This window comes from Callorhinus ursinus, unplaced genomic scaffold, assembly GCF_003265705.2.
Source record: "Callorhinus ursinus isolate GAN/ISIS: 27379988/994484 unplaced genomic scaffold, GSC_fseal_2.0 scaffold31, whole genome shotgun sequence".
NCBI lineage: Eukaryota > Metazoa > Chordata > Mammalia > Carnivora > Otariidae > Callorhinus > Callorhinus ursinus.
In genome coordinates this window covers 16,491,972-16,626,863 of record NW_027397093.1, presented here as the reverse complement: position 1 = coordinate 16,626,863, position 134,892 = coordinate 16,491,972, and the positions used below count along the sequence as shown (strand labels likewise).

The 134,892-nt window shown below is 38.8% G+C and overlaps 2 protein-coding genes and 1 non-coding gene across 3 annotated transcripts; 2 read left to right on the top strand and 1 right to left on the bottom strand.

Moving 5' to 3' along the window:
- The first annotated feature begins 20,326 nt into the window (after positions 1 to 20,326).
- On the top strand, positions 20,327 to 103,769 carry MYPN (myopalladin). Its single transcript, XM_025850239.2, has 20 exons — positions 20,327 to 20,463; positions 31,497 to 32,399; positions 48,826 to 49,001; positions 51,600 to 51,651; positions 54,293 to 54,407; positions 55,540 to 55,611; positions 62,970 to 63,111; positions 65,735 to 65,758; positions 68,454 to 68,570; positions 68,947 to 69,319; positions 76,236 to 76,826; positions 77,201 to 77,339; positions 86,114 to 86,335; positions 87,717 to 87,866; positions 88,820 to 88,902; positions 90,185 to 90,311; positions 91,531 to 91,738; positions 93,629 to 93,794; positions 99,023 to 99,156; positions 102,102 to 103,769. Exons 2-20 carry the CDS (start codon positions 31,498 to 31,500, stop codon positions 102,269 to 102,271), a joined length of 3,963 nt encoding a protein of 1,320 aa, XP_025706024.2. The 5' UTR covers positions 20,327 to 20,463; position 31,497; the 3' UTR covers positions 102,272 to 103,769.
- ATOH7 (atonal bHLH transcription factor 7) lies at positions 54,484 to 116,339 on the bottom strand. Its single transcript, XM_073878924.1, has 5 exons — positions 115,400 to 116,339; positions 106,018 to 106,112; positions 103,509 to 103,594; positions 59,451 to 59,601; positions 54,484 to 54,613 (listed from the first exon to the last, which is right to left on the bottom strand). The coding sequence occupies exon 1, from the start codon at positions 116,032 to 116,034 to the stop codon at positions 115,465 to 115,467; it is 570 nt and encodes a 189-aa protein (XP_073735025.1). The 5' UTR covers positions 116,035 to 116,339; the 3' UTR covers positions 54,484 to 54,613; positions 59,451 to 59,601; positions 103,509 to 103,594; positions 106,018 to 106,112; positions 115,400 to 115,464.
- Positions 62,263 to 62,367, top strand: LOC112807496 (U6 spliceosomal RNA). Its single transcript, XR_003204098.1, has one exon. It is a non-coding gene; the product is annotated as a U6 spliceosomal RNA (small nuclear RNA).
- Positions 116,340 to 134,892: the final 18,553 nt, after the last annotated feature.

Here is a 134,892-nt window from a genome sequence, read left to right as displayed (position 1 = left end):
CTGAAACAAATAATGCAATATATGTTAAGAAAAAAAAAAGAAGAAGGTAGCAGGAGGGGATGAATGAAGGGGGGGAAATCGGAGGGGGAGACCAACCATGAGAGACGATGGACTCCGAAAAACAAACTGAGGGTTCTAGAGGGGAGGGGGGTGGGGGGATGGGTTAGCCTGGTGATGGGTATTAAAGAGGGCACGTTCTGCGTGGAGCACTGGGTGTTATATTTTTTATAAGAGTATTATTTAAATGACATGTCTCACTGCCCTCAAACAGAATCCGGACTAAGACTGTAACTACAGGTCTTTGTCCAATTAACAGTACTACTTCTTTAAACAGCTGCAGCATGATTATCTTCATCTATTGAATCCTTTATTAATAACTTCCAAAGTAATGGTATAAAAGAAACAGCCTTGCTGTATAACCTAATCAATCATCACTCTTTGTAAGAGGAACTGACAACATATTTCAGATTCTTATGCATTAAAAATCTTATGAAGGCAGCACAGAGGGCTGCAAAATTAAGGAGATGGAAAAGCTTTTTAAACTCCCCATCAAAAAAAAAAAAATAAAGTCCCCCTCAACACATGCATACAACTCATGTACTCTAGGACCAACCATTAGTTGCCTTCAGCATACAGATAAATTTTACACTTATTGATTGCAAATTATTAAAAAATGTGTACTGCTACTCATGGTTTTTTTTTTGAAAAATAAAAAAGTAATAATTGGGATCCAGAAATAAATAAAACAGACATTTTTATGGACAGATTTTCAATAGAGTTTTAAAATGTATTCTTATAGTCTCAATGTAAGATCTTATAGCCTGAAGGAACAGTTGAGTAGTAGTGACTAGCAAGGACAGAGTGTTCCTAGAAGACAAATTATAGTTGCCACCTCCACATTGCCTAAATACAGTTTAACCACATTAAAATGACAGAAATGTTTGTCCAAGAGGAATGTCATGCAGTTCAAGCCTCTGTTTTTTACCTTTTCAAAAAGGGAGAGAGAAATTACTCTTCGTAAACATAGGGATATGAAAAGTTGAAGTGTTGTGTACTGTTCACTTTCAACAAAGAACAACCTCATCTGTTCAGTTTCAATCAAACTGCTCCCATTCGCAAGTTCTGATAGCGTTGACAATGAAATAGAAATCCTGTGGAATGTTGAATGTTAAACTTATTCTTAGTGTGGAAAACATCTTTTTAAAATGTAAGGTCCTGCATGATCAGAGAATCTGAGTACACAATAAATTAATCTATGATAAGGGTAAAATGTCTTATCCTTCTCTAACCTAGTTACAAATAGACTGGGTAAGATGGTTTATTTAGTGTAAAAACTCTTCTGTTTAAAATTTAAATTTGTTTAGTATGGGAAATTCTCATTTAAAAAATTAAAATAGGTTTTATTTTAAAATATTAATGTTTATTGTTAATAATTCAAACAATTTAGTAAGATACAAAGAAGAAAATAACCATCAGAAATACCACCTTAGGAGATACACATGGCTAACATTTTATTGAACATCATTCTGGTATTTTTCCCTACTCCAAAGTATATTGTACACACATAGAGGTCAATGTAAGTTTACCTAATGGATCTTGGAGCTTTGTAGCCTACTTTTTGCTCAACAGGGTGCTAAGGACTTCTTTCCAAGTATTGGGGGGCTTAAAGTTCACGTAGAAGACATGCCCAGACCATGAAACTACAGGGCCAAATATCCACAAATGTAAATAAATAATAGATATGTTCAGTCTTCTTTTGTTCAAGTTGAATAAAATCTTTTTTTCCAGTGTTATTGAAATAGAATTGGCATATAACATTGTGTAAGTTTAAGGTGTACAGTGTAATGATTAGATATACATATGTATTGTGAAATTCTTACCACAATAAGATTAACACCTCCGTTACCTGAAGAAAATCTTATTAACTTGAATGTATTCAGATGTGTCTTGTTACATTGATAGTCATCATCTGTGTTTTCACCACCTAGAATTGGCTTCTTCAGGTTCTTCAACCAGTCTGGCTCCATAGAATAGCAAAATGTTTATGCGGATATAACGGAGAGCCTTGAGATGCTGCTTAGCATATCCATCTTGTCTACTACACTTGTGTATTTCTATCCTTTAAGTTAATAAGCAATTTGTTTGATTATACCAATAACATATGAAGATGTAGTTGCTTTGCTTTGTGGCCATAATTATTCAAACTTTCATCCCTCCTACCACTACCTCAGTTCCAATTATCCAGCCTGGACTTCTGCCATAGCCTGTGGACTACCGATAGTCTTCTTGGCTCTTTGGTCCATCCACACAACCACTGGGGCGATATTTCTAAAATGTAGATTTAATGATCATATCTCCTTAAAACTTTTTATCATTTAGGCATTTAACATCCTATATAATCAAGTCCTTACCTCCTCTGCAACCTCATCCCTACCACATTCTCCAAATCATACCTTATCTTTATTTTATGAGCTATGAAAAATTCTCTCTCATACCTTCCCACATTTTCATGTTGTTTCTTTAACCTAGTGAAATTATCATTTTTCAAGACTCAGCTCAAGCAGTACTTTCCTTGTGAAGACTTGCCCTCTCTGTCACAATTGGGAGAACCCCACCCTCTCTGTAGAACTTGCCACTTTATAACATAATCAACTGTCTTCTTCCTCACTAGACTGCTGGCTCAAGGTCAGGAACTTGGATCTTTTCACCCTTGTATCCCCAAAAATGAACAAATATAAATTGTTTCATATTAGTCAGAAGCTCTAGTTGGCATAATTTTTATCCTTGAATAATAAAACATGAGAAATAAATTGTTAGAAATTGTTATTTAATGTACAAAATCTTTCAAAACAATGTCTCCAGGGGAAAAAAAGATAATTAGAAGCCCTCAATGAAGAGGATGGATCATGTATATAATAAATATACATTAAATATTTGTTAATTGAGCAGTTGTTCTTTGTTTAGATTATAATCTTTCTAAGGGAGGGACCTGTATTATGCTCTTTTTTTTTTAAATTTCTTCCAATGCCTGGCAGAGTACTATGTTCATGGAATAATCTGAAGTCCGGTTTTACTGAGTAACCAAATGAGTGAATCCATTCATTACATCAAAACTAAATCTCAACAGTAATTTATAAGCCCTGCCTCTTTGAATCTCTGTGCATATTGAAATACCTTATAAGTTCTTTGAAGACAGGGACTCTACCTTATTGATTTTTATATTCCTAGGTCTTAAGAGAGAGCACAGAACACAGTAGAAGTTTGATAAATCTGTTATCAAGATTACATTAGTGAAATAACACATCTGCTTTGCATATTATTGTATCCCTGTGACCTAAGGCAACATCTCTTTTTAAATAATTTTTAAAAATTTTATTTCTAGTATAACATACCGCATTATATTAGTTTCAGGTATACAGTATAGTATATAATAATTCTATATATTACTCTGTGCTCATCAAGGTAAGTGTACTCTTAATCGCCTTCATCTATTTCAACCCATCCCTAAGACAACATCTTATCCACAGTAAAAAACCAGTAAAGATTTTTTAGATAAATATGATTTGGAATCTGACTATTGGAAGGTACAATTAAAATCTAATAAAAAAAAGTTTTCCTTGTTCCCTTGGATTCAGGAATAAATTCAGATTAGAATAAGCATAATTCTGAAAGATATTTTATTTCTTACTATGAAATAGCACAACCCCACAGAGGTGGGGAGGTGAAGGGAGAGAAGTTGGAAACAAACAAGTAAGACTCAGGAGAAAATAGCTCCTCCGAGGGGAGCCACATGCTCTGATACCCATCGCAGCCGCATGAGGAAGCAGCCTAAAATTAGCAGAATGGGCAAGCCCAGGAAGGGAAAGCCGCAGCAGCTTTCCCTGCCCTCAACAAGTGAGGTGAAGGGCCCTGAGCCCTGGGGGAAACCTCCTTAGCTTGTGGAGCTCCACTGCAGTTTGTGCCAGGTAAGTCCTTCCCTTGGAACTCACCTTGGGAGGTAAAACAAGAGATTTCTTAAGGGGATGTCCAGACAATTGAAAGATTTAACATTGCCTACTAAAGAGGTGCCTCTAGGAATCTAATGATTAAGAGAGCAATAAAAGTATTCCTTATACCCTTCTTCCATAAGATATTCAACTGAACCACCTCTTTTTACCTTGTTGAACTGTGGCTCTCTGGGTTATGTAGATGCAGGTTTTTTGTTTTTGTTTTTTGTTAAGTGTTGGAGTAAAGGGAGGAGGCTGTCCTAGAAAATTTGTAAAACCACGTGGAAGAGGAGTGCGGGAAAGATACCTCCCAGTGGCATTAAAAAAATGGTTGAGATACTGTAGGGCCAAAAAGGAAAGATTAGAGGTAACACAAATAGGACTCAGTGGGCAACAGCGTGCATTTTTCACAGATGAAGCACAGAGTAGTTGAGCTGGCTGAGGGCAGACAACAGAATTCTGGAGGGGGCCAGGATTTTCTCAGTGTTGTTATTTCATAACAAGAGATCAGCGATTTATTTTATGATGCACATATGTTATTCCCAGTGGGGGTTTTCATCTATCACTCTCCACGGTTTCTGTAAGTTCCTGGTTTCTGAAGATTTCATATTATCTATTGCTTTTTGAAGTTACAACTCATTAATGGTAAAAACCTCCAGTGCTATTAAGAGGGTGTCTCACAAAGTTGATCGGAAGGGACTGTGCAATCGGACAGCAGAAATTCAGAACTACTTAAAAATTACAATTGTATTGAGACATAATTCACATACAATACAATTAACTTATTTAAAGTGTACAATTCAGTGGCTTTTAGTATACTTACAGAGTTTTGCAACTATTGCCACAATCAATTTTAGAACATTTTGTCACCTCCCCACACCAAAACCCCCCAAAACAAAACAAAAAAAAAAACCAACCAACCCAAAACCCAACCCATACTCAAAAGCAGTCACTCCTCTTTTCATCCAACACTTCCCTCCCCAACAGCCCTAGGCAACCATGGATCTATTTTCTGTTTCTATTGATTTGCCTGTTCGTTATGCAATTATACAATATGCAATCTTCTATAAGTTTTTTTGGTGGGGGGAGGTAATGTTTAAATGTGTAGCTACAAAGAAGAGAAACCTCTTCCATTGGGAGTATTAACTGTTGGTTCATCCTAAAAGAGAGTTGGCATTGCCTCCAGTCTCCATTTAGACTGAGCATTTATAACCCATTACTCTAAGATTATTCAGTTATAGTGGCACTTCAGTGCTATATATAATTTTGTGATTCATAAATGTTTGTCAGTAATTTATCATTTTTATTTAATGATAATCTTGGATATAACCTGATGGGACAAAGTGCATCCATTCACGACATCATTAGATGGTACATCCTAAGGCTTAGTAAACAATAAATGAAATAAGATGTAGCATGTCTAGAACACTGCCTGGCAGGTATTAGATTCTTAGAAAATAGCCGTGTTTTCCTCTACTCCACTTTCAATGTCAAACATTTACTCATTAAACATACAGGGCTCCTGGGTGGCTCAGTCATTAAGCGTCTGCCTTCGGATCAGGTCATGGTCCCAGGATCCTGGGATCGAGTCCCACACTGGGCTCCCTGCTCGGCAGGAAGCCTGCTTCTCCCTCTCCCACTCTCCCTGATTGTGTTCCTGCTCTCACTATCTCTCTCTCTGTCAAATAACTAAATAAAATCTTAAAAAAAAAAAACCACACATAGCAGATTTGAAGAAACTCTTACCCTAGGGGAGTGCTTTAAGCATATTAGTTACTCAATAAATGCTTACTGAAACAAGGAAGGGAGCATTTTACAGCTGTGAGCATTTTACAGTCATAATATTATTTCATAAGGGCTGTGGAAAACAGTTTCATATGCTGGACTAGGAGGTATCAATTGTAATTCCAAGTTTAGGCTGCTATCAACTGCAATCTTGGATAACTGACTTGCTTTCTCTGATCCTCAATTTATCTACAACTCCAGACTGAGAATGATATGCTGGATCATAGCTAAAATGCCATCCCCATTGTTCATATTGTGGAAATATCTTATGTCAAGGTCTCCAAGACACTCCTGCCCTGTATTTATTTCATGCTAAAGGTCACACACTGAATTATAGGATTGCTTCTTAGGGAAGTCCAGTTGGTTGTCCTAAGATCTTGCAGCTTGTAATTGCCTTAATAAAATCATCAGGTTCTATCACCTGATCTTCAGCTGTCCAAGCTCGGAAACCTAATTTGTTTTTCAGAATTTCTTATAGTGATCCAGTCCTTCAGCAAAGTACTTATATTAACCAAACTCCCACAAAAGTAATATAGCATCCACAATTCCAGTTTGTTAATTTACAATGAGAAAAATTGTTTTATAGCAAATCAAATGTCATATTCTCCTATCAACTTATTTTTTCTCTGTAAGGAAATCTACTTAAAAAATAACTAAACTGGGGCACCTGGGTGGCTCAGTCGTTGGGCAACTGCCTTCGGCTCAGGTCATGATCCCGAGGCCTGCATCGGGCTCCCTGCTCAGTGGGAAGCCTGCTTCTCCCTCTCCCACTCCCCCTGCTTGTGTTCCTGCTCTCACTGTCTCTCTCTGTCAAATAAATAAATGAAATCTTAAAAAAAAAAACCCAACAAACAACTAAATTGAAATCAGAATGCTGCTGCGTGAGCACGGTTTGGAGTGAGGCAGGGAATTGGCCATGGCATTTGGCAGTGTTGGCCTGGGGCTCCCAGCACCACTGTCATGAGTAGATAGGGCTCTCTTGGATGAACACTGCTGATTCTTTCTTCTTTGATTTCCCTCTCCTACTTGCCATTCTGATTACTTCTTCAGATATAGATGTAAATACAGATAAAATGTAGAGACATATTTATAATTGTATACACACATATATTTGATAGATAACACCAATTAGGCAATAACCAAATTTTGCTCTTTTTTTTCTTCTGGTGTCCTTGGAGCTTTTTTCTTTGTGCCTAGAGGGGAGATTTTTATTATTTTTCTCTTTATAAATATATTTAATAATATATATTATATATACATGCTTAAATATATATTATATATGTTATATATATAGTACATGCTTAACAGAAGTATTTAAAAAGTACAGCTAAGGAAAAATGTGAGAGAAAAATCCCCCATAATTCCACTACCTAGATATAACCATTTAACATTGAGGAATATTTTACTCCAGAACTTTAAAAAATAAAACAGAGGCATATTATAAACACTGTTTTGGAAACTGGTTTTTTTTTAATTTTATATATCATAATTATCTTTCCATGTTAAAAAATGTATGCTGTTTTTAATTTTTTGCTATTACAAACAGTTCTTTTTGAACATCCTTATAAATATATTGGAATGATAGTTGTTCTTTTCTTAAGGTGCCTAAATTTACAAAGATTAGTCATTGTATGTTGATTTTCTATTTTAATTTACAGAGTGTTAGAGGTGCTCTGCTGATGCCTCCATGTTTTCCCTATAACATAAAATTCTTTTTTAGCCCTTTTTCTTTTTTTAAAGATTTTTACTTATTTGAGAGTGAGAGAAGGAAGAGGAGCAGAGGGGGAGAGAGAAAGACAAGAGAAAGACAAGCAGACTCCATGCTGAGCGTGGAGCCCCACACAGGCTCTATCTCACAATCCAGAGATCATGACCTGAGCCAAAACCAACAGTCGTCTGCTTAACCGACTGAGCCACCCAGGCGCCCCAAGAGATCCACAACATTTTTTAATGTGTCCTTGTACTTAAAAGAATTAGGAAACTGCTGGGGCACCTGAGTGGCTCAGTCGTTGAGCGTCTGCCTTCAGCTCAGGTTGTGATCCCAGGGTCCTGGGATCAAGCCCCACATCGGGCTCCCTGCTCAGCAGGAAGCCTGCTTCTCCCTCTCCCACTCCCCCTGCTTGTGTTCCTGCTCTCGCTGTCTCTCTCTGTTAAATAAATAAAGTCTTTAAAAAAAAAATTAGGAAACTGCTTTCAGCCTTGCTGTAGTTCACTGTATTTGCTTTCAAGTATTATAAAATGTCTTAGAACTCTTGACAAAATCATGCTATAAAAATATAGCCAGCAGTATTTTATCACAAATAAAATTTCCCTTGCGATATATAAATTGTGCTGCCCTAAAATAATTTTATTGGGGCTTGCTCTTTAGCACGTTCAAAGAAAACAAAAAAATAAGTGGCTAGTAACTGTGTAAAGATGTAAGACATGAAAGGAGGTGAGACATGAAAGGCATGCCACTAACTCTTTCTTGCCATCCTTTGCAGAAGTGTCCTGGGCACTGGCAAGCTAGAAGATCCAACCATAAATCACATCACAGACTGGAGGCCCTTGCCTCCATGCTGAAGTATGAGTCGTTTCACAACTCTACAAACTCCGAGGACCTAGAACTAGCTTAATGTGGACCTTCAAAGGAGAACCCATACATTCTAGAGACTGATCAGAAATGAACAATGAAGGAATTTACCCCTAAGCTTTCTTTAAAAACACACAAAAAATTTTGAATGTTCATAATAGGTTACCGGGAACTGTAAGTGGTCAAATTTATAGGAACAGAAAGTAAAATGGTTGCCAGGGGCTGGATGTAAAGGGGAATGGGGAGTTATTATTTAATGGGTCCAGAGTTTCAGTTTTGCAAGATGAAAATGTTCTGAAGATGGAAGGTGATGGCGCAACATGAATGTACTTAAAGCCACAAAGCTATACAATTAGAAATGGTTAAAATGGTAAATTTCATCACAACTAAAAATAAATGCATTTTTAAATAAATAAATTTTTAAAAGAAGAATATGTTACCTGGAGATGAGATTTCAAAATAGATTTTTGATTAGGAACTTTACTCACAATATCAAAATAGAACAGAATTATCCTAAGACATTTCATTTCTTTTTGTATGAATTTGATTCACAGATGGGTAAAAGATACTGATACTTCTTTTTTTTAATTTTATTTATTTATTTGAGAGAGAGAGAGAGAGTGCAAGTGGGAAGGGTAGAGGGAGAGGGAGAAAGAATCTCAAGCAGACCCTGCACCAAGCACAAAGCCCGACATGGGGCTCGATCTCATGACCTTGAGATGGGGACCTGAACTGAAACCAAGAGTCAGATGCTTCACTGACTGTGCCATCCACGAGCCCCAAGATAGTGATACTTCTAATAATTCCTAAATCCTATGTATGTGGACACAGTTCACCAAAACTTGAAGATAAATAAAATAATAGTGATCTTTGCCAATAATAACTCAACACTCAGATTTTTTTTTCTAGTATTGAGTTGCTGTGTAACTAAGGTAATTATTCTTTCTGTATATCAGTTTCCTCATATGTAAAACATGAGTATTAAAACATTCGCTGACAGGACTCTGATGAGAGATAACTAACAAAAAACAATAAAATACTTTTCAAATACAGTGTTAATACGTAAAAGCATTTAAATAAGATTTAAAACATCACTTTTCTTTATATTTGACATCTGCCCCAGTTCATCATCATTTCCATTCCAGCATTTACTTAGTAACTCTAAATCTGCTTTATCTTATTCTGCATGGTCTTTCTATGCATTCATTAGTCTATTAGATAATTCAGAATCATGGAAAGATTAAGATATTCCTCACTTCCCCAGCTTTCTCCTGTCTAAATCACTTAACCTTAACAATTCCTTTGTTAACCTAAGTTGAATACCAATCTTGTGCTGACATCCTTTTTTAGATCAGATGAGAAATAAGATACTCACCAGTACCCTCAATTACTATTTTCTTGTCATAAAGCACATACCATAGAGTGGATATACTGCTCTGATATTTGTCACCACTCTACTTATTTGGCTAAAGAAGTCTCGTTTGATACCTGGGTTGTCAGATCAAATTATAATTTAAATCCTTTAGCTATGTTTAGCCCCTTGGCAGTGGGTAAGCTGAGAATTTAGAATTCAGAAGCAGATGGTTCAGGAGCATGGTAACCAGATATGAAGCATTTTACCTCTATGTCATTGGTTTGAATCTGAACTCGGTTGATCACTATTGGTGTTCTATACAAGATGTTAGTGATCTGATGTGAATCTCAGCACCCCACGTTAGAAAAACTCATCACTCCTGGCACTAATTGGCGTTCTTGTTGTCAGCGTCAGGAGAGAAGCCAAGGACTGAATCAGTCTGGAAACCTGAACTGCACTGTGTCTGAGTCATCCGCCTAGGTGGCCCATTCAGCCTTTGGCCTTTCCTTAGGGGGTTTACAGCTTAGCGCAACTGTGTCTCCTTCATTCCCTGGGACTTCACAAAGCTAGCTTAACAGATAAATACTTAAAATATATCTTTTTATAATAAAAATGGTAATAATTGCAGCTAACATTTATGGGCCACTTGCTAGAAGCCAGGCATTATTCTAAGCGTATTAACTCCCTTCATTCTCACAGCAATCCTATGATAGATACTATTATTTTCCCCATTTTTTAGAGACGAGGAAATTGGGATTAAATAACTTGCCTAAGGCTTCTCACATAGTAAGTGGTAGAGTTGGAAGCCAGCTCTCCATACAATTATTCTCTGCCTAATTATAGCACTTAGTTGATGTTTTTTTACCATATTATTATGCCACTGATATATTTTTTTAAAATTCTGTGTTTAAACCAAACAACATATATTAATGTCTCAACTTTAAAATTGCTCATCTTTCTGTACTAGTTATTATTATTTGTTTCTGAAAGAGGTAATGAATCTTTCTTAAATTTGATTCATGTGCATCATTATTCTGAGCTTGGTTTTACAATGGCTTTTCCGCCCATATATTTTTTCACTGTTTGAGCTAAATGTTACCTGAACTTGGAAACATTCCTTCACCTTATCTTTCTAAATTAATAGAGAAGAGATAATCAAATAAAATAAAACTCTGCCAACCACTCCATCCCAATGCAAACATAGTAAATGATCACCCAAATCTCCCATTTACTATTCATACGAAATAAGAAGGCAGATAAGAATTTTTTTGAAAATCTGGGTCTCTATTTCATGAGATTTCCCAGTAGTTAGGGAGAAAGGCTTTAGTACATTGAAATGAATGACAATTAAAATAAAGTTCATAAGCAATCAGATCATTTTAACGAACAAAATAAATTCATTGCTTCTCACAACTAGTTTTTTTTTGTTTTTTTTTTTAAGCAAAGGCTGGTGGTGGTGGTGGTGTTGTTTTAAGATTTTTTATTTATTTATTTGACAGAGAGAGACACAGCGAGAGAGGGAACACAAGCAGGGAGAGTGGGAGAGGGAGAAGCAGGCTTCCTGCTGAGCAGAGAGCCTGATGCGGGGCTCGATCCCATGACCCTGGGATCATGACCTGAGCTGAAGGCAGACGCTTAATGACTGAGCCACCCAGGCGCCCCCACAACTAGTTTTCTTAAGACTTAGTAAAATATTATGTGCTATATAACTACCAGGTAGAAATAAAAAAGAATCTATAATCACTTTTTATGTTTCTTTTAGTTGCCATCTATAGTCAGTTACTCAAAGCATGTTGTCTCATTTGGCACACCCTTATTGTTCAATTTTGCTAACAGATAAAGCTTGGGGTATCCCCTTATTGAACTAAATTAATAATGTAAACTTGGCAATCAGGGTTTTACTGCTAATATATATCTACACGTAGTATGGGCATTCTAGTGCTTAATTTTCTTCTGTACAAAATAACCATAATAAAGACTTCAAGCACAGTACTGTTGTTTTGGTTTGGGTTTTGTTGTTGTTTTTATTAAAGCCTAATAACCAATATGTGATTGTGAATAACTTCATAAAGATGAAATGCTAAGTAAACGTCTACTTAAAATATAGTAGCTATATGGTCTCTCATGCCTAATTTCACTAAGTCTAGTAATTTGCAGATAGAGATGTACAGAGGGAATTGTCCATTATTTATTGTTGCTTCAATTCCTTTAAGTTGTTTCTGTGACTGGTCAGAGGTAGTGAATCATCCATATTTCTAATGATTTGGAAGGACTTTGGAACAAGTCACTAAATCAACATAATCCTAGTATCACTGGCGGTCTCCTCGTTACTCTACATCTTCTGATTTTTTTCCAAATTGACTCCTAAAGGCATTACTAACAGCGTGGATTCCTCTGAAAGGTAGTGTGATATAATCGAGAAGAGCTTGGGCTTTGGCGTTATGTAGACCTGGGTGTGAATCACAGCTCTGAGTGGCCTTGTGCAAATTTATTCTCTGATCTTGAGTTTCCTGCTCTATAAAAATGGGATAATAATATAGTACACCTTGGACAATCTCAAGGTGTACTTCCTGAGACTTGTTCAGATCCCTGAATTTGCAAAACCACAATGCCATATAATTTTTTCAGTTTCATCCTCCATAAAATGGGGATAATGACCCATACTTCCTGGGTTGTTAAATTAAGTTATGTATTAAATATGAACAACAAAGCTTGATTGATGTGGACCCTGGGCTGGGTCAGCTAGGATCACTCAGAGAGCTAAATAATTCATTCTGGCTTATCTGCCTTTCACGAAGTCCAATTTGGAGTGAGTCACAAATAGATGAAATCTTAATCTAAATTAGAGAATATAATGTGTATTTTAAGTGTACTGTTTATTTCTTTGAAAATAGGGAGCTCGACCTGTGACTTGAGCTGGAATCCCAAAGACCAGGGCATGAGAGTGGACAGAACTGCCCCTCAGTGGCAGTAGGGTCCTAAAAACCCAAACTCAAAGAAGCAGTCTATGCTAGCAAAAAAGAGTTTGATTTTATGGAGTGAACAGAAAGAAAGGACCTGACATAAAGCAAAGGTTATGCAAAGGTTAAAAGGGGGAAAGGACAACAAAAATAGTAGTAAGCCAGTTCAAGGGGATGCAAGGGTATGACAGTGCCTCTATGGAGCACCTACGGAAAAACTCTTAGGCAAGGTTGGGCAAGTGCCAAGCCTTTTCCGAAAGCAAGGGTACCCCATACCAACTAACTCAGGAATTGTGAGCGTCCACTAAGCCAAAGCACGTAGTTCCTTACTTGATGACTGGTGCACAATGAGCATCCAATCATTTTTAGCTCCCTTCCTCAATTGAATTGATTCTTTTTTTTTAATTTAAATTCCATTCGCCAACATATAGAATTGATTCTTAATAGTATTTCCGTGTTAAACTAATATCATAACCACCAATGACAAATCACTTAATGCTGCCGAGAGTTTAGGTCGTTTAGTCCTTCCTGGAACACAATAAATGTTCAGTAAATATTTGTAAAATGGAGTAATTTAGGACAACTCAACAATTAATTAATGCATCATCTTATGGCATGCTATGGACGAATATTTATTAAGTGCCTACTTTGTGCCATGCCATAAGATTAAAACTGTTCGGCCTATAGAGAAATTTTTTTATGGCTCTGATTCTCAAGGAGTTGACCTAGTTAAATATATAAAGCATAAATACATAAATGAAAAAATTAGTTTAATTCAGCAATATGAGAAATGTTGCGACCACTAGTTGTTTAATTATATAATAATTTGAAGAAACAGTAACAAAGGCAAGGAGGAAAAGAAAAGGCAAGGAAATATTGGTGAAACTTTCTGGAGACAGGATTTGTGTAGAAAAGGGGCAGGTATTTTATAGGATTAAAATGATCACATTTTTGTTTATACTCTTGGTTGAAATTTGCATAAAATTATGAGGCAAGTGGACTATCTACAAATAGTTTTATCTCCAGCTCAGTTTACACAGTGGTAAATTTTGTGTTTAACTGTTCTATGACATTGTACATTTACTTATCCCTTTTATGGACATTATTACATTTTGAATTAAAGCTTATTGTCTAGCCAGAAATAAATAAGAGGAAAGTATGTCTAAGATATTAACAGACTAGGTTTTAACAATCCATTCTCAGTTTGGAATGAAGGGCAATTGGGTGATGAGCAGAATGAATAAAAAGCAAAACAAAAAAAGATTTTCCAGGACTTCCTACATTAAAGTACGCTGCCTTTATTCGACAGGAAGTTTACTAAAGCAAGAAACACCAAATAGATAGGTCCATATGCAGATAAAAATGTAAACTTTGGGGGGTTGCCTAAGTGGCTCAGTCGTTAGGCGTCTGCCTTCGGCTTAGGTTATGATCCCAGAGTCCTGGAATCGAGCCCTGCATCAGGCTCCCTGCTTGGCGGGAAGCCTGCTTCTTCCTCTCCCACTCCCCCTGCTTGTGTTCCTGCTCTCGCTGTGTCTCTCTCTGCCAAATAAATTTAAAAAAATCTTAAAAAAATGTAAACTTGGTTAGGGATGTAAAACACAAATTCTTTCTGAGTTTTTCATAGTTTATATTCTCCAAACTCTTCCTCTGTACTCTTCCCTACTTGCCAACAAGTTGCTTCCATTCAGCATTTGCTAACTTCATTACAGATTTCATGTAATAAAAGATAACTTCTCAGAAATGTGTATTGGCGCTTGCTATTTCAGTCAACCAATTTTACTGAATCTTTCTGAGAAAGTAGCCCTAGATGTAGTCACATGCTATTTTTCCGTTCTTTTCTTGCTTCTGTTAAAGAAATGCCAAATTCCCAAAATCAAAGTCATAGCTTTAACAACCCTCTGCCCATTGATACATATAAAAATGATGGTGAATTTTCTCCTTTGGATGATTTCTGATTTTTGAGGTAACCTGCATAATTACTCTTCATGAGAAGGCAGTGGAGGCCAATAAAAAGAGAATTTGTTTTATTTTTTTCTTCAAATTTTTATTTACATTCTAGTTCATTAACATATAGTGTAATATTAGTTTCAGGAGTAGAATTCAGTGATTCATCACTTACATATAACACCCAGCGTTCATTACAACAAGTGCCCTCCTCACTACCCATCACCCATTTAGCCCATCCCCCACCCACCTCCCTCCATCAACCCTCAGTTTGTTCTCTATAGGTAGGAGTCTCTTGGGGCACTTGGGTAGCTCAGTCAGTTAAGCATCCAACTCTTGATTTAGGCTCAGGTCATGATCTCAGAATTGTGAGATCAAGCCCTGTGTCAGGCTCCCCACTCAGTGGGGAGTCCGCTTGAGATTCTCTCTCCCCCTCCCCCTGCCCCTACCCCCGCGCCTACTCCGCCCCTGCTCACGTGCACTCTCTTTCTCGCTAGAATAAATAAATCTTAAAAAAAAAGTCTCTTATGGTTTGCTTCCCTCTCTTTCTTTTTCCCTTTCCCCTGTGTTCATCCATTTTGTTTCTTATATTCCACGCATGAGTGAAATCATATGGTATCTGTCTTTAAAAGAGAATTTGTTTTAAACTAAAGTGCCTAGATTTGAATTCACCCAGCTGTGCAGCTCACTGTTTGGGTAACTTTGGGAAAACTAAACTTCTTTAAGACTCAGTTTCTTCCTTGTAACTTGCAAGTAACAATACCTTGTAGAGTTGATCTGAGTATTAAATAAGAGATAACTTAAACTACTCCTGGCTTAGAGTACACTCGGAAGAAATGTTAATTCCCATTTCCTTTCCTTCATATCATTAGTGTTAATGGGTATATTTGGGTCATGGGTAAGAACACTGAACTTTGTTTTTGGCTTTCTGAGATGTTGGTGCTACCCAAAAATAGAACCTGAGTGGAATCACCCAGAGCCTGGCATACTGGCATTTAATATATTCAGTGCTAACGTTATTAAGAGAGAATATTTCAACTGCTGTTTTCCTATCCCTAACTTGCAAAATATTTATTGACCCATATTGATGTGCTGAGAAGTAATACCAGAGCATTTAAATCTACTTTCAAAAGAGCAAAGCTCTTAAATTGTCTCAGCAAAATGACTATCATAAATAGAAACAAAAAAATAGGTCTGTCAAAGCATTCAGACTGTCGTCCAATGCCCTACCTTTCAAAATTACTACCCAATGCTTCGTTCTACATAACAATTCATATTCTCAGCTAAAATATTGAAGATAATGTATCTGAAAACATTTGCCTTTTTCCTTCTGTATTTTCTCTTCTTTATGTTTAGTAATCCAAAAAACCTCAGAGCTGGTTTCAGTCAGAAAAATTATAAACTTAAAATTCTATATAGCATTCCTCTAAAATACTCACTAAAAGAGTATGTTTTTTGTTCATTTTTATCCTTAAATTTTTTTGCAAATACCTTAGAAATGTGAACATTTAAATATTTGCAGTGGTTATGAGCACAGACTTAGAGTTAGCCTTATGTTTAATCCTAGCTCAGTCACTCACTTATGTGGCCTTGGGCAGATTTTAACCTCTAAGCCTCAGGTTCTCATCTGTAGAATTCTAACAGTACACACTTCATAGACCAGGATCATGACCTGAGCTGAAGGCAGCCGCTCAACCAACTGAGCCACCCAGGCGCCCTGGAATAATACTTTCTAAAAAGTGTGAACATTGATATGTTCTCTATATCAAAAGTACAAGTAAAGAAAGTCCTATTGTGTTGGGTGCCTCGGTGGCTCAGTCGGTTAAGCATCTGCCTTCAGCTCAGGTCATGATCCCAGGATCCTGGGATCGAGCCCCACATCGGGCTCCATGCTCAGCGGGGAGCCTGCTTCTCCCTCTTTCCCTCACCCTAGCTCGTGCATGCTCACGCTCTCTCTCTCTCTCATGCGCAAAAGTAAATAAATGAAACATCTTTTTAAAAATGAAGAAAGTCCTATCGTGTCTTCATGGAAACCACGTAGTAAAGCTTTAATCTAATTACCCTAAAATTAGAGGAGCACACATCAAGTATTATAATAATTGACTGTTTTCTCATATTCACTTTAATAAATGTATTGACCATATTCTTAATTTTGTATCAACTAAAGGTATTTACACAGGTCATCTGCATCCTGTGTATAGATATTTTGCCCATTCTTCTACTTAATTCTTTAAAATTCCATCTTTATTATCCTTTTTATCTAAGGAAAGATCAAGAAAAGTCTCCTTCCTTAGTCATCTTTGCCATTATCCGCCCCCACCATCCCTCCAGGCTAAGAACATCGTGCAGACTGAGTTATTAAAGTTGATCTGAAAGAGCAATCTGTTCTAAATGACTGTCCCTGGATCTGCCACGGAACCCTGTAAATACCCTTCATTACTCTGGTGGGGTAGTATCATATTTCCTTCATGATACTTCTGTGACTGACACAAGTTAGGCAGTGAGATTTGGGCTTTGGATGATCCTGGTTGATTGATATAGGAATGGTGCTTCTCCCACAGGTAACCACAAATTTACTTCTCAGGATAATGTTTTAAAAATAAGTGTTCTTCTGTGTATAGTTTAAAAAAATGTTTTTAGTTTTTGAAACTAAATGGGTTTTGGACTTAGAGCATTTTTAATGTTTTTGGTTTTAGTTTTAGGTAAGCATTTTCAATACCATTTAGATTAAAAAGAAGTTTCATAAGGATTTAACTGTATTTCTCAATTACATTGTATTATGGGGTTTGGATAAGACACTCTATAATCCACCATACATATATCATTTTGGATCGACAAGAACTTTTCTTCGGTGTGAATATTTTTCTCATTAACAAAGGTTAGGAAATACATACATGTCTCTGTTCCTTAAAAATAAGATATAGAGGGGTTTTTGTTCTCATCTGCTACTAGAGGGGAGTAAGTGAATATAAACCTGTGAACTTTAAGCAAAACTTACTGAAACTTTGGTATATGTGAGCAATTTCTTTTAAAGAATTAAAATCTACAGCAGTATGGAAAAATAGGAAATACAAAATTTTACATGAATCTACTAGGGCAGAATTCTTGCATGCTTATCCTCCAAGTGAAGACTTCCTCTGTCATAGATCTTCCAGGTTCCTCGGTATTCCTGTAGATCATCCCAATGTGAGTAAATTGTTTCTGTAGCTGAGTGACTGAATTAAGAAAACAGCTGAAGGCAAGCACAGGATCATGTTCAAACCACAATAAACACATGCGTTGGATGGGCCACTCAACTTTATGGGGAAGGCTTAAGACATGTAACCTTGTGTTTACTTGTCACTTCTGAAACTTCTTTTTAACTATGTTGGAATATTTTTTAAAGTTTTAAAAATTATTCTTTGTATCAATAAACTCTTGTAAAATCTAAACTAGTGGGTGTGTGGTACAATGTTTATATAAGTACTACAGTGATACCCAGGATAGAGGCTGGTTTACTTGGGAGAAAAACTAATTTTAAAAAACAGAATCTAGAATACCAGGTTTGATGTGTTGTAAGCAAGGTGTCCACAATTGCTGAATATTATTTATTTTAAATATTTACATCCAGCTTTTTTTCCGTGTTCAAAAAATTTTGTACACTGTCTTATCATGGCATAGTTTGTATGGAAGTAGAAATGTATTCACTTACAGCATGTATATGCATTTCCCTTTGGAAAATCAAATTGTGGCACATCTATTTTTACCTGAAGTAGTTCCACTTTCCCACATCCCTAATGAAGAACTAGCAGCAGTTATATTGATTAGGTCCCAAGATCTGAGTGGGATAGTTGGGGAAGATTATTTATTTATTTATTTATTTATTTATTTATTTATTTAGAAAAGGGGAGAAAGGCTTTCTTCTCCCTTTTAAGATTTATTTATTTATTTTAGAGGGAGGCTTGGTGGGAGGGGCAGAGGGAGAGGGGGAGAGAGAATCTTAAGCAGACTCCCTGCTGAGCACAGATTCCCAATGCAGGGCTAGATTCACAACCCCAAGATCATTACCTGAGCCAAAATCAAGAGTTGGATGCTTAACTGACTGAGCCACCTAAGCGCCCCAAGATCTTATCTTTAAATAAAAAGAAATTGTTGGAGCAACCACATAAATAGAAATAAGTAGTCTTGAGGTTAGTATCAGCACAGGATTAGGTAAGAGAGCAAAGGAATCTGTCATTAAAGATCTGGACTACCGTGGTAATAAAAACAACCTATCCGCATAACTCTGTTCTTTTTGTACCTTTTTCCCGCCTCGGTAATAGTAATTTTAACCTTTTTATTTAAAAGTTTTCCTCATTTTTTTTCACTTTGCCTGTGTAAATACAAAGCTCCATCAGAAGGGAGTAGTGAAAGCTCTGATGTGATCATAATAAACAAAGAAATGTTATATCTATTCAATATACAATAGGAAGTCTCAAGATGCCTAAAAAAGGTAAAAAGAGCTCTTAGTAAATTCCATAAGGTTAAGAATTTTGGTATATTTTGTACACTGCTTTATACCCAGTACCTGGTACCTAGTAGGCATTTGGTAAATATTTATTGAATGAATGAATGGGAAGAATTCCTGCAAACTGTTGAGTGATTTAATTAAGAAGCTAGATATAAGCCAATGTATTTCATGCTATCCAAATCTAAGAATGATCCTTTTAAAAAATAACCAATGACATTTACCTGAATTTTCAAAATGCAGGCTTCTGCCAAGATTAATGACACTACAGCACACTTAATCTGTACCAAGCAATGGGGTTAACTTCTTTTTCCCCAAATTTCTATTCTGAAAATGTATGAAATTAATATCAAAGAACCTATACTTTGACAAAGAAGGTTTTTGAGCAGATGATGGTTTGGTTAAGCATTCTTTTTTATTGATTGGTAATGCTTGTGAAAGAAGACATCTGGCATAGACTTTTTCAAATAATACATAAAAATGTTATTCCAGATGCTAATACAAGAATAGGAGTTGTAATCTATTATGTTATATAGTCATTTTGACTTTTAAACAGTATCTGATTTTTTTTCTGATGCAGTTTGTTCAAACTAATTTGTTACTGGGTTTACTCTCAGGCTGATGGTTTTTTCCTCTCCATTTTTTTGTTTGTTTGTTTGTTTGTTTTTGTGATCTCTAATTAACAACTTTTAATGTTAGTTATCTTCTTCTCTTTTGCTTAGCCTTTGGATGAACAGTTCCAAAACTCTCCACTTTTAAAATGTTAGGCCTCAGCTTCATATGGCTTTTCGCAGCCAAATTTCCTAAAATGTATCAGTGATTAAACGATAATAAATTTTCCACTAAAATTAAAGTTCCTAAAAATTAAGAATTCTGATGTATTTCAAAAAATAATGCCATTTTCTTTGACAGAAGGAACATGGTGCCATGAATTTAGTATTAATTCCAAACATAAATCAATAAACAACTTGGGCCTCTAGCTAGAAGTGAAATTCTATAGGTAGGAAAACTGATTGACCCCCACCGCCCATAGGTGCTGTCCCGCTATGGAATCCCTTTGCTCAGTTTTCTCCTGTCCAATCAGGTGGAATGTTTCACAGGCACATGGTTTATACAGCTCAAAATAACTTGGGACCTGTGAGCTGACAAATGCTCTGGCTCCGGTGGTGACAGGTTGTCCAGCTTCTTACAGCCATCTTCACTGAAACTAAGGTTAACTCCTCACTCTCTATGGACGGCTACTCTCGATTTCCAAGGACGTGAAGAATTTTCTTCTCCTCCTGTGCTTTCATCTAAAAAGTTCTCCTTGGATAATTATCATCACAGTGGATTGCCTGGGTTGGACATCCTCATCTGGGTCAACTAAAAAAAGAAAGGTAATATCCAGATTTAAGTTCTCAAGTGTGTTTTGATAACAGGGCACTGACAATGGGAAAAGGGATATTTCAGAGACCTAGTTACTGTTGTTTAGAGTGAAACCTAGGAGAGCTTCCTAATTATGTATGATGTGACACAAAAGTTTGCGAAAAAATAAAGTTTTCTACATGTAAAGGTTTTGGAGGGGATTGATGAGACTCACAAAGATCACAGCCTCCTTGGGTCCTAGGGAGAAATACCTCAACAGAGGAAGTTGTGACATGTTCCATACATCATTGGTATTTCCACACATTCACTTATTAAAATAATGGTGTTTGTATAGAGAATATGTGTGTGATGCCTATTTCCTTTTTAAAGGAAATCAAATCTAAAATAATATGACTCCATAGTTAAAGACTTTCATTTTAATTTTTTTTATCATGTAAAGGGATATGGTTGCTATATTTAGTGTTGGGAGATCTGTTCCCTGGATTAATGTACACAACAGCTGCAAAAAGTCTTGCTCAAAGGACATTGCTCTTTCTTTCTCCTTTTTCTCTCTCTCTCTCTCTCTCTCTTCAACTACATCAGAAAGACACTTGACAGTCAGTGGCAAGTGTTTGGACTGATACGTTGCACTATTAGCAGCAATTAGATGCACATCTTGAATTATATTTTAAAAACCATATAAGCAAAGAAAAAGAGAACATGGATTAATCTGTATTTCCATTCCCCAAAAGTAAACATTACAACAATGGTGTTAAGAAATTTTACTATTTTATCAACAGATTTTTACTCATACTTGTTAAAGATAGTAGAATCAGTCAGTTTGAAAGAAACAAATCCAGTTTTCTTTCTCAAAAAATTATGGTTCAATTACTTTCACATTGATAATAATGAAATGAATTCTCAATAAAGAATTTGTCACAACTTTTCAGTCTTTCCTTAATAATAACTCTTAAGTGCACATAAAATCCATAATCCTTTTCTAGGAAATTGAGAATGTCTATACTTAAAGCTATAATAAACATATTTTTAAACAAAAATTAAGATATGTTGTCTGACACATGATTTAACAACAAACAAAATATTTATAATCAAGGCCATTCCAGGAAATTTGAAATATATGCACGTTATATTTATTTTGTCAGTAGACAAAATTATAGCCATTACAGAATCTTATAATAATGGACTATGAAACAAACGGTTGGACACTATCCAAATTCTGGAAGTTTGTCTCTATTCCCACTTATAGAATATGGCTAATGCTATTGGAACTCATACTAATGTGTTAAAGCCCAGTTCTATAGATCTGTAATTTAGAATACAGGCCCTATTACATGTTCCTATTACAGTGTGCTTCGTCCATCCAGTGGAATGGACTCAGAACCACAATTCATGGACACCAAAAATTGAATGAGTTTTTAATCCAGGCTGGGTTTTGGAATTCATAGAGATGGTTTATTTTTGAAGAAACAGGACAGCTGATAAATCACATTTCAATGTGAAGGGGCTTTAATGAAATAAGGTGACAGCTAAATTTTTCAACAGTTATTTCCTTATATGTAATAGGAGTAACGAACTCAGCTTGCTAACCTGAAAATACAAGACGAATGATACTGCTAACCCCAGAATAATTACAGTAGTTTCCTTCATTGACATTGAGATTTGACAAAGGCATTGCTTGTCACCTGGTGTCATTACCTTTAACGAGACCAAAAAAATGAAAGAATTATCTTAACTTTTTTCCTCTCTTAGGAGATATAGAAGAATCAAGCACCATGGGGTATTTTCTTAAATTTCTATGGGGCTTCATACTTGACAAAGAGCTTTTAAAACTGCTAGGGCATTGCTTGCACTTTTGCTTAAAGGGAACAACCCAAGTACAGACAGAAGAATCTGTTTAAAAATTTAAGAGCATATATTCAGCAAATACATTTTTGGTGGGCACAAAGGTTTATATGACTATTTACTTGCAGTCACCAGAGTCTGCAGAGTTCATGTATAACCACTGTCACCTTGACAGGCTCTGCACAGGCTGTGTGTTGCATAGACCTCCACTTGGAGTCACAATGCACTATACCCTCTGGGAGGGGCACAGCACAGCCTTCCCACCAAGCACTTGAACTAAAACTAGATCTTCAGATCTGGAGCCTCTTTGGGGTACTTGCTCCTCTCCCAATTTAGCCAGCATGTTATGTCAGTGTAATTTGGGAAGTTATCTTTTCCAAATCCTTCATCATCTAAAGAAAATTGACAGGCTGAAGAGGGATGAAAATGTTCTATTTTTTTCTTATTTAAAATAAATCTTTGAGTTAATGAGACTGACGTTTTCTCATTTTTGATTTCCTGTTTAAGAGCTAAGTGCACCACAAATGGTGAGATCTTGAGAGTGATAGAAAACCTCATTTTTTATGACTACCATCAAACTCTTTTTACATCCTAGATGCCTGAAGTCTTCTTGTTTGCCTTTCATTAGCCTTTCTACAGGTTGTAGAGTTTACCTTTACACAATTTCTTTGCTGTCAAGGTTAAATACTAGCTTTGGGCTCTGGCTTCAGTATCCTTTACTTTCCTACATGTTTATCCTGTTCTGTATTCAAAAACATATGAAAGTATGTTTCATAGAAGCCAATCTCTTGTCTCCCACTCAAACTAAATCCTTACTTTCTTTCCTACCTTCCCACCTTTACCAATTAATTAAAACAATAATAAGAGAATGGCTTACTCACCTTTGGCCTATTATCTAAAAACATTTTCCTTCCTTTAATTCCTGCCCTTTAAGGAGTGTCCCTAATTAAACAGATTCGCACTGTTTCTCCTATGTATTAGCTCTTCTCTGCCTCTTTAGTTCAACATTCTCTTCTAATGTATGCATTTGTCTCTATTTGTTTTTATCTGCTGTTTTTCCTCTTTCAAACTGAAAAAGGAATTAAGAGACTAGATCTTACACTATTTCCATATTGCTACTGACTTATTTCCATATATTTCATGTCCTTATTCTGATAATGCAACATATACTAACTTATTAAATTACTAATGTCACTCACAGCAAAAATAGACTAGAAATAAAACTAAGATGGGGGGGATCCCTGTAATAGTAATGGATGAAAACTATAACAATGGAGAAGGATTTACTTCAAAGTGCATCCCCTCTGCAACCAACTTTTTTTAAATTAATGCACCTTTATTTTTTTCTTAAAGATTTTTATTTATTTATTTGACAGAGAGAGAGAGAGCACAAGCAGGGGAAGCAGCAGGCAGAGGGAGAAGCAGGCCTCCCTGCTGAGCAAGGAGCCCAACGTGGGGCTGGGATCATGACCTGAACCAAAGGCAGATGCTTAATCAACTGAGCCACCCAGGAGTCCCTGCAGCCAAATTTTTAAAAGATGATCTGTACCCAACTCTCCAGGACTAGTTTCTATGTAATGGGATTTGGTTCTTGGCCCAGCAAGTTTCTCCGAAAGAACTGAATTAGATACTTCTATTGTGTGGGACATCACAGGATAGAGAAGGCAAGACAAATGGGTCAATACCAGCATTAAAGAGAGGGAAGCAAAGCCTAATTTTGTTGAAGATTCTTCCCCTAAAAACATTCTAGGTATAATAATTACACATCAGCAGAAAATTATTACCTTCAATTTGCATTTTTAAAGTGCTTTCACAAACAAAACCATGAAGTAAGCAGGGGCGTTTGCTCATCCTCAGGTTAGAGGTGAGTTACTTAAAGATGTCTTATCTTGTCCCATTCCAGCTCTCTACATGAATAATTATTAAACATTAAGCTATTGTTTTGTGTCTACCTAGAAACCAGATTTGTTTTTTCATTTAGATATCTAATGATACTTCATAGCCAGAAAACTTTGGTGTTTACATGAGTCCAAGTTACTTCATATTAGGTTTTGCCAATTCTCTGGTCAATGCCCCAGGTTAAGTATTCATATTATAGCCCAAAGATGGATGTATACCACATGATATTTCCAACAAGGTCTTCTTAGAGCCTACAGAAAAGGTAGTGCCCAGTTAACATGAGTTGAGAAATATGCCCAAAGGTATCAACATCAAGTTTTGTTATTATGAACCAGACCTTTAATTTTCAGGAAGTTCTCAGGGCAAATCCTCTCATCAGGAGAAATCCCAGGGAAAAAAATAGAGCTATTTAGCAAAGTAAAGTAAAGAACATCAATAAGCCTTCTATGTCACCAAATTAGTTTAAATTATTTACTAAAGTCTGTCTTGATTATTGATGCCGCATTGCTTCATTTCTAACCTAGGACACTTTCAACTTATCCATGATCTATTTTCAAGGACAATTACTCATTCTTATTTTGAAAGTGGCACTAAATCTCTTTCAATTTTGTAAGAAGCAGAAAGAAGGAAACAAGTCCAGTGTCACTCTGAACATCTCAGATGAAATGTCTAAGAGAATTCTTAATTTCCTTTCCTGAAACCTGCTCATCCAAAGAAATGATTCTACCACTCACCTAGTTGCTTAGGCCCTAAATACTAGGGTCACCCTTGACTCTGCTCTTTCTCTTTTAGTCAACTAACAAATTATACTGCCTCTACTTTTAAAAAATACCTCAAATCTGATCATTTCTCACCATGTCCCACTGATACCATTCATTGATCCAACCACCATCATCTCTTACATAGCATATGGCAAGGCTCCTAACTGATCTGCTTGTTTCCACACTTGCTCCCTTCAACCTGATTCTTTGCATAGCAACCGTGATTAAGTTTTTTCAAATCTATGCCATCTGCTTCTCAAAACTTTAAAATGTGTCCCCATTTACACATGTAATAAGATTCAATGTCCTTCCCATGATCTGCAAGGCCTCACATGATCTAACTTTGTACTTTTCTGACTTCTTTTTCTTCTACTCTTCTTTTTCATTCACCTCCTGGCACAATGGGCTTGACTTGAACACAGCAAACATTCACCTCTGCCTTAACACTTACTTCTTTCCTACTTAGGAACATTCTCCCCACCCCCTCCACCCCCAGATGGTCACACGGCTAACTTCTCCACTACATTAGAAGCTATGCCTGATCTTCTTAGCTGAAATAGCATACCTTCCACTCTTCCCCTTCATTCCCTATTCCCTTGCCTTATTTATTTTTCTTCTTAACACTTATGTTTTCTCCACTAGAATGTCGACTTCATAAGGTTAGGGACTTTGTCATTTGTTCACTGCTGAATCCATAGCGCTTAGAATGGTGCCTGGAACATAGTAGATGCTCAATAGATATTTACTGGATGAATAAATGAAAGGTACATTATCCATAATAGCATTTGGGCTTTTTAAAAGTACAAATTTTAGGGCGCCTGGGTGGCTCAGTTGGTTAAGCGACTGCCTTCGGCTCAGGTCATGATCCTGGAGTCCCGGGATCGAGTCCCACATTGGGCTCCCTGCTGAGCAGGGAGTCTGCTTTTCCCTCTGAACCTCTTCCCTCTCATGCTGTCTATCTCTCATTCTCTCTCTCTCAAATAAATAAATAAAATCTTTAAAAAAATAAAAGTACAAATTTTATAACAGATAGTTTTTACATTAATGCCTGAAAGAGAAAATGGTACATTTTCTTATTTCCTATTATAAGTAATATTCACCAGCTTAACAATTTATATATGCATTTTCATCTGAGAATCTCCTGAAATAGAATTGTTACTATCCCATTGGAAAGATGAGAATAATTGAGATTCAGAATCATTAAATGACTTGCTCAAGATAACACAGTTTTTTAGTGTTGGAGCTGGGATTCAAACCCAGGTTTCTGATTATAATCAGATGTTCTTTGATACTTCTGGTATGAAAGAAAAGCATAATTCCAGTTATTTTACCCACCATAAATACTCATTTGAAAGTCACCTTGAAGTTATTACTGCTTTTACCAGTTTATATTTTTCTTTTCTCTATAAGTTTTCTTTGAAAATATGATTTCTATTTATCTGTCTTATTTTATCCTGCACTTAAAATAAAAGATAAACAACAATAGATTTAGCAGGAAATTCTAATGCACAAAAGAATTCAACAGATATTTATTGATCGCCTTCTATGTGCTGTGTGTGCACACAGATGATGCTGTACAAACACAAAGTGAGGTAGACTGAAGAGTAAATAGGCAAATTTACTATGTTGTGATAATTGCTGTGTTTGGAGGTAAGGACAGAGCGCACTTTGTGAGCATATTGCAGAGGTACCCAACCCAAAACAAAGAAGAAATCCCACAGCGATGTCTCAGCTAAGAACTGAAGACCATGTAGAACTTGGCCCAGTAAGGTAGTGAAGGGAGGTGGGGACAGGCAGCCACCTAACAAAGAAAATATATACAAAGATCTTCAGGCAACCCAGTTCATTCATGAGACTACATGTATTTCAACATTGTATAAATGGTGCTGAATTAACTGCAAATCTGCAGCTCAGCTGCTCTTCAAACTTTGTCCTAGGACCAACCACTTGGTATGTCACTAGAGTTGTTATATAATATTAATAATAATAATAATAGCAGCAACTACCATTTACTGAACATTTACTAAATGCCAAGCCCATTTAATCATCACTTCAATTGATGAGATGGCTGGTGTTATTATTCCTGTTTTGTAGACGTGTAAGCTGAGCCTTGTAGAGGTTAAAAGTGACTTTGTTGAGTTTATACAGCCAGAAAGTGTCAGAACTGGGATCTGAACCACATCTATCTAACTCCAAAGTTTTAGGTAATAAACACTACATTAAAGAACATTAAATAAATGAATTAAACATTAATTAAACTAAAACATTAAAGCAATTCTTTATTTTGAATACTCGAAAATTTTGTTATCATAATAATTTCTTATAACCATAAGCATCAGACAGGCACACATTTGCACCTCAATTGGCTTCTTTTCTTAAAAAAGAAAAAAAAGTGGGGGCGCCTGGGTGGCTCAGATGGTTAAGCGGCTGCCTTTGGCTCAGATCATGATCCCAGGGTCCTGGGATCGAGTCCCCCATCGGGCTCCCTGCTCAGCGGGAAGCCTGCTTCTCCCTCTGCCTCTATCTCTCTGTCTCTCATGAATAAATAAATAAAATCTTTAAAAAAAATGGTTACAGAGAGTAGTGATTACTTTTTATGAGTATTTTCTTACCTATTTCCACCATAAATATAAAGTTCTTAAAAGTTTTTCAACATTAACATCACCTTTACCTAAATATTGTTGTTTTTTTTTTTTAAAGACTTTATTTATTTAAGAGAGAGAGAGAGAGAAGCAGACTCTCCACTGAGCAGGGAGCCCAATGTGGGGCTCGATCCCAGAACCTGGAGATCAAGACCCGAGCCAAAGGCAGACACTTAACCGACTGAGCCACCTAAATATTGTTTTTTACTAACATCATTTGAGTGTCCATTACAGGGGCTGACCCTGTTTTAAGGGCTTTGCATTCATGATGTTATTAATCCTCACTCTCCTAGAGATTAGGTATTATCCATGTTTTACAGATGAGGAATCCAAAGCTCAGAGAAGTAAGTCATTTCCTCAAAGTCACACAACTGCTGAGAGTTCATGAAACCAGAATTTGAAAACCAATCTGATCCCAAGGCCAATTATGCTCATTCCATGTTGGCTCAAGATAAAAGCCATCTTAGAACACAGAGTTAAGAGACGAAGTTGCATTAAAACACAATCTACAGTAATGTTTAACTAACAGAAGACCATTCTGATTTATAAATTACTTAATTTTCCCCCTTACATTTAAATGCAGTTGGCCCTTGAACAACATGGGTTTGAACTGCATGTGGGTCCACTTATACATGGATTATTTTAGATTTTTTTAAAAATACAGTACAGTGCTGTAAATGCATTTTCTCTTCCTTAAGATTTTCCTAAAACATTTTCTTTTTTCTAGCTTGCTTTATTGTGAGAATGTGGCATATAATACATATAACATATAAAATATGTTTTAATTGTTTATGCTATTGGCAAGGATTCTGATCAATAGTAAGCTATTAGTAGTTTTGTTTGGGAAGAATCAAAAGTTATACATGGGTTTTTGACTGTGCAAGGCTTGGTACTCCTAACCCTCGCATTGTGCAAGGGTCAATTGTATATGCAGAAATTCAAATGAGAGTAATGAAATAGTTGATTTATAAATGAGAAGGATTTTTCATCAGTATATTAATTACATTTTAAAATAGCATTTTGCACCTTATTGTACATATCTTTAACTCTTCTTCTGTATAGTTAATGCACACATGAGACAAATTTTCAATTGATATATCAATTATATTTTCATATACTATTTTGTATATCATCCACGGTCCTACCAAATTTAAAATAGCTGGATAGCTCTATTTAATGAGTATATTATTATTCAATTAACTAACTTCTTATTGAACATGGTTCCAATTTTTTAATACTATCATCTATACTGTGATGAATATCTTTGTAAATAAATCTTTGCACTCATCCAACCTCTGTGCATTTTCAATTCATCTTTTTTTTTAAGATTTATTTATTTATTTTGAGAGAGTGAGAATGAGAGAGAGAGAGAGAGAGAGTACATGAGAGCGGGGAGGGTTAGAGGGAGAAGCAGGCCCCTCGCCGAGCAGGGAGCCTGATGCGGGACTCGATCCCGGGACTCCAGGATCATGACCTGAGCCGAAGGCAGTGGCTTAACCAACTGAGCCACCCAGGCACCCTCAATTCATCTTTAAGGCACAATAGACTTTACCCAAACAAATGACTCCAGTAGTGGCAATTTCAGGCTGTAACAAGCATGTGGAAATATATTTGGCTATAGGTGATCCGTTCTGTCTCTAATTGCCCTCTCAAGGTGACTGCTTACTTTGCCAATTTAGATGTTAGTTTTGGAGAGCACTCTAAAAGCTCTAGAGTTAGAGCAGTTCCTAGGAAGCCTTCTTTGTGATGTAAGTAAGGCTGTCATATAAGGGAAAGGAAAGGAATGAACTGAAACAAGTTTTGTCATAGAATCATAAAGCCTAGAGATACCTGGGTGGCTCAGTTGGTTAAGCGTCTGCCTTTGGCTCAGGTCATGGTCCCAGGGTCTTGGGATCGAGCCCCGCATCAGGTTCCCTGCTCAGCAAGGAGCCTGCCTCTCCCTCTGCCTGCCGCCCCCCCTCCCCTGGCTTGTACTCTCTCGTTCTCTCTCCCTGGCAAATAAATAAAATTTTAAAAAAAGAAAAAGAATTGTAAAGCCTAAAAAGATTTAGATTACTTTCTTCTCCATCTTCCTACAAGGCCTAGCACCTAGTAGCCAAGAATGGCAAATGGTGTTCATCTCTATTACCATCTCTGATTGATTGGTGGTGACTGAAGGAGTAGAGTGTTGAGAAAGTCAAGATCCTATGGGAAGAGCACTGTACTCTGTTAGCTGTATCTTTTAAGGAAAGAGAGAAGTAACAGCCTACAGGTCACGAGTTTGCCATCCCTCTAGTAAATGTGTGACTAAATAAATGATAAAATGTTAATAATATAAAGTTGCTTTGTATTACCAAACTCTCTACTTCAGGGGGGCTTTGAACTAAAGTTTTCTTAATATTTTAAAAATTATTTGTTTTTTGAATCAGTAATATCCTCATATAATTGACACTCAAAAGTCAGGAAAGGGTATACAGTGAAATACAGTTTAGGGGTGTCCTGTCTTGAACCTCATTTCCCTGTCTCCGACATCTCCTCTTCACCAATGTTAATACAAGAGATTTTTAAAAATCTGGGCTCTAACTCATATCTTCGTAGAAATTAAATTAATTATATCTTTATTTGAAAGGGCTAAATCATTACACTTTTCAAGAGCAGATTGAACCTGTAAACAACATTGAATTTAAACAACTTGTCTCTAGTAGAAAACCAAAAGCATTATTTATTTTCATGAATTGGATCAAATTGATGTTTTCAGTAACTAAATGAGATTATGTTGTATCTTTTTTTCCAATTCAAAGAAGAATTTATTCATTAGTTTAACAATTATTTATTGGGATCTAAGTCCTTGCATTGGTAGAAGTCATATTTTAGTGGGAGGAAAATGACAAGCTGCTAAAAATGTGCATGCCAGATATTTCTCATGGAGATAAGTGGTCCTGAGAAAACCAAACTGAGTAAAAAGGATAGGCTAGAAGGGGATTGCCGTCTTATGTTGGGCCATAAAGAAGGAACCACCGAAGAGACAATAGATGGACGGATAATCGAAGGAAGTGAGAAGTGAGTCACATAGCATTGTCAGAAAGAGCATTCCAGGTACAGGCCACAGCACGTGCAAATGTTCTGAGGCATTTCAGATGTGATTTTAGAATATTTCAGAAATAATAAGAAACCGGTGTGGGTGAAGCTGAATGAAAAAGTCTTGAAACCATAAGCGATACTATCAGTTTACGTAGGGCTTTTTATGAATGAAATGAAAAACTGCTGTTGTCAGTATCTTTTAATTTCTATATTTTATTGCATTCAAGGTAAAGGGGTGAGTATGGACAACAAATCTCTGTGTATGAAAGGTCTTTATAACTAAAAGCCCTTTATAGATATTACCAAAATTATGCTTAGAAATTGGATTTAAGGGCGCCTGGGTGGCTCAGATGGTTAAGCGTCTGCCTTCGGCTCAGGTCATGATCCCAGGGTCCTGGGATCAAGTCCCACATCGGGCTCCTTGCTCAGCAGGGAGTCTGCTTCTCCCTCTCCCTCTGCTTGTTATCTCTCTCTGTCTCTCTCACAAATGAATAAATAAAAAATCTTAAAAAAAAAAAACTTTGCTTTAAAAAAAAAAGAAATTGGATTTAATATCACTATAGTTACATCATAGCTTTCACAATTGAACTTGTATTGAAGAACTTAATAGAGTGGTTATCACCCATGTTTTTATTTTATATTTCAGGGCAATCTCATTCAGTTCCTCTTCATTTTACAATTTAAGGTTAATCTTTAAGTCTTTAATGTAAATTTTGTAGAAGTATCAAAATTAGGCAATTTTTTAATTTCAAACTTTAAGTTCTTAAAAATCCATCATGCTTATAGATCTGTTATTCTTTAGAAATGACCCAACTTTTTGTTATTATTATTTTGTGACAGCATGCAAGACGACAGCATAGAAGCTTCTACTTCCATATCTCAACTTCTAAGAGAGAGCTATTTAGCGGAAACTAGACATCGGGGAAACAATGAGAGGAGTCGAGCAGAACCTTCCTCCAACCCTTTCCATTTTGGCAATCCTTCTGGAGCTGCTGAAGGAGGAGGAGGTCAAGACGACCTTCCAGATCTCTCAGCCTTCCTGAGCCAAGAAGAATTAGATGAAAGTGTCAATCTGGCAAGATTGGCCATCAATCACGACCCTTTGGAGAAAGCAGATGAAGCTCAAGCTAGAAAATGTCTTTCATCTGATCAAATGAAACACTCACCTAAATCAAGTTTTGACCCCAACTTCTGTCAGGATAACTCTCGAGGTCCTACCAGCTCTACAGAGAGCCCGCAGGAGGCAAAAAGGCCACAGTATAGTTCTGAAACCCAGTCCAAAAAAGTATTCTTAAATAAGGCTGCCGATTTCATTGAAGAGCTGTCCTCCCTTTTCAAAGCCCATAGCTCCAAAAGGATTAGACCTCGTGCCTGCAAAAACCACAAGAGTAAATTAGAATCTCAAAACAAACTTATGCAGGAAAATAGCTCCAGTTTGTCAGATATCTCAGAAAGAAGAGAAAGATCTTCTGTTCCCATTCCTATCCCTGCAGATACTAGGGATAATGAAGTGAATCACGCCCTTGAAAGGCAGGAAGCTAAGAGGCGGGAAGCTGAGCAGGCTGCCAGTGAGGCAGCGGGTGGAGACACCACCCCTGGGTCTTCACCTTCATCTTTGTACTATGAAGAACCTCTGGGGCAACCTCCTCGGTTCACTCAAAAGTTACGGAGCAGAGAAGTTCCAGAAGGAACCAGAGTACAGTTGGATTGCATAGTGGTAGGAATTCCACCACCTCAAGTAAGGTAAAAAAATATCCCATTAGTAACGTTTGGTAATTGCTTTCCATCTACCCTGATCCTCCTAAGTTTGTCTTTTAAGTATGTGGTTTCAAAAATTATATACTCCTTTTGAGAAAAAGTCAGAGTCTAACGTAGCACTCTCTAATAGAAATATAATATTAGCCATAGTATGCAATTGAAAATTTTCAAGTAGTCACATTTTCAAAAAGTAAAAAGAACTGGGTGAAATAAACTTTTAAAATATGTATTATTTTATCAATATATTAAAATATTATCGTTTCAGCAGGTAATCAATATAAAAATTATTAATAAGATATCTAGTGCGAATTCTGCACTTATAACAGTACATCTCAATTTGACTGCTAAATTTTCCCAGGAAATATTTAATCTGCATTTCTATTTCATAACATTTACAGTTGAAAAAGTAGCTTAACATACTCAAGTTGCTCCACACATACTTCAAAATTTCAGAATAGTGGAATTATCAGTTTTTAAATTTAAAGTAATTAAAATTAAATATAATTTGAAATGTAGGTCCTAGGTTGCACCAGCCACATTTCAGGTGCCCAATACCACATGTGGCCGGTGACTAAGGTATTGGACAGCACAGGTCTACAGCCTGAAGCTTGAAACAAGAAAGTATTTAGGACCTATATTCAATGAATACCTGAGGCACTTTTTCAATTTTGAAGAAAGCCAAATGATAGAATAAAGACTAATAGACTAAAGAAAGAATAAGGGTGTAGCTAAGTAAGATCAATTTAAAGAGTCATTTTACACGTATTGTATTTATTATAAACTTTTTCATAGCAGCTTAATGAATACTATTTTCCCTAATGCCCAAGTCTTTCCCTAATATGACTAATGAGTAGAGAGGATATTAATCTTTTATGTGCCTATCAGTTAGCTTTTCTTTGAAGCAAATGAAGCTTAAGCTTCAGCGTTCGTCATTTGCATAAGCTATGCCTAATTTTATGGTCTTATTTTATTTCATTTTTTAAGGGGCCCTTCCACATTTATAAGCTTCAGGCCCCACAAACCTGGATCTGGCCTCAGCCTCAAGGTGACATTTGCAAACTCTAGTGTTACAATGTAATAATATGTGAATAAAGTGCTTTAAGTGTGTTGCTTTTGTAGAGAATTACTGGTATTTAGAGTCCTGTAACAATCACTTTGCCTTCCTAACCATTTATTTACTAGTAGAATAACTTCATTACTATTTAACATTTATTCTAGGTGTGTAAACAGGGCCTTATCTTTTTCTCACACAGTATTCATATTATAGGACAGTAATAGTATTAATAATAATAGTTCTATTTATATTTGCCTATTGATTCAAGAGATTCTAGCCCAAAGACATATTCATATATTGAATTTTGCTTTTCAAAGGCAACATAATTTTATTTCTACAATGACATATACACTACTATCCAGTTATCCAAATGAGCTTCTTGAGGGCAAGGGTTTTCCTTTGTATCTTGAACACCTTCGTATCTGCTTTGTATCTTTCGGGCCCATAGTAGTCAATAAGAAATGTTAAGTAAACCAATGCATAAAGAAACAGGAAAACAAGAAACTCAACTTCAGTTTAAATCAGGAGTGAGTCATTTGGCCTAAGATATAACAAAGTGTTGAAACTATGACACAGGGCAGTATCTACCCTTCTATTCTAAGCATGCCTGATGACACTCTCTAGGAGTCTGGTTGGTAATGCTGGTGAGATATCATCACCACACCATGATGGAAATCACTCAGTGACATCTGGTCAGTCTAGGTAAGCTGGGGAGTACTCAAGTTATAGTACACACACAACTTACTTAGATTAGTCTTGTCCAACCCACTAATTTCCGAACATAGAATGGACCCCCAAAACCCACAAAAACTCGACCAGATCATTCAGGACTGATTCTCCCCATTTCTTGACTGTGACAATCTCAGATACAAAAAAGAATTCAGTGTTCCTGTGAGAAAAATTCACCGGGAAGAATTATAAGATACCCATTCCCCCAAAACACAAAGCAATCTAGTGGTCACTCAAAAACTACTTAATCAACCAAATACAAATTTATAAATTTTAAGGTGAGAAAAAATGTACACAGCTTCTATGTAGCAATACTAATTTTACCTGGAAGAATTTCTTTCCTGATAGAATTCATGCCTGTTTACCTACCACTGGTTTGGTACCAGGAAATTCTTAGGTATTCACTAAATATTTTCTGAATGAATTGGTACTTAATTTATGGCAGCAATTATATTACAAAAAGTTTAGAATTTTCTATTAGCTGTCATTATTGTCCTAAGCCCAGAGTTTACATAACTCAAATTAATTGGACAGCAAATATATTTTTACTATGTGCTCTGCACTTTGATTATTGCAATGACAGAGACAATATAAGACATGTCCCTGCCCTCAAGGAGCTTGTGATTCAGTTAAAGGAATTATCCAAATTTGTACAGTACAAAGCCATAAGAACTCTCAGGCTTCAGAGAAGGGATGGAGGACTAGAAAGATCAAAGAAGGCTTCAGACATGTAGGGTGAGAAGGAGTGAGAGGATTTAGGAAGAAATCTACCCATTCATTCATTCATTCATTCATTCAACAAATACCTATTGAATTACTAAAGTGACTCACTGGGAATACAAAACAACTGTGAGATACTGGAGGTCAGAGACCTCGTTTTTGAAACCAAGTCTAAAACTATTCTGAGACGGTAGCTCACAATCTAAAAGAGCAATCAAGCAGGCATGTAATCAAAACATTGCGACATTGTATGATAAGGGCTATAACAGAAGTATGTACAGAACACAACAGCGGCTCAAAGGAAGATGTGATTATTTTGCCTCGAGTGCTGGAGAAAGGAAGCATTCACAAAGGAGGTGCCTTCAGTTTGAAGAGACCAAGGGTGGAGAAGGAAGCCAGTGCATAGGTCTAAAGACAAGTGTTTTCAAGGAACTGCAAGTACTTGGCTATGTGAAGGACATGGGTTACCAAGTGAGCAAAGACGAGAGAAAAGATTGAAGAAATATACAGACGGATGGGTCCTTTTAGGCCAGGTCAATTTAACACATTCATATAAAGGGACAGATGATGGAAGAGTATTTTTATATGACAGGGAGGAGACTGACCTAACCTGAAAAGATAGTAGAGCCAGATGATTTTGCAGAGCCTTGAAAGCAAAACAGAATAGTTCAGACTTGGTTTCAAAATGATCTGGAAACCATTTATAAGGTTGCGTATAGGGAAGTACCAAGATGAAAGGGAGCATTTAAGTAGAATTAGTCTGGAAGGATGAGTTAGACTTGAAAAGAATAAAGCGAGTAAGCTGCTTAGGAAGCTGTGGAAGATATCCCAGGCATCAGATGTTCTGATCGGATTTGAATGGGGGCAGTGGGAAAGCAGAGAGAAGTTGTGAGTGAGCAAGATTTAGAAGAAAAGAAATCAAGCCAAACTTGGTGGCTGACTGGATAGGAAGGATGAGTAAAAAATGTTAGTCCACATGTTTGAAGCCGGGTACCTGAGAGAACAATGGGGTCACTGGCAAGGACTAAGAAAATGGAAGATGTGGCTGACATTATGGCGGAGGTTGATGATTTGAGTCTGAGGAGACTGAGGGACTATATCCAACAGGCAGTTGGAAATGCAGGACTGAAGGTCAAATGAGAGGGTAGTGGCACTGGAGACATTCCAAAGAATGACCTGGACACTGGGAAATCTGGACACAATATCTCTGTAATTACAAAGGGACTATATATAAACAGGTAACACTTGGAACTAACTTCTACTAGTTCCAGACTGGAGTAGTGTTTTCCAACCTTCTTTTAGCAGTAACTACTCCTCCCAGTTTTCTCCAGCAATGAATCTGTTACATGTTATGAAGTTACACAAACACACACACACACACACACACACACACACACACATTTTTCTAAGGGTAAAATTAGAGCTTTTGAGATTGAAGAGCACTGGGGTGGAAGAAGCCCAAAACTCCTAAGGCCATCTCCACAGAACCCAGGAGAACAGATTTTGATCCAGAGAATACCTTAAAAATACATTAAAATAATAATGAGACATTTTGGTTTGCCACATAGGAACGTGGCAGTCAATAAGAAAAGTATCCTTTTCACTATTTTTGCAAGAAAATGTAATAAGTGGACCTGGCAACTGAGGTCTAACCTTGTCTCTGGGTACCCCTCTGTGTAATCAGTATTTTATCCATGCTCTTGTAACTCTGGTTTAGCAAATTGAAAAACCATTTTTGGTGTATTTGTTGATTTCCAAAATAATTGGGCAGAAATTGCTTTGTTTTGTAGAGGGGAGATACTACATCACTGAAGGTAGCATTTTGGAAGAGCTTGTGAATCTTGGACACAGCTTCATTGGAGGAGGTGCCTTAGAAAAATGAAATACATTCATGCATTACCCACAGATGAAAGTGTCTGTAGGAATTCACAGCAAATGGCCGTGATCCCTTTTTGTATCCTGACTTCAAATTCTTTTCCCAGGAATGTACAGCTGGGTCATACTAAGTATGTTTGCTTGTACACAACCTTCTGAAGAGGCACAAATTTACCCTTTATAGGCATCAATGCCTGCTTTGGCTGCTTAGTTTTGCTATTGCTACTTCTAGACATTAGCCTGCAAGTGACATATTCAGGAAATAAATTTGTTACAAAGACAAAGGATATCTTAAATGACATGGGGGAATTATAAAAATATCATTATAAACAATTGTATTATGATATATAGTCTAAAATATTATACAAATATTTTGAAATATCACACTATTTGGGGGCTTTTTCTTCTAACTTTTGGGAAAATTTAGATGCCTTCATTCATTCATTTATCCAACCAATAGTAAGTGCCTACTATGTGCCATGTATTGTTATAAGCACTATGATTAAAACAGCAAAAACAAGAAAAATTCCCTGCCTTCGTGGAGCTTAGGGTCTAGTAAGGAACACAGACAATAAACAAAAATTCCCCAAATTATTATGTAATTACAATTGTGATAAATGTGATAAAGAAGGGTACATATAGTGAAGGCACCAAACCTTATAGGTAGGCTGAGGAAGGTTTTCTTAAAAAGTGGTATTTAAGCTGAGAAATAAAAGAGTTAGCCCAGCAAAGTGGGGCTGGAGGAAAAGTGTCTCAGGGTGAGGGGACAGCAAATTCAAAGCTCTTAAGCCTGCAAGACCATTGTTGACTTTAAGAAACTGAAGGAACTGATGTCACCAGAACATAGAGTGAGGAGGAAGCGGTTTGAGATAAGTCCAGAGATGGAGCAGAGGCTACATTTTAAGAGTCTCCTAGAACCCGCTACTCAAAGTGGGTTCCTGGGCCAGCTGGTCAGCATCATCTTGGACCTTGGTGAATATGCAGATTTGCAGGTTCCAACTTATACCTGCTGAATCAGGATCTCTAAAAGTGAGGCCCAAACATCAGTGTTTTAACAAACTGCTGTTTGCCTCTGTGCTGAGAATTTTTGCAGTTTCTTCAGAGACTTCCTCAGTGGGAGAGACCTTCCCCACACTTTGTTCCTTGACCCAGATGCTGCCATCTCCAGGTAACATTTTAGTACCTGTTCCTCAGTTCTTACTCCAACAGTACACTCCTCACACTCTCTCTGTTGGAGTCACCTCACCCTCATAGGTGGTTCTTTGAGGCAAGTTCTGCTTTGAGGTGCAACGCCAGGCTAGTTTCTGTGGTGTCCACTTGGTCCGTGGGAAAAACCCACATCTTTCCCCCCATAAACTTTGGAAATCTAGGCATTGAAGCCCTCCCTCTCGTCCTTCCCTCTTGGGCAATACCAAATATCCTTTCACCTTAAAAGTTTCTGCAGCAAGAATTGGGCATAAGCCTCTGTACCCCCACAGACTCCAGAGGCTGTAAGTCAAGCTCTCCAAGGGCTTCTATAGAAGTTCCTGCCATTGCCTACCAACTTCCTTCAATCAGTCTCTTGACTTCATACATACTCCCAAAGTGGACACAGATCGCCAGACTGAATTGTCTGAATTGTTTTCTAAAGTATATTTTGAATAGGTCCTGAAGTGTGTGTGTGTGTGTGTGTGTGTGTGTGTGTGTGTGTTCATGGGATAAGAATAATAGCACAAACATCTGTGTGCCCACGTTACCATTATTTTTAAGACTGCTGTCTTCCTAATCCTATCCCTCCCTCCCCCCTCAGAAGTAACCACTGGCTCAAATCTTGTGTTTTCTCTTTAAATTTTTCTCAAGAATTTTTCTTCATAGTTTTACAACAGATTTTTACGTCCCTAAACCATATTGGTATGGAAGTATTTACAGGTGAAACGACACATAATCCTGGACTTACTTTAAAATAATTCAAGGTGGGAAAAAGTGGAGAATAGAAAAGAAATCCATTTGCCATTTGTTGATAATTTGTTGAAGCTAAGGGTATGTGCATGGTGGTTCATCATACAGTGTCTCTAGTTTGTGTATATTTGACAGTTTCCATAATAAAAAGTTTAAAAACATAATATTAGTGAAATTTACTTATTTTAAAACTTTTATGTAAGTGGAATCATGATGTTTAAATTCTTCTGCTGCTTGAATTTCTTCCTCCAAAAACTATATCCATGTTGTTGCACGTAACTCTGATTCACTCATTTTCATCGCTATATAGCATTTCACTGTAAGGCTAGAGGATTGTATTGTGATGTACATTTGGGTTGTTTCTAGTTTTTTCCTAAGATGAACAATGTTGTTATAAACATTCTAATATATTGTCCTGGTACATGAGTGTGTCTAGGTATGCAATTGCTGATGGAGTCTGTACAAATTCAACTTCATAATAATACCAATTTTTTCCAAAGGGATTCTTTCAACTTGCATTCCCGCCAACAACCAGAGTTCTGGTTGTTCTGCATCATTGCCAATATGGATATTACCAGACTTTTAAATTTTTGCCAATCGGATAGGTACGAAGTGTTACCTTGTTGTGATTTTAATTTTCATTTCTGTAGTTATTGATGAAGCTGAGAATTTTTTTAAAATATGTTTATGGACCATTCAGGGTTCACTTCTATGAAGGGCCTCTTTACATCTTCCACTCATTTTTCTATCAGTTTGTTCTTTTCTTATTGATTTGTAAGACTTTAAAAAATATGATGAAGATACACATGACATATTGACATATATATTATGAAAATATCCTTTCCTGGTTCGACTTGCTTTCTTATTTTCTCTATGGTATCTTTAATAATTAGATATTTTTAACTTTATATAAAATTATTTAACATTTTTTATAGTTTGGGTTTCTATAAAATGTGTCTAGCTTAAAAATTTTTTCCTAACCTCAAAGTAAAATATTCTTATATATTGTCTTCTAAAAGTTTTATAATTTTGTCTTTCACATTTAAGTTTTTCATCCATTTAAAGTTGATTTTTGTGTATGGTGTAAAGCAGAAAAATCCATGTAAGTTATCTTTAGATTGGATAACCAACTGTTTCAGCTCCAGTTTATTGAAAAGTATATTCATCAATAACAACTGATCTATAATGCCAGCTCCATCATAAGTCAAAATTCCATAAACGTGGATCTAGCTTGGGGTTTTCTATTCCTTTCCTGTGGTTTATTTATCTCATTGCAAAAGAGTTTTCATAATTCTTATTTCCAGCTTTTTCATTTTAAGGAATTTTAGTCCTTCTTGGCCTTTTGCTCTACGATATAAATTTTAGAATCATCTCGTCAAATTCCATGAGAATTTTTTAATTTATTAAGATTTGGGGAATTGCATTAAATCTGTAGACCAATTTAGGAAGAATTTGACATCTTTAAAATATTGAGGCTTCAGGGCACCTGGTTGGCTCTGTCGGTTGTGCTTCTGACTCTTGGTTTCGGCTCAGGTCATGATCTCAGGGTTGCGAGATCGAACCCCGCATTGGGTTCTGCACTCAGCAGGGAGTCACCCTGAGAGTCTCTCTTTCCCTTTCCCTCTGCCCCTACTCCCTACCTATTCCCTCTCTCTCTCTATTTCTCAAAATAAATAAATCTTTTTTAAAATAAAATATTGAGGTTTCATATTCAGGATCATAGTATATTTCTCCATCTACCTATTTAGATTACCTGAATAATAAGCTTAAATGATTTTTTCTCTGAGTCCTACAAATCTTTGGCTAGATTTATCCATAAGTATCTTAGTTTCATACTGTATAAATGATAGCTTTTTAAAAAATTACATTCTATGATTGTTATGTAGAGAAATGCAATCAACTGTTGTATATTTTTTCTTTGTTTAATTTAAATTCGACTAGCCAACATATAGTACATCATTAGTTTCAGGTATAGTGTTCAATAATTTATCATTTGCATATAACACCCAGTGCTCATCACATCAAGTGCCCTCCGTAATGCCCAGCACCCAGTTACTCCACCCTCCTACCCACCTGTATATTTGTTTTTCTAACCAACAGCCTTCCTACATTCTAGAGATTTTCTATAGATTTTGGAGGGGTGATCTTCCTTTCCAGTCCTGTTTCTTATATTTCATTTTCCTGACTTACTGAACTGGCTAAGCCCTCCAGTACAATGTTGAAAAGAAATGGTGACCGTGGGTATTCTAGTCTTGTTTATAATCTTAAAGGGAATACTTTCCATTTTTCACCCTTACATAAGATTTTGTTGTATGTTTGTTTTGTTTAGGAAGATTAAGATTTTTTAAAATCATGCGTGGATGTTGAATCTTATAAAACATTTTTCTGCATCTGTTGAGATCATTATATGATTTTCCCTTTATTCTTTTGGTATGATAAAGAATATTGATTTTATAATGTTAAGCCAAACTTAACTTCTTGGGATAAACAAAATCAACACCATCAAAGTGGTTCCAAACTGAATGAAATGAAGAATTTATTCTGAAAGAAAGATTAACATAGTAAACCAGAAGAAAAGAAAAAATTATACTTTAAAATATACAATATTGGGCGCCTGGGTGGCTCAGATGGTTAAGCGTCTGCCTTCGGCTCAGGTCATGATCCCAGGGTCCTGGGATCGAGTCCCGCATCGGGCTCCCTGCTCAGCGGGGGAGCCTGCTGCTCCCTCTGCCTCTCTCTCTCTCTGTCTCTCATGAATAAATAAATAAAATCTTTAAAAAAAATAAAATATACAATATTGCAAAGATTCAAGTACAGTGCATCAACAAAATGAAAAAATTTAATATGTTCATTTGTTCACTTACTCAATAAAAATTCATTCAGCTCTCACTATGCATCAAGAACTATTCAAGGCACTTGAAATTCATTAGTAAATAAAGCAAAGTTTCCTGCCAGATTCTATTCTCGTTGAGGTGAAGGAAATAGATGATAAACAGCAAGTCTAATAAATAACTAAATTATGTAGTAATTTAGTAATAAGTACTATGAGAAAAAGAAAGGTAATATTTCTAGAAAAGGACAATAAAAAGTTTCCAGTCAGCCCTACCCAAAGTAATTTACTCCTTTAAAAATTTATTTTAGGAATTGTTTTCATTTTCACTTTATTAATCCTCGCTTTTATTATTAAAATTAGCTAGGTCGTGATATCTTGATATTAACCAAGGGCTTATTTATGTTTCTCTTAAGTTACCAAGAAGTTTCCACCTGGAAGAACTCAGTAAATTTCAATAAAATTTCAAGCATGGTCCTATCCTGTGCCTTGTACTCCAACAGCCCCATGACTGAAATACAGCCACTGGTCATGAGCACTGGAGTTTGTTAACTCAGTAGCAAACAAGACATACAAAACACCGAACTGTGTTGCAAAATCCAACATAACTTTGAGTTTTGTTAAAAATATCTACTATTATCTTATTGTCCCATAACCTCCAGAGTCCAACGCACTCTGCCCAGGGAAGAGTCACTCTGATGCTTGGAGAGGGCTAAGGATGTCATGAAGTGACTATACTACTTTTGTCTATTTTAGGCCCTACACCCTTCACATAGGCGATCAGGCATTGTTAGACAAAGCTGGTTAAAGGCAATTCAAGGAAAGTTCTTTTTTAGCCCCCAAACCTTCTTGAAAATTGAAAACAAAACAGGCTTGAGGCTCTGATAATCCTCATTTGAATTCATTCATTTAATAACCATACAGCAAACATTTTTTGGAGCAGTTCTGATGTGCCATACACTGTGCTAGGAACCAGATAAACAAGTGATAAAACAAACATGATTATCTCCACCCTGTCGTGTTTACTGTTCAGTAAGGGACAGAAATATTAAACAAACCTACAAACCACTGTATAATTATAAGTGATAGATAGGTTAGTAAAGGAAACAAACATGGAGAGGCAATAATAGGAGGTGGGATAGGGACATGGGAAGGGCTGGGGCAGGGCTAAAGACATGCTCTGAGTAATCATTCTTTTAATGAGCATTATTGCTGGTGAGTCAGAATAACACATTCAAATTACATTTAGAAGTCATTAATGTGCTAAAGCAATGAGTCATAACATTTATCCAAGCCACATTTTTGATAAAATAGTAACCTAACAGTAGTAATCAAAAATCCAGTTAAATCTGAAAAATGTGTCTCTTCAAGTGCCTTCATTCCCAGGCTTGGTAGCCAGCCAAATTAGCAGATCTGGCAAGCTATCCTTAGTGCACGAAAGCCAGGTCCTTCTTTTTCATTTGGACCTGCCTTATTTTCCCAGATCACTGACTCATTTCTGCTAAGCCATGAATCACGTCTGGCACCACTGTCATTCTGTGTCATGAGGCTTTGGCGTTCTAAGGCATGCACCTTGGGCAGGGCATTTCTATGAAAGCATTCCCTAACATGGATAGATGTTTGAAGAGAGTGTGTTTTTCTCCTTATCCTCAAAAGTCTTCAGGGGAGCTGGATAAAGTTTAATACATTTTTGAGAAGGCAGCCTGACGGGTGCGTTATTTCTGAGTGGGTCATGGTGTTAAAGTCAGAGTGATGGTTACTGATTGTTCTTTGGGACGGGCTGAAGCTATCCTTGCCATCCGAGTAGGACAAAAACGCTTCTGACAGAGAGTTTGGGCATTTGAACCATTCCACTTATCGCCTTCTGGCTGTCCAATTGCTCTAGATGTTTCCACTCTCATTTTGGTAAGGAAGAAAAACATTAACTAAAGAAATGAGGTAACCTTATAATGTTTACATAAGGGAAGGTATTTGTTTATTTGTTTTGAAATAGTTATTTCTATTTGCTTTATCAAATTAATACAGGTACAGTGCTTAAAAAGTCAAATAACATTAAAGAACAGACCAATTTCAAGTCTTTTTGCAGTTTCCTATCTATTTACCTGTAGATGTCCGAATCATACTCCAGTAGTTCTCATACTTTTTGTTCTCAGGACCCTTTTACAAGTCTTAAAAGTTACTGAGGCCCAAAAGAGATTTTGTCTATGTGAGTTACATCTATAGTTATCATATTTGAAATGAAAACTGAGAAATGTTTTAAATAGGCATTTCTTATTCATTCTTAAATAACAATAATGTACATGCTAATATAAATAGTTTTATGAAAAATAACTGTATTTTCCAAAAAAAATAATTTAGTGAGAAGAGTGGCAATCTTTTACATTTCTTGCAAATCTCTTTAATGTCTGGCTGAATGGAAGACAGCTAGAGTCTCATATTTGTTTCTGCATTCAGTTTGTTGTAATATGTTGTTTGGGTTGAAGTAAATTTTTAAAATCTGGCCTTATACAGATATGTAACTGGAAACAGGAAGAATATTTCAATAGCTTTTTCAGGTAATGTGGCTATTCCTGTTTGGTACTACATCAAAATTCAGCTAGCAGTGGTTTTTTTAAAGGTTAGTTGCAATGTGAAACCTGAAACCATATCAATGAACTTTTGTACTCTGCTATACTAAAACCCTTTGTCCATCTTGAACTTTAAATGGATAATATCATGCATTGGTAATTTGGAAAATGAGTAATGCAGATTTTCCAAATGTTGACACATTTTATTATTTAATATTTAAAAAAAGCACATGTGTTAATATCATCATTTGATTTTATCAAAAAGTCTTTAAGTATTGGGAAGCTCTAAATTCACAGTGGGGGATACAAGTTTTCCAAACTTTAATTTTTCCTTGAAAGCTCCATTTTTTTCATTGGCAACAAAGGTATCAGTTATTTTTACTTGAAACAACAGGCTTATTTCATTCATTTGTGAGAAAACGTCTGCCAGACCCCCAAGTATGAATAACCATAATTTGTCAGTTGCTCTTTCAAGTTCAAATGTTGTTCCATGCATTTAATGCTTAGTTCAACTCAAAAAAATCACACAAATGCTCTTCCATATCCTGTAGAAATGCTTTGTGTTACTTCCCATTTCACCACCCAGAATGTTAACAAGATATGGACTCAAGGTTGAGATTTAATAAAAGTAATGATTTGTACTGCTTCACTGAGGACATTTTTAAATGATACTGAAATTTTTTTTAACTGTGAGTGTGGAGGTGAGGAACACAATGGCCACAAGGCAATTTTTGGCAGTGCCTTTTTTTTTTTGTGCTGCTAAAGCACCAACAGTTTTACCCACTGTGGCTTTTGCACCGTCAGTGTAAATATCAACACAGTGAAAAGGCAAATAATATTTTAATATTATATAAAAATAGCTTTGTCTTCATAGAAAGTGAACTATACTTTGAGAACTGCTGTAATATACTTGTACCACTATTGCTTGGCACATTGATGTTAACTATTTCCCATTGACTTTTTGTTCCAGAAGATGGGGGTTCAGCACCCCTTGATTCAACCCACACCTCTATTTCTTCACTGCTTCAATATAATCATATCACAATGTTATTTAAAGATTTTTTTTTATTTATTCATTTGAGAGAGAGAGAGCAAGCAAGAGCAGGAGCGGGGGGGGGGGGCAGAGGGAACCTGATGCCGGACTCGATCCTAGGACCCTGGGATCATGACCTGAGACGAAGGCAGACGCTTAACCGACTGAGCCACCAAGGTGCCCCGTAAGCTCCGTGGGGTCTTATTGAGATTTATGCCTTGGAGATTTATTAACCCATTTCAGCAGTTACATATAGCACTGTCACAACAGATCAAAAACTGGCACAGGATTTGATGAATCTAATAACAAAATTCTTACAAAATATTAACTGTCAATTCTTTCTATCATTTGGTCTTTCAACAAATCCAACACATATTTTCTGAGTATCTACCATGTGTCAGGGCACTGTTGTAGGTGTTGGGATTACACTGGTGAATAAAACTAATAAGGTCCTGTCATGGACACTTTACAATCCAGTGGTGGTGGCGGAGGGGGGGGACACAAAAAAATAGCAAAGTGAACTGATTTCAGATAACAAGTACTATGAAGATAACAAAAGAGGGTAGTATGATAGCGTGTCTGAGGATAAGGGTGCTATGTTAGGAAGAGGGTCGGGGAAGTCCTCTCCGAAGATGTGACATTTGAGCTGAGGTCTGCCTGACTGCTGAGAAGGACCTGTCTTTGTAAAGATCTGGGGAAGAGGATTTCAGGAAGAACAAAAATCCTAACAAGGAGAAGAGTTTAATGTGTTCACAGAGTAGAAAAAAGACCAATGTGGTTGGAACATAGTGAAGAGAGAGTGGCAGGAGAAGGTATCCAGAAGTCAGGGCTGGAAAGACAGATTTGGATGTAATCCCAAATAGAGGTGATAATTGAAATTATGGGATGGGATAAGATGGCCAAAGGAGAGAACATACAGAGAACTGTGCAAGGCGCTGTGCCGGCTTGCAAGAGCATATGAAGCAGTTTCCTACCTTCAAAGAATTTACAATCTGGTGAAATTGGTGGGAGAAGACAAATCCCCCAAATCGAGAATAATAAAGACAGTGCATCATCAGGCCTTGCATGACATAGTACAGGTTTAAAAAAAAAAAAGTAAAGTTAGAAAAAAGTAACAATCATTGAAAATTCATGGTAAAGGTTTTTTGTATAGGAGGTGATATCTGAGCCAAACTGATGGATGAGTTAACCTTGCAGCAGCTGAAAGGCAGAGGAAGAGAATCTCAGATAGAAAAACATGAGCAGAGACTTGAATGTTGGGGTAAATATGACAAATTTATGCAAAAGTAGAGAAAATCTTCACTGTTGAGAAGTTGTTAAATGGGTGAATGTGCTTTGGAATCTTGCTTTATCAATAGTGGGAGGGAGGGATTAAAACACCGAATGGTTAGATCTGAAATTACGGTAAAGATTAGCAACTGTCAGGACTCCTTAATTTCTGAGATTGAATAGTGGTAACACCTCCCCACCTAATCACTTTTTATTATGATGTTGATAAATGATTATTATTTCAAGAAATGAAAACAATACAAAAAGGGATAGGCTGAGATATCTCACTCCTATCTGTCTTCATCCACCTTATTTTCCCTCCTTCCCAGTAGGGAGCCACTTTTGATTTTCATTTCCGTCTTTCCAGTTTTCTTTATGCAAATGCAAACATGACTATACCTTATTTTTTGCCCCCTGTATTAGTTTCCTTGGGCTATTGTAACAAGGTGCCACAAACTGGGTAAAAATAAACTCTTAGTTTTGGAGGTTAGAAGTCCAAAACCAAAGTGTCACCAGGGCTATGCTCTCTCTGAGACTCTGGGCAGCTCCTTTCTTGTCTCTTCTAGCTCATGGTGGTGGTTGTCATTCTCTGGCACTCCTTGGCTTGCAGCAGCCTCACTCCAATCCCTGCCTCTGCCATCACATGCCATTCTCTCTGTGTGTCTCTGTCCTCACATAGAGTTTTCCTCTTCTTAAAGAACCCCATGCATGCTTGATTAGGACCCATCCTAGTAATTTCACTGTAACTTGATTATGTCTGCAAAGACCCTATTTCCAAATAAGGTCATATTCCCAAGTCCTGGTGTTTAGGACTTCAACATATCTTTTGGGGAAAGATAATTCAAGCCATAAAAACCCACATTTTTTTACACAACACTCCATGTTCACTATCCTGTACCTTCCTGTTAAAATTTTAACTATGTATCTTGGAGTTCTTTCCAAGTGATCTTTCCCAATCTCTTTTCACAGTTGCGTAGTGTTCCATTATGTGACTGTCCCATAGTTTATTTCATAAGACCCCTAGTGATGGACACTCAAGTTGTTTCCAATCTTTCACTATTTAAATGAGTAATGTGTACATTTGTCATTTTGTATGCATGCAAGTGTATCTGTGTGAGAGATTCCCGCAAGTGGGATTGTTGGGTCCAAAGATAAACGCATCTGAAATTTTGGCAGATATTGCCATATTCCTTTCATAGGAGTTGCACCATTTTGCATTCCTACTAACAGTGGATGACACTCATCAAACTTTTAGAGTTTTGCTAACGTGTAACATGAGAAATTGTATTTCTGTGTAGTTTTGATGTCTTTTTCTCTTATGCACCTCCACATTTTAAACATTTTTTTTAAGATTTATTTATTTATTTGAAAGAGAGAGAGGGCATGTGCACAAGCAGCAGGGAGGGGCAGCAAGAGAGGGATGGGGAGAGAGAATCTCCAACAGACTCCCAGCTGAGCATGGAGCCTGTTGCAGGGCTTGATCTCACAACCCTGAGACCATGGCCTGAGCCAAAATGAAGAGTCAGATACTTGACCAACTGGGCCACCCAGGCACCCCTAAACATTATTGTATGTATTATTTTATGTAAATTTTTGGCCAAAAAACTATAATAAAAATTTCTAGCTTCAAGGATATAGAATCAAAATGAAATACCGTAATCTATGGAAACATAGTTAACTTAGGTTATTTGCCAAAGTTGGGCCACTACTGAACAATATGACCCATCCTCCTTACTCTGATGACTCAAGTAACCCAACAAAATAATTTTCATTTAGCTAGGTCAGATGTAATTTCATAGTAGAGAATGAGTGCACTCAACCTCATGAACTTTTAATATCCCTTCTCTCCAAATAAGCAAAGGAGCACTTACTTAATACATAGTATGGAAAGCTATGTCTTTTTAGGAGAAGCCAAGTTCCTCCTCAAAGACCCTGCTCCTTGTGGTTGGCTGTATTTGCTTTCTCATCCATCTTCTCTCAGTTGTATCATTTTTTTCTTAAGATTTTATTTATTTTAGAGAAAGAGAGAGAGTGCAAGAGCAGGGGAAGGAGCAGACTTCCTGTTGAGCACGGAGCCCAACTCAGGGTTTGATCGCACCACCCTGAGATCATGACCTGAGCCAAAACCAAGAGTCGGGCGTTTAACCAACTGAGCCACCCAGGCGCCCCACTCAGTTGTTTCATTCTCGGTAGAGGCCATTTCCCAATTTCTTGAATAAAGTGTCAATACTGACACTATATTTGAATTCTGCCAAATCTTCTCATTGTTACAATCAAATTATACCATTTACTGTCCTGATTCTAAGTTGTCACAGTTTTGTTCTTAGGGAACATCTGGAGCATCTATGTAATTAATTTTCACACTTCAGTCATGTGCAATATTCCTTTCTTTGCAGATGGTACTGTGAAGGCAAGGAGCTTGAAAATTCCCCAGACATTCAAATCGTCCAGGCAGGAAATCTGCACTCACTGACCATTGCTGAAGCCTTTGAAGAAGACACAGGACGCTATTCCTGCTTTGCTTCTAACATCTATGGGACAGATTCAACCTCTGCTGAGATTTATATAGAAGGTAAAACAAAATATTCTTAGAACATGGCCCTTGCTGGTAAGACATATATTTATAATAAATATTTATCGAGTGCCTACTGTACCACACACTCTTCTAGGCAGTGGAGACAATAGTAATGAACCAAATAGACAAAGGTTCATGGACAGATGGAATTTACACTGTAATGAGAGAGACCAAAAATAAATGAGATAAATAAATAAAATATGTAATATGATAAGTATATGAAATGGTTCTGATCACCAATTCTAACCTGTGTGTGGTGTGTGGGGTTTACAATTTAACTCAGTTCTAACACCAATTACCTGGATATAGTGTCACATCCAACAGGTTAAAGGCTTAGTTCTACAAGATTGTTCCTGCCTTACTTCAGATGCCAATCACAAGTATTAGGCCCCCCAGGTTACCCACAGCTTCTGTCTCACTTGGTTACAAATTGGAGGTTTCCACAACCCCCTCCTTGGCTTCAATTAATTTGCTAGAGTGGCTCACAGAACTCAGGGAAGGACTTACTTACATTCACCAGATTATTAAAGGATGTGATAAATGATACAAATGAATAGCCATAGGAAGAGATGCATAAGGTGAGGTCTGAGAAGGTCCAGAGTGCAAGAGCTTCTATACCTGTAGAGTTGGGGTGTGTCACTCTCCCAGTGTGGATGCATTTGCCAACTTAGAAGCTCTCCATGCTACTGGAATTTTATGGAAGCTTCCCCATGTAAGCATGATCAATTATTATCTCCATTTCCTACCCGTCTTCCTTCTCAGGAGGATGGTAGGTAGGGCTGAAAATTCCGAGCTTCTAATCATGGCTTGGTCTTTCTGGTGACCAGCCCCCATTTAGGAGTCATCCAGAGTCACCTCATTAGAACAAAAGATGCTCCTGTGCTCTTATCATTTAAGAATTTATAAGAGTTTTAGGAGCCCTGTGTGGTTCAAAGACAAATACTAGAACAAGATATGCTCATGACTTAGGAAATTACAAGTTTTAGCAGTTCTGTGCTGGGAACTGGGGGCAGAGACCAATATATGTATTTTCTGTATCTCACAGTATATATAACACTACAGAAGAAATAGAAAGCAAGCAAAAGGGATAGGAAGTACACATATGTATATTTGTGTGAATGTGCACATGCATGGGTGTGTGGGTGGGGGGAGGGGGGCTGTAGTTCTACAGATGTGGTGGTCAGGGAAGACCTCACTAATCAGGTGACATATGAGTGAAGACCTGGAGGAAGGGAGGGAGTGAGCCACAACGATACTCAAGGGAAAACCACTCTAGGTGGAGAAATCAGTAGTACCCTGACCCTGAGGTGAGAGTGAGCCTGTGTTTAGGTATAGAGATGAACCAATGTGGCCTGGAGGAAGGAAACAAGGAAAAAAATAATACATGAAGTCAGAAGTTCAAGATGGGGTAGAGGTGGGAGGAGGCAGGTGAACAGATCGTTTGGTCTTTGTAGGTCATTGTAAGGACTCTGGCTTTTACTCTGAGGGAGATGGGAAGCTGTAGAGGATTCTGAGCAGAAATGTGATATAAGCTGACTTAGCTTTTAATGGGGTCACCCTGGCTCCTGAGAATATACCTCATGGAGTCAAAGGTAGACCACTTGGGAGCATTGGACAGGCATTTACATCAGCACCAAACTTATATGACTAATTTTAGGGAAGAAATCAATTTGTGTTCCTTATATATCTACCTAAGTTTTTTGTTCCATTTTATCTCGTCTCTGAGTTTTTTCTGAGGACTCTTCTTTAGCACTTTTATCATCTATGATACCTTGTGTATGCTTTGGTTTTAGCACTTAAATATTGTATTATTTTAGTATAAATGCTCTTTCACCAACTAGATTATAAAGCAGGACTGTCTCATTCTTTTTTGTATCTTTAATACCTTATGTAGTACCAAATATGTAGGGAATATTTGATAAACATTTATTGAATAGATGCATGAATAATGATAATAATGAATAATGCATGATAGAAGTGTGTTGTATGTTTTTATCCTCAGATTTCTGGAGTACAATAAATACCTCCAGATTTAGCTCAGTTATGTCTTCCTGGAATTCACTATCTTGAGAAGTAAATCTGAGATCAAAGCTTTGCTAGCAGTGCTGAGACTGGATTGCCAATTTTTTTAATTTGTGGCAACAGAGCTTCAAACACCAACACTCCCAAGATGAAATATGACTTGTTAATATTAGGGTTGGGCGGAAGAGCATCCACCTACACCTACAATGTTTAAAATCCAATGTAATCCCTCCTTTTATTTAATCTGTGTAGGCCAAGAGCAAGAGGATTTATGGACAACATAAAATATCTGCAAAAACTGCTCTGTTAGAGGCATCAGCAGGTGTTTTATATACAAGAACATTTGGCATTTAGGCCGGTTAATTTGAACTCTGTCACTAACTGGCCATGTGACCTTGAAAAAGCCCTTCAAATACTTAGGGTCTGTTTCTCATCTGTAAAACTGGGTGTTATAGTGTAGGAAATCACTGAGTTCGTATCTAGGTCTGAAGTTCTATAGGCCTTCAAATGCCTAGGAACTAGTTTAAGAAATTATCATCTTAAAGATTTCATGTCTTGTTTTTACTTTTCCAGGGGTTTCTTCTTCTGACTCAGAAGGGGACCCTAACAAGGAAGAGATGAATCGGTAATTCTAATTTTCTATCCTATGGCTTTAGCAACCTCAGAGCCTGAGAAAGCTGCTAATTGGTTTAGTAGAACTTGAAAAGTGTGGCTCCAGAATATGACCTCAAAAAATAAATATTGAGTGGAATTGGAGAACTCTACTTCTTTTGTTTTAAGTCTTGCCTAGAAGAAGAATTTTAATATTCCCAATATTTTAAAAATGAGGTATCACCTATCATCACTTATATCATCATACTATATCATACTTATATCTACAGAGTAAAAAGCAAATGGCCCAGTGCTCCAAAAAAAAATTCATGTTTTGTGACTAAATAATAGTATTCATAAGGACACAAAACCTGATTACCCTAAATTATATATGTGAGTAATCTGAGTAAGTCATAACCTTTTTGTTAAACAATTACACTGAGTACTGAACAAAGTTACATCCATCCATTCTTTACTTTCCCCAACCATCAGCTTATCTACTGGACACCAGGCACTTCATTAGACACGGTGGTTAATAAGAAAAATCAGATGCTTCCTACCTTTGAGAGGCTCACAGTCTACCAGAGGAAAATACATAGCAAATATAGCAAGAGATGTATACCAAGCATATAGACAGTAAGAGTAATAAAGTGTAATAGGCTATGATGTAACCATGCGCAGGGTGTATCAGACTTGGCACAAACGTCTCTTAATTGGTGGGGGAGGGAATGAGAGATCAGGAAAGGCTTTGCAGAGTTGGTGACCTTGAGCTGAGTCTTAAAAGAAGAGTAGGTGGGCACCCCCAAACAAGGAAGGAAAAAGCATTTTCAGGCAGGGGAAGCTGTGGACAGAAGGCATGGGACCTGAAACAGATGCAAATTCCATTCCCTAAGATTACCTGAAACAAACAGCAACATTTGGAATATACAAACTTGAATAAGCAAGATATGATATACAAACTTAAATAAGCATGAAATATCTCAGTTGATTATTTTCTTTAAATCTACTTTTGGTAGTTAGGATTTAGCTTCAGTTCTGTGCAATAGACACCCCAAATGACAGTAACTTAAATAAGACAGGTATTTATTTCCCATTTACATAAACATATGGATTTGGCTGGTAGAATGGCTCTACATCTCACTGGGTTCCAGTGGGCTTCCAGCTTCAACTCATTTTAAGGCATAGCCTCATCTTAGTCGCAGATTGCAAGGAATAAAGGGCATTCCCCACCCCCTTTGAAGGTCATTTCTCTTAGATCAACATACATCACTATCCTTCATATCCCATGACCAGAGAGTACTAGTATGGCCACACCTAGCTTAATGAAGGCCAGGAAATGCAATCTTTATTTGGAATAGCCATGTAAAGAAATCAGGAATTCTATTATTGTAGAAGAAGAAAATGGATGCTTTGGGGACACTGATAGCCTCTGCATCACTACATAATTCTGCTTCTGAGATGCCATCCTTCTCGGCTGGGAAAAAACTCAATCACTCATTATTGCGCATCCCTTTTCCCCCTCCATGGCTGTGCAAAGATGATAGATACAGACAGACACAAACATCGTGTTTGATATTAAACACTGCTATAAGCATCTTACATGAATTACCTTATTTAACACTTACAAAAACCCTAGGAAGTAAGAATTATTATTTCCCCATTTTAAAGATAAAGAAGCTGAGGCAAAGGGAGGTAACAACTGAACAAAAAGGAAGCCCATCTTGTCATCAGTCATCTATCCCTATAGGATATGGGAGGGAGTCCTATCTCCCAGACCTCAAGGTCCCTTCAAGTCCAGCGCTTTGTTGCTTCCTGACATGCGTGGGTACTGACACCTTTAGTAAGACTAGGAGCCTTTTAACTAGAGGGGTTGCCATCCCCTCTGAACTCTGGTTCTCCCTCTTGTCAGGTTCTCTGACAAGATCCTCAGACCTCTCTCTTCTCCACAACAAAACTAAAATAATCTCCCTTCCACAGTCTTCTTGTGAATACTTCTTGGCTCTCTTGCCCTTCAAATAAGCTTTTTAATTTAATTTAATTTGTGTAAACTTGAGCTTGTTGACTAAGGTATTTCTGCTTTATGCCATGCCAAAATCTCAGAAGCAAACGTTTATAAAGCCTGGCCTTTTGCTTGGAATGAAAGGGGGAGGGAAAATACAGAGGAAATTACAACAACAACAAAAATGTCAAAAAATTATCTTCTGCACTTGTCTTGAATCTCAGTTAGTTATGAATATTCTTGAGTCCTCAGCTGAAAGCAACTAACTCAAGGACAGTAGTGGCATCTTATCATCTTCCTGTTGACATTGCCTATCAAAGTGTATGGTAAAGAGGGGCACCTGGGTGGCTCAGTCGTTAAGCGTCTGCCTTTGGCTCAGGTCATGATCTCAGCCTCCTGGGATTGAGTCCCGCATCCAACTCTTTGCTCAGCGGGAAGTCTGCTTCTCCCTCTCACCCTCCCTGTGCACTCTCTCTCTCCTTCTCTCTCAAATAAACAAATAAAATCTTTTTTTAAAAGTGTGTTTAAAGAAGTTAAGCATTTGTGGAATATTGTTGGACAAAAATTTTTATTACATCTAACTTGTAAGAAGTGATGACATTACTAGCTTTTCTGAAAGAATTTTCAAAAACAATGATAGGTCTGTTTTAAAATCTGCATTTTAATCATTTCTCAGAATCCAGAAGCCAAAAGAGGTGTCATCTACTCCCACTACTTCTGCAACCATTCCTTCAGCAGCACCCCAAGCCCAGCATGTGGTGGCCCAGCCCAGGGTGTCAACCATCCAACAGGTACAAGAGTCTAAGTCAAACACAGGTGCCATGGACTGTGGTGGGCAGGCACCGTGACCATGGCCATCTTGTATGGCATGATTGTATTCTCTGTTGCAACTTCATGACTTTGGGCAGCACACTTCCATGGTCATGATAATGGCTTTGTACTTCTGAGGTAGGATATCAGCGTTTCTTATTGTTTCGGGAACATATTCTCTACCTTCCTGGCAAATTTCAAAGGAAAAGAAACTCTTTACTAATTAGTCTTGATATTCCAGTTTAATGAAGGGTATTGATTAGGGATACAAAGAGCTGTCAGCTCTCACAGTGGCCCAGGCAGGACACTCTATTATATCATGAAACTCAGTTTCGTGGAGCTACAAATAATTCTACTTTCTAAGATACAACAACCATGAAATGATTTTTTTAGAAAGCATTAAATGCTCTCATCCTTCAAGTTAATGATGATGATCATGATAATGATGATGATTATAATGCATGCTTATTGTAAAAACATTCAAAAGATACAGAAGTATATTCACTAAAAACCTTGGTCAAGGTACTACTCCCATGCCCCAACTCCTCAGAGGTACCTCTTATTAATAGTTGCTAGCAGATAATTCCAGGCATTTTCTATGCATGTATATGAATATATATAATATTTTAAAAATATGAAATCATACGAATCTAAATGTATTTTAATATGTTATTAATATATTTATTTATGTATAAGTAAAGATATTGATCTACAACTTAAAAAAAATTTAAACAGAGTTTCTTATTTAATCCATTTAGTAATGCGGAGGGGTCACATTTTAGTTCTAATCCAGTAGTTTTCAAGCTGTGATCTGTGGAGACTCGGGTTTTATGGAACTTCCTCAGGGGTTTAGGGTTAATTACAACCAATAGAGCTCTCTCTATGTTGAGGCTGTGGGGATGGACAGCACTTATTTACAACCACCATGACTAGAAAGAAATACAATCAATTCAGTATCAAATTTGAAGTCTGTGATTCATAGACTTAGAAAATGTCAGTTTTTTGGTTTTAGATTAATAGCATATACCAAATTCTGTAGATTTGTTCTATTTATCTATCATCTAGGTAGTAATCATAGTGACAATGAATCTATTGTTTGTTCCCTTCTAATAGTGTCAGAGTCCTACCAACTATCTGCAAGGATTGGATGGAAAACCTATCATTGCAGCTCCTGTGTTTACAAAGGTAATCAAAATATTACTTCTTTCTGTCATGGCTTTAAACATACCACAGTACCCACACAAAACTGTAGGATCCAAGATTTACCGATTTAGCTCAGGATTTTAGTTTTTTATAAGTACTGTATAAGGTTTGGGGTTTTTGGTAGTTGCTTCCACGTCATTTCAAGTCCCAGATTTCTAATAATAGTTTGCATAATAAAAGGAATGTCTTCCCCACTCACCACATTGATGTCTACACAGCCATCTTATTGCTGTTAAATGGGGTAGCCACACCTAGGGGTCAGGTGATAAGTTTCTAGCCACTCTCTACTCCAAAGGTTTCTCCGGACTTTCAGAAGAATCACGTTGCAGGCACATGTCTCTTGTGTTCAAGGAGATGGAGTTAAATGATCTTAGGAGGCTTAACATAAAGGAACGCTCTAGGATAAAGAACTTTCTTTTTCTATTCCACAGTATCAGCTATTGCGGTGGCGTCAAATTCTGAGACTCAGAGTCTTTGTATTCAGAGCTGGAAAATTTACTCAAGCACTTTCATTTACAAATGAAAACACAAGGGAGGTCCAAGGACATGAAGCAGTTTATCCAAGGTCACAAAATGAGTTAGTGGCAGTATCAGGACTAGAAACAAGCTCTCCCAATTCCCAGTCTATTATTCCTTTCTTTATATAACATACGTTGTTTATGCGTTGCCCAAGACAACAAATTTAAAGGTGAAAATTGAGTCACATTTTTTTTTTGGGTATTATGAAGACCACGTGGATGAAATCTATACCTGGATTTATAGCTTATTGTTTATATGAATGCCAAACTTGGGCCCAAAGAGATTTTGTCCTGTCAGAGGTATGCTTTAGGTTAGAGCGGTGGTTCTCAATCAGAGTTAACTTTGCCCCCACCCACCAAGAGACATTTGCAATGTTTGTAGATATTGTTGGTTGTCACAACTGGAAGATTGTGCTGTTGGCATCCAGAGATGCAGCTAAACATCCTGTAATGCATAGAATGACAGCCTCCTGTGGGGTGTCCTGACTGGGTGGGGGCCAGTGGGTGTGGGTGGTAAAACAAATTCACCTAAAGCAGAACAAAGGAGATGGACAGTAGTTGACTACACTGCAAAGAAGCAGCAGGCCAGATAGCAAAGAAGAGACAGTCTACGAGGCAGTGGTGAGGGTCTAGAGTTATAGGGTGGAGTGAGGCCTTTATGCAGATGTATGGACTTTTCCCTTTTATGGTTATCTTGGAACTATCCCAGGTAGTAAGTAGCCCATTGGTTGGTTAGAAACTGTGGCTTAATGAGCCTGTTTGCATTCAGCTTGGTGGTTGCTGTGGGCAACTCAATTAGCTACCTCTAATTGTCTCTTTTTTCACTACTAAGTCACCTAGTCTTAAAACAGAGCTTAAGTGCCACAGAATCAGGACATTTTTTTTTAAAGATCTTATTTATTTATTCGAGAGAGAGCAAGAAAGAGAGCATGAATGGGGGAGGGGTAAGGGGGGAGAGAGATGCAGACTCCCTGCTGAGCAGGGAGCCCAACGCTGGCCCAATCCCAGGACCCTGAGATCATGACCCAAGCTGAAGGCAGACGCTTAACCGAATGAGCCACCCAGGCGCCCCGAATCAGGACATTTTAATTTTTCATGCCCTTTTGTCACACCCTAGAGACAGTGCTGACTCTTCAAAAGAAACTAAACCACAGAATAATTTATACCCAGTCCCAGCTGAAGGGTCCTCTCTCCTCTTCCTCACCACCACCTGCTCAGCCAGACACCAGACAGGTGTCTTTGTCTCCTGCTCACTTTCAAATCTTACCAGGTGTTCTCTCTTTCCTGCATCTGAATCACCTAGTGGATACCTTGGTACAACATTTAGCGCACTAATAAAGCTGTTTGCTTTTCTGTCTCTTCCAAGCACCTTGAAGGCTATCTCTAATATCTAGATAGAAGTCTATGAAGGAAACAGTAGGCCCAAAGCAGTTTTTATTATTCCAATAAATCCAATAGGACTTTAGCACTTACTCTTTACATTTAATTTTCATGGACTGGTTAAAAGAACAGGTTTAGCTGCTTTTGTATGGTGATTCTGATACCTCCTTGCAATTAGATACTCTAATGGGCAGATTCATATTTGCCTTGACAAATAAAAATGGAAAAATGAATTAATCACTAGTTACATCCTGGTCAACCCTTTGTAACTTGAAAATATCATAGATCCAAATGCATTTAGTACACCTAGCTTTGCCTAGCCTACCTTAAACATGCTCAGAACACTTACGGTAGCCTACAATTGGGCAAAATCATCTAACAGAAAGCCTATTTTATAGTAAAGTGTTGAATATCTCATAGAATTTGTTGAATACTGTACTGAAAGTGAAAAACAGAAAGATTGGATGGGTACAGAATGGTTGTCAGGGTATTGGTTGTTTGCCTTTGTGATGGCGTGGATGACGGGAAGCTGTGATTCACTGCTCCCGTCTATCATTACAAGAGAGGATCATACCACGGATCGCTAGGCCAGGAAAAGATCAAAACTTCAAAATTTGAAATACAGTTTCTACTGAATGTGTATCACTTGGGTGCCATCATAAAGTTGAAAAATCATAAGCTGAACCATCCTAAGTCAGGGACTTAGATAAATCTCCAAAAACATTAGGTACGTGGTGGGGAAACAGTCCTTAGTACAAAGACCCAAACTCTGAACAGGCTTTCTCAGCCCTCAGGAAATGTGCCTTTGCCTCCATAAATGGGCTCAGGATTGTTCAGACGTAGGGCACAGGGATGGGATAGGCTGTGGCTCACATTCCAGAGAGACTTATCAGCAACGGTGTGCTTGTATTAGTTTCCACCAGTGAGGGCAGAATGGAGGTCATAGTCATGGCCAGTGTCAGAAAATTTCTGAGTCAGGGCCACTGATGATGGTAATCACATGGCATGAGGCATGATAACTGATCATATTCATATGTTTGTTTGGGTTATTCCTGCTTTATTTACTTCTTTAGGGACTTCTGGCATTCCAATCCCTGTGACTCACTTTCTATACTGCCCAACTAAGCATTTCTTTGCCAGTAATGGCAAGAAGCCATTTTTCTAAGCAAAAATTAGAGAGCAGAGTTTTATTTAACTCCTTGGTGATAGGGAAGTACTAACATTATCTTCTTTTTAAAGGTTAGAATGAAAAGGAGGGTTGCCCAGCAAAACCTGATAGCTTAAGAGAAGAGCTACCATATCTAGTTCACTGCTCTACTTCTAGGTAATACCTATATTTTAAAGTATTTTATGGAGATAGACCAACCTCCATCTTCTATACAGTATCAAAAGCACTTTCATTCTATTTATGAGGAAGAAAATAGCGCTCACACTTCTTGAGTGCGAAGGGAGGTGGATGATCAAATTAGATTAGAATCTTACTGCTATGGGTGCTCCCACTCCAGCAGCAGCTGCCCTGGCTGGCTTTCAAGGCTGCAGCAGCCCTGGCTCCAGCTGCTTCAGCAGTAATTTGAAGAGTGCAAGGGGGCAGGGGAAGTGAGAATTTGAAGAGCACCTCATTATATAACAGCAGAAGCAGGAAAACCCTAAATAACTGGGCCAGTGGCTGGATCCAGACTTCTAAAGCTTACATGGGCCCCCCTTCCCAGCCCAACAATGCCAGAAACTCTTCTGGCTCAACTGTTGCTCTGGGCACCTGTGCCCACCAAGGGGTAAAAAGGTCCTCCGTGAAACAGTTCTTTATCCATAAAGACTCCTTTGATCCAACTCCAGCCTAAAGCACTATACACCTTCACTTGCAGCCGCTCTCTCCCAAGGTGCACAAACATCAACTGGATTAAAAAAAGGAATAAAATGGGGTACCTGGGGGGCTCAGTCAGTTAAGCATCTGCCTTCGGCTCAGGTCATGATCCCAGGGTCCTGGGATCGAGTCCCGTATCAGGCTCCCTGCTCGGTGGGGAGTCTGCTTCTCCCTCTCCCTCTGCTGCTCCCCATGCTTGTGCTCGCTCTCTCTCTGTCAAATAAATAAATAAAATCTTAAAAAAAAAAAAGGAATAAAATGACAGTATGAATCTTAAAGTTGACATCTTTTAACCAATAAGGGAGAGGTCCTTTCTGAAGGTTATCCCTATATTTGTGGGTATAAATCTGAGCACAAACTATGTCCTTTCAACTCACATTTAAAGCACCTGGGACAGTGCTTGACATAAAGCAGGCACATAGTAATATTTATTCTGTGGTGAATAACTGCCCTTTCAGCTAAATAAAGAATTATTGCTTTCATTGCTTTGTGGCTTCAGAGTATCTTTAGGAGCAATAGAGAAAAAAATCCCATATCAAATGGCTATGGAAGAAATGCTTCTTGAGGCTCTGTGCTGTCAAGTCACCCTACAAAGAATGTCTTCCGAGATTATCAGTATGGTGATGACACACAAGACAGATTTGTTCTTTGGATACTCTTTACCTCAGGAGGTTGTCCTCAGCTTAGTAACTTTAGTCCAAATCCATAATTCCTCGTTAAGACTAATTAAATCTTTGTTAGTTGGGGACTATTTCATTTATCTTATTCATTTTCAGTGAAGTCAAGATGATTATGATCAGGTCCATAGACATTGTGTGTGTGTGTGTCATTAATAACAGCCTGAGACCTACTCCTCTGTTGAATATAGCACCATCTGCACTATGTTCAAATGGTGTGATTGGTTTGGACCCTGGTGTGAGTCAATTCCTTATCATGAGACTTTTGTAGAAAAGCAGTTTTCAGCAATATCAACTATCATCATCCTTCCAACTATGACTTTCAACTTTTTTTGAGTGGCTTGTAAGATGACCCTTGGCACCTCTCTTAACTGAGTGTTGATGATGTGTCAACTGGAATGAGGTTGCATCTCATATCATAGACACTTAGCAGGCATATTACATACACTGTAGTATCTGAGGTACCTTGGCTGGACTCTCAAATAGAACGCAGGTCTTGACCTTCAATGTCAAGTGAATAATTACAACCAATTAAAGGTGGTCTCAACTGTGAGCAACATATTCTCTCAAGGATATCCTTTGGCAAGCAGGGCTTTGGTCTAACCTCTACAGACTGAGAATTGGCTGATTTGTCTGAACTGCAAGCCATGTCAGAACATATAGATTGACTTCATTCTTCTCACATCCCCTTAAAAAGGATGCCATATTTAATTTATTCAATCCCTTCTGCCACCACTTTTTTCTTTCTTGGTCTGTTTTTCTAATTTGTTTGCCTCAAGAAATGAAACTCTATCTTGTATGAATCCCAGGGAGATGTCTGACTGCCATTAAAATTTTCACTAGGCCTCAAAGCTGCCATGTCACAGAGAATTTGATCAGATGTCAGGGTGGAGGGCATATCTACTGACTTGCCAGGAGCACCCAAGACTCCTTGATTTTCCCTGCTTACTAAGAACATTCCTTTCTTATCACTAGAAGTTGTTGTTTGGGGTAGATAAAGAATAAGAAGGTGTTTGGGGGTATTTTTTTGTATTGTTGTTGTTTATCAAATAGTTCCTTATTAATTCAGAGACCCCTCTGTACAAATCTCATCTTGAATTACTTCAGCAAACAAATTTGGGAGTGCAAAAAGAACAAAACACTAATGTTGAACTACAGCGCCCCCTGGCCTTCCGATATCAACTTAACATACCTCTGAGGTAAAAGTCCTCTACTACGTATAGCTAAAGCTGCGTGCTTATCCTCCACCTCTATATTCCTTAGACAAATGTCATAAATATGATGGGGCCATGCCATGCACAAATTATCATAAATTGTTCATAAAATAGGTATAAATAATCACAGGCTATTTATAGGAGCGAATGACAAAAGCAAAAAATTAACCAAATACCGGCTTTTCCTTTCTCTGATGCAGGAGCCGATATTTCCTTAATGCAGATCCCCACATAATAACAATAGAAAACCTTGCAGCATTAGTTACTAAGAGAGCTTGTGGAGGAAGTTAATCATAATCTTTCCATGTTTATAATGTTTCCTCCAACATTAAAAACAATAATATGAAAAAAAAATAATATGCCCACACACATGCCAAAGAAGAATTTCATAATCAAATGAAGTACCAGGGGCACCCAGGTGGCTCAGTCGGTTGCATTGGACTCTTGGTTTAGGCTCAGGTCATGATCTCAGGGTCCTGGGTTCGAGCCCTGTCTCAGGCTCCACGCTTAGCTTGGAGTCTGCTTGAGAAGTTCTCTCTCTCCCTCTATTCCGCGTCTCTCCTCCCCCTACTCGTACTCTCTCTCTCTCTCTTTTCCTCCCTCTCCCTCTCAAATCAAATGAAGTTCCAACTACACAAAAGAATGTGTGACTTTAAGCTCACAAATCATGAGTGAAAGACTGGCTGTGAATGGAAACTGTGAGTGCCATTCTCTAGTAGAATCTATTATAGAATATATTGATATGATACAGTTCAGAGTGGTTTTGTAGGGGCATCTGGGTGGCTCAGTTGGTTAAGCTTCTGACCCTTGATCTCATCTCAGATCTTGATCTCAGGGTCGTGAGTTCAAGCCCCACGTTGGGCTCTGCTGAGTGTGGAGCCTACTTTTAACAAACAAACAAAAACAAAGTGGTCTTGTAAACATTTTTTCATGGATGTGTGGAAGAGCATTTAATGATGCCTTCACAAAATTACAACATATTTGTGCTCACTTCGGCAGCACATATACTAAAATTGGAACGATACAGAGAAGCTTAGCATGGCCCCTGTGCAAGGATGACAAAATTACAACACATTTTACCATGATATCAGACTCCATTTGTGACTATGATTTTATAGAGATTGTCATTGTTTATATCCCTCGACAGATCATTGAAGCTATACTATAAAGAACACATAAGGAAAACAAGAAAACAAAATAAAAGTCAATTTCCAGGACTACAGTATGTAAACACGACAAAGCCAGGAAAAATGGAGTCAGTTACTTGAGCCACAGAGATGTTCCACCTCATGAACAGTGACATCCTTGTGTGAAAAAATACATTACTCCCATGTTGACTACACCTAATAGATACTCCTGCAGATTTCTTAAATTATTATTTCTGGAAACCAAACTCCACTTGGGCATTTAAGAACAGAAGTACTTTACCAAAAGTCAGCATTTTTCCAAACCCTCCAAATGTGTCACCTAGTATTTAATAAAGTTGTCTGGCGCTTCATATGGGCTCAGATGATTCTATCTTCAAAAACAGACTCAGTGAATATCCACAGAATTGAAACTGCTGGAGATCTAGAAGATTTGAAGAAAATCCAAATATGAAGGCGATAGTATCTTTTTCTAAAATTCAGCACTGAAACTAGATTCCAAAAATGTATACTTTTTGGCTCTAACAATATTCTTCTCATTACAGATGTTACAAAATTTATCAGCCTCTGAAGGTCAGCTGGTTGTCTTTGAATGCAGAGTAAAAGGAGCTCCATCTCCTAAAGTTGAGTGGTATAGAGAAGGGACCTTGATAGAAGATTCTCCAGACTTTAGAATTTTACAGAAAAGTAAGTTGATACTTTAAAGTTATTTTTCTGATAATTAATTTTTATAAATGTATGGTATTCATTTATTTCTCTAACTTTTTAACAACTAATTTAAAAAATAAAAGAAAAATTACTTGTAATCATAATCCTCTAAACTAAATCCTAGTAATATTGTGTTGTCTATTCTCCAAAAATTTCTCCATGCATATGTTTTTCAAAAATAAAAATAGGGGCACCTGGGTGGCTCAGTCATTAAGCATCTACCTTCAGCTCGGGTCCTGATCCCAGGGTCCTGGGATCGAGTCCTGCATCGGGCTCCCTGCTTAGCGGGAAGCCTGCTTCTCCCTCTCCCGCTCTCCCTGCTTGTGTTCCCTCTCTCGCTGTGTCTCTGTCAAATAAATAAATCTTTTTAAAAAATGAATAAATAAAAATAAATCATACGCTTTTTTGAAAATTGATTTTTTCACTCAACATATCATGAACATCTTTTCATGTTAATGAATATACTTTAAAAACAAATCAATATTTTATATTTATTTACTCTCCTGTTGTTGAACATTTAGATTGTTCACAAATTCTTACTTTTGTAAACTGCTTCAATGCATATAAAAGCAAAATCATTTGTGAATATCTATGGAATAAAGAGTATTAGGGGTGCCTGGCTGGCTCAGTCGGTAGAGTATGCGACTCTTGATCTTGGGGTTGTGGTTTGAAGTCCCACATTGAGTGTAGAGATTACTTAAAAATAAAATCTTAAAAAAAAAATAGAGAGTACTGAAACTGCTATTATAAATTCACCCATTTTTAGGCTTTCAATATATATTGCCAGCATGCCTAACCCAAAAGGTTGAGCTAAATTGAGGATAATCACATAATTGATCATCCAATCTGGGACACTTTGGGAGTGAAAGAGACTGCTATTAATAATTACACAGAGATCCCAGGAATAAAACAGGTCTATCCCAAATGAACTGGGACACATGTTGTCCTAGCTATATTCTACCACAACCAACAATATATGGGAATGCCATTTGCCTCATACCTTCACTAATAACGGGTATTAAACATTTTTTAAATTTTCACTAATTTTATAGGTCCAAAATGGGAACACTTGTTTTAATCTGTACTTCACTAAGTAAATGTGGGGTGGAACTTTTTTCATGTTTATTGGGTCTTTGTATTTCTTTATTTTTAAAATTACCTGTTCATATCTTTTGCTCATTTTCATACTGAGGTTTTGTTCTTTTTTACTGTAAGAATTATTTATATATGCAAGTGGTCAATTCTTTTTTTTATCATATACTGCTTTCACCTTGACCCATTTTAGTCATAAAATACATTATAATTTATTTGCTTTCTTTTAATTTGTCTCTGCTTATCACTGATACATGAGTCAAACTGCTATCAGGGTTGTTTTGTTTTTAAGTTTTTTTATTATTTATTTTGACAGAGAGAGAGAGTCAGCGAGAGAGGGAACACAAGCAGGGGGAGTGGGAGAGGGAGAAGCAGGCCTCCCGCAGAACAGGGAGCCTGACCTGGGGCTCCATCCCAGGACCCCGGGATCATGACCTGAGCCGAAGGCAGATGCTTAACTACTGAGCTATCAGGTTTTAACAGTAGCAGCAACAATAATATAATCTGAATACCATTTAAACTTGAGAAAAAAAACTTTAATAGTTCTATCAGTGTGGAAGGTTGTAACTAAGTTCCACAACTCTTACTGAATGTCTGCAATTGAACACCGGTATTCTGTATTCAGTACCATGCAGGCACTTTCAGGAATGTCAAAGAATTTTACACTGTGGTTTAAAGCAAGTTTAAAGAACCCGCTCTCTTGTTATCTATCCTGAGGCTCTTGTTATCTATCCTGAGGCTCTCTGACTATGAAAACACTTGATAGGGGTGCCTGGGTGGCTCAGTTGGTTAAGCGACTGCCTTCTGCTCAGGTCATGATCCTGGAGTTCTGGGATCGAGTCCCACATCGGGCTTCCTGCTTAGCAGGGAGTCTGCTTCTCCCTCTGACCCTCTTCCCTCTCGTGCTTTCTATCTCTCATTCTCTCTCTCTCAAATAAATAAATAAAATCTTTTAAAAAAAAAACAACACTTGATAGTCAGAGAGTTCTTCCTCCATCTTCTATATGCAAATATCCTTTGGAGACAGAATACTTTATTTTATCAGGCAGGTACAGTGTAGTGTGAATAAATTAATCAGATCTAGAAAACTTAGAGCAGGAGGTATAGTCTATGTTTTATTAGGATGTGAGAAGCCTAGCCAAGAATGAGCTCTCAGTCTTCACAAACCTTGTTTCAGGTATAGCTGAATGGGTACCAGTTAAAGCAAGTTGTTCCTGAATCCCTAACTCAGTCACTTTTCCTCACCTAAGGCTTTATGTGTCCCAAGTGGAATCCAGGTATGTCCCAAGATATGGCAATATCAGCTTAGCAGCTCTCTTGCTGCCCTTCTGTGACAACTGTCTTGTCCCTGTCGAGGTCATTGGTGCTTTACTTCCACACTTACAGATTAACCATATCAAATCACTCATGAGTATACAAGAGACTGAAATTCTATAGGAAGCTTCTGATGAAAATATGGCCTCTCAGTAAAAGAAATGCTTAGATTCTTTTCATTTATTTTTTCTTTTAGAACCTCGATCCATGGCAGAACCAGGTAAGGATCATTTTAACTTTAATTTGTTAGCGTGTTAGCATGTTAGCATTAGTGATTTTACATATATATAAAATATATATACATAAATCAGTGATTTTGTATATCTTATATAAATAATAAAACATATTGCTGTTACACTGGTGTCAAGAAAAAAATGAAAAATATGGTTTTAGAAACAGGATTCCAACCCACTCTAGCTATTACTGTAGGAGAAGGAAAGGAGGGGAGCACATGCAAATTTGTAATTTATATCTGATACTGAACATGAATGCAGTTAGTTCCTGGTTTTTAAGGGATGTTTCTTAGGAAGAGTTTCTCTCTGTTTTTTGGCCCCTACACCTGACCTCCCAAAACTGGGCAGAGCAATTTCCATGATGCTAGATCAATTCCAATTCCACAGCTTATGAGTCTCAAAACTTATCCATCAGATTTTGAAATTTGCAGAATCAATAAAACATCCATGGTGTTGTTAGATTTGGATGGGAAGATACCAAGATGACATGGGAGTGATGGTAGGTGAAGCTCTTACCTCTAGAAAATGCAAGTTACTCACAAACCACAGTGTAAGCATCTGAAAAGTCTTCTCTGTGATCACTCTGGAAAATTAGATTGTATTTGTACCCCTGGGTAAGAATGATGCTTTGGGATTTCATTATTATAATTCTCTCTTCTGAAAAATGAATGGAAAGGCATTCCAGAAGTAGACATGGAACATCCATATAGCACAGCCCTACTCTAGGGCCTTGGGGATACATAAGTAAAGAACAGAGCAGCCTTACTCTTGCATTGCCTGTAGTGAAGTGGTATTTTTCCCCTTGAAAATCTTTCAGGTTTTGACACTGTTGTCCAGAGCAGGCTTTTCCACTAGGCAATTTCATACACAAAATCATCTGAGTCACCCAAAAGGGGTCCCTTCCCAAAACAAGTGCTACCTTTCCCAGCTCTGAGATCTATAATTTCATAACCAGAGAGTTCTTCCTCCATCTAGTACATGCAAATACCCTTTGGAGGCAGAATACTTTATTTTATCAGGCAGGTACAGTGTAGTGGGAATAAATTAATCAGATCATTTTCTGAAAGTGGTTGTTGAAGGCTGAGAGTAGAAATGTTTGGGAAGAGAAACAGAGAGAGAGAAGGAAACATAGTCCAAGTGCTCAGAAAAAGTACAGAGAGGCACCAAAACCAAACTTTGCCTCTCCATCATTTAGGATTCTTGGCAGCAAGTGAAGAAGACCTAACTAGAAGTGGCTTAAGCATTAAGAAAAATGTATTTTCTTACATAGCAAGATGTCCTGAGAAATGTCTTGAGATTGGGTGATTTCGTGTCTCCAAGATCATCAGGGGCCAAGCCTTTTTCCCATTTCCCATTTCACTGTCTTCAGGCTTAGGCTTGTTTTACTTATCTACCCAAGAAGCTGCCACAGTTCTGAGTATTGCATGCAGACAACAACACTGCAGGGGCAAAATTAGGGAACACAACTCTCTTTTGTTCTCTTCAGAGAGCAAGGAAATCTTTCTCATAAGCTCCCCAGAAGACTTTCCTTCCTTCCTTCTAAAAAAAAAAAAAAAAAAAAAGACTTTCCTTCCTATTTCATTGATTGGAATTGTGTGGTGCATGCCATGACTTAGCAAGAATAGAGCTTAGTGTGACCCATCATGGTTTTGCCACCTGAGACTGGGAGAGGCCAAGTTGCCTTGAAGCACATGACCACTCCAAGGAGGGTAGACAAAGCCAGAATTCTATTAGGAAGGAAGAAGGAGGATGAAGAGCTATGGAGCAGGTACTCAATATCGTCTGCCGTGGCCTCCTGTCCAGTTTTCCTAGAGGCTGGCCAGCTAATTCAATTCAGTTATCACGAAACAGTGAGATGCCAAGTCCCTCCTAATACAAACTATGTTTTTGTTAATTTTATTTTTAGTGTCAGGTCCACTGAGTGATAACTGACAGTTTATGCTACTGTCCTATACTTCTCTTTATGTCAAGGAATATCTAACTATAATAATTCTAAGCTACAATCACGTGGTTCAATCTGAAAATCACTTTTGTAGTTATTCAAAGGGGATTCATGCTGTGTGTTGAAGTAATCCATAAGAATTACCATAGCATTGCAAAGGAAAAGATGCATTTCACTCTTCTTTCACCTGGAATTTCAAATTACTCTATCAGCTAATTACTACAAGGTCTTCAAAATATTTCTTGCCCAGTTTTAAACTGTGGCCCTCATTTAAAATTACCTCAGTGCAAAAGTTCCCCACAGACATGAGAGATGTAGATTTTAAAATGTTTTATTAATCCTTTCATTTCACACAAATCTCCTTTTGCGTTAACTCCTAACTTGTTTTTGTGATTTGTAAGTTTACTGTTTCTCAGTTCTATTTTTGTCATCTGGACTGATGATGTAAAAGCAGAAATAATCTGGGAATTCACAATATATTAATATTAATATATTAAGATATTATATTATCATAAGATCCTCTTGCCAGTAGTGGAGTTTTTTGTTCTACATCCTTTGATTCATTGAGCCTGCTCATCAGTCAATCCAATCAAATAATTGTTTGAACTGATTATTTTCAAACAATTAATAGAATCAACTTCTTATACTGACTTTTATAGAATCATCATCAGATATCAGTAAATTTTATAATTCCACTTCCACAATTAAGTCAGTAACCATTCTGTTTTATTGGTGTTTAGAGGAGATTTGTACTTTGGTCATTGCTGAGGTGTTTGCAGAAGACTCTGGATGCTTCACGTGTACTGCAAGCAACAAATACGGCACAGTGTCAAGCATTGCACAGCTCGCTGTAAGAGGTAATGGCGCCTGAAAGGCCAGAACAGTCTAGACTATGGAACAATATCCAATTTTCAATTTCTTTTAGCATTTATGACCACCACCGCCCCCCATTATCCTGCTTTTATCTCTGATATTCCCTAAGAAAACATCTCCTTTGTCTTTTATAAACTTCTAATATTCTTTCCAAAATGGTACTTAGATTTTTAGTTTAGTTTTTTTTCCCTATATCTTCACCATTCTTTAATGCCCCAGATTGTGGTCACTGTTTTTGACAGGCATTCTCCCATTAACATACTCATCTGGTTTGGATACATGCCCCAGCTCACAGTTACAATCCTATCTCAGTTTTATTGAGTAAGGCTAACAGCTCAGGTCGTGCTATTGTTCTTTCAGGAAATGAAGACCTCAGAAATAATGAGTCTCTTCACTCAGCCAATTCCACCACCAACCTGGCTGTTATTGAGCAACAACCATCCCTACCCAACCCAGATCCCCCTTCTGTGGAACATCCCCCTAAACCCAAACTCGAAGGAGTTCTGGTGAACCACAATGAGCCCCGGTCCAGCTCAAGGATTGGGCTCCGTGTGCACTTCAACCTGCCTGAAGATGACAAAGGAAGTGAAGCATCTTCTGAGGGTGGCGTGGTGACCACCAGCCAGACCAGGCCTGATTCTTTCCCGGAGAGATTCAATGGACAGGCCGCAAGAATCCCTGAGCCTTCTTCACCCGTCAAAGAACCCCCTCCAGTTCTGGCCAAACCCAAACTGTAAGTAAAAATTAAAATGGATGACCAAGGATGCCTGTGAGTTTCTCTGAATCTGCCCTTAAAAATAATGGGGCTGAATGGGACAACTGCATGGCTCAGTTGGTTAAGCGTCCAGGTCTTGATCTCAGAGTCATGAGTTCAAGCCCTACAAATGGGCTCCATGCTGGGCATGGAGCCTACTTAAAAAAAAAGCGGGGGGGGGGGCTGAAAAAGGAAATTACAGAATGGGAAGATAAATTTAAATGCTTTGCAAACCATAAATCCTTACATCAACATTAGTATACTATCACTACTATCCTTACTGTTAAATATTCTACCTCTGAAAAATGTTACACCTAATGTTACCCCTAAACTAGCTGATAAAGATGTTTGTCTAACATTAGAGGCTCCAGCTGAAGCACTTCTACACTCTTCTTATAAAGCCCTTTCTTGCATCTAATAATCCTTATAGTCTATAATTTCATCCATATGTTTCCCATTTCTGCTTCAACTAAAGCTTTTGTAGTCATTGTGGAAGAGATATTTAGTACTTTTCGACTGTTCTTTGCTGTGGCTAGATATGCTATAGTAACCACAGTAGTTTTCATATAATATAATGGAGATGAAAGAATGAGGAGTCATAATTTTCAGACTCACCTTGGGGCCTGATGCGGTGTCACCCTAACCCCCCAGAGAGCCTCCATCGGAGCCATGTTGCAATGTTTAATGTTCATCCATAATAAAGCAAACACAGAACAGGATACTACTACTATGTTCTGTTTGATCCACATGTCAAAATTATAAAAATTACATTTATAATTACATAAACCTTTAAAGGTCAACATTAAAATCTGTAGTAACAGTGCTCCCATCATGTGTTTCTCAGTGCAGAACACAAGATGTTCATTGGAAGCAGGGTATGTCATTTAGTTTTATATTCTTCTCACTACCACATAAGGCAAAATCCTGGGCATAAAATGAAATGTTATGAAACATGCCTCTTGGAAAACCGTCCAAAAATGTCTCCATCCCCTGAAAGTTCTGCTGGTCACAGGAAATAGGAATCCGCTAAAGTAAAAAGAGGGAAGAGGTTACTGTAGGGAAATAGGCGGGAATGGGAACCCAAAGGCAGCCCGGTCCTGCCTGGAGAAGGAAACCCAAGCCTCTGTCCACCACTCGCTCTCTGTTTGGAGCACCTCCTTGTTTCTTCTTTGCATATCCTCTCCACTCTTCCCTCTCTGAAGACTCATCACCTCACACCTGGCCCATCATGGCATGTCCCATTCTACAATTTGTGTCAAGTTCCACTGCTAATTAAATCATTCATAGCAGCTCAAATCCAAATCCCAGCTGGTCCAGCCTGGTCAGGTGCAGAGGATTTATGTTTGGAGGAAAGAAGAGTCAAATGGATCAAATCAGAACTGTGAAGGGCAGTGGGGTGGGGGGTGGGGGGATTTCTCAGAAAAGGGAGTTTTGGGAACAGGTAATCCAAAACAATTTCCTTGGGAACTGCCTTCTTACAGAGCCTCCTCTACCCAGGGACTCTTCAGGGGCAATTAGGTATGTCAGTTAGGATTCCGTTTAGCTTCATGTTCCAGAAAGCCCAAATAAATGTGGGTTAAACACATGAGGGCTTTTCTCTTAAATAATGGAATTAGTTGGGCAGTCTGAGGCCATTAGACTGGCTCCATAGTCATTGACAACCCAGTCTCCTGTCTTTCTGCTCTGCCACATTCAGCACTTGCTTCTTCTCCAGGTCCCCTCATGGTCCAGGGTGGCTGACGGTGGTCTAGTCAACACGTCTGATTTCAAGCTGCAAGACAGGCAAATGGGTGGAAGGCCTGATGTCAGACTCCTTTTAAGGAGCCTTCTTAGGTCTTACCCAAATCTTGTGCTTTTATCTCATCAGCCAGAACTTAGTCACACAGTTTAGTAGCTGCAAAGGAGACTAGGAAGTGTAGTCTTTGGCTGTATATGTTGCCTCCATGAATAAAATCAAGTTCTTTTACAAAGGGAAGAAGTAAAGTAGTCAGCCAGCAGTATCTGCCACATCAGACTTTCAATGGATGTAATAGTTCTTGCTATTAAATTATGTAATGACACCCTCTACAAATCCAGTCCTCAGCACTACATAATTCTTTAATCTTTTTTGCCTTCCTTAAGTTTTCTCTTGTGTATTTATAGGTTTGTATTAGTAGAGGTATGAATATATACCTGCATGTGCACGTGCACACATACACCAGTCCTTTGTGAACCCATATGTCTACAGGCTTTTCTTTCTGGTTTTGACCTCATTGGTTTTAATCTTTTAGGTTTTGTATTAAAATATATTGACTCTCTGAATAATCTTCTTGAGGATACACTTTTCTGCTCATTCCTTCAATTTGCCACTCATACAAAAAATAGACATAATTCTTACAGATCTTAAGACTGCATCAGAAAGAGAAACCGTCCTTTTTAAACATTGTATCATCAAAGTCTAGATAATTCAGACTTTGAGATTTTCAACCTGAATTTCAAGATTGTCTAGAGCAGTGATTCTTCATCCTCGCTACACTCTCTAATAAAATGTAGAGCTTTTAAAAAATATTTATGCCTTCCATCCCAATTGAATCAGAATCCCTCCACAGATTATTTTAATATTCAGCCAGTTTGGAAACTACTGGTCTAAAGTTGGAAAGTCTGGGTTACAACCCTTTATCATTCCACCCCACCCCATACACACACCCCTCCACACCCAGGAGAACACAATAATTAATATTTAAAGTAAGGAAAACGTCAGACAAAAATCAGCATGTACTGGGAAAGCCTCTGTTTTGGGGACAAGTGTTTCTTTAGAGCAGGGGTTCTCAGTCCCAGATGCATGTGAAAACCACCTAGAGCCTTGCTAGTCACAGCACTGGCATCACCTGGGAGCTTGATGGAAATGCAGATTCTCAGGCCCCACTCCAGACTTGAATCGGAAGCTGGGGGTGGAGGCAGGGAGGGCAAAATATGGGTTTCAACAAGCCCTCCAGAGGTTTCTGAGGCTCACTAAAGTTTAAGAACCACTGCCCTACTTTTTAAAAGAAAATAATAACTAAGCCTGGATCTTTTCCCAGGCCACTTGACTCTCTGGACGATGGTGCCTAAATCATTGAGGTTTGTTTGTCTTTTATGCTCTGTGGGTGATTCTAATGTGTAGCCAGCATGGTAGCCACTGCTAAAACCACAGCTAGAAGCCAATTGCAGAGACATATTTAGAATTAGTTATCCTAATCAGTGATGTGCTGGCAGATGTTTTAACAACGGATAGAGACGGGGAAGCCCTGATTTGTAGCATTTGCCAATTTTCTCCCACTGTGTTCTATTTCAAGTTACTAAAGAAAGGTCATTGAACTGGGAATTGGAATGAGATGTGCACAATCTGCTCTCCAGAACAATCGAGAGCTGGCTCCAGCACACACTGCCCCAAATTTTTGTTGCCAAAACTGCTATCAAAAGTACTTGATACACCATCCCCAGTTTGTTTTGTTGTTTTTGTCACTAAGCCTTTTATCTCAACAGTTCAAAATCCCTAAGAAATTCCTTTGTACCCCAGAAACCACAAGAAGCATCCTTATTATTCTGAAGCTCTTAATTTTCATTCTTACAAATCTTAAAATTGATATTTGTAGTTCAAAAACTAAAGATAAAATAGCCACCATTTATTGATTACTTACATGTTTTAGGTGATGTGATCAATTCTCACAACAATGTTGAGATATTACTTATTCCTATTTTATTTATGAGGCAATCAGGGTCAGAAAAGTCTAGGAACTACCCAAAACCACACAAACAATGAGTGGCAGAGCCAGGATTAGAACCTAAGTCTGTCTGTCTGCACAAACATATTCTTGAGCATCATGCTTAAATTATGTGTTGTGGCAAAGGAGAAGATATATTCAGATAACCCAAGAGAGCTGATAAATCTGCCTGCATAAAAGAAAGCTTGATGTCAGCTTGAAAGCTGATAAAAGAAAGCTTGGGTATAAACCTGATTTCAGAAATCCTCATGGCAACAAGAAAAGAGCAGCTGAGCTTATAGCAATTTATGACAGGCTGTTACTTTGAATTAGAGATGTTACTGGGGATTTTAGAACTAGTAGCCTTTGTAATTAATTTTCTCTTCCTTTATTCTTTCATTGTACTTTGTACCTTCATTATTAAAGCAGTAAGTAAGTTCTACATGTTCTCTTAAATAGCCAGTGTTTATTTATGCTGTATGTATGTATAGTAAGATTTTTGAGCCCTGAATAACTTGTACTATCTCAGATATATATATATGTATATATATATATATATATATCTTACAGTGCCTAACAAAGTAAACACAGAAGATTCAATAAAAGTTCGTCGAATAATGGAATTGACACCCGATGTAATGAATAAGCGAATCCAAACTGCTGTTTTATTTTTATTTTTTTTTAAAGATTTATTTATTTATTTTGAGAGAGTGAGAATGAGAGAGAGAGAGAGTACACGAGACGGGGGAGGGTCAGAGGGAGAAGTAGGCTCTTCGCTGAGCAGGGAGCCCAATGTGGGATTCGATCCCGGGACTCCAGGATCATGACCCGAGCTGAAGGCAGTCGCTTAACCGACTGAGCCACCCAGGCGCCCCAAACTGCTGTTTTAAATCCCTTCTGAAACAAACTGATAAAATGAAAAACAAACAAACAAACAAAAACCTTGTTCAAACAAAAAGAGACATTATTCTCAAATGAATTCTTCCAGAAACTTGGATAATCAAAACAATTTGACACTGTATCTCACATATCATTATGTTTAAGGTTTGTGACCCTCTCTAATCCAATATACTGCATTGAATGATAAGGGCTAACATGCCATTGGAAGTCTTAAAGTAAAAAGCTAGTTCTTAGTTTTTATTCAATGGGAACTAAAGGAAAATAAGAATCAATCAATACCAAATGACTTCCTGCCCCTTTTTATCATCCTTATCTTTCTAAGATTACTTACTTGTCATATACTACTTTTTTTATTTCCATAGCCACAAGAAAATATTTCTGCAAAATCATAAGACTAAAATTTGTATAGACTACTCTGTACAGAGATGTCCTGAAAATTGTATAGCATTGTCTTCAGGCTATAGCAACCATAGAATGTGACCTGACAAATATGAAATCCATTAAAATCTAAAGATTTTTGTATTTTCATGCTGTTGGGAAAGTTAACCCTAACAGAAACAATATTAATTGTATACATTTTATATTTTTCTAAGGATAATCTAACAAAGCTATTTCTGCTTCTCTTGATTGCTGAATCTTCATCCATGATGAAACTAAAATATAATTAATCTTTAACTATATTACTTTATTCTCTCAGCTTGAACACTTCTAAGAAAGTTACTGTACCAAGTGGCTAATGCTTCTGAATTCTTAGTTTAACTCAAAACAAGAATTTTCATGGACGAACAAAGAAGGATTGCATATTAAATAGCCATTTGACAACAGATGGGACTCTGTTTTGTGAAGTTACTTTTCCATATATCGTATATCAGAAGTGTTAATGAAAGGAAGGAGAAAGGCCTTAAACTCCCATAATTAAGAAAAATCAAGGTTTGGAGAACCTCCTGGTTCAACTTTATTACCATTGGTGTTGACTTTCCTAATGCTCTGAAAATACTGAAGCTTTCATTTTTTTTTTTCTGAAGCTTTCATTTTTAATAGATCTCCTGTTCAGCAGATCACCTTCTATGTTCCAGAAGCAACCTATGTTTCCGAAGAACATAAAAGCTTCGTAGACTTAAAACACCACAGTCTTCCTTGTGGATCTTCCTGTAGTTACTCATGTGAGAGAAAATTCTTCCAAACAGCAGAGTTTAGCAGCACTGACAACTTTATGCACATAAGATTTGTAGAGATTTTCATTTTCCATTTTCTTTCTTAAAAAATAAGTAACCGGGAGCACCTGGGTGGCTCAGTCAGTTGAGCGTCTGATTCTTGATTTTGGCTGAGGTCGAGAGATCTTGGGGTCATGGGATTGACCCCTGCATCCAGCTCCCTCTGAGCTTAGTGGAGTCTGCTTCTCTCCCTCTCCTTCTCCCTCTGCCCCTTCCCCCGTGCTCACTTGCTCTCTCTCTCAAATAAATAAATCTTTAAAAAAAATAATGATTAATCATTTTGTTAAGATAAATTAAATAGACTGTGGGCAAATCATATAATGCTTCTGTGACTCAACTTCATACAAAAGAAGAAAGTACTCCCAGCTTGGTCTTCTTTCTCCTCTTAGGAACAAGAAAAGTCTAAGGCAATGTTTCTAATTGTGGTGGCCATATAATCTACCATTCAAACCACGACATTTTTGAGAGTAAAAGAGTAGTATTGATAATTATGCCAGGAAAACAGGCATAAACCAAGACTGTCCAGGATGTATTGGGACATATGGTCACCTTATCTACAGTGCGTTGTTGCCGAGAGAGGATGAGAAACATCAAGACACATCCAGGGGCTTTATTTAGGTTTGCTTTAAAATAAGACAGAATGAAGACTACAACGCATTCAGTTACTTACATCAGTATGTAGCGCACTGCCTTCTGTCCCAAAGCTGAGATACAGCCTGCTCCTATCAGAACTTTAGGCATTCCCAACAGAAGACCATTGTTTCTATTTCTTTTTTCTAATTCATAAACATTCTAAAATTGTGCTGCCATGTTTCAGGGTCACAACACAAAGAATACCATGTGAATGATGCCTTTTGGAGTTGTGCATTGTGGTGGCTTTTCCCCTTCTTCCCGACAATAAATCAGATTTAGAAAGGAGAAATTGATTGGCTCATTTCTGGCAACTCTGGTTGTGTGTTCTGAATCAGCATAGAATTGTAAACAGCCTGTCATACATTTTCTGCTGGGTGAGGCTGATGGTGACAGATTTCCCTTCTCTCTCCCCACTCTTGTGTGCAGTGATTCCAGTCAGCTCCAACAGCTTCACAACCAAGTCTTACTGGAACAACAGCAGTTGCAAAACCCATCTCCTTCCTCTCCTAAGGAGTTTCCTTTCAACATGAGTGTTTTGAACTCCACTGCTTCTCCGGCGGTGACAATGTCCAGCAAGCAGGTGAAGGCCCCTTCATCACAGACGTTCAGCTTGGCCCGGCCAAAGCATTTCTTCCCCTCTTCAAATACAACCACAGCAACCGTGTCCCCTTCCAGCTCTCCAGTGTTCACCCTAAGCAGCACTCCTCAAACCATTCAGAGGACAGTGAGCAAAGAGAGCCTCTTAGTTTCTCACCCCTCCATTCAAAACAAGTCTCTAGGAGGAGTTTCCTTCCAAAATGAGCCACCCCCTCCAGCTCCGGTAGAGCCAGTGCCATCGCCACTCACATTTGCCATCTCCAGTGGAAACCAGTTTCAGCCCCGCTGTGTTTCCCCAGCTCCTGTCTCTCCCACCAGCCGGATTCAGAACCCAGTGGCTTTCCTCAGCTCCGTTCTTCCTTCTCTCCCTGCCATCCCACCCACCAATGCCATGGGGCTGCCCAGAAGCGCACCATCCATGTAAGTGTCATTAAGATTTCTCAAGTAAAAGTTGTCACTTAAGAAAGGACATATGCATGGAATAGCTTGGTCTGGAACAGGACTCTCATTTAGTGGATTCCTAGATAATCCTATCTCTTAGGCACTAAACAGATATTGAACACCTTACGGCGAAGGGCATGATTACTTTAAATAATTTCTAATTTTAAATTTTGAAAACACCTCTCCAAACACAGATTCTCTGTGCAGTGCTCAACTTTGGTACACAAGATGCCCTCCCTAAGTGCCCGATGACTCCTGGTGTCTGACCGCCATTTCAGCCACTTTGATTTCTAGGCTTTCGGCCACTGGCAAGTGTTTCTCATGGGTGTGTCAGGTGTGAATTTATTTTACAGGCCATCCCAGGGACTAATGAAGAAAAACACAAAGTCTCCCCAACCGGTGAATGATGATTTCATTCGTGAAACTAAGAATGCGGTGATTCTAGACTTGGGGAAAAAAATGAATTTCAGTGATGTCAGATCAAACCAGCAGGTAAGATTGTTGCACTTAAATGGTTTATTGGAATTTCATAATAAGAAGTATCATTTCATTTAATTTAGTTCTTGGATGGTCAGGTCACCAGACCTCAGTTAGCCTGACCCTGCTGTCTTAGAAGATAGAGCATAGATTAACCGAGGGTCATATAGAAAACTCATCCACATGGATCTACAGTTCTTGATTACCCCAGTAGTTAATTCACTTTAACTGTTTATATGCGTTTACATAGAATGGAATACGTTAGAGAAAGAGAAGGACTAGCTAGTATGTTGGCCATTCCAGCAATCCTCAGCTCAGTATAGGCAAACACCATCACATCTTTGAAATATTGCAATATATGAGAAGATCTAGACTTAAAGGAACTCTGGGACACCACGCTGTCCTTTATCTGACTCCTACAATCTAATGTGCTAGAGGTCTGTTCACCAGTTCCTCTCAATTTTACATAAGCTTGAATCATGTGAAATAGCCATCAATAGTCAATATCCTGTGGTTCAACCCATACAACTCCTTGCTTACTAGTAAGTGTTCACACTGAAAGAAAAAGGAAAGCCATGGGTGAGCATCAAATAAAAGAAAAATAGACTGAGTATTTTGTTATTTGAGCCATTTGTTTTTGCATTTCATAACATGGTTATCTTGTAAACGTCAGTTTACATTTTAATAACCTAACTCTTGGTTTATTGCCCACAGTAGGAACTGATAAAAAATCTATTTTGAAACATAACATAAGATTTCAGTCAAAACTACATGCCAAATATTGTGGAATTTGTAGCATAAGTGATCCCTGGAAACAAGGCTCCAGATTTCCCTGACCATATGCTGTTTTCCTTTGTTTCTGTCTTTTACCTCCAGCGGAGCCAAGGATATACAGTATTTTACAACTGTGCGATATGTTGGGCAATTTTTACTAAGTAGGTTCTTTTGAAAATCTGCTGTTTAAAATCTTAAAATTGACTTTAAATTGTTGAATTGAAGAAGAACTAAATTTAAGCTTGTTATAATTGAGGACACTTTTCACGTATTATTTCACCAAGTTACATGCCTTTCTGGGAGGCAAATGCCAAGGCAACTATTCTTCTCCCTTCCATCTTCTAGACCAAGAAATGGGGGCACAGTTGTCAAACTGTCAGTGGAGGAACTAGAACTAGAGCCCTAGTCTCCGGGACACTTCACATATTCCCTGAAACTGTGAAGTCTTTGTCAGTTTTATGACAATTACCTTTAAGTCCCCATAAATTTTGCTCTGTCTGATGCAGATTTGCTTTCCTATAATACTGTCATCACATTCGTGTTTGTTAATCCTTCTAAGTGTCACTGAAATCAGAGCTGTGTTCAGCCTATGTCTTTTGCAACTCAGAGAGGGAGCAATTAGAACCCTGCAAAAATAATACCAGGTCAGCACACAAGCTGTGTGATGGCCCTTTTATAGTTACTCTGTAGGTAGATCGATGCTAATCCCCGCCCAATTCATGGCAAAGTGGGGTTTTTCTCCTAATTACCTGAAATGTGAATATAAGTGAACATGAACTTCTATGAGTTGAGTGTCATAAACCTGATAGAGCTCATTATTAGCTCCAGGGCTAATAGCAGGGCCTAGGATCAGTTTCAAAAAGCATCTCCATACTCTCCATTTGAATATCTGTGACATACATCAATGTTCTTCTGAGAATCATTATTCTGAGAATTGCTATGGTAGTTTAGTTACAGAATTGGTTCTAGACGGAGTTCTATGCCATGGATAAGAAAACCAAGCTGCGTAAATGCAATTCAGGATACTAAGATGGAAACTTTGCATTAGGTTGGTAGATGTTGATTCTGATTAAGTTTTGAGGAATAAAATGATGACCACATTGTAATACTGCTTTGTCATTGTTGCCTTGGGAAATGATAGTGAAGATACTGTGAAGAACTGTCTAAAATGTATTGTGGCCTGTTGGTGAAGTTAGAAGAAGAAAATTTGCTTGGGAAAGTGGAAAAGCAATCATAAAGAAACACTTGCATATTGATAGTCATCTATATCTGCAGTTTGGAGACACAGGAATCAAAATGATCAGTTTTCTCATTCCTACATTAGGCTGTCCATATGAGGGGGAAGCAAATGATTTCTTCTGAAGATTTGTTGTTGTTTTATCTTGCTTTGAAAACTTTTAGGTCCAAAAGCTGGACTCTCTGACCCTATTTTATTCCTAGCCAATGAAGAACAGCAACCTCTTAGAACATGTGTGTGGGCTAGCCTCATCCCATTATGCTGAGCATGAAAATAAACCAGAGGTCCTTGAACAATGAATATTGACTATAGACAATTTCCTCCCCAGAACTCAAACTCCTAAATTAATGTTTTAGAAAATGGGTTTTCTTTGACATATCTATCACTTTGTATTTCCCTATTGTAATATTTCAGCATTTACTTTCTACCTCATTTGATATAACCTTTCTAAATAGCAATTAACATTTGCTTGTTGATTCTTAGAACATTGTGTGACACAAAGGTGTCATCCTTTCAGATGTTCATATTTATTAAAATGGTTAGCTTTCTAAACTGACAGTGAAGTTTCTTTGAGTTGGGGATAAGCCAAGAGAGGTGCCCAACTTCTAGATTTTAGGCTGTATCATTTCTTATTTTGAAGGGTATCGTTCACCACCAGTGAATCTGCAGTGGACATCAATAAAACTTAAATGGTTTAGGATAGCAAGGTGAATCTGAGAGGTCAGAGGAACCCAGGATCACAAAATGTAATAATGAAGGTTTCATGACCAATGATTTTAATTCACACATGACTTAACATGATTTTCTACACCCAGTAACTATTCGGTGACTGTTAATTTCTAAACACACATACACACACAGTGTCTTATTTCAGCTTTCCTCCTTGACCTCATTTCTCTGGAAACCTTCCCATCTCTTTATTCTGCTCCCCACCTCCAACACACTTTTTTAAATTAATGCTTCTTTAAAACTGTCTGTGGTTCCCAGATACTGCCATGTATGACAAAAGAAAAAAAAAATATGCACCTAATTCTTGCTATGCTTTTTGTTCCTCTAATCTTCTTCTCTAAGCTGCTCAGTGATTTCTTCTATCTAAAGCACACCTCTTTCATCTCTTACTATGAACTCTTTATGAAAATCCTATTTTGTGAGTCTTGCCATCCATTCCTTTTCTTTTTTTTTTAAAGATTTTATTTATTTATTTGACACACAGAGAGAGATAGCGAGAGAGAGAGAGAGAGAGAGAGAGAGAGAGAGAGAGAGAGAGGGAGGGAGGGAGAGAGCACAAGCAGGGGGAGCGGCAGGCAGAGGGAGAAGCAGGCTTCCTGCATGAGCAGGGAGCCCGATGTGGGGCTCGATCCCAGGACCCTGGGACCATGACCTGAGCTGAAGGCAGTGGTTTAACCAACTGAGCCACCCAGGCGCCCCCATCCATTCCTTTTCTAATGAGAATTCCACACAGCCATTGACCTTAGGTTGCTTACCTTGAGCATGGTAGAAGCGTGGGATAGTGAAGTGTCCCTATGTTATCATCTGTGGACCCAACCAGAATGCACCAGTCACAATCTCCATGGGAGATGGGATTGGTGGATGTCTTAATCATTGCCGCACCCCTGTTGTGTCTGGCACAGAGTAGGTACTCCATGAATATTTCCTGAATTAGCACACGGCTATGGGATTTACATTAGTTTCAGATAAGATAATGAAACTTTTGACCAAAGAGAAAATTTTGGATTTGTGGCCTATCTATGGAAAATACCTCACTTGACTATGTAGATTCTGATTATGCCTAATTGAGGATACTACCTTATGACCATAATCCACTTCAATCAATAGATTAAAAAGATGAAAACACTGAAATTCAGCAAAACTCTGGTGTTAACTGTATGTCAGCTTCACGCAGAAAAACATTCTCTCCTTTGAGCACAGACATCGCTTACAAGCAGCTAATGCAGAAACTGCTGCTTTTACTCACAAAGGGATGAGGCAAGGGGACATGGAGAAGGCAACATAAATTCAGTCCTGGAAATTCAAAGCCTGTGTCTGCCAACAGTGGGTCTGTAGTACAGCCTTTGTACAGAACAGTGCAGAAAGCACCTAAACTTAACTTAAACCTATTGCTTTTGTTTGCAAATTTCTTTACAAAATCTGAGTCCCATCAGTCATAACTTGGAATGAAAATCTTGACTGGTGTGTAATCGGGGTAGTTATTTTTGGGATAACCAACTCTTAGTTTCAAAACACTACAAAAAGACGTCAATTTCTGCTTTGGGGATGGTATACATCTTCGCTAACAGCTCATAAGTAAAGATTCAGTGCTTTAGCAACAAGCCACAGACCCCTGCCACACAACTTCATGGTTTCCTTGTTCCTGTTTCCAATTTCCAAAATATTTATGAAACCTTTCATGGAAATTCCTTGATCTACAGTATTTTTATTTTGTTGCTCATTTGCAATTTACACATTATATACCTGGTACATTAAACAAATATGTCTAAAAAGAATTTTCTTTTCTCCCAGTATCCCTTTGGATTTATTCTGTGGGACTATTTCTTCTCCTGCTCCTGGCAATCTCAACTATAAGGCAATCTCAAAACAGTTTTGGCCCCATTTAGTTCACTTAAGGTTCTGGGGTAACTTCGTTGCAAAATACAATCTTGATCCAGTAGTACAAAATTTCCTTATTCAAAAATAAGACCCCCCACGCGAACACCCCTATCCATACCCCACAGCGCAAGAACTGTTACAAATGGTGAACCTAAAGCCAGGAAGGGAAGTGTGGCCAGCTGCTCTCTTTTTTTGCTCCCTCCTCCCCCACTCTACTGACTGTCCTCACTCCCTTTCCCAGCCATGGAAAGACAAAAGCTGACCCCACAGTGGCTTAGTCTTGTATGTGGCCCATGTGTGCCTGACAGGACCCATCACGGTGCAGGTGTGAAGGCTAGTCAAAGTAGCCTTCAGCTTGCCCACTGACAAAAAGCTGCCTCACTCCTCACTCCAGCTTTCTTAGGCAGGAGTCAGATACTAACCCACTGCAGAAAATAAAGCAAGCTCTCCTAATGAGTCCATTTAATCTCCCTTGCTGAGCTTGAAGTGAAGGCAGGTACCCTTGCGGTAGAGGAGGAGGTAGGAGATGCAGAGACACAATAGCTCTCTCCAAAGTCCTCTCACTGGATCTTCTCCCGCCTCACTCCTTTGTATCTCTGGTGGAGGTGAGGGGTTTAAATGGTCTAGCCTGTCTATAAGCACCTGCTTTGAAACTGTCTGCCAACTCACTTGTTTTCTGATATCTAGCCCATCTTGGTGCCTTAGTAAAAACTTCCAGTTAAGATCTGGTTGCAACTGTATCCTCAGTACCTAGTTATAAGTAGTATTTTTTAAATAACTCATTGAGTGTTCTGTTTCCATCACCTCCCAATTTGTCATACTGATAAAATAATAAATATATAACAAATATGCATGCCTTTGTAGTAAAACAAAATGTGTATATTTTCATCATATTGCTTCTCTAGTTCCTTGGATCAAATCAATTCAAACATCGATAAATTCTGTAAGATCAGGCCCCAACTTGGCAAAATCCAGTTTGGAATACATGGAGACCATGTGGTGTTTATATTCTCGGGCAGGCACTTAGGTCCTCGTATATATCATCCGCTGTGTTCCTGAAGGTTGGGTGTAATCATAACTTACCACTATGTACAAAATACTTCTTTGGGAAAATTCCTTCATACTTCCAAAATAGAATTTCAGGAATTCATCTTTCGCTATAATAACTCTGACAAGGTATTTAGCCAGGAAGTTACAGCCCTTACAGGTCAGGCAATAGGAGAAGCTTCAGGGAAGACTCTTTTTAAAAAAAAATTTAGAGCAAGGACTCCATTAGAACAATGGCTAGAGTTGGTATGGAATGGACTAGGAATTTGGGGACTTAAATGAAACAAGATGAGAAGCTGTAAAATGCTAAGACCTCCTGCCACCCTCACAAATAACTATGGTGTTTCCTGAACCCCTAGGATCTGTGTATGAGGTTTGAGAACTGTGTGAATTATTCTGTTTGGATGTAATTTTTAAAATAATAAAGCTTCTTTTAATACCTACCTCATATGGTAAGGGAATAAAATGACTCATTGGTTTTACTCCTAAATATCCAGGAAAATAAACAAATGTGTTAAAGAGAAAAATAATATATATTCAAAAGCATAAATGCAATTCAAGAAAGAAGAAGTATATACTCTTCATGTGATTTTAAACTGGCAAGACTAAGAAATATTTCAAATTTGGGGGAGCATTTAATATATGTAAGGAAAAATATAGTCATTGTGAAGTATTAGATTGAATCATATGAAAGTCTACATTTTTGACCTACAAAAATGTCAGTTTTGTATAATTCAGCCTAATAGGTAGTTGGAAGCTTTCAAAGATTAACTTTTTAAAAACTCCTATAATGTAGAAAATAGTCTTAATACTTTTAAACTAGGTTTCTTAATACTTTTAAACTAGGTTTCAGATTAATAGAAGTGAATAATTTTTTACTTTAACTGGTTTGAATTATCTGATTAAAAAATAATAAGGTACCTGGAGATTAATCATTTTCTCTACCCTGAAAGAGCTGTGGATTTATTTTGCTTACCCAGTGTGAGATGTGGCCAAGAGAAGAGGATTTAAAATTGGTTTCAAGAACTTGAAACCAACAAACATCTGATTTCTGTATTTCTATGTTTCGTAAGTTCCAATTCTACACAAATTCAGGTGACAATATGTATATGACAATAACTAAAGGACATGAGTAATGTGATTTAATAGCTTGAGAATACATCTTACGAGTCCTGAACTCAATCACTCTGTCTAAGACTGGGACAGATGTATATCAGCCATGTGCTTCCAAATTCTACTTCAGGAACATCCTAGTGCCATCTCCATGGAGCTCATCTAAATTATGAAATTGTGGTTAACTAGAGTCACAAGCTTAACAGAAGGTCTTACCCTCAGCCCAAAGCCATGGCTCTGAAGTCTTCAAAGATGCAGTTGGAACAAGTGATTTCCCCCATGTCATCCATGTCTTCACTCATTCTTCAGATACTCATTGAGCACCTGCCATGAGGCAGACACTATTCCAGGTGCTGTTGATATAGTGAGAAGCAAGATAAACAAGTTCTCAGCTCTTGTGGAGCTAACATTCTAATCCTTAGAGATATTCATCCACTCAATCAATAAACAAACAAACAAGAAATATACTAGATAGCAAACGGTCCTGTGTAGAGTATTAGAATGGGGAGTTCATTTACATGAAGTGGACTGGGAAGGCTGCTTTGGGGAGGTGACATATAAGCTTGATAGAATTCGGCAGGGAGAGGGAGTGACAGGAATTCAGGATAAGTCCTAGATTTAGGGTTTAACTTGGTACACTCAAAGTGTGGTCCGAGGACATGTGGCAATCTGCAAGCTCTCACCTCTCCACCTTGGCATAAGCACAGAAACTGAGAGTAACCATTAAGAAATTTCTATAGCAATTTGACAGAAACATTTTATGCCTATTGAATATAATAATTTTGCCTGCCTCCTAAATTTCATTTTGCTACTCATTCATTTTTATTTCACTTTACAAAACTACACACTGGAAAATTTTTAAAACCTGGTTTTCACCAAAGATAGTGCAAGAAACACTGGCTTAACTACTTAACCAAGTGGGTGAATAGTGGCACCACTTTCTGAGATGGGGAAGAGCAGGGTAGGAATATCTCTGGGAGACAGAAATCAAGTGTGTGTTGTTTGGATCATGCTAAGTTTGAGATGCCCATTGGGTGCCCAAACCATGATATAGAATCAATCGCTGGGTATATGACTCGCATGATGTATCATCGGGTATCCGAGTTTTGTAGAAAGATCAGGCTTGAGGATATGTATTTGGAGTCATCAGCATACAGAAGGTATCTGAAGCTGTGAGATGGGTTGAGACCACTTACCTAGGACTAGGAGCTAGCAAAGGAGACTGATAAGCAGCAATTAAAGAAAGAGAAGGAAAACCAATATGGTATTATGAAAGCAAACAGAAGGAAATATTTCAAAAAGGAGAAAGTAGCCATCCTTGTCTAATACTGCTGAGATATCAGGTAAGGTAAGAACAGATAAGTGACAACTGGATTTGGCTAATTTGGAGACCTTGACAATAGTAATCTCAGGGGGACAGTGAGAACACAAGCCTAATTGGAGCACATTAGTGAAAGAATGGGTGGCAAGCAAGTGATCCTGTAACAATACAAAATTATTTCAACTAGTTTTGTTGTGGTGGGAGTAGAGAGATGCAATGAAGATGGATATGGACTCGAGGGAGATTTATTCAAGACAGATTTCATCAAGTATGCAGATGGGAATGTCCAGTAGAGACAGGAAGCTGGTAATGCAGGCATGCATCAGAATGCAATTCAGAATAGTTTTGCCATATTACCAGATAGGAAGTTCTACATATTGAAATGGACATTAATAGTAGTAATGGAAATCACATTCCATCTTCATTTCTCTACAGGATGCTACTGGGGCTCCATACTCAAGGTGAGGAATCAGGATTCACTAAGGCAGTTTGTGATTATAGTAGAGACATTGGCATCTCCTTTAGTGCTCCATGGTGAGGAACTGGAAATGGAACATGCCTGGTTTATTGGGTTTCCATGATATATATTTACCATCTAAATCTAAAAAGTTCCATCCTCAAATTATACTGATAGACACCTTCTTTCTCACCCATAGAATTGAAATTGAAACATGTTTGCCATTTTGACAGGAGTACAAAATTTCAAGCTTTGAGCAGAGGCTGATGAATGAAATAGAGTTTCGCTTGGAACGTACCCCTGTTGATGAGTCAGATGATGAAGTCCAACATGACGAGATCCCCACGGGCAAGTGTATTGCTCCCATCTTTGACAAAAGACTCAAGCATTTCCGAGTTACAGAAGGCTCTCCAGTGACATTTACCTGCAAAATTGTTGGGATTCCTGTTCCAAAGGTAGGGGAAGATGACCAGCTGATTGGCCAACCAACCAACAACACAGAACTGTAGACAATGCCTTCAAGAAAGTCTTATCAGATTCTAGGGATGTGTCTACAGAGGGAATAAAAACCACTACCAGAAAAACTAACAAAGCCCAGATAATTTTACTAAAAAGAGACCGTCAGAGATAGGACCGTTAAATAATTAGGCCCAAAATAAATCAGACTTATGGGTAAGTTAGAATTTTAATAAAAGTTTAAAATAAACTTCTTAGTCATAATCCTCCATTTTGGGCTATTGATTCTCTCAACCACCAAACTCACCAAATTGATGCTCTTTCTCTTTAACACTTATTGAATACCCACAAAGTGCCTGTTGTTGCACAAAGTGAGCTATATTTGTATCATTACTAGTAGGTTGGTATATGCTGAAAATGTCATATCGTTATCACTGGCTGCAGAAAAATCTTATGAGTCACCAGATTTTTTTGGCAGTCAGCTGAAAGAAGGATTTACACCCAGTATGGCTGTGGTAGGGGATCTCTCCGCTCTACTTTCACAAACATTAGCATGGTGTTATCGTGTATGGTTAGGTAACCAGGAAATGTGGAGAACAGCTGCAGCCAGTACTTTAACCCCCCTGTCTTTGAGAGATCTCCTTGATACATGCAGAACTCAACATGAAAAACATATTTATTTAAATGTTTGCCAGATGAGAAATTTAGCAAGTGAATCCTGGCCTCCTTCCACATGGTATAATAAACCATACTATCCTTTCAAGTAGGGTGAGCTATTGTGGACCCTGAGGTCTGTGGATTGCAGAAGAGTTGAGCTTGTAGATAGGATAATGGGAAAAAATTCAGTCTCCTGGTTTTCATTATTTTGCCTCTGAAGACATGTCTGGTCTTTGGGGTGACTTTTTAAGTAATTATGAAGTACAATAAAAAGAGTCAAAAGCTTTATCTCAATCCTAAATTATACAGAATTTTTGTCTTAAGTATTGTATATGTACAAGTGCAGGAGCATGTTATACAGTCATTTTTTTAAAAAGATTTTATGTATTTATTTGACAGAGAGAGAGAGACAGCGAGAGAGGGAACACAAGCAGGGGGAGTGGGAGAGGGAGAAGCAGGCTCCCCGCTGAGCAGGGAGCCCGATGCGGGGCTCGATCCCAGGACCCTGGGATCATGACCCGAGCCAAAGGCAGACGCTTAATGACTGAGCCACCCAGGCGCCCCTACAGTCATTTTTAAAATACTTTTTCCGAAGTGCTTTATAAGGGATGGGGCACTCATAGAGATGGCAATCAGCCCTTGCTTCATCCTACTCCCTGCTTCATTATCTTCAAAAAGATGTGCAGAACAGTGTATGTTCTCCTTGATTATCTTTCATTGCAGGTTTACTGGTTCAAAGATGGGAAGCAGATTTCAAAGAGAAATGAGCACTGCAAAATGAGGCGAGAAGGAGATGGGACATGCTCTCTGCACATTGACTCCACCACCAGTGATGACGATGGCAACTACACTATCATGGCTGCCAACCCCCAGGTAGAGAAGCAGGGTTCTGCGCTGTGCTGCACTCTGAGGAAGGAGCACTGATGTCATTGTGAATGAGACCTTGAGAAGTGCGAGTTACTAAGGATTGCTGAGGAAAATAAATGAGAAGCATTGTGATTGTGTGTAACTAGAGCACAGTATCACAGCTTGAAAGACCGGTTAGCCATTGATGGGTCACTCAAGCCTTGAGCCTTTGTCAAAGGACATTTGTAGTATCTGTTCACTATGTCCCAGATGTATTAGACTAAATCTTATGTTTATTAACTCATTGACTCTCTTGAAGAGTCTATAAATCATCCTATCAAAGAATGATTTGTTGTTTTTGTTCTTTAGAGAATATGCAAATAACTCCAAAAAAGCTTGTAAATATTCCTCAAATCCATAATGTCCTTTTTTTTTTTTTTGGTAAAAGTTGGAAAGCCATAATCTTTCACTTTTCTTTTCTGAATAAGATCAAGGATCAAGACTTAAAATTCCCGTAAAAGGTATGGCAGAACAAATATCTTCAATTACTATTAGAATACAAAATATAGAACTATAATTTCTACTCTCACCCAGTCTCCTTATTAAAATGTTAGTTTTGAGGATAAATCTCTATTAAGAAAAGTATAAAATACTTGGCCATACTCTCTGCTTGTGGCTGCAGATAATGTTCAGTGCACCAGAATTCAAATTTTTTTTACATTTGTGCTCTGTTCATTTCTCAGCTCAAAGTGAAAGTCATCACAATATTCTTTAAATTCCCCCCTAGAAAAAAAAATTCCCCCTAGAATATTAACAGTGATCTAGGGAGTCGTATTTTATTGTTTTCATTCCCCACCCCCAAGTTTTCTTTCTCATAATAGTTAGCCAAAAGGTTCAAAACTGTTCCAGTCCAGAAAAATTTATATAAATTGAAAAAAAATGGAGAATTCTCTTATTTTTAATTCATTTTTGTTTCTCAGGGGAGAATCAGCTGTTCTGGTCACTTGATGGTACAAAGTTTGCCCATTCGCAGTCGACTAACATCCGCTGGTCAGTCCCACAGGTAAAAACAGTAAGAATCTCCCTTCTCTAGCCACTCCCAAGCATCCACCTACCACACTAAGCATCAAAGTATTGGGTCTACATATTGTTCTTAAAGTGTAGTCCTGCACCTGCAGCATCAGCATCCCTTGGGAGCTTGTTGCAAATGTGGAATCCCAAGACCTACCCCAGACCTACTGAATCAGAAAGTACATTTAATAAGATCCCTAGATGACTCATAGGCACATTAACATTGAGATGCACTGGTCTGTTGCACACTCTTAATGGCTCAAAATTTGTAACCCTCAGTAGCACCTGTGCAGATAATATATAAACCAGAGTCTTTGAATTAAATTACCATATTTTCTTTAACAAAACAGAAACTGCTAATGGTTATATGTCTATAGATTGAATATTTTTGCTGTTGTTGTCCCCAGTATAACAATTGCCTCTAACATAGCAATTGGCTTTCTTCCTCTCTGATTTTACTAACCACTAAGAATTAAGAGCCTGGCTTCCCCTTGAGTCTTATGGTGCCACAAAGTCTTAGCAAAGCATTCCATAGTTGCTGACATGGATGAATTATATTTGACTTACCAAAGGGGCAAAAATAGTGACCCATGTTTCAGATACAGTATTTCATTACCACTGCAACTATACCTTCTTCTTCATTTTTTTTTCTTCAAGAACAGCTGTTGCTGTTGGTCAGTCTTAACCAGTTTATCACCGCTGCAACTATAGCTTCTTCTTCATTTTTTTTTCTTTAAGAACAGCTGTTACTGTTGGTCAGTCTTAACCAGTTTAAGTTCATGATCACCTTTAATGGTCTGCCATAATTTATAGCCAGGTTAAATTTTATTACTCAGAGACATAGAGATTGCAGCTGCCTTGTTCTGAGTAATAAACAGAACTTGTCTGTTGGCTCTCATTTGAGATTCGGCTTGAATACTGATTTATTTGTGTATTTTGAAACTTTTGAACAACTGGTCAAAGCCAAGGCAAGGGTAACTGAGCCACCTAACCCAGAATGACTTCAGAGAAAAAGAAGCTAAAGCCTGTTTATTTGATTACAGATCTCATAAGATAATCCTACAGTGTATGAGATGCTTATTACCTTGCTTTTTACATAAGCTTCACACTATTATTTATTATTTTATTATTTGTTTACAGTCCAGCAACCTCCTTCCCCACCCACCCCCCAAAATATCTGTTCTCTAGGCTCTATAGCCATGCCTAAATGCTTGCTGTTGTAGGTTTATAGATTGGTTTCTATGTTTAATGCCTGAACATGCTTGTTTTTATAGAGGAAGGTCCCGAGTACAAGAAAGAGACAAAGAGCCCCTACAGGAACGCTTTTTCCGACCACATTTCCTGCAGGCTTCTGGGGATATGGTAGCTCACGAGGGGCGCCTCTGTCGGCTGGACTGTAAGGTAGACTCTAATACTCATCCTTGGCTCCAGATCTGTTCATATTTTGCATTTGTTTGACTTATTTTTGTTGTATTTGTTTTATGCTTTGTTTAGAGAAAGGGGGGCTGGGGAAGGGAGAGAGATCACTTCTTTCCTCACAAGGCTTTTTCAGAGCATTTATTAATACCAGACAAAAGAATTTGATGAAATTTTTAAGTCTTTATACCTTAATAAAATTACATTGGTGTTGTATCAAGTTAACTCTGCATTTGTAAAAGACAACCAAAGAAGTGATATAATTCAGACATTTTCCATGTGGTGCGGGGTAAGTCTTCATTACTATAAAGCCAAAAGTGTGATTTTTGCATCCTGGAAGTGAGTTTCTGGGATGTATAGACTTTGAAAAAATTACAGTCATGAAAAGATAACTCCAAGGTGGTTTATGAAAACAGAAGTTGATTTCTCGTACTAATCGACATCCACCAGCTTTAGCTATTCTACTTTCTAGTTCTTCAACCAGAAACTGTTCAGCTGAGCAGCATGGATATCTCTCAGTATGAAGAGAAACTTAAGTCACCTCTTCTACTCCAGACAAAGATGCAGAATGTTATGGAAATTTATGTTATGTTATGGAATGTTATGGAAATTTTAGATGCTGATTGGTAAAGGCTTGAGGTTAAACATTCATAGAGTCCACTTCTGTAGATGGTTCTTAACTCTGCCGATGGCTGCCTAAATAATATTTGGGATTGATTGTTACTTCTTCCACCCTAAACCCTAAAAGATACCCATTCCAGGTCCCATCCCTAGAGATTCTGACTTAATATAGTAAGTGGACACTGGGATTTTCAAATGCTCCCCACACGATTATAACACACAGCAAGATTTGAGAACTCTAGTTTAATGTCTGCCCTTTCCTTGGTTGCCTTCCCAGGTATGTAAGCAACATATCTGTGAAACTCACTCAGCAGGTCTATTTTATCTATCCGTTTTGTTTTTCTTTCTTCCTTATTCTAATCTAAAATATAATCATCACCTGAATTGGGGTCAAAATATGATACAGTTTAAATTAATGTGGCCATTTATCCAGCCCCTCTTATCCTGACGCCCCTGCAGAGAGGTTTCTCTCCACCCCATGTTTTTTCTATTTGGTGCCAGACAAGGACGAAGAATTCAGCCACCAAATAAATCTGCCTGTCATCGGTCTGTCATTTGCCTCAGCTGTCCTGTTGTTTATTAGGTGAGTGGCTTACCGCCCCCAGAGCTGACGTGGCTGCTCAATGGCCAACCGGTGCTACCAGACGCCTCCCACAAGATGTTGGTCAGGGAGACTGGAGTCCACTCTCTGCTCATTGACCCGCTCACTCAACGTGACGCAGGGACCTATACATGCGTTGCTACCAACAAAACTGGACAGAATTCCTTTAGTCTGGAGCTCACTGTAGTAGGTAAGGTTTGCTTCTGGGATCCCAAGAATAACACCATTTAAAGTTATTGCCCAAATAGGGACAGCTTCTGACAGAATTCCTTAGTCATTTGCCCCACCAAGTTTCATCTCAGTTTCTCCTTCACTGTAGTAAAGGCCATATTTCCTACATTGTTTTCAAAGACCTATCAATAAAAACATAATGTGGTATCTGGTGCATATATGCATGAAATAAATGGGAGCCTTTGTAATAGTTAATTAATCAATTAATTAGCATATTGACTACACTAAATTCAAGTCACTTGCCCTACAGTTCATCACAACTGGAACACACCAGGATCTTGCCCCTACCCCAAGCTTCCGTGCCTTTGCTTCACTGATCCTTCTACCTGGAATGCCCTTCTTTGCCCTCATTCTCCAAGGCTTAATTCATATGTCACCACCAAGGCACATCCTCCTCTGTTTCCGTAGCACTTAGAAAAGGAGAGACTCCCCAGAGCACTTGCAGCCTTACATGTAACTATTATCTCCTTTGCCTTCCTGAAGAGACTGAAAGCTTCTAAAGTCAGACATTTTGACTTTTTCTGTGTATCTCCAGTGTCTGACTCAGTGCCTGGAACATGCACGGCGCTCAACAAATGTTGAGTTGATAACTAAACAAATGAACCTCTACCTTATAAGATGACATGAACAAAACACTGTAATGGCTACAAAAAAGGACAAGTCATTATCACTTGGTTGATACCTGCCCTCGGGCCAGGAGTCCAGCCAGAATTAGATTTCAGAATATACGAATTCTAGTGCTGAGCTTTCTCCCATGTGTGGCCCTTACCGGAAACCAGGGGGGCTTTGTCATGCTATCTTCTCTATAGGCTGGTGGCTGCTCACCCCATATATCTTTTTCTTTTTCTCACTCTTAATTTTCTCATACCGAACAGAGTAGGAAAAGCTCATCCTGCAAGGATATATTGATTGCAAGCTTTTACTTTTCCCCCAATATTTTGCAAATATTGATTCTGGAATCCTGAAATATGAGGTATCTTTGCCTTATCTGGTTCTGGCCCTCCCCCAAAAAAGGCTTCCTTAGGAAGCCTAATTTGGGGGGGTGTTTTTTTTAAGTCGTGTACTTCTGCGGCACCTGGCTGGCTCAGATGACAGTGCGACTCTTGATCTCAGGGTCATGAGTTCGAGCCCCACATCGGGTGTAGAGATTACTTGAATAAATAAAACTTAAAAAAAAAAAGTAGTGTATTTCTTTTCTGTAGCTATAAACTTCTTCAAAATAAAAGTTGAGGGAAGGGCACCTGGGTGGCTCAGTTGGTTAAGTGACTGCCTTCAGCTCAGATCATGATCCTGGAATCCTGGGATCGAGTCCCGCATCGGGCTCCCTGCTCAGCAGAGTCTGCTTCTCCCTCTGACCCTACCCACTCTTGTGCTCTCTCTCTCACTCTCAAATAAATTAATTAATTTAATTAAATTAAAATCTTAAAAAAATAAAGTAAAAGTTGAGGGAAAATGAATATACCTTTTACAAAATCAACTCTAGAAAAGAAAAAGGGTAGGTTCAGTACATAAAATCTGTTGTTTCTCAAAATTTACTGCTGGGAATAAGAGACTCCTTTAAGGAGTGGGTTATTCCACACCCACTATTCGAGTCCCCTCCATGTGCGACCCAGATCCTGGAGTGTTGTCTCTCACACAATATGCAAAGAGGTTCCCTCATTCCTTTTTTTCATCACTTCTGGAGCTTTTATCAAAGCAATGATCTTCCCTTAGAGGTGTGAGAAGTACTCTGAAGAGGAGGTGAGGTGGGTGGGCACCCACTCTGCTAAATTCCAGAACTCTAATGAGTTGGAAGCATGAACCCCAAGGCGCTTACAATTCAAACAAGAATGGCCCTTCTTCCATTCAGCCAAAGAGGTGAAGAAAGCCCCTGTGATTCTGGAGAAACTGCAGAACAGCGGAGTTCCCGAAGGCCACCCAGTGAGGCTGGAGTGCCGGGTGATAGGCATGCCGCCACCCGTGTTCTACTGGAAGAAGGACAATGAGACCATCCCTTCCACCCGAGAGAGGATCAGGTACGGTCCGTTCCCATGTCCGCTCCCATGTTCAAACGGACTTCCAAGCTCAGTGGGACTTGCTGGGCATCCAAATAAGTCTGTTGTCTTTTGAATCTGGCTTCTTTCACTCAGCATGGCGCATTTGAGTGTCATCCATGTTATTATGCGTATCAAGAACTTACTCCTTTTTGCTCCTGAAGGGCAATCCATGGTAGGGATGTCCCACAGTTTTAAAATGTTAATTTTTTCAGGATTAATTAGCAGGGTTTTTTTTTTTTTATTTTAAACTCAGTTTTGTTAACATACAGTGTTATATTAGTTTCAGGTGTACAATATAGTGATTCAAAAATTCTATACATTACTCAGTGCTCATCACTGTTACGTGTGCTCTTAATCCCCTTCACCTGTTTCACCCATCCCCCCCATCCCCTGCCAACCTCCTCGCTGGTAACCATCAATTTGTTCTCTATGGTTAAGAGTCTGTTTTGGGGGTTGTCTTTTTTTTCCTTTGTTCGTTTTTTCTTAAATTCTACATATGAGTGAAATCATATATTTGTCTTTTTCTGACTGACTTACTTCATTTAGCATTATACTTTCTAGATCCATCGGTATTGTTGCAAATGATAAGATTTCATTCTTTTCGTGGCTGAGTAATATTCCTCTGTGTGTGTACACACACATGCACATATATATCTTCTTTATCCATTCATCTATCGATGGACACTTGGGTTGCTTCCATGTCTTGGCTAGTATAAATAATGCTACAATAAACATGAGGGTGCATCTATCTTTTCGGATTAGAATTTTTGTTTTCTTTGCATAAAAACCCAGTAGTGGAATTAACTGGATCATATGGTGATTCTATTTTTAATTTTTTAAGGAGCATCCATACTGTTTTCCACAGTGGCCACACCAGTTTGCATTCCCGCCAAGAGTGCATGAGGGTTCCTTTTTCTCCACATTCTTGCCAACACTTGTTGTTTCTTGTATTGATTTTAGCCATTCTGACAGGTGTGAGATGATATCTCATTGTGGTTTTGCTTTGCATTTCCCTGATGATGAGGGATGCTGAGCATCTTCTCATATGTCTGTTGGCCATCTGTATGTCTTCTTTGGATAAATGTCTGCTCATGTCTTCTGCTCATTTTTAAATTGAATTATTTGGTTTTTATGTGTTGAGTTATATTAAGTTCTTTATATATTTTGGATACTAACCTTTTATCCAATATGTCATATGTAAATATCTTCTCCCATTCAGTAGGTTGTCTTTTACTTTTGTTGATTATTTCCTGTGCTGTGCAGAAACTTTTTTTTTAAAGATTTTATTTATTCATTTCAGACACAGAGATACAGAGAGAGAGAGCATGAGCAGGGGGAGAGGCAGAGGGAGAGGGAGAAGCAGGCCCCTCCCAAGCCAGGAGCCCAATGTGGGGCTCGATCCCAGGACCCTGGGACCATGACCTGAGCCGAAGGCAAACGCTTAACCATCTGAGCCACCCAGGTGCCCTGTGCAGAAACTTTTTATTTTGATGTAGTCTTAATAGTTTATTTTTGCTTTTGTTTCCTTTGCCTCAGGAGATATGTCTAGAAAACTGTTGCTACAGCTGAAGTCAGAGAAGTTACTGTCTGCTCTCTTCTAGGATTTTTATGGTTTCAGGCCTCACATTTAGGTCTTTAATCCATTTTGAGTTTATTTTCCTGTATGGTGTAAGAAAGTGGTCCAGTTTCATTCTTTTGCATGTAGCTGTCCAGTTTTCCTAACACCATTTGTTGAAGAGACTGTCTTTTCCCCATTGCATATTCTTGCTTCCTGTGTGAAAGATTAATTACCATACAGTTGTGGGTTTATTTCTGGGCTCTCTATTCTGTTCCATTGATCTATTGGTCTATTTTTGTGCCAGCATCATGCTGTTTGATTACAACAGCTTTGTAGCATAACTTTTAATCTGGGATTGTGATACCTCCAGTTTTGCTTTTTTTTTTTAAGATTTTATTTATTTATTTGACAGAGAGAGACACAGCGAGAGAAGGAACACAAGCAGTGGGAGTGGGAGAGAAGCAGGCTTCCCGCTGAGCAGGGAGTCCGATGTGGGGCTCGATCCCAGGACCCTGGGACCATGACTTGAACCGAAGGCAGATGCTTAATGACTGAGCCACCCAGGCGCCCCTTGCTTTTCTTTTCAAGATTGCTTCAGCTATTTGGGGTCTTTTGTTCTTACATACAAATTTTAGGATCATTTGTTCTAGTTCAGTGAAAAATGCTGTTGGTATTTTGAGGGGGATTGCATTAAATCTGTAGATTGCTTTGGGTAGTATGGACATTTTAACAATATTCGTTCTTCTAACCCATGAGCATGGAATATTTTTCCATTTGTTTGTGTCATCTTCAATTTCTTTCATCATTGTTTTATCAATTTCTTTCATCAGTGTATTATAGTTTTCAGAGTACAGATCTTTCATCTCCTTGATTAAGTTTATTCCTAGGTATTTTATTATTTTTGGTGCAACTGTAAATCAGATTGTTTTCTTAATTTCTCTTTCTGCTGCTTCATTATTAGTATATAGAAATGCAATGGGGGGCAGGCGCCTGGCTGGCTCAGTCAGTGGAGCATGCAACTTTTGATCTTGGGGTTGTGAGTTCAAGCCCCACATTGGACGTAGAACTGACTTTAAAAAGTGTTAAAAAAAAAAAAGAAGAAAGAAAGAAGAAGGGAAGAAAGAAAGAAAGAAAGGCAACAGATTTCTGTATATTGATTTTGAATCCTGCAACCTTACCGACTTCATTTATCAGTTCTAGTAGTCTCTAGGGTTTTCTATATATAGTATCATGTCATCTGCAAATAGTGAAAATTTTACTTCTTCCTTACCAATCTGGATGCCTTTTATTCCTTTTTCTTGTCTGATTGCTGTGGCTAGGACTTCCAGTAGTATGCTGAATAAAAGTGGTGAGAGTGGACATCTTTGTCCTATTCCTAACCTTAGGGGGAAAGCTTTCAGTTTCACACCATTGAGTATAATGTCTGCTGTGGGTTTTTCACATAAGGCCTTTATTATGTTGAGGTATAGTCTCTCTAAACCTACTTTGTTGAGAGTTCTTTCTGCATCTATTGAAATGATAATATGGTTTTTGTCCTTTCTCTTGTTTGTGTGATATATCACGTTGATTGATTTATGAATATTGAACTACCTTTGCAACCCAGGAATAAATCCCCCTTGATCATGGTGAATTTTTTTAATGTATTGTAGGATTCAGCTAGTTAATATTTTGTTGAGGATCTTTGCATCTGTGTTCATTAGAGATATTGTAGTATATCTCTGTAGTTTTCTGTCTTTCTTTCTCTCTTTCTTTCTTTTTTCCTTTCTTTCTTTCTCTTGTAATGTTTTTATCTGGTTTTGGTATCAGGGTAATGCTGGCCTCATAGAATGAATTTGGAAGGCTTCCTTCCTCTTCTATTTTTTAGAATAGTTTGAGAAAAATAGGTATTACCTCTTCTTTAAATGTTTGGTAGAATTCACCTGTGAAGCCATTTGGTCCTGGACTTTTGTTTGTTGGGAGTTTTTTGATTACTGATTCAATTTCATTGCTGGCAATCGGTCTGTTCAAATTTTCCATTTCTTCCTGATTCAGTATTGGTAGGTTATATGTTTCAAGGAATTTATCCATGTCTTCTAAGTTGTCCAATGTTGGCATGTAATTTTTTATAATATTCCCTTACAATCCTTTGTGTTTCTGTGGTGTTGGTTGTTATTTCTCCTCTTTCATTTCTAATTTTGTTAAAACTTTAATTTTTAAATTTAAAAATGTATCAGGAATTTGTGAAGATCCTGCATATTGTCACATATCTTCAGTCATATTAGTACCCAGGAAACCCCTTTGACAGTAAAAAGCTAACATAAAATAAAGCAGAACAAAATATTAAGGCAGTAACTCCTTTTCTATCCATCACGACATGGTTATTTTTAAAGTAACTAAGAGGGGCGCCTGGGTGGCTCAGTCGTTAAGCGTCTGCCTTTGGCTTGGGTCATGATCCCATGATCCCATGATCCCATGATCCCATGATTGAGCCCTGCAGCGAGCCCCGCTGTGAGCTCCCTGCTCAGCGGGAAGCCTGCTTCCCCCTCTCCCACTCCCCCTGCTTGTGTTCCCTCTCGTGCTGTCTCTGTCAAATAAATAAATAAAATCTTTAAAAAAATAAAGTAACTAAGAATCCAGTTTCCAAAAGTGGGTACCCTGCTAGATTTCCTCTAATCAACCTTATCTTTGCCATTTCGGTTGTATGCCATGAGGGGGCAAACAAACAAAAGCAACTTGTGTACAAAAGTTTCTGCTGAGAATTATTTTTTCACAGTAAACTGAATTTGTCCCAGAGGATGTTGTAGCTGTGAAACTTTACAGAATTTTGGCATCTAAGAAGACTACATATATATAGGTCAAGATTTTTCTCTGGTAAAGCTTAAAGCAAGCACAGAAAATATTCTTGAGTTAATGCTTCAGGCTAAATTAATATAACATGTTGGGGTGCCTGGCTGGCTCAGTCAGTATGGCATGCCACTCTTGATCTTGGGGTCATGATTTCAAGCCCCATGTTGGGCATAAAGTTTATTTAAAATAATAATAATAATTAACATAACATGTTAAACCCAGCCTGAAGTTCTAGTGTAATTATCCAAGATTGCAATGTACAGCCAAGGGTGAGAACTAATGATGTGGAGGAAACAGAAGGAATTTTCTCCTGAACTGTATTAAACTAAATGCTGCACCTGCCCAGTTGGTTACGTTAAGAAATAACCCCTCCATTCTAACAGTACATCTATGCCTGGACTTTCATCTTGGTCTACTTTCTTATAGCTTCCTAGCAAAGTGCTTGTTGAAATGTCCAATCTGGTTTGGAAGAGAGATTTTTTCTGGACTTTGGTTGTGACAAGTGGGGGCCCCTCTGGTGGGGAGTACAACTCCAAGAGAGGTGGAGCAGTGGGGAGGGCAAGAACTGGTCTCAGCCTGGGCTGTCAACCCTCATCTAGGCCTCACTGGGTTAACTCCTGCTCTTTTGAGACTCCTTTCCACTGTTCAGTTTGCCTTTGATAATTGCTTTAAGCTGATTCCCCCATCTCTCCCCATAGAGTCAGGGAGGAGAGGGGAGGCACTGCAATGCTGGATTTGCCACAAGGGTTTCCCTGAGCCCTGAACTGCTCAAGGCCTTTTCTGCCCCCAGGTACAATGCAGATGTGTTTTCTTTTTTCTCCAGTATGCACCAGGACACAACAGGGTATGTCTGCCTCCTCATTCAGCCAGCCAAGAAATCTGACGCTGGATGGTACACGTTGTCAGCCAAGAATGAAGCTGGCATCGTGTCATGCACCGCGAGGTTGGATATATACGGTAGGTGTAATGTCCTCAGTTAAACATCTGTGTGTGATAGACAGCTTAAAAGAATTTTTTAAAGGATAGGCGTAGTGTGTTTCCATAACTGAATTGGTTGGATTATATTTTAGTGCTTAAGCAATGGATTTTAAAAATCATTTCATTCTAGTCACCTCAGGGCTTTTGTACACGTTTGCATTTTACTATGAGCTTAAGCTTCTTCAAAAAAATGTCCTATAATATTAGGAATTACAGCTATTTCAGAATTTAACTGTGTTTATGCTTCTGATCATCCAACATCTCATGCTGTCTCCTTAATACCATGGGCCATCCACTGGAACTCCCTCCTCACTGCCTGTCATTCCCTGCAGACATACCTCCACCCAGCAGAATTTTCCTGCCCCCATTCATCTGTTAATTCATTCCACAAATACTTATTGTGCCAATCCCACAACCAGACTAATAATAGAGAGCTGTCCTAATAATAATATCAAATGATGTTTGTATAATGACTTGTAATTTACAAAATGGAACCCTTAGACCACCCCCAAACAATTATTGTAATTGTCATCGCCCTCATCTAAATGCTGAAGAAACTGAGACTCAGGGAGGTTAAGTGTCTCTAGCCAGGATGCAAATGCAGGTTTTTGTATCCTTCCTTTGAGCCGTATTTCTAATTTTCAAAAGAATTTAACAAGTTAGGGGTTCCTGGGTGGCTCAGTCATTAAGCGTCTGCCTTCGGCTCAGGTCATGATCAGGTCAGGACCCTGGGATGGAGCCCTGCGTCGGGCTCCCTGCTCTGCAAGGAGCCTGCTTCTCCCTCTCCCGCTCCCCCTGCTTGTGTCCCCTCTCTCGCTGTCTCTCTCTCGCTGTCAAATAAATAAATAAATAAAATCTTAAAAAAAAAAGAATTTAACAAGTATACTTTATTAATGTAATGTATCCTGCTCCTCTCCTCTATACTTTTGACATTAACTGATATTTTTCAAGATATATTCCTTAATCCAAAAGGGTGATTCTTTTTTTCCTCTCCTTTAAAATTTTTTTAAAAAAATAATTTAATAATTAATAAATTTCTTACTCATGACTGGTTCAACATGATTAACCAGAATAACAACTAAGAGTCACTGTGTCTAGAACCTGAGGTCCCTGCTATTCATAGGTGCATACTAGATATACCCCTAGGTAGACCATACAGGAGGGGCCTTGGCCTTCCATTTTTCCCTAGGTTTAATATTTGGAGGAAATACATAGGTTTCTGATTATTTTCCCTTATCCTTGGACTTGAAAAGAAATTCAACTGTGAGGGACACTGACTCTAATGTACTTTTCCCTGGTGAGGGAGTGGGGAGAGAGAGGCCATCGATATATTTAACCTAGTCTAAATCCCCTGTTCATTTCATCCACTTTCCCATGTCAGAGGGAAATAGTTCTCCAGCTAAGAAACTCAGTACCAACAAGCCCTGAAACTGGTAAGTCTTGTCCCAGTCTTGCTCTCCACTTCCCAGTTCAGTTTTCTGGGCTCACCTCTCCCAGGCTCCTGTCTTGATTGAGCAGCACCAACAATAAGGGGTGCTGTTTCCTCGATTGGGACCTGGGAGTGGAGGAGGGAATGGAGGACTTGGGCTAAAATCAATCCCCTACCCCCTCACCACTACCAGCACTACCACTTCCTGCCTGTCCAAGGAACCGGGACAGCAGATGGGCTCCCCTGTCTCATCCAAAGTAGGGCTTCTGATAGAACAAAGTACAGTAGTCTGGTTAAGAGGTCTGGAGCCGAGACTTGACTATTCACAATGGCCTCACTGAGTACCTGCTCTTCAGTGGAATCACTGTAAGTTTTGTCCTCACTTTTGCAGCTTTCCAAATTTGATTTTGTCAATTCATTCAGAGGTATTTAGATTCTAAAAAAAACATTCAAAATAATGAAATCAACAAAGGTCCAGTTTGTAAATGAGAATGCTAAATAGGTCCATAGCTTTCTAGGATCCAGAGCATTCGTGATCCCCAACTGGTGCTCCCCCTTCTCCACACCAAGTCCCTAGAAACCTAATCAGAAGACTGCTTGGTAATTTCTGAATCAGACACAACAGCAGGACAAAGCAGTTTGGATGGATACTTCATTCAGGCATGTTCAAGTCTAAGGATCATCTCTGCCAAAAACAAGGTCTCCTTTAGACAGTACTTGCTGAACATGGAAGTTCTAATACATTCTCTTTTGTCTCTGAACCATGGTTGATTGCACACAAGTTATGTTTCAGTGTTCTTGCTACAACTCATTAGAACCTGATTAGGGTGGTGAGTAGGTAGTGGCTGATTAGTGATTAGGGTGTGAAATAGGTACTTCTAGACCCATCTTTTGGCTTCAATGCATTACCTCAGGTTTCTTGTCTCTACCTTCTGAGGTACCTGCCCTTGAGAGCCTGCAGCTCTTTCTACACTGCCACTGGAAGACTCCATGCTAGGTCAGTGGGAGGGAACATAAGAGGAGATATTTTGACAAATCACCCTATACCGCTACTTTTTTTTTATTTTAAGATTTTTTATTTATTTGAGAGAGAGTGAGCAAGAGAGAGAGCACAACAGGGGAAGCAGCAGGCAGAGGGAGAAGCAGACTCCCCGCCGAGCAGGGAGCCCGATGCGGGACTCGATCCCAGGACTCTGGGATCATGACCTGAGCCGAAGGCAGATGCTTAACCGACTGAGCCACCCAGGCATCCCACTACAGCTACTCTTATAGTCCCAGATCGTGGATTTTGGAATTAGGAGCGTAAGAGATCGCCAGCCCAGTTTGCCTATTCCTGGCAGGGGAGGAGAGATTTTATTGTTCTTTTGCAAATGACGCATTTCAGACCAGATATATTTCACAGAAAGTGTTTGAATGAGGACAGAATATACCCCTGCCTTGTACCCACTTGACTCCATTCCTTTGATTGTAACATGTTATTTGGTCCATTTTCCAGCTCAGTGGCACCAGCAGATCCCACCGCCCATGTCCATCCGGCCCGGTGGCAGTCGCTACGGATCTCTCACCAGTAAAGGACTTGACATTTTCTCTGCCTTCTCCTCCATGGAAAGCACAATGGTGTATTCATGCTCCTCTCGGAGTGTAGTGGAGAGTGATGAACTTTAGGAATGTCTGGGTGCCTGCTGTGTAAGGGGGCAGACTGTGGAGGGGGAAGGAGGACAAGCCAGACACAGTGGTTTCCAAACAAATAGATTTGAGTAAGTTCCCATGCTGCTGGGCCCGTGGCAAGAAGTGCTTTGAATAAGTCAGCTGGGGACTCTTGCAGTCTCAGCTGGGAGAAAGATGTAGGGCTGTGCCTTTTAAAGATTCCAACAAAAATGTGAGAAGACGATACAGATGAACCAAAGATGTCATGAAGCCATCCACTGCTTTGGGAAAAAGCTAGCATGATCCCTGCCCCCTGCTATGTTAGGGATATTTAGGCCCTACTAGGAGCAATGAGGGGCCATATGCTTGGGCTGAAAGGAGTTAGACTGTAGCGACCTTAGGTATCACTAACTCACCAAACAATGCAAAGGGAAAAGGTGGGGAGGTCTCCATTACCTTTCATCAATTACATCCATAGCAGTAGTTTTGACGGATTCATTTAATCAGCTTCTGCTTAACCTTAAGAGATCGTGCCATACAACTCACAGATGTGGAGAAGTACTTTTGATTTTCTTATCCTGAGTGTACTGAGCCACATCATAAGGTGCCAAAATGTGCTTGAGACACAAAAAATTGACTGAAACCCTCAATATTGCACAGTGCACTAGTTCTATAGCCAAAACAAGGCCCCATTAGCCCATCTGCACCATTTTCTTTTGGCTATCATGGTGAGTGGTTTTTCTTTCTGACTTTATACATCCCAAAATTCTAGAACTGAAAGGCTGTTAGTAAACCAACCAAAAAGAAATCTTCTGTGGGGTCACTTTTAAAACTACTAGCTTCGATTGCCACTTGCAAAATATGCAAGAGTTGTCATCATCTGCCCTTCCCCACTCCCCAAAAGTCTGGAAGTATATGAGGCAGTGAAGGAGGAAGAGATGCAAACAAGGAGAGGAAGTGGTAGGAGAGTGTTGTTTTCACCTGCCCTAGAAGAGCAGTGGGTGTGGAAGGAGACGTCTTGAATAGGTATGAACTGTTTTTCAGATAATTTGCATTTTCTATATAGAAAACATCATGCTAACCAGGAAAGTAGGAGAAAAGGGGAATGTGCATCTTTGTTCTATCCCACCTATTCAAAACCTGCCTCTTAAGCAATTTTTAGACGTAAGTTGACTGCAATTACCCCCAGCACCTAGAAGAGTGCTTAGCACCGCATAGACATTCAATAGATATTTGTTGGATGAATGAATCTTACATTAGATAGGGAAATCTGCAATTCACACAGCACTCCAAAAATTGCCTTGGGAATGGTCATCACAGCACAGCTTGCTCCAGACTCACCTGTGAAATGAATTGGAGGTGTCTGTTACCAATTCCCTGTGCACAGGTGTCTGGCGTTCTCTGAGCCAGGCACCCTCAACTGGCATCTTACTCCAATGAACAAATAGTTGTTGTTTAGAAAGGCTTGAAATTTTCTTCACTTCAAGGAAAGGATTTCCAGTACAAAAATAAATTCATTCACTCAAAAATCATTTGTGTGTCTACTCTGTATAAGATGCTATGTTAGAGACTTATGAATAAGACACAGTCCCTGACCTCAGGGAGCTTACAATCTAGTAGGGGAGGTAAGATGTAAGGCATAAAGAGTGCTGCTTTGGGTGGGGCGGGGGGGGGGGAATCTATTCTTTATCAAATAGAAGTTTCTCGTACTTTTCATCCTATGTTTTTATGACTCTAAAATCATCTTAATATTTTCAATCTTTATTTCTTAATGAAACAAAATGCCGTAGGTTACATCATTAAGAAATGAAGGTTTCAGTCAGTTATGCAGCGAAATTATTTGATTTGGTTTCCTTTTTTCATGTATTCAGGAACAATATAAAAAATACAGGCAACTGTAATGAAATAGTATACGTTTCATGCAGAATGCGTCCTCTAAAATGTTCCGTTGCCATGGTGGCTTCTATTATGAAATCTCTTCTAGCCAAAGAGAACTTTCTAACTCCAGGATTGTTCCTTCTTGGTCGTTCAGCTGACCTACCCATCACATCTATTTCTGTAAACCCTAAATAGTCTCCCCATGAAAGGATATTTTTCACCTCTATATGTCTTAGCTTTCTGGATACTTTTTATCTGTTGCTTTCTAGTGTTCACGGGAGAATTAGGATAAATATTATATTTGACCACTGGATGGCGCTGTCTAACCTAAAATATAAGAAACCTAAAAATCCCTGAAATTGGAGATGCTGGATTATGTCAATGCAGGCTTTCTGAACCTCAGCATCATTGACATTTTGGGGTGTATAATTCTTCATTGCAGGGGACTGCCCTGTGCAGTGTAGGATGTTTGGTAGCATCACTGGCCTCTAACTAGATGCCAGTACTATTAGTGGCCCATCCCCAGGTTGTGGCCACCCAAAATGTCTCCAGACAGTGTCATATGCTTCCTAGGAGGCAGAATCCTCCACCATTGAATGGATCAGTGCCCTGCTTTGAGAATTCCATTAGAAATCAATTATAATGAGGGATACTTATATAAGAAATTTTGCTTCTGCTGGATATGTTTGGACTCAACATGTCCAAAATCAGATTCATCATCTTCCCTTTCATAAATCATTCTTCAGCCTCGCTTACTGATTTCTATTAATGGCACTATCACATTCCTAGCAATCCAAATAAAAAGCATCCAAGTCAAGTCATTTTTTGCTTCCTCTAGCCAATCAATCACCAGATCCCATTAATTTTATTATTTCTTTTACATTCAGCCCTTCCTTTCCAACTCCCTGCAGTTCTCCCGTTCACACTTGCATTATTTTATTAATTCCCCTCAATATTTCTGACTTCAACTGTAATAAACGACTTCTAAGTGGCCTTTCTGCCTCTGTTCCTGCCGTTTCTCCCACCCAAATCCAGCCCAGATCTCAGTGGCAGCTCTTTCTTCCTGAAGTACTGCTCCACGTCTACTATTCCCCAATTTCAAACCCCCAGTGGCTCCCCAGAGCCAAATCAGGTACCCACTCTTCTACTCTGTGGTAGTCAAGGCTCGCTCCAATGTGATGCCAAAGCTTTTCAACGCATTCCTCAGAAAAGACACCCAATACAGCAACAAACCTAACACAGGCCCCTGGTTCCAGCTACATGCTTTTCTGTTGTCTCTACTTGGAAGGCTCTTTCCTCACCTCCACCTATGGCAATCTTATCTGTTCCTTAAAGCCCATCTGAAATGCCGCTGCCTCTGCGAACTATTTTCTGATCCCCCAGACCCCACCCAAATACAATTCTACTTTCTTTGAAAACTTATAGCCAGTTTCTTGAATCTGGAAGAAGAAAAGATGACCTTGTATAGTATTTTATATAAAACATAGCCTCTGTACACCTGCCTGTCCCCTCCCCTTGCACTAGCCAGTCTTGCCCACACTAGGTTTTAGCTACTGTTGGTATGGACTGTGTCAAAAGTTTGTCATGTACCTTATACAGAGCAGGCATTCAATAAATAGTCGTTGACCTAAACTGAACTTTAAATTTCTATGTAAGTCGATATGTTTCTATATAAAGTGAATTGAGTCTAGAGCAGTAGTTCTTAACCTGGGCTGCATATCAGAATCTCCTAAAGAGCTTTTAAAAATCTTGATACCCAGGCCACAACCCCAAATCAGTTAAGTCATAAAGCTCTGGAATTGTGGCATAAGCATCAGTATTTTTTAAAGCTTCCCAGGTGATTCCAAAGAGCAGCTGAGATTAAGAAGAATAATTTCAGAACTTACCCATAATGGTCCAAAGGGATGCAGATGGCATAAAGTTGTAGTTTTGGCACTTGGTGAAGAACATACTCCCGCCTTGTGGTACATGCAGTGCATGCCTAGAAAGTAGAAATAAACACACACTTTGGCCTTATTAGACCCTACTATTTTGTGCAACACTCATTAGACATGTAGCATTCATGAAGCCCCCAGAGGAAGCTCAAAAACCTGCAAAAATGGACCAGGGAAAGAGGGGAAGTTGATACAATTTGTCTGACCCTTTGTTTCTAAAAGCCATACAGGTCCCATAAGCACTCTTCTCTCCAAACAACCTGAAGGGCGTTTCATAATTTGATTAGTCATGGAAATGGGGATCAAAGGGGAAAATGGAGAAAGGAAATGCACCATTTAAATGAAACCGCCTTTTTGAAACATAGCACCCTTCGCTAAAGGAAGGTTTTAATCAGAATTACCAAATAGTGGAACTGGTTTCAATGCATCTTTCTCTTTTTATTCCTAACTTTTGTAGGCATCCAATGAGAAATCACATAGTTGAGAGACCAGCAGTAGATAGAGCCAGAACTCTGAATGAAACATACCATAGGGAATAACTCCCAGAGGAGTCAAAAGCTGACTTATATAGGGACAGATTGACTTGGATAATCCTCAAATGACAAATGGGTTGCTTTCCAGATGTTCACTTATAAATTGGTTGTTTAAAACTCCAACAAATGTATTTCCTTACACATACAACACACAAAGCTAGATTTCCTAAGTGAACTCAGTAAAGCCCATTTAAGTGGGTCTACTTGTTGTAATTGTACTTTACTAATTGACTGAGTTACAATATCCATTACACCTGATTGGGTTATGGTCCCAAGAACAGGATCCAGCCAAAGCAGCCAATAAGAGAAGAGAGATTACTTCCTCCTTTTTTGTATCTACAATGTGTCAAAGCTAAAGCGTGTCTAAGGTCCTCTGCATCTATCCCCCATTCTGTGTTTTTCTCCCCAGATACCCTGTGCTCCATGTTCTATAATCCCCCTCTGTGATAACCCATCCCATCTCAGCCTGCCACCATGCTTCATGCTCCAAAATGGCCTAACTCCAGTTCCAGGCGTCTGGGCCCAATGGTCAGAAGAAAGCAGTCCAACTGAACGAATTCCGAATGCCTGAGAGTCTTTTAACTTCACAGAGGGGCTACATTTTTTTTAAAGCAGTTGCCTTCTTCCTCCCATCAACTTCTGATTGACAGAATTGCTGACAAAGTAAAAAAAAAAAAAAAAATCAGGTTGGGAGGAGAGGTCTAGAGAACCAACTGGGTCAGACACCCAAATTCTTGTTGATCACAGCCTCCTTCTGTCCTCTTCACACCACACACTCCCCAAGCACCTTCCAAGCTGAGATCCTGGCCTGAGTCTGTTTATATCTGGGCTATTTATGAATTAGCTCAAAGGCAAAGTTCCTAACAATGACCTTTATTCAAGGTCCCTTCCAGGGTCCTTGGGTAACCTGGTCTCAAAGTATTTCTGCTGATGGTTGAGTAGAAAATCAATGTGCTTTACCAGTAAGATGAACAGTGACTTAGATTACAATAAGCTTGTTGAAGTCCTTTTCATCACTGATTGCCTTTTCTTGTTTTATGTGGATCAACATTTCAGAAAGTTAATTACTGAAACACTGCTTGAAGAATGCCAAGCATCTTCAACTTTGACAATGCAGTGGTCACCAGTATGCTAAAAAGAGTTGCTAATACCATGTTTATAAACATCTGTGTAGGGCGCCTGGGTGGCTCAGTTGGTTGAGTGACTGCCTTCGGCTCGGGTCATGGTCCTGGAGTCCCGGGATCGAGTCCCACATCGGGCTCCCTGCTCAGCGGGGAGTCTGCTTCTCCCTCTGGCCCTCTGACCCTCTTCCCTCTCGTGCTCTCTGTCTCTCATTCTCTCTCAAATAAATAAATAAAATCTTTAAAAAATAAAAAATAAACATCTGTGTAGTGCAAAAAATGCATATTTTTTGAAAATATGTTTGCCTCTTATTTCTAATTATATTAGTTAGCATACTTGGTATTATAGAATGATAAACAGGCTGCCTTTTGTTAATATGTAAATAATGGCCACCTCACACTCCAAAAAGCAATAGCCTTGAAATTGCAAGAAATAGAGAAAGAACACACTTTTCAATCCTCTGAGAATTGTGCCAAAAATGCTGAAAGCATAAAGAGAATGGCTGTACTGTAGAGGCATATAAATACTAATTTACTAGAAGATTTTAACATATGAGTGAATAGAAAATGTTTCCCTAGGAATAGAAATTAAAAGATTTCAACACTATTTGACAATAAATATTTCAAGGCTGAAATAAATGTATATTTTTCTTTAAAATGAAGAAAATAGTTCTAGTTTCCAGGTTTAAACTTTTTGATGAAGATTCAACCAATTTTTTAATGTACAAATATATTTGACAATTGGAAGTGATTTTGAAAAATTATTCTAATTCAAATTGTATAAATTACAACATGAATTATAATCTGGTTAAATATCAACAGAGCAACAGAAAGATAACTAGGTTTTAATCTTCCTAAAATATCCAGCAAATCCAGTAGACCTCTTATAAAATGTTCTTTAGCTCTCTAAGATAAAAATTCATTCTGCCTCCTAACTGAAAACAGAGACACATTTAAAAATGCGACTTAAAGATGGGAAAGATGGGGTAGAGAGGCTTGACCAGTTTAGATTGGAAATTAATGGAGATACAATAAAGAGGTGTTTTGGGGCACCTGGCTGACTCAGTTGGTGAAGCATGCAATTCTTGATCTCACGGTTGTGAGTTTGAGCCCCATGTTGGGTATAGAGATTACTTAAAAATAAAGTCTTAAAAAAAAGCTGTTTTAATACCCGTAAGAAACATAAGTTATTTTCATATAGTATGGTAAGACTGAATTGTACAATGTTCCAAAATTCCAGAGAACCTGATGTTTTTCACAGATTCAGTGACTTATCTGCAAACTAGCAGATTCTTGTAATTTTTCCACAATTAGTAGTGTAAAAATTCAGTGAATTATATGCTAGTATTGACTATAGCAGTCACTACCAAAAGATTACTAAATGTGCATGTGTACAGAGTATAAATGGTTTTACTGTGTTTAAGGAGAGTTAAAACCCTAAAATAATTCAAATGAAATCATTTGTATGCAACTGCATTGTCTTAATGCACATGTGTAAATTAAATTTTACTTTATCCGTATTTTTATTTCAGAGACACCTTATCTTCTTTTCTGATTTTCATTTTTCCAATCTTTAGCATTAAGTTTCTTTTTTTTTAAGATTTTATTTATTTATTTGACAGAGAGAGACATAGCAAGAGGGAACACAAGCAGTGGGAGTGGGAGAAGCAGGCTCCCCATGGAGCAGGGAGCCCGATGCGGGGCTCAATCCCAGGACCTTGGGATCATGACCTGAGCTGAAGGCAGACACTTAACGACTGAGCCACCCAGGCACCCCTTTAGCATTAAGTTTCTTAATCTACCCTTTTCCCTTTGTTACCTTTCTGTTGAGATTTTAAAAATCTGTAAAATATTTAATAGCATCAGGAAAGCTCCTTATTTCTAGGCATTCTTAGGTGAATTCCTAGGAATTCAAGGGGGATTTTAATAACTCAGATGAATTTCAGACACATTCTCTGATTTTTCTATAACTCTGAGGTCTCTTGTTTCTTTATCCATAAAATAAACAAAATACTTGATTGAAACTTTTCCAGGATGGAGGCTAGGATAAATAAACATTTATGAAGAACTTACTTTGGAGACCCCCAAAAAAGTATAGCAGTTTTTTTATTCCAAAGGAAACATTTAAAATATTTTTCTCCAAAGTAAGTAGTTAGATTTGCTTTAAACATTCACATTTCTTTCCTGCCCCACTACCCTGTTTTTCTTTAGAGGAGTAGTACAAAATGGTGGAATCGTCTTCTAACATGGTATGCAGTTAAAAGAAGAATCTAGAGAAAAATCAAATGAATTCAAGAAATATTCTATCCGCTTTCTGCGGCAGATTCCAGGAATATTTATTTTGGCGTAGATAGAATAGCCTACAGGAATTCTGACTCCTGTGTCCATGATTGAAGCTAGTGGAAATAATGACTCTGCCGCCCACAAAGAAAGAGCAAAGGAGTTCCTGTATTCCTTTCTGGCTTAAGCAGTTCAGGACAACTTCATTGTACTATTCCAGACCCCAGTGAAAAAACTTTTGTTTCATGCTAGCATGTCAATGGCCTTATGTTGAAATGAATCAACTTTACAATAACAGATAGATATGGACCCACAAAAATGAGCACAGCCTTTGGCCACTGTTTTTGCATTCTTGGCTACATCGAGTCTGAATTTAACCCCAATGATTCATTTCAGCCATGAGGACTGACAAAGGATGTACATATGCCCACAGGCATGGACACACATGCACACAAACACACACACTTCAACTGAGGCATGGAGCACCCATAGCTAACATTCAATCAGAATCAGCACACAAACACACACACACACTTCAACTGAGGCATGGAGCACCCATAGCTAACATAATTCAATCAGAATCAAGAGATGCCTCTTACAAACATGGTATGCTTCCATCTTAGGAAGCTTGAGTCAACTTATTTTCTAAAGTACTTTTTTGATTATTGAAATCCTAATGGAAAAAACATTGTAGCAGCCATTTTAAAATGTGTGAATTATATAAACTATGTTTTGCTTCCATTACTAAAAAGCAATTAATGGATCTTGGCTTTTATTCCTGTTCTTCATCATGATGCATGTTAGATATTCTGTGGAACTGAAAACAAGTGATCGCTTAAGCCCAAATGTTTGTGAGCATAAACTGTGTCTTTCTTCAAAAGGTATGTGGTACTATATTCCCGTAGACCAGGCATCTCCATGACATTGTTACTGTTTCCCAGTCTTGCTTTCTTAAAGATTTGTTGGGGGTTGTGTTTTGTTTGGAAACTTTGCAATTAGAAGAAGAAAAAATAAGAATTAAGAACCAGTATTTAATTCAACCTGGATATTTTAAAAAGCAATTTAGAGGATGTGATGGACTGTTTCTTTATTCATTAAATAAATTTTATTTATTCTCAGTTAATTGTTGGGTTTGTTTTGCTCTGTATCTTGGTTCCAGACTATGTATGTGAGATAGGTAAATTCTTGTTTTCAGTGGTTTTCTTTCAGCTCAGGTATTTTTTGGATACACTGCCAGTTTAAAATAGCAATCTTAAAGACCTATGTTACTTTAATAAAACAATTGTTAGAGCTTGTACACACTTGTATTCATGACGAGAGAGCAGAATGGGTTATACCCATGTATGAAGACAGGTCATATATTTATGGTGTTTTTTTTTAAGATTTTATTTATTTATTTGACAGAGAGAGAGACACAGCGAGAGAGGGAACACAAGCAGGGGGAGTGAGAGAGGGAAAGCAGGCTTCCCACGGAGCAGGGAGCCCGAAGCGGGGCTCGATCCCAGCACCCTGGGATCATGACTGAGCTGAAGGCAGATACTTAACGACTGAGCCACCCAGGCACCCTATTTATGGTTTTATACGCACTTTGAAATTGTTTTCATCCATAGGTAGCAAAAAGAGGTAGCTTTAGTGATGCCTAAGCAGAGAGCAGAGGTGAGCCAAATTCAGTCCAAAAACAGCACTATGCTTTTACTATAAGATGGCAAAATTTAAGTAACTGAGCCTCAGTTGTTGAATCCTACACTTCTATTAACCACAACACAAATACATTCTATCTGGTTCATATCTAACAAATTTTAGATCTTCATTACTATAAAGGCCACCTCATTAACTAAGAAACTGGCTGTATTGGATGTTAAAAAAGATAGCCCAATCCTCTTCACATCTGCAAATACCAAAAGTTGGAAGTCAATATAATCACTTTTTTGTAATGAGGTTAATGATGTTATAGTACATATTGTTCAGTTAAGTGGTTTTTAACACTGACATCCTACTAGAATCACCTGGGGAAATTTTTAAACTATGTCCAAGCCTCATCTTGGAGCAGTTAAACTAATTCTTGAGCTGAGGGCTCCAGACCTGGTATTTTTTTACAAGACTCCTAATGATCCTAGTGACTCTAATGAGCAGACAGGGTTGAGAACCACTGGCTTGAATGGTCTTTCGCATCTTGATAGCCCTGTTCATTTGTATATGGTTTTCAAGACTTCTGACCCTGGGGTTTGGGTATTCAGCCTCCGGCTAGCACCTAGGAAGAGCTCAGATATAATAACTAGTCAAACTGAAAACCTGCCCAGGGGAGTCTTCTTTTATCATTTAATGTCCCCTCTTAAGAGTTCTTATGGCATAGGTTACTGGTACTACACTGTTGAAGCATTCAGCTATGCTTTGTTTAGGACTGCTTATTGATTAGTACATGTGTGTTCTTCTTGGCTGCATACCCAAGGACAGGGGTGCTGTTAAGCAAGCCTGTGTGTGGGTAGCTGCTTGATAATATTTGTTGATTTTTTTAAAGATTTTATTTATTTATTTGAAAGAGAGAACACACGCAGGGGGAGCAGGAGAAGCAGGCTCCCCGCTGAGCAGGGAGCCCAACGCGGGGCTCAATCCCAGGACCCTGGGATCATGACCTGAGCCGAAGGCAGACACCCAACTGACTGAGCCACCCAGGCGCCCCTGTTGATTTTTTTAAAAAGGGAGCCCAGGTAAAAGAATATTTTTGAATTTCAATATGCCCTGCTGTCAAACTAGAAAGGACACAGATTTTTCAAATGTGGACAGTATAGAGTACTGTAGAGTTGCAACTCTTTAGTTTTTGGTATATGTATGATAATACATGAATCTTAACTTCAAAAAGATTTTGCACCTATGCTATCCAAGCTCTTAATCCATAAAACATAATGGATTTCCCACTGTACAGTTTTTGGAGTTTTATCAAAGACTGGATTTTTTTAAAAGATTGTATTTATTTATTTGACAGAGAGAGACACAGCGAGAGAGGGAACACAAGCAGGGGGAGTGCGGGAGGGAGAAGCAGGCTTCCCGCCGAGCAGGGAGCCGGATGCGGGGCTCCATCCCAGGACCCTGGGGTCATGACCTGAGCCTAAGGCAGACGCTTACCTGAGCCACCCAGGCACCCTTATCAAAGACTGGATTTGATCACTGAGACCCATTTACTTTTCCCTCAAATGTCTTCCAGGAAAACATAGTACATCAAGTGGGATGGATAGCTTAGGGATTTGGTAAGAGCTAAATTGCTTCCAGAGATTTCAAAAACACAGGACAGGCAGCTATAGGCAAAATATTTAAAGGACAGATTCCCATTCTTTTTGGAGAATGGGGATGGGGAAGAAGAGACACAGGATGAGGATCCTATCTTTTTAATTAAATTGTTCGATTTCACTAAGAAACTACTGTTAATCAAAAAAGACATATTTATTGAGTTTATTCTACCTATCCCTCTATACTAAAAGCCATAGAGATAAAAATGAAAAGCACAGTTCTCTTTTACAAGGTATTTACAGTCTAGAGAGTGGGATATGAACCCTACTGGGAAAAGGAGTCCATCTTAATACATTTTTGAGAATTGTCCTAATTAATACATTTTTAGTACTGATTTTATTCATTCTCAAACTCTACAAATTTACTGGGATTATTAATGAAGCTTTATGAGTCTAAACTACTGTGCCCAAATAGTAAGAAAGGCAGATGCCCAGAGCCTTGCCGTTAGTTCAAGTACACACTGCAATGTGGAGTGTGGCCAGAAAGAGAACCTGGCATCGTCTCTTCCAGAGCTGTGTAGTTTAAACTATAGTGTCTTCTAAGAGCCTAAACATTTTACCCTCTAATTTGCAGTGAGGAAGCAAAGCCCTGAGCCCTCCTCAGCTTCTTATTAATGGATATCAGAAGGGAAGGGAAATTCAGCATTGGTTTCTCAAAGTTTTCTAGAGATACACTTGCGATTTTGTAAGTTTAAGTTTATGCCCTGGGGAAGACACTTTCATTCCTTACAAACCAAATGGATTTTGATAATTAGGGATAACTAAGAAAGTAAAATTTCTACGGAGACTTTCTATAGAAATAAATATAAATTGCCAATAGGTGGCTGCCTCTGATGTTAGGCGTTGGAATCCGTAAGTTTGGGGAATGTCACTATTGTTTCTGTTGACTAGTGAAAAATGTCAAATGCACACACAACTCAGAGTCTTGTTTTTTCTAGTTATTATTTCTAATTACTATTTCTAATAATGCACGCAGAGCTGTTGACCACCAAGTCACTCTTTACATTAAAGGTTTGGTTTATTCATCCAATGGTTAAGCAAATTTATAAAAATAATTCAAACCAATACCATGCATACTATTTTGCTCTAATCTTGATTAGTCTTGATGGTGGTGATGCCCTTTTTGCTAGCTTGTATTGATTAAAAGGAAATCACTTACAAAAGCAACATTTTTTAAGTTCTCAGTGCTAGTTACATTTATATATATATTAACATATATATATTCCTATATAGGAATAAATATATTTATTTGGGTACTTGTAAGGAATTAGTAGTAATTGGCTTAAATAAAATATTGAGGAATTGTATATCTAGTTACTTAAAAGCTAAATGTTATTTCAACTACTTTAACCTTTAAAAAAAACATGAAAAATGTATCTATATTTCCAAGTTCACAGAGAAAGCTTTCAAATTAATTATTTGTATTCTCATCAGCTTGTCTTTTTTTTTTTTAAACGAAGTATTACAAAAGGGCACATTTGCCAATCAGTGCAATTAGATTTCAACGTTCCATATCTTCACTCAGAGAAGCACTCAAATCATCGTCCCCAAAGAGGCCTTTATTGCCATCACGAAACTAGCAGGGCACTTGGCATGAAGAACAAACCCACATTTTTATTTATATATTACAAAATCTATATTTTATAATGTATACATTTAAAAATACAGAGCACTCACGCCCTGTACTCTAGCAAAAAAAAACTATGACTACTTCATGCATACACACACAATGCACTAAGCATAAATGCATTTACACGACGGGTAGGTAGCTGTTTTAAGCATACACAAGTAATGGATATTGTCAACTTCACCCGAACAAGTCAAACTTACAAAGTTTAAGAAAGTTATTATCTCTCTGAGGACTAAAACTGCAGTATAGCCTAATCCTATTTTTTTCTTAAGATTGTTTTCCCTCAAAGTCGTCCCAAAAAAGGGGGAAGGGGCATTATTTTCACAGCAATCAAAACCATTCACAAGATCCATTAATGTAATCTACAAAATACCGATAAGGAGGAAGAGAAAGGCAATAAAATCGTGTCCGTAAGACCGGTGACGCGAATAAAAGTAACCTGAAAGTTTGCTATTTTATTCTAAGACTGCATCCTTGGCCACCTACTGGGGAAAGGGCCACGGCTCCGGAGCTCGATTACTGGGCATCTCCCCCTGGCAGGGCCGCGCGCCCTAAATGGCCATCTGAAAGGGCTCTGGCTGGAAGCCGAAGAGCCTCTGGCCGTAGGGCTCGCTCTCACCCGGTAGCTTCGCGCCCGCAAACGGAAGGTAGTGGTCGCGGCCAAAGTGCTCACAGTGGAGACTGACCCAGTCCCGCTCCGAGCCGAATCGCTCGGCCTCGGCCAGGATACGGGTCAGCGCCATGATGTAGCTCAGTGCCATCTGCAGGGTCTCATACTTGGACAGCTTTTTATCCTGGCCCCACTGGGGCACCACCCTGCGCAGGCGATCGAACGCCGTGTTGAGACCCTGCATGCGACGGCGCTCGCGTGCGTTGGCCGCCAAGCGCCTGCGCGCCGCGCTCTCCAGCCTTCCAGCCCCGGCGCACGCACCCGCGCACTCGGCGCCGCCTGCGCACGGGGCCGCGGCGCGCGCTGCCGCCGCCGCGTTGCTGGGCTTGCAGGACTTCATCCCCCGCCGGAAGGAGGGAGGCGCTGAGCTCACTCGCCCGCTTAGGCACCTGCGCGCGAGCCGGTCTATCGAGCCGCTCCCCAACGTGGCTCTTCTGAGCGAGTAAGTCATACACAAAGCAACTCGTGTGGAATCAGAGTTTACAGTGGGGAGTGGGGGACCCCGCCTTCCGTCCTACTGGATAACCAGATTGATGTCTCTTCACTGGCTCAAATTTAGGGGAAACTGAGGTGCTGAAGAGAAAGTCATTTTCCCAACGTGAGGTTGGAAAAGAGAAGGGAACCTTCTTGCTGCAGAATTTGGTGTGGCTGGTTTGGGGAAGGTCTTTCAAGTCCTCTGGGAAAGCCCGAGACTTCTTTTTCAGGAAGACGAGATCTTTCCAGATGCTCAGATAGAGAAGGAGCGCTTTTTCCGCAGTAGCTGTCGGAGAGTGCTGGATGAATCTTTGAAGGAGGAGAATTTATAGCAGAGGGCTGAGGGAGGGAACAGGTGGTGGCAGGTGGGCGGGCGTCCCTCGGCTTCCATCTCAGCACCTTCCTACCCTGGGAACTGCAGGCGGGGGGAAGGGGAACGACGCACAGCAAAATCCTGACATTACAGCCTTCGTCTGTTGAAGTTTCTCCAAAGCTATGTCCAACAGTAACACACCATCTGGAGTGGCCTGGCTGTCCCCAAAAGAATAACAGGGTGGGGGGTGGGGAAAGAGCTTGGTCCATCTTTTCCCGTATCAACGGGCAGCTTACATATCAAAAACTTAACCAAAGTTTTACAGTTATTAGAAATTATTTGTGTGAACATGTTGGTCTTGGAATTATGAGATATATTAGAAGTTTAAGATGATTTAGCTTTGTCAAGATGAATGACAATTTTGGTTAATGCCGATCTAGTATATTGATGTTTTTATTTTAGCTATTAAATAAGTTGGGACAAATTAGTAGGTCTTAATATTGCAGACCTGGAATTTTACTGTGCAAATAATTTGGCTGTTTTCTGCAGAATAACTTATTGTAACATATCAAAAGATATTACTGGTATATCAAAAAAATATTCTAGTTATATAGTTGGATTGCATGAGTTTGGATACTTAGGCAAATTAACTCAGAATTTATACTCCATTTCCCCTGAAAGAGGCTCATAAATGTTTTGGGGACATATATTGAGATGATAATTATTTAATCTGACATTTAAATCTAATAAAACTAATCATAATGCACATATATGTGCAAAATGGAAACATCTAAGTAATTTGTGAGATTTTTAAAAACAATTTCTAATGGAAGATTTATCCCCATCTCATAAAGCTATAAATATTTCATACTCTGTGGATGTTTTAGTTGTATCAGCTGTCCTCAGGAACAATAACAAAGCATGATTTCCACTATTGATAATGATCTGATTTATACAGAGAACCCATTAACTTGATTCTCTCATCACGACTTTTTTCTAGTTCTTAAGGAAGAGTAAAGTGGCAAAGAAACCAGATCCAAATAGATTCAAGCCAGGATCATTTCTGGATTCTTCAGGAACACCATGTTCTTTCTCCTTTTGAAGTATGGATTGTGTCAGCATTATTCTCAGATATTTTTGTTAAATTCAATTTTCAACAACCTCTCACAAAGCAGGAGTCTTTTTACTGTAACTTTCTTCCCCCACCTTTGCCTCAGACTGAAACCCCATTGTGAATGCCCTGACTCCCAAGTCCAGTCTTCCCATAAATAGTTGATTAATCCCCAGCTGAAGCAATGACAGTGAAATGAAGTTGAGTAACTTGAAGACAATAGGATGCAATTGAACATTAATGATCTCCAGCATGACAGATGTTGAACACAGACTTTTACACGGAGCCACTCAGCTCTGTTACTCTGAGTCCTAATAGTCTTGGTCAGGAATGGTAGTCCTGTGACAGGAAAGACTATGTTATTTCATCATCAAAATGTCAAATATACTTTTTGAATTTTTATGGAAATCTGCCCTATTAATCCTATTCTTTCTCATGTTCACTTATCTCATCCCTTTCCCCAAAGGAGCCTTCTCTGTGATACTCTTTGGAATGTTCCCTCACAAAACATACTGTGCACTTGTTCGGGGCACTACTGATCAAAGTGCTAATAAGATGCATGATTTTGCAGGCCATATATTCATCTTTGGAGAGATTATAGCCTGTGCACCAAGAGAAGAAAAGCACAACTTAAAGAGAAAAAGGAGGGGCGCCTGGGTGGCTTAGTTGGTTGGGCGACAGCCTTTGGCTCAGGTCATGATCCCAGGGTCCTGGGATCGGGCCCCGCCCGCATTGGGCTCCCTGCTCAGTGAGTCTGCTTCTCCCTCTGCCTCTCTCCCCTGCTTGTGCTCTCCTGCTCTCTCTCTGTCAAATAAATAAATAAAATCTTAAAAAAAGAGAACAAGAAAAAGGAAAAATAGCAGTATGCATACAGCACATAAGAACATAAACTAGTGGATATCTATGACATGGAAATTGATCCAGGATAGAGAATATTGCTATAATAAAGGGCCTTAGGAGTATATAGTGTGTACAGTAAGACATTTCCCAAATGCATTCTGGAGGACAATTTATTAGTACTATGAAGAGGCTATTGGGGAAAAGGATTTCATTGTCAAGTAAGTTTGGGAAGCATATTTACTGTCTCCTGCTTGGATAGACACAAAGCAAAATTGGTATAGTAAAGTTTCTGAGAAGTTCTAAGGTAAAGAAACCTACTGACTCTAGCATTTCCTAGACCTTTTTGAATACAGAATGCTTTTTTCCTAGAGAAGCCTGTTCACAGAGTTCCTTGGAATACACTTTTTCAAACCTGCTCTAGTACCTCCCATTTATTTTATAGAGGAGAAGGTGAGATATATAAACTAAACACTATGCTCAGAGGTATTGAGCTACTTAATGACTATATTAAAATTTCCTGTGTCCTTTGATTTTAGAGATTTTGAAATTATAAAAGCACTTAATACAAGCCACTCAGTTTACAGTGGGGCAACAGATCCACCAGTGACTTCCCGAAGTCAGACAAGTCACTAGTAAAGGTTTCAGGAATAAAATTAGAAATTTTGTGCTTAAAGGACAGTGTTATTTATTTTATAACCCTGATGTCTAGCACAGTGCCTAGACAATGAAGGGTAATACATGACACGAACTGAATGGCTAGAAAAATAAATTAGGTAAATGAGAGATAGATGCTACAGAATGAGTGCATTCCTAGTGAATAACCCATGTAAATGATTTGCATTCCCTCACCTTGTAAAGAACACACACATTAGCTCCACATTTTGAATGCAAAATTAATTCTTTCTTACCAAAAAATATAGCCATTTGAGCCAGGAGAACATGCATGTCAGAAACTCCCACAATGTTTCTGTACTGAGGGTATGATCCTACCAGGTGAACTGGTAGTTACTGTATATCTCAGGGTTGGCCAGAAATCAAAACTGGCAGATAGAGATGGGGGAGAGGGAGAAGTAGAAGGAGCTTACACCTGTAGGAGTAGAAAAATAGGAGCAATATTATTTTAGAGGAAAGATGACAAGGATGCAGGAGTTCCTGTCCCAGGCCCCAGAAGTGATCACTTATCTACAGAAAGTATGGGCTCACCACAGTGCCCCAGGTGATTCTCCAGCCCCCATCACTTCACACACTGCTTGAGAATTCTGGCTTGACAGTCTGATTTAGTTTCTCATCACCATGAGCCAGACTGATTTGCATGGTTTGGACTCTGCATTTACTCTTCTCCATAGTGGATCTTAGCCTTCTCTTAGCATCTGGGTTAAGCACCATCTTTGGAGTCAGTTTTGAGTCCTGTATCTCCTGTCAGCTAGCTTTGTGCTCTTGCACAAATCACTTCTATTTTTCTATCTGCAAAGTGGAATCATAATACCTACCTCACAGGGCAGTAGAGAGCATTAAATGAGACTATAGCTGTAAAGGACCCTGCCTGGTCCCTAAGGAAGTCACTCTTTAAATGACAGCTAATACTACATGTTGTGAGTAGTTTTTACAAATGATAATGAAAATGAACTTAATGAAACATTGTTTGAATCTTTTATACATAAAGCTACAGTTAGTCATGATGAGAATCCCAGCTGTGCAACCTTAGGCAAGTTACTTAACTTCTCTATACCTCTTAACTTAATCTGTTAAAAAGAGGGTTAATGGGGCACCTGGGTGGCTCAGTTGTTAAGCGTCTGCCTTCGGCTCAGGTCATGATCCCAGGGTCCTGGGATCGAGACCCGCATCAGGCTCCCTGCTCCGTGGGAAGCCTGCTTTCCCCCTCCCACTCCCCCTGCTCGTGTTTCCTCTCTCACTGTCTCTCTCTGTCAAATAAATAAATAAAATGTTAAAAAAAAAAAAGAGGGTTAATAATAGAACCAATCTTATTGATTTGGTATGAGATTAGATAGTTACTCTTTGTAAGCACTTAGCTCTGTGTTTGGCATACAATTAAATGCAGTATAGGTGCTTGTTTGGGTAAGTAAAATGACCTGTGGCAGTTGTTCAAGATGTAGATTAGCTACCCCTCCTTTCTGCTCATTTTTGCTTTATTTTCCTGCTCTTCCATACAGGGAGCAGTAACAGAGAGAAGAGTAAATGAAGAGGAGTTCCCTTTCCCTTTTGCTGCTCAGGGCCTTACTGGGTAATAAATTTAGGGATTGCATTATAGTTTGAGGTTCAGTTTTATAGTTATAAACACATATTTTAAAGCGTTAATTTTCAGGGGATGCTCTGTTTTTCCAGTGACTGGAATATTTGCATTCACCATCCAGGGCCTTCCCTTCCTGGTACTGAGGTTTTTGAGAAGACAAATCAGTTACGGTTTCTTTTCATGAGTTTAGAAGCAGAACAAAGGGAATCAATCTGAGGGATGTGCTGCACTGTTCTATGGTAAATTTGGACCAGAAACTGTTTTTCAGAATGCCTTTCCCTGTGTCATTCTGGATTTGAGGTGGGCAAAAGGAAGTTATCTGCTTCTTTGGGAAGCAGAAGTGAAGCCACCATGCCCTGAACATCATTTGCAGGTTAGAGGCCATGAAAGACAGACACAGGGGTGCAGGTGGATTCCAGTTTGTTCTTGAACTTTCTCATTGTGTATCTACTTCTCCCTCCTGACTGCCAGCTCTGCTGACAGCACCTCCCCAACCCAGTCTTATTGCAGCCGCTGGAAGTACATGCCTCCCAGACCCCCCTACAAGCTCCTCCTCACTCACCCAAGCCAGGGCTGCTTAGTGACTATGCCCTGATGCTTCAACAACCCCTTCTGGACCCTTATGTTCTTAGCTCCTTCCCCTATTGTGTAAGTCCTCATCCTTAGAATACATTCCTGCTTCCATAGTCCGTACGGTGGCCCTGTTTCCCTGGCTGAACCCTGACTGGTACAAGGAATCTTTTCTCCAGGCAACAGCAAAATCACAGGACCCATCCCTGCCTCCCAGCGAAGACTCTCTACAAGGGTGCCTCCTTGTCTGTGTGTCCACCGATAGTTACTGTTTCCATCTGTTCAGCCCTGTGCCAGACAACATCAGGGATGACGGCCTTTAAGCCTAATGGAATTCACAATCCAGTTATGGAGATAAGACCCAACACCCATCAAAAAACTAACCCTGAGTCATAAACCAGGGTTATATTCCCCAAACAGCACACAAGATAGTCCATTAGAGTATGTGAAAAGATTAGAAATTCTGCTGATGTTTATCTCATTTTACAAATTTCTATCTTGGGGTATAATTATAGCATACAAAATATAAAAACATATTTTTGTATATGAGTATATAGGGCTGGTGACCCCACCCCTCTGACATCATCTCTTACTGCTGCCCCCTCAAAAGGCTGCTTCTCCTCCACTTCGCATGCTTCCCCCCACTTTGGTGCTCCTTCCTGGTTGCTTCCTTAGCCTCAAATGCAGTTTCCCCAGATCCTCCCTGGCTGGCTTGGTTGTGTCATTCAGCTCCTGTTCTATCCAATGCTTTATGTCCTTAGCTGTTTGTTTGACAAAGGAATTCAGGGGTTTCCTCTATACTATTCCTAGCTGTATCTCCAGTACCTAGAATTGTGTCTAGCACATAACAGAGGCTCAAGAAATACTGGCTGAAGGAAAAAAAGGGAGGAGGAAAAGGTAGATGAAGGGACCCCACACACAAAGGGAGTGTAGACACTGTTCCCCTAGGAACACAGCTCTTTTTCTTCCTCCTCATACAGACTCTTCTGAGGGAAATTGTGCCCTCCAAAAGCGGTGGCAACAGACCTGCTGCTTTTGTTTCTGCTCTGAAATTGTGGTATTTGCTGTTTTGCAGGGAGCAGGTGGCTTACTTCCCCAAAGGGTGGCTCTCATTACAATCCAGGTTTCAGGCAGTACCTGAGTCAGCTCAGAGTCAAAGCCCAGAAGCCTACTGGCCCAGGCCAGCCGCTGATACCCGCTCCCTGCCCCAGGGGGAAGTGGTTTTCTCTCGAATTTAGTTGGTGTTGCTTTTTGTTTCCTTGTGCAATTTCACCAGCTTGGCTGAACAAGTTTTTCTAATGTGTGAAGACTTGGGTCTTTTAATTCTGTGTTCTTTTTCCTCCTCACCATCATGTTCGATTCTTACTTCCCTATTTGTGCCCCAGCCTCCTACTGACCTTCACTGAGCAGGGAGCAAGAAGATGTCATGCCTAGCTGATCAGATATCTGTACCAGTCAGATTCCTGGCTGTCTCTAAGTGGGATCCAACACTGGTAGCCATAGGAGTATATGTGCTTTTCTATTCCTTTGGCAGCCATGTACCAATTTGTTTCATTGTTTCAAACTTTTCACTCATTTATTCAAATATTAAGTGAACTTATGTGCCGGGTACTAGAAATAGAACTGACCACACTGCAAAAATCTCTACCCTCGTGGATATTTAAAACTAGTATTGTTGGTATCTTCTTATGAATTTATTTCCTGTTTCTCCAAATACGTTATAAGGTTTTTCTTGAAGATTTTATTTATTTGACAGAGAGAGAGACAGCAAGAGAGGGAACACAAGCAGGGGAAGCAGGAGAGGGAGAAGCAGGTTTCCCACTGAGCAGGGAGCCCAGGACCCTGAGATCATGACCTGAGCCAAAGGCAGACGCTTAATGACTGAGCCACCCAGGCACCCTTAGGTTATAAGTCATTTGAGGGAAGGGGCAAATTTCAGATACCTGGGTCTTGCTAGAGTGTTCGATAAATATGTATTTGCTACTTGGTTTACTGAAGTTTTTACTCAGGCTGACCTTAAGCTAAAGAAACCAATATCATCACCATAAATAAAGTAATGCCTTCAGGAAATGCCAAATGCTTACCAGGTGTTAATTCCTATCTTCACAATACCCTTTTAGGGGGTGTTATAATCTTCATTTTGTGGCCATGCCTCCATGCCCTCTGATGGTGTGCAGGATACAGGTAAGTCATCTCAGATGGAAACCAAAAGTTTACTGAAATACTTGATAACTTTAGGCCAAGAAATACCCCTAGAACACAGGTTTTCTGCAGAAGCCCATTATGAGAACCTCTTACCAATTCAGTCTCCCCAGTGTCCCCAGACTCAAGTGTGTCAGAGAAATTCCAGAGTGCTGACTCTAGCCCCCAGTACCCCCTTTCTTTCATGCCTAACTTTACCCAGAAGATCAGCTTTATTGGTTTCCCAAAGAGTATTCTGAAACTGTTACCCTTCAACAAAGAAAAAGAAATTCTGGCTTAAACAAAGCTATAAAGGCTTTTTACTACAGGACTTTTCAGACCTTTTACTATGATCATGGTCCTCAGGATGAGATATACAGAGTTTCCCAAATTATGTGGTCATGGAAAACTCTTCATCTCAGAGGATATCCAGAGAGCAGTATCCACACACAAAAAATTTGGAAAATGCAAGCTGAATTCATAATCTTACATTTAGGGGCACCTGGGTGGCTCAGTTGGTTAAGCGACTGCCTTCGGCTCAGGTCATGATCCTGGAGTCCCGGGATCGAGTCCCACATCGGGCTCCCTGCTCAGCAGGGAGTCTGCTTCTCCCTCTGACCCTCTTCCCTCTCATGCTCTCTATCTCCCATTCTCTCTCTCTCAGGTAAATAAATAAAATCTTTAAAAAAAAAATAATCTTACATTTAAGGAAAAGGCCATCTTAAAACATTTTAGTGTCTGATTTTTAAAAAAAATATCTATATATCTTGGGGTGCCTGGGTGGCTCAGTCGGTTAAGCATCTGCCTTCAGCTCAGGTCATGATCTCAGGGTCCTAGGATGCAGCCCCGAGTAGTTGAGTAGTCGAGTAGTCGGGCTCCCTGCTCGGTGGTGAGTCTGCTTCTCCCTCTCCCTTTGCCCCTCCCTGCACTTGTGTGCTCATGTGCTCTCTCCTTCTCATTCAGAAGAATAAAAATCTTTTAAAAATCTGTATATCTTTACACTCAAAAGTCTAACTTGCAGTTTTGAAATTAATGAACTAATTCCTTCTCCACTATATTCTGGTCATTCTTTTGAATCCTGAAGATTTCTCTTATAGTTACTAGGGAGTATGCAAATTCTCTGGCAATGCCAATGGTTAGATGGATGTGCTGGGAGAAGTATGTTGAGGCTGGGAAAATTTTCAGGGCAAAAAACAAGCTGTCAAAGAGGATGATCAGAGGTTCACTGCTCAGCCGGGTCGGAATTTGACTGTATACGAAGGGACCCAGGAAAGGAAGGAAGTGCCAGTAGAGAGAAGGGCATTGGTGGCAGGGTCAGATTCAAACTGTCCTAACCCACAGTTTATTGCCCAAAGCCTGCTGGTAGACCTGTGCCTGCAAATAACCTGCCTCTATTATTTTAGTGCTTCCAATTATTATCCAGTTAACCCACTAAAAAAAGTTAAGAGAGACAGAAGCAGACACTGTATGCCTCCTGATGGACAGACACAGCACCTAGTATATCTACTAAAAAATTGAACCTGAATGTTATGAGGCCTCTATATCTAACAAGCCATTTGCATGACAATTAGAAGACAGAGGAACATGTTAAGAGATACCGTGGGGAGGCAGTCAGCAAGATCCAGAATTGGAAAATCTCAATAGGACAATTACTGGTTTGTCAACAAATGTACTGCCAAAAAAAAAGAAAAATCAAAGCGGGAACCTATGGAATTATAATAAGAGACTAGAACCATATCAACCATATGCAATGTGCGGATCTTGTTTGGATCCTGATTCAAATAAACCAATTTTACAAATATTTATGAGGCAATGGGGGAAATTTGAACACTGATTGCTTATTTAATAATAAGGAATTAATAATAATTTATTATTAGCAAGTTCTTTTAGATGTAATAGATACCATGGTTACATTGTTTAAGTCCTTATATTTTAGAGATACATACTGAAATACAAATGAAATTATATAATATGTGGAATTTGCTTCGAAATCTATGACAGAGAGAAATAGGTAGAAGTGTAAGTAAAACAAGATTGCCTATGACTTAATAATTATTGAAGCGTGGTGATAGGCATATTGTGGTTCATTATACTATTCTTCCTGTCTGAAATTCTGCAAAATACAAACTTAAAAAAAGGGGGGGTAGTGCCACAAGTTGATCACACCCTATGAGCTCATGAAATTAGAAAGAAATTAGTAGAAAATTTCCATTTTAGGGTTATATTGGGTGAATATTTGGAAATAGGGACAGAACAGGAGTACTACGTATCTTTAGGTGCTAATGGTCAGCATCAGTACTTTGGGGTCAAGGAGGTGACCCTCTTTGTACTTCAAACCACAGAGTCTGCTTCTGGATTCCCAGAAGTTAATCCAACCCTTTTCTGGCTTTACCCATGACTTGCCTGGAGATGCACCTAGCTGCCTGGTCTGTTCCCAATCCCTTTATCTACCATGTGGGGAGGAAAGGGATGGTGGGAGACAGAGAGACAAATGGAACACTTGAGTCGTCAAGGGGGGAGCTCCTTAAGAGGGCTCTAACTGCTAATTCATGACATTGAAACATGAAAACTCCAGGAAGCGTGGAGGAAGTTTTGGTGAATCATGTGGTCTATGGGAAGCTAAAACAGTAACACTGATATTCTCAGTGGCTCCTACAGAAGTGAGGATGGATTGTGCCAAGGGTAACCATCTGGGAGGAGCCTAATCATGGCCATGGGGAGAGGATGAACTCCACGGCCAGAAAAGAGGAGAAATTGAACTGGCCCTCACAGGGACTTGTGTCTTTAGCTGTGCTACGGAGTTAACCAACCCTTGGTGATATCGTGTGGAAAGTCTCCCTATTTGAGGGAGCTGGGAGAGAAACTTTGATCTCTTGCTCTGGGATATTACCTAGCTTCAAAGTTGTCATTCATAAAAGGACCCAAACTCATATTTGGGTCCTCAGGGGAAGCTCTTTGGAGAAGATGGGGCTAGGGCGTTCCCAGTCTGAATCAACAGCCAAACATGGTTTAGAAGGATAGATCCTATGGAAGAAGCCATTTCTAATAATAACTGTAGGAAACCCATGGCATGCTTCACTGGATGATTGGCATAGCTGAGACTGTCCCAGTTAATCACTGAAGGTAATATTGTAGTTCCTAAAGAATAAAATGGGGGCACCTGGCTGGCTCAAGCGGAAGAGCATGCATGGGGATTCAGCTGAAGCTGCAGATAAAGGGGAAGAGTAACCAGGCGTCTCAGGAAAGCTGCAGTTTGGGCTGTAGCACAGTTCTCTGACCACCCCCGCACTGTTCATCTGGGAGAACTGGCCCTTCTTCCCCTGTCCTCTTCCCCCAGCCGCACCCAGAAGCAGGGCTCCTCGCCCCTGTTCCTTTGGTGTCCATTTCTATGAAACTGTCTCTGATAGGGGGAGGGAAAGCTTGGGGTACGGATGGCCAGGCAGGCCCACCTCCAGCAGAGTTTTGGCCCTGAAGAAAGCAACCCCATCCCCAGCTACACAAAAGTTTTCTCCCTTGAGTCATCACTTGATCCTGATTACCCAGCTCTCTTGGGGGAGTGATGGACCTGAGATCTACGACAGAAGCTGTTGCCAGACTACTGCTGGGTTCCCTGGAGTTCTGGTTCTGATAGGACCAGAGACCGGCATGAAGTGCTCCTAACACAAGAACCCATTCATTACAGGGTAAATCAAAATATGTGCCTGGATCTTCATCTCTTCATTGAAAAACAAGAGAGGCTAGTGAGTCCAAACAAGGGAGAAATGAGCAACTTAAAGACTCCCCATACAACTTTAAGACTATGAACTTCCATTGTAAAAATGTTAACATTCAAGATTTTTAAGTCAGCACTACTCACTTGGTTCCTGCCTATTTATTTAACATGTCTATCTTACTCATATTTAGCTGGAATTTTCATTATTATCTTTATTGTCATTTTTAGTACCTGAGATTTATTAGATTTTAGTACCTGAGATTTATTAGAAGTGAACTAATGTACCAGGTACCATACTAAACCCTTGCAACATATTATTTCATTCTCTCAGCACCCCAGCGAGATGGGTACTACTATTGTCCCCATTTTACAGATGAAGAAAATGAGGCCCAGAGGGGTTAGAAACTTGTATATATACAAGTTATATAAGAATATAGTGTCTTAACCACTATAAAATCTGTGTCAGTCCAAAGAATACTGGTCTGCTTAACATGGTGTCCGAACATTGAACATAATGATCCAGTATTGCCACACGCAGAGGAACCCACATGTCTCTCTCAGGCTGGAGACGATGTGGTAGGCTTTGGGGGCTTACATGTATTGCATTTGTGGTCAAACCTCCAGGCCTTGGATAAATAGTGGCTAACCCCACCATTACTGTAGTCTGGCTTAGCCTGACACCAGGCTCCAACCCTAGCCTCTAGTAAACAAACTCTAATTCAATTTATCGATGGGCTGCGAAGACATCAGTCCATTGGAACAACTCTGGGAGGCTGCTCTGAGCTCTGCCCTTCCCATTAGGGGCTGTAAGTTTGTGCAAACAACCATAAAATTAAACCCACCCAGGGAGGGACATTGATTTCCAATTGGCATAGTTCGCCAGATGCTGTTTGGTCTAAGAACTGCTTGACCTCTACTAGTGACGCCACCTGCCCTTGGCTTTACAGGGTGTGTTCCCAGCAGGGAAGGCCTCTCCACTAATGCCTGCCACTGGAACTTGGGCTGAAGGCGTGGTGGGTTCCCCATATGTTGCAGGGAAGAGGCCAGCCACACCCAGGTTTGGATTCACCCTCTTATCCAACCCTGGGACTAAAGCTGCCCCAGGAGATTACAGACGCTCCCACCCCCAACTAATTAAATAGGTGGCCTCCTGCTGCTAAAAGGGAATGAGGGCGGAAAGACAGAGGATGCCTGATTTAACTACGACCTGGGTAAGTAGCTCAGTTGCCCGGACCCAGAAATCACCGATGCGTGACTAAACGGTCTCTAATGGGTTAGGGGGGTTCCTATGCCTGAGACCTGGAGTTCTGTTTATTCTCAGGCTGCTTTGTAGTTTTCAAATCTTATAGTCCAAAACGTTTATTACAGAAGCTTTACACGTTATTAAAAATAAAATTATTCATGGGTGTCTCTTACAGTTGTTATTACACACCGATCCTTGCGTTAAAGCATTGGAATAAAAGTGACTATTCAAAGACACTATTTTTTCTCCTGTGACAACCTGAAGATGATTCTACTGCTTCATACACACCCACACTTGTGCGTGCACACACATGTACACAAAGAGCAGGTTTCTGGATTCAAAGCTAAGTGTCTGCCTAAATTACTAGTGCTACATCTAAATGTCCATGCAATTATGTTTATTTAGAAACTAAAATCATGGCTTAGATTAAGGAAAGAAACCTTTTAAAAGTTTTTCAGGAGTTCAGCGTACCAGTGAGTTATTAGTTGCTCCGTTTTCCATTCTGTTTTTGCTACAAATCACTTAAAAGCAAAGAGGACCTGAGAGGCAAAGAGGAAGACAGTTGTAATAATAGGAAATTGGACTAAATTAAAATGATACTAAGTCACAGCACAACTTGGCCTCTTTGCCACCAACTTTTGACATTCTAATTAGGGTAAATGGTTATGCAAATCTAGTCTGCCACTCATGTCCCCCCTAGCCAGAGTGCCTGTGATTGTTTAAGTGAGGACTGTTGATGGCATAATTAAAGCTCTCCTAAAAATTAATTGGGAATTGGAGGACAACCTCCAAAGATGCCCTAATTTGTGGTCAGCCCGGCACAGCTGTTCTTTTGTCCTACCCACCACCAGGACGCCTCGAATTTCCCCATCAAGTATAATAGGGTGTGACAGTCGAGGTGTTCTCAAGCTTCGGTCCACAAGATGGAGTGGAAGACAGACCAACAGGAGTCTGCAGCACCCAGGGTCACCTCCTGGGCAGGTTCAGCTGAGGAAACAGGGTTTCAGATGAATCCAGACGAGGAGCACAAAACACCTGGGTTTGGGGGCGTATGTGAAACAAAATTGGTCATGAGTTGATAAATGTCAAAGCTGCATAATGAATACGGGGTGGAGGGGACTGGAAGGAGTAATTATAGTATTTCTTTGCTTTTGTGCACTTTTGAAATTTTCCATAAAACAAAAAATTTGATGCATACACTACTGTTAAATTAATTAAACGGAGGCCACAAGACTGAGATGGTTCTAATGCCTTAGCCCCCTATATAAGCAAACCAAGACCTAAGCCTGTAAATATCTCGAGGTTAAGAAACCAAAACCTAAGGAAAACCAATCATAAACAGCCAACTAGGCTTTCGGAAATAATGCAGCTGCTTAAGCTATAGCCAGTCAAATAATTTACTTGCTCTGCTTCCAAGTCTTTTCTGTAAAAGTGTGGCCCGTAGCTCCTGTTGGTGGAGCATTTCTAACCACTTCTGGTTTGGCACTGCCAGATTGGAATTTATTTTTGCTCAAACTCTTAAAATTTTAATATGCCTCAGTTTATCCTTTAAAACAACCAAAAAGTAACTACCATCATGAGGAGGAAGCTCTTAGTAAACAAAATCAACTTAATGGTTCTGCTCTTAAAGGAGAAGAGTCAGAGTAACTAATCCTAAAAGTGAGTATGCTATTCTAGTACATCTTTTTTCTTTAAGATTTTATTTATTTATTGAGAGAGAGTGGGGGGGAGGGGCAAAGGGAGAGGGAAAGAGAGAATGTCAGGCAGACTCCGGCTAAGCAAGGAGCCCAACTCGGGGCTTGATCTCACGACCCTGAGATCATGACCTGAGCCACCACCCAGGTGCCCCTGTTCTGGTACTTAACACACCCAACACATCCCCACATCCAGCCCTGACTCTTCCTAGTTTTGCCCTAGCTGGGAACGAAGAGCAAGGACTGAGGAAAGACTAGGAGAGAATTGGGGCCAGGTGAGAGACAGACGAGGGGAAACTGACTGAGTGAGTATCATGAGTGAAATCCCCAGGAGAGCCTGGGAGGCACAGTAGGTTGAGCTCCACCTCAGGCTCCACGCCCTGCTTAAGATTCTCTCTCTGCCTCTTCCCCCACACTCTCTTTAAAAAAAAAAAGAAAGAAAGAAAGTGAGATCCCCAGATAATCTCCAGAGGAGAACTGAGAGTTGATTATGAATTAATTCTATGTCATAAAAAAACAATACAATCCCATTTGACTTAAGAAGAAAAATAACTTGGGGCACCTCGGTTGAGCATCTGACTTGGTTTCGGCTCAGGTCATGATCTCAGGGTCGTGGGCTCTGCGCTTATCTGGAAGTCTGCTTGGGATTCTTTCTCTCCCTCTGCCGGCCCTCCCACCACTGTCTGTCTGTCTCTCTCTCAGAAGAGATAAATCTTTTAAAAAAGAAAAAAAAAGAAAAAGAAGTAAACTTTAAAAATAAAAAGTACCTGATAGTCAAGGGTAAATTCTCTCATGATTAACAAGCCTGCCTTGGCTTCCATGAGTTAAGATGCAATGGGAGAAGCAGTTGATTGCTTCAGTCCTAAAGGTGAAGATTTCTGAAAGACAAGGAGCCCCTTGGCTGCAGGAATTATAGTACACGATAGCTGCAGACTTTGGAGCTCACCCATCATCCCCCATACAAAATGATGCTTTTTTCTTTATGTTTTAGAAGTATCCATGTTTGGGGTGACAGAATTAATGAGCTAGCAGAAAGCTGCCCCAGCCAGTGTTTCCTAGCTTTGTTAGGAAAACTGGAGAGAACCAGTGTGGGCTAATTAATTGGTCTTCAGGTAGTAACTAAATCATAGGTGTCTTGGGTACCCTGGGAAGTCGGAGTCTCCCCTTTCCTGAGAATCAATCAGTGCAAGATTGATGAAGGGCTGCTAAGGTCAGGCTTAGAAACACAAAACCATCTGCCAACTCTCTAGGGTTTGTACCTGCAGTAGAGCAATTTTAGAAGAACAGGTGTTCACTTTTAACTTACCTCTTCTTTTCTTTTATGCTGAAATCATGATTTTAGCTAGAAAGAGCCTCCAGTTGGTTGATGAAATCCACAAACTGTCTACTGTAACTTAAAATAACCTGGCCCAAAGGTATTGTGATAACCTCAACTGCCTCTTGCACAAAGTAATAAACCACTCAACTTTGACAGAAGCTGCTCTGGCCTCTCCAGAAGCATTTGAGAGCATCAGGAAACAGTGACTTCAAGGTCTGCTATAGACTGAATATTTGTGTCTCCCCAAAATTTATATGTTGAAACTTAATCTCCAATATGATAGTATTTGGAGATGAGGACTTTGGGAGATAATTAAGCCATGAGGATAGAGCCCTCATGAATGGGATTAGTGCCTTTATAAAAGAGACTGTAAAGAGCTCCCTTGCTCCTACCATGTGAGGACGCAGTAAGAGGACACCATGAGAAGACTGCCATCTATGAACCAGGAAGACAGATGTCTTCTTAGCAGACATCAAATCTGCCAGCACCTTCATCTTGGACTCCAGAACTATGAGAAATAAATGTTTGCTGTTTGTAAACCACCTAGTCTATGGCATTTTTATTACAGCAGCCAAAAAAAAAAAAAAACCAGTGCTAAGCCAAGGAGCACTGCGTCGCTCTGTAAGTGTGGTACAAATCCAATCTGGCCCATCCACTTTGCAGAGTATGCTTGAGAGGCCTGATTTCCTTAAAAGCTGACACTTAAATGTTTCTGGTTCTTGGAAAGTATCTTCTGGTTCAGTAGGCTAAGAACATTTTCAAAAGTCTTTGATGATGATCTATAAGCACATCCATAGGTTAGTTGATGATAGTCCAATGAGTTGGTTTTCCTCTATATAAAAAAAAAATTTTTTTAAGATTCAGGATTTACACCAAGTTTCCTTCCTTTAAATGAAGGTATTCCTTGTTCCTGCTAACCATTTATGTTCTAATTTCCCCAAGAATATGGGAAATTTTCCCGAACACCCATGTGGTAGATAGTTTGTATTTTTCCAAAGATGGCTGTAGCCAAATATATCCCATCTCATAGGCTCTTATTATAATGTGACATTAACAATCCTCCATCAAGGGGTGGGATTTGTGTTCCTGCCCCATGAGCCTGAGCATACCTTTGTAAATTCCTCAGCCAGTATAATGTAGCAGGAGTAAAACCATGTGACTAATATGGTCATAAAAGGTAATACAGCTTCCACTTGACTCTCTCAGGGCCTGGGGGACCAAGCTGGTGTGGAGGAAGCCCAGCTATCCCTGAGGAGGGGAAAGGTAGACAGACTAGTGAGGATCAGAGGTGGGATGAAAACTTATTATTCAGAACTCCTACAAATCAATAAGCAAAATGCCCAATAGAAAAATGAGTAATGAATTTGAAAAGATGTTTCACAATAAAAGGAAGTAGAAATTGCTAATAAACTAAAATATGTTCAACTTCACTAATAAACTAGATATGGAAATTAAAGCCTCAATGAGATATTGTAACCCTCCTACCAGCCAGACTGGCAAAAAATGTTAAAAATCTCACCATACTAGGGGTCGGTGAGGATGTGACACAATGGGAACTGTTGTATGGGAGGGAGGATTGTCTTTAAATTGGTACAACTGCTCTGGAAGCCAGTTAGGTGGTATCTACGAAAGCTGAAGTTATGCATAAGCCATGACCCAGCAAGCCTGCCACTGGGTACATACCATAGAGAAAATTTTGCATGTGTGCACTGTAACACATAAAGAAGAATTCATGGCAAAAATTTTTGGCAAAACCTAAAGCAAGAAACAACTAAATACATAAGTTGTGGTATGTTCTTTTAATGGAATGCTATACAAGACAAATGAACAAATTATGGCTGCACACAAAAATATATATGATTCTCACAAACATTATGGAGCAAAGAAGCAAGATACAAAAGAACACATACAGAATGATTTCATTTGTAAAGTTTGAAAATAAACTATTTTGGAAGAACACATACACAGATACTAAAATTATAAAGAAAAGCAAGGGAGGGGCACCTGGGTGGCTCAATCAGTTAAGAGTCTGCCTTCAGCTCAGGTCATGATCTCAGGGTCCTGGGATCGAGCCCCACATCGGACTCCTGCTCAGTGGAGGAGTCTGTTTCTCCCTCTCTCTCTGCTGCTACCCCTGCTTGTGCTCTCTCTCTCTCTTTCTCACTCTGTCAAATAAATAAACAAAATCTTAAAAAAAAAAAAGAGCAAGAGAGTGGTTATCCTAAAAATCAAATAGTGGTTACCTCTAAGAGAAGGGAGGGTCTTATAATCAGGAAAGGGAACATGAGGACCTTCTGAGATGCTGGCAGTGTTCTATTTATTGATCTGGGGTGGTTTCATGGATATTTACTATAAATTATTTGTTAAACTGTACATATGTTTTCTATATTTATGTTGTATTTTCCAATAAAAAATAAAAAAAATTTTTAGAGCTAGGTCTTGTGTTCTTATTATTCAATTCCAGTACAATTAACATATAGTGTTATAGTAGTTTCAGGTGTATAATATAATGATTCACCAATTCTATACATTACTAAGTGTTCATCATGATGAGTATACTCTTAATCCTTCGCCTATTTCACCCATCCCCCACCCACCTCCTCTCTGGTGGCCATCAGTTTGTTCTCTGTGGTTAAGAGTCTATTTTTTGGGTTGTCTTTTTTTTTCCTTGTTCACTTGTTTTGTTTCTTAAATTCTACATAGAATGAAATCATATGGTATTTGTCTTTCTTTGACTGACTTATTTCACTTAGAATTATACCCTCTAGATCCGTCCATGTTGTTGCAAATGGCAGGATTTCATTCTTTTATTGAGTGATATTTCAGTGTGTGTGTGTGTGTACATCTCCTTTACCCATTCATCTATCAATGGACACATGGGTTGCTAAAAATGTGAAAAATTTTAAAGCCCAGAAATAGAACACAGAATCTACAGACAATTTTACTATATGACAGAAGAGGAATTTCTGTTCAGTGGGATAAACTGTTCAGTTCAGGATGGATGGATGGATGGATTATTTAGTAAATGTTACTGGCACAACTGGCAGTCAGCCAAAATAAAATAAAATATCTCTGTGTACAAAAATAAATGTCAGATGTATTTTTAAAAACTGAATGGAAAAATTAAAATATTAAAAAACCTTGGAAGAAAATTTAGGAGACAATATATACCACCTATAGTGTAGGGAAGATTTTTCTAACCAAAAATGGAAACTCAGAAGCTATAAAAGAAGCAATACATATTTGACTACATAAATACTTTAAAAATTGTTTCATGAGGGGTGCCTGGGCAGCTCAGTCCAGTTAAGCATCTGCCTTCAGCTCAGGTCATGATTCTGGAGTCCTGGGATCGAGTCCCACATCAGGCTCCCTGCTCACTGAGGAGTCTGCTTCTCCCTCTCCCTCTGCCCCTCCTCCTGATCCTTCTCTCTCTCTCTCAAATAAATAAAATCCTTTAAAAAATTGTTTGATAAAAGTCAGACAAAATATTGGGGAAAATATTTCCATACCTATGACAGGTAAAAGTCATAATATACAAAGTGTTTTTACAAACTGATAACAAAATGCAATTGAAAATAGGCAAAATATATGAATAGAGAGTT

What these genes read in the sequence shown, in the direction of transcription:
- MYPN (XM_025850239.2), top strand. Translation starts at nt 31,498, where the DNA reads ATGCAAGACGACAGCATAGAAGCTTCTACTTCCATATCTCAACTTCTA. An exon ending in CAGCTCCTGTGTTTACAAAG is followed by an intron (nt 55,612 to 62,969) that starts GTAATCAAAATA and finishes TTCTCATTACAG; the next exon opens with ATGTTACAAAATTTATCAGC. An exon ending in ATGTCAGATCAAACCAGCAG is followed by an intron (nt 77,340 to 86,113) that starts GTAAGATTGTTG and finishes CCATTTTGACAG; the next exon opens with GAGTACAAAATTTCAAGCTT.
- ATOH7 (XM_073878924.1), bottom strand. Translation starts at nt 116,034, where the DNA reads ATGACTTACTCGCTCAGAAGAGCCACGTTGGGGAGCGGCTCGATAGAC.